Raw genomic sequence first — 121,810 nt, 5'->3', positions numbered from 1 at the left:
AGTTTAAAATAGTTTATTATGTTTCTTCTCACTTTGTAACTGAAAACTAGGAGTTTTACATGTCTAAGACATTTTAAAAACCACAGGCAATCCGTAACAAAATTGAGAATAGAGGTTGTAACTCACTGAGACATTGGTGTCACAGCCTCTATATTGCTGAATTTGGTGACATGAGCACTTTTTTTCCCCACCAGGAGTCCAGGAAGATAGTAATGGGGATTTAGAGCTGCTTTTAACATTTTAAAAAGATGAATCAAATCATAGTTTCCTAAGGTTGCACCAACTAGTTAAGTACCAATTTCTTTGCTTTTATTGGAATATATCAACAGTGTGGTTGTCACACTGGTAATTCACCATAAGACCCCCAGAAAAGGACGGTTTCATTCATCTTTCACATACGTGTCTGGCACATGGAGTGAAGTAAACAGTTATTTAGTGGGGTGACTACGTGTCAGCAGAAGCTCTCATTGGCTGCCGATGACATCATAGAGAATTCTGGGATTTATTACACAAACCAGATGGTTACCGGGGTGTTATGACATGTTAGAGTTTTAACAACACAAATTTTATCAATCTAACACATAATTATCATCCATAAGTAGAGAATGACTGTTAAATTTTATGTGCAATAATAGCAGTGAATAGGCTAAAATGTCTGTTTATTACTCACACACTTGATTGTTGGTGACTAACATTTTTTTTTTTGCTTATTAGCATCAGAACCATGACACTGATATATGCAGCTTTTAGATTAGACTTTTTTTTTTTTTAAGAGATGGGGTCTCGTTATGTTGCCCAGGCTGGAGTGCAGTGGCTATTCACAGTTGTGATCATAGCTCACTGCAGCCTCGAATCCCTGGGCTTAAGCAGTCCTCCTACCTCAACCTCCTGAGTAGCTGGGACTACAGGCACATGCCACCACACTGTCTTTATATGCTAAACTTTTGATAATTACTTTTATTTGATAAACAGATGGCTTGATTTTGCAAGAGAAAAAAGATATACACAATTGAAACAAATGTCCCAATATAAGCATTTTGGCCAGATGAACTTGTTCAAAGAAGTACAATCCACTGGGAAAGAGAATAAAAGGAATTTCCACCAAGGATGAAAGAGGGGTCTTTGGTAGCGAAAAGTGGTAAAAAGCCTGGGGGTAGGAGAAAAAAAATACGGATGTATAGTATACCACTGCCTTCTACGCAGACCTCTCCCTCCGCCCCCACACATCCTGTCTTTCTAGCCTAACTGCAAACTTAAATCCAGCTTCACCCAGGTTCTCAGCAACTCAGGCGCAAGTAATAAAGAGAAACCTTGTTTCCTGTGGCCATTACTGAAGGCTGAGGGGCCCTTAGAGTCAGAAAAAGGTAATAGGCTATTGGCAAGGCAGGATTCCAGCACTCCTGGGTGCCCTCACCAAATACCTTCACAATTCCTTTCTTAACCACTTAATATACTTTGCATTTTTTCCTTTCAATCTCTAAATACTGAAATAGTGAGCTTTAACTTCCAAACCAGTAGGTAGAATAAACTTGAGTTTGGGGGAAAGGAGTTTGCGTTGAGAATAGGACGTGGGTTTATTTTCTTCTTTCTATTTGTCTATGTTTTTCAACATTTTCAAATACCAAAATATGTAGGTATTGCTTTTGTGATCAGAGAGCACAACAAGAAAACTTATTTTAAAAATAATAGAGACCAGGCACAGTAGAAAAATAATAGAGACCGGGCACAGTAGCTCACGCCTGTAATCCTAGCACTCTGGGAGGCCGAGGCGCGTGGATCGTTTGAGCTCAGGAGTTCAAGACCAGCCTGAGCAAGAGCGAGACTCCCGTCTCTACTAAAAATAGAAAGAAATTAGCTGGACAACTAAAAATATATATGTAAAAAATTAGCCAGGCCTGGTGGTGCATGTCTGTAGTCCCAGCTACTTACTTAGGAGGCTGAGGCAGGAGGATCGCTTGAGCCCAGGAGTTTGAGGTTGCTGTGAGCGAGCCTGACGCCACGGCACTCTAGCCTGGGCAACAGAGTGAGACTCTGTCTCAAAAAAAAAAAAAAAAAGGAAAGAAAGAAAAAAGATAATAGAATATAGGAGGGAGAGATAATCGAACATCTTCACAGCAGGTGGGAACAGTTGAAATCCAAGTGCTGGAGGACACGATTGTCATAACCGCTAAGAGTGATGATACAAGATCCAGTGTGATTTACAAAGTGCTTTTCCGTGTTTTCCAGTGTACACCAATAGTTATGAGAGGCGAGTTCCTGCCCACAGCCTGATAGCAGCCTCTGTAACCTGGCTTCCTGGAAATAGAAGAGATGCGAGGAAATCAGGGAATATGCATCTCCCCCACGTGTTCATTCAGTTATTCAGCAAATATTGAACATCTCTTCTACTCCAGATGAGGACTAGGTACCTTGAATAGAATTGACAATAGGGCAGACCTGGTCTCTGTTCTCTGGAAGCTTAGCTGCTAGTTGAGGCATAGGAGGAAAAGAAACAGATAAAATAATTGAAACATTTAGTACACGCTATGAGGGGATCAATTTCCGCCATCCCAAGACCACCAGGAACACACCTGCAGTTGAGTAAGTTGGTTTATGGCTCACTGCATCGAGAACACACACCATGTGGAATTGTGGGGTCTCAATAAGAGGGTGTTAGAAGACTCTGGATGGAGGAAGCTGGTTGTGTGACTTGGGAAAGGGCCTGAAGCTATTGGGGTTCGCCCTGCATTGAATGCAGCTGGAAAGTGGAGGTAGTTCTGCGACTGGACAAAGCAGCAGCCGTCACTGGGCAAGGGAGGGGAAAAGCATGGTATTTTGTGGGTCATACAGTGGCCTTGTTTTGTCTGTGCTTAAACTAAAACTATGAAGTGGCCTTTCTTTGTCTTATTTTGTCATGACCTTAGAATAACCTTTTCGGAGTTTGCTATTCCGTGAGATTGTTTCTGTCTAAGAGCAGAACAACAGGACCTGGGTGTAAATGCCAGGCCAGCTCCTGAATGCCAGGGGCTCCTCTTCTTTCTTTTCTTTCTCAGGGAAGACAAAAGAGGGACCGTGATGGCAAATGACAATCTGTATTCATAGGGGGTGTTCAGGGATTACTATTACCTTTCCCAGAATTTTATCCTCAGGAATCCATAGAAGGGTCTCTAAAAAGACATACTAGTCAGTGATGCAATTGGGTATCTTGTCATTCCCTGTAGCAAAAGGTGTGTGTGTGTGTGTGTGTGTGTGTATTTGCGTGGAGGGGTATGGATCAGATGATTTGAAAGTCCTTTCCTTGCAGCCAGCCCGTGATATTCCCTTTTGTACCCTGACAACACGTGCAAGTTTAGTGACCGAGCATTTGCCCTGTGTAACTGATCAATAATCAATTTTGAAGATCATCTATTTATAGCTAACAGTGACCCAGGCCTCAGATGCTCCAAATAAACAGAGGCAAATGCCAGTCGTGCGAGTAGAGATGATGACTGCTATGATATTGGCAGCAGCTGAAATAATGGTTTTGAAAACAGTAAAAAAACATAATGAAATATTTTCAGTTTTATTTTTTCAGTCCCCGCACCCTACCTGAATTCACTTCTCCTGGCTTTCTATTTTTATTAGAAACTCTATATTAGGAAGATGTTTGTGCGCTGTGGATGCTGTCTTGAATGCCATGGCAACCACTTGCTCTTAGTCTAGCATCTGATGTCTAGATTATGCATTTAGAAAATTTTAAAACGATACTTGAAAATGATGGGTATATTTCCGTAAAAACGTGAGACATGGAATTCTTGCTCAGAGAGCCACAAAGAGAAGGGCAGGAGATCAGGAACTGATTGTGCTTATGAAGAAAAGCTTAGTTTCCTCCACCAGCAATGGAAGGGTTACGAGCATCCTCCTGTAGGCAGGTACACATCTAATGCCACCACACAGGTATAGAGTCAAATGGAAAAACAACTGGCCTGAGAGTCAGGAAGCCCTGCCCTGGTCTCTTAGCTCTGCTACTAAGCATGAGACCAAGAGCTGGTATGACTGAGTTTCCCTATCTGAACAATCAAGAAGTTGGTCTAGAGATCACTAAGGTCTATGCAGCTTTATGCTTCTGTGATTGGGTGTTTCACTTCTCGAGTCCCTGAGAGCTTTTCCCTTGTTTTTCTTATAGTAAACAGATATAGCAGCGTGGTTAAGAGTTCAAGCTTGGAATTATGAATATAACCAACCTGAGTTCAAACCTGGCCTCTTCCCATTTACTTGCTGTGTGTCCTTGGGAAAGCTCTTTCTTCATGAAATGGTTCTTAGAATAGTAACCACCTCACAGGGTTGCTGGGAGGGTTGACATGGGTTTAATATTAGTATCTACCTCTTACGTTATGTGGATTATATGAGATGATCCACGTAAAACTTGTTTAGTACTGTGCTTGGCCCATCAAAAGCTATTAACAAACATCAACAAATATCAACAATCTTAATGAGTATTTTTCTCTTTTGAGTGCCTTTAATGCAACACACAGCTAGCCAGCCTTATAGAATTCAGAACAAACAAATAAATTCTTTAAAGTCAGGAAATTTTGAGACACAGAGAATTTGCAAAATCGTGGTGCATATGCACATTTCTTGAATAATCTGGACACAATTAAACATCTGTTCTGTGGGGCAACTGGTTCATGCCACTAACCCTCACCACTGGGACTATACAGGCCTGGATCCCAGGTTAAGATTGGTTTCTGCATAACCATCTAAAAAATCACTGTAAGTGACTGTGGCCCAGGTCTAAGCCTTTGGAGTTAATTTGCCTAGGGTCAGTGAAGGTTTACCTGCCTGGATCTCCAGCTTTTCACTGTATAGCTTAATCTTATTTTAATTTCTCTGAAAGTAGTGTTTTCTTAGTATTGCTTTTTGGCCCTAAGTTATTTACACACATAGATGGAGTCATATTTGCATGTTTTGGCCTCAGTTGTATACTGCCTGTTGATAGGTTATAATAGCACTATATATTAAACCCATAGGAACATCATGATTATTTCTGATCCTTCCAAGTTTAGTTTAAGATGACAATTTTAAAATGTATTGTGGTCAGCCATGGCAGGCTCACACCTGTAATCCTGTGACTCGGGAAGTTGAGGTGGGAGGATCACTCGAGGCCAGGAGTTTGAGAGTAACCTGGGCAACATAATGAGACCCCATCTCTAAAAAAATAATAAAAATTAGTTGGGTGTGGTAGTGTGCACCTGTAGTCCTACCTACTTAGGAGGCCGAGGCTGAGGCAGGATAATTCCTTGAGCCCAGAAGTTCGAGGTTGCAGTGAGCTATGATCGCACCACTGCACTCCAGAACGAGACCCCATCTCTAAACATTTTTTTTTAAATGTGCTGTGAACATATTTATCCAGCCACAAAATGACAACCATTAAAAATTCAAACATTATAAGCTAGGTGCAGTCACGAATGCCTGTAGTCCCAGCTACCCAGGAGGCTGAGGCAGGAGGATCACTTGAGCCCTGGAATTTGAGGCTGCAGTGAGCTATGATCGTGCCTGCGAACAGACACTGCACTTTAGCCTGGGCAACGTAGCAAAACATCATCTCTAAAAAAAAAAAAAATAAATTCAAATACAATAGAAATAAGTATCCCAAGTGACAGTCCTTTGTAACCCCATTTAGAGATGACATACCTGTCAATGTAGTATACAGTCCTCTAAATTTGTTTTGTCCATACTAACTTAATTAGGACAAAAAGACTAGGTGGCTTTAAAAACTCAGAGGCTTATTGTTCTCTCATGAAAAATGCTAAGGTGAGAAAAGTTTACATACTGTATGATTCTAACTACCTGACATTCTATACAAGGCAAAAAAAGATCAATGATCGCAGGGGTTTGGGGGGAGGGAGGATCAATAGGTGGAGCACAGAGGATTTTTAAGACAATGAAAATATTCTGTGTGTTCTTTTTTTTTCAATTTTTGTAGAGACAGGGTCATGCTATGTTGCCCAGTCTGGTCTCAAACTCCTGATCTCACGTGATCCTCCCTGCTTGGTCTCCCAAAGTGTTGGGATCACCATCGTGAGCCACCACACTCAGCCAATTCTGTATGATGTTCTAATGATGGATACATGTCATTATACATTTGCCAAAACCCACAGAATGTACAACACAGTGAACCCTAATGTAAACTTCGGGCTTTATTTAATAATAATGTATCAATATTGCCCCATAATTATAACAAATGTGCCACACTAATGGAAGATATTAATGATAAATGAAACTGGGAAGGGAGTTAGGGGTCTATGGGAACTCTCGTCCTTTCTTTCAACATTTCTGTAAACCTAAAGCTACTCAACAAAATAAAGTTTTGTTTTTTTTAAAAAAACAATGCTAAGATGAGAGGTCTAGGCTGTGAGGAAAATTCTGCTCCATACAGTCATTCAAGGACTCAGGTTCCTTCCAAGTCATTGTTCTCCCATCCCTAGGGTGCTGCCATTGTCTGCGTGGTTATAGACGGGTCACCATCAAGGCCAGGTTCCAGCTGGTGGAAGGAGGAAGAGAAAGTGGAGGAGGTATGCCCGCTGTTCGTGGACCTGGAGTAACATACCACTCTAAGCAACATTCTAAGAACTTAGTCTGCCTGTTGATCAGATGAGGTACATAAGAAAAAAACAACAACAACAAAAAAAAAAGAACTTAGTCACTTGACCACACCTAACTGCAAGGAAGGCTGGGAAATGTCTACACAGACACTCAGGCAAAAGGTAAGAATAGATTATGGGGACTAGTCAGCCACACACATACACACACTCTCAATGTTTTCTTATATATAACTGCATTATAATGATTTTCATTTACAAAAATAGGATAATGCCATACCACATAGTTTTGCAACATTTTTTCAAATTTGCAATTTACCTTGGACTTACTTGCATGCCATATGATTACCTAATTCTTTTTTTCCCCATTCTCATTGCTTCTGTTCAATGATTACCTAATTCTTTATGACAACTATATATGATTCTATTTGCAGATTTTCCAGAATGTACTAACCTTTCCCAGATCATGAACTCTGTGTTGTTTCAGACTTTCCTCTATTTCCTATCTCCAGACTGGCCCCGGTCCTTTAATTGCTTGTTCTCAGAGTGGCCTGTGCTTCTTCATTGAAATGAAATAATAAGCTGAATAATTTGTCATTGGTGTCTTTTGTAGTTTTAAATTAAATGTGTAATAAAGTCATAAACTGTGTGATTTGCCATTTGATATCTATGTGTCCTGCTGGCGTATAGACTTTGTAACAGAGCCCTCCAGAGCTGGGACCGCAGCTGTCTTGTTCTCTAATATATTACCCGGAACCCAGCCCTGCACCTACCGCATAGCAGGTATTTAATAAATATCAGTTGAATGTTGAGTATATGAATAAGTAAATATCAAAAAACTATAGACTTCTCAGCGTATTTCCAGGATAACTCTGAAAGCACAGTTACTTGATCAAATTCATGGACATTTTGTATTTTTATAGATATTGCCAAAGAGTTTATACCAGTTTGTACTCCAACTTTCCCAAAAATGTGTGGAAATTCACAACAAAATGCATGTGCCTGAAGAGAAGATTATTTTACTTTTTTTTTTTTTTTGAGACAGAGTCTCGCTCTGTTGCCCTGGCTAGAGTGCCGTGGCGTCAGCCTAGCTCACAGCAACCTCAAACTCCTGGGCTCAAGCGATCTTACTGCCTCAGCCTCCCGAGTAGTTGGGACTACAGTCATGCGCCACCATGCCTGGCTCATTTTTTCTATATATGTTTTTAGTTGTCCAGATAATTTCTTTCTATTTTTTAGTAGAGACAGGGTCTTGCTCTTGCTCAGGCTGGTCTCGAACTCTTGACCTTGAGTGATCCTTCTGCCTCGGCCTCCCAGAGTGGTAGGATTACAGGCGTGAGCCACCACGCCCAGCTGAGAAGATTATTTTAAAGCTCGATTTATTACATCTCTATAATTGTGAGGAGATGAGAACTGTTATTTTTGTTTTTTGGAGAAAAGCTGGAAAAGGTAAAATAGCCCATGGCCCCGTTAAGTGAGAGATTTAGGTCTACTGGACTTGACGTTGTAAAATTTTCAAAAATTACTTGATCTTTTATATAGCTCAAATATGTATTGTCATGTGCATATGGTATACTATTGCAATTGCTCATTTTTTCCCCTAAAATACCCAGATTAAATAGTGTTTAAAACTGTGGACGTTTAATGCAATACAGAAAAGGGGCACATATTGTGAGTCTTGGACCCAGTGACTTTTCAAAAACTGAACATACTTACCTAACCAGCACCTAGATCAAGAAACTGAACATTATCAGCCCCCAAAAGCCCATTGAGTAAGTTTTCATCTATTCAGATATTTGTCTCAATTATGTCAGCAAATTGATCACATGCATAGCAGTAATGATAGCATTCTACACTTTATATGAGTATATTTAAACCACTCTTGTATAGATATTCATTCGGAAGTTTTCCTCTGGAATTCCTGTCGTCATTATACTGTGTGTTTTAAAGACAGGTCAGCGTAGATAAATAGAAGCTCTCTCACATCACACATGGCTAAAATTAAAATCACAGATCACCCTGCACATTCTTAGAGGTTTCCAGGTAGCGCCGAAAGCCAACCCTGCCAGTCATGGACGCAGCTGAGGACTGTGTGTGACAGGCGGTGGTGACCAGGCTGATTCAGGCGCACGGACTATTATTAGAGCAAGCAAGAGCTACTTGCGTAAACAGGCTATTAGATAATCCCCTTGGAAGAGGGAGAAGAAAAGGAAAAGCGGATCTGAGTCGCTGGCACTTGCCCTCTCCAAACTGTACTGGTCACAATCCAAGTGTCGCGTCAGCCCACGGTCATGTACTCACGCCAGGGCCGCTCTGGGTCTTGGACTCCACGTGGCAGCTGCCTGGGCCGTCAAGCTCCGTAGGGCTGTGTGTCTACCAGGGGACTCAATTCACCCCTCTTCATAAAGTGCTCCACCAGGAAGAAAGCCAGTGATGTGGCACTGCCAAGGAAAGTTCCAGAGACTTCAGTGACCACATACACCTCTTTTCCTCAGACCTTTTGTCACATTTTTACTTTGACCTGAAATGTGATTGTTGTCTTATTAGGCTTTTAAAAAATGCCAGAGAGGACACAGTGGTTTCATGATTTTGTTCGGGTGACAATTGCACCTTACATCTGCAGGCCCAAGCCCACCCGAGTTTATGCTAATGAGGTGACTTGGGGTGGGGTCCCTGGACCGCTTCAGTCACTAGAAAGACAGAGCGATTAGAGGATTAGAGGGTCAGAACTTTCAGCCCCACCCACCAACCTTCAGTGGAGACTAAACTGTATAAAAACTCTTGGAGAGGCCGGGCGTGGTGGCTCACGCCTGTAATCCTAGCACTCTGGGAGGCCGAGGCGGGAGGATCGCTTGAGGTCAGGAGTTCGAGACCAGCCTGAGCAAGAGCGAGACCCTGTCTCTACTAAAAATAGAAAGAAATTATCTGGACAACTAAAAATATATATAGAAAAAATTAGCCGGGCATGGTGGTGCATGTCTGTAGTCCCAGCTACTTGGGAGGCTGAGGCAGGAGGATCGCTTGAGCCCAGGAGTTTGAGGTTGCTGTGAGCTAGGCTGACACCACAGCACTCACTCTAGCCCGGGCAACAGAGCGAGACTCTGTCTCAAAAAAAAAAAAAACTCTTGGAGAATGAGCCGTAGAAGCTGTCAGGCTGCTGAACACAGGGAGGTGTCTGGAGGGTGGGCGTCCAGACAGGGCATGGAAGCTCTGCGCTCCCCGACTCCCGAATACCTCCTCTCCCTGCCCTTCTCTTCATCGGGCTATTCAGCTGTATCTTTTGCAGTGTCTGTCATAATAAACTAAAAAACGTAAGTTCGTGTTTCCCTGAGTTCTGTGAGCCATCCTTGCAAATTAATAGAACCTAAGTGGTAGTTGCAGGAACCCCCAGTGTGTAGTCAGAAGCAGTGGTGGCCCAGACTAGAGATTGTCATCTGAAATGTGGAGCAGTCTTGTGGGGCTGAGCCTTCAACCTGCAGGATCTGACACCATCTCCAGGTAGACAGTCTCAGAATTCAATTGAACTACAGGACACCCAGGTTGGTGTTTGCTGGAAAATGGCTTGGTGTACAGGGAAAAAACCACACACACCTGGTCACAGAAGTGCTCTGTGCAAGTGTGCAAATAGAAGGGAAAAAAGTTTGTTTTTCCCTTAATACAAATGAAAAACATTTTTAAAAAGTGATAGTCCTGCACTCACTCTAGCCTGGACAACAAAGCAAGACTCTGGCTCCAAAAAAAAAAAAGTGATAGTCCTATGGGTACCAAATAATTACAAATTTGACTTTCATTTGGCAGACTTCATCAACATCCAAAATCTCAGTAAATTAGAGAAATTGTTTAAGTAGAATGAAGTTCAATAAAGCTTGAAACAGAACACTTAAAGAAGAGAACTTGCTGGGTGACAAACGTTTTTGCACATTTTTCTTATTTTATCCCTAGAATGGTGCAATGATTTAGTTACTGTTATTACTGCCATTTTATATTATAATTAAGGACACTGACTGCCTCTCAGTGACCCACTGGTGCGGGATTGAGGGAGAAATGGTACGTTCTTCAACCTGACTACATATTCTTCCAGCTCAGTTATTCTATGATCTTTGGCCCCAAACATGAATGATAATGTGAAAATACGAAGACAAAAGTTGTAGATTTACAAGCCAGTTTCGTGGAAGTACCTGCTACGTACCGGGCACGGTGCCAAGTGTGCCTCATGCGTGTTCTCATTTAATCCTGTAACAGCCAGTGCCCAGGTGAGGCTTAGAGAGGGTGAGAAGCTTGCCCAAGATCAAGCAGGTGAGAGGTGTGGAGGTGGGGCTTAGACTCACCCGTGCTGCTTGGCAGAAGGGATTTTTTTTTTTTATGCAGATGAAGTACATCAGAAAACTAACTCTCTAGTCTTCATGCCTTTGTTTTAGGTATAATGTTTAGGAATCTTGGAGGCACACGGTTCTCCTCGGTCAAGGGCAGGGCTGCCTCTGTTACTTGTGGGCCCAGGTCATGAGTAGAGGTGGAAGCTCACATACCATATGACTACATGTGTAACCATAAAGCAAGCTAACACATAGATTGTGTTCGATCTTTCTGCCTAAAGGAACATACCTTTGTGATGATCTGGAAGGCTGGGTTTCGATTTCTAATCCTCTGACTCCTTGGCATTACGGGCCAGAGGGCGACCGCACAGGGCCCGCACTTGCCCTGCTCTTCCCGGGCAGCGAAGGGTCTTGTGCTTCCAGTGCATGGGACCTCTGTGCTGTGTGTCACCCGCGGGGGCCCTGGGGGCCTACCTGGGGACACCAGCTGCTCTTGCGAAGAGGGACCTGCAGAAGCAGCTGGAGCAAGCCCTGTAAAGCAACCTGAGGCCCTTTGGGCAGGGAAGTGGGGGTCCTGGTATTTTGGAGTGTGAACTACATGGGGTGCTGGGTAAAGCATGTCCTCTGGGCTCGTCCCCCCACCCAGAGGCAACAGCTGGAGCAGGGCAAGAGCAAGGCCCATCTGGGCAGCGCCTTCAGGCAGGAAGAACTGCTTATGGCCCCACAGCCAGACTCCAAGAAGCATCCTTCAATCAGCCAACATTGCTTTGGAAAATGATTCCAGTCTTTTTACCTTGCCTAGGTTCTAAAACAGTAAAAGTTACACAGCACTTAAATCCCAGCAATAATTCTTCAATCCGCTTTTCTCTTCGCAGTTCTGTACCACCTCGCTGGCTCCAAAGAACCACCAACCGCACACACCCCTAAGAGAGAAAGACAATCTCTCCCGGCCAAACCAGCTCCATTCTTCTGGGATCCCTTCCTCCTTCTTTTTTTTTTTTTTTTCTCACTTCCCTTTTTTTCCTCCCAGCTTTTTATTATGTAAACTCAGTTAACTTTCCTTAAGAAAAATTCTCTCCTCCTCTTCCGCCCAGGTTCCACTCATTCTTAGCTTTTGCATCACAGATGTTTTTAACCAAGAAAGAGAGAAGCAGGTGGGGAGGAGGTATTAAGACGTGAGTGGGCAGAGAAGATTTCCTGGGCTAGGGGTTGGGTGGGGTAGACGGTTGATATGGAAAGAAAAACTAGCTTCCTTGGTGGGAACCTCAAAAGAAATGTGAAAATGAGCGTCAGGTGGCCTGGAAATAAATTGAATACATTTTGTCTTTTGTTTGAGGAATGTGTACACTGAAAAATCTGATTCATAAAGTTAAAATTCAGGGAAATCATTTTAAATATATATATAATGACTTTCAGGAAATGTCTTTTTTTACTGCTCAATTTAATTCCTTGCCCACTGTGTGTTTTTGTATCTTTGTTTTTGTTTTAAAGTAACAACAATAAAAATAGAGAGAGAGAGAGAGAGAGACAGGTTCTTGCTCTGTTGCCTGGGCTGGAGTGCAGTGGTGCAAACATAGCTCACTGCAGCCTCAAGCTCCTGGCTTCAAGCGATCCTCCCTCCTTGCCCTCCCAAAGTACTAGGATTCCAAGTGTGAGCCACCATGCCTGGCCAAGAATCATTTTTAAAAGCCAGATGTACCCCTAACACTTCAGGATGCACAGTTTGAACAACCCAATGTACACCTTACTAGCTATACAACATTGAGGAGAGAGTATTAACAGAAACTTCATCTCATTGAGTTCAAATGAGTTAGCAATGATGGTTTTTCCTTTGAATCTTGAATCTAAATGTAAAAATAACTGCCAGATTGAGTGCACTGGTACTTAGCTTATATGAATGTCAACATTTTTAATAAAAAATTTTGGCCGGGTGCGGTGGCTCACGCCTGTAATCCTAGCACTCTGGGAGGCCGAGGCGGAAGGATCGCTCGAGGTCAGGAGTTCGAGACCAGCCTGAGCAAGATCGAGACCCTGTCTCTACCAAAAAATAGAACAAAATTAACCGGATGACTAAAAATATATAGAAAAATTAGCTGCTCATGTGATGGATGCCTGTCGTCCCAGCTACTTGGGAGGCTGAGGCAGGAGGATCGCTTGAGCCCAGGAGTTTCAGGTTGCTGTGAGCTAGGCTGACGCCACAGCACTCTAGCCCGGGCAACAGAGCAAGACTGTCTCCAAAAAAAATAATAAAATAAAATAAAAAATATCATTTTCTTAAGGAATATGCTTTCAAAGTTTGATGCATTCATATGTGAGCTTACACCCTTAATGAATTATATTTTTCTTTCTAGGAAACAACTCTCAAATTTCATTTTGAATGATATTGAGAAAATAAGAATTGATCAACAGGAGTATGCTTTATAGATAAAATTTTAAGCATGTATGAATTCATAAAATAAGGTATACCTGTCTCTTTTTTTTTAGGCAAGTCAAATTTAGCAGTGGGGCATTGTATACCAACTTTAGTGACACTAATGTTAATAAGTTCTTATAATCTACTACTATTGGACCAGCCTGTCTTTTTTTTAAAGTTTTAACTTTTTTTCTTTTAAAGTTTTTAATCTGTGTTTTGAGGGAAAAAAATGCATGTACCTGTTGCAGGTTTCTCAGGAAGCATTGCTGGAAAGGCGACACCTGGCTTCTCTAAAATGAAGCCAAAGGCAACATTTTTCAACAACTTTAAGTACTTGACTGCAGTACTTGACACGGTTGCTGTTGTGGGTTGCTGTTGTGGGTTGTTTGGTTAATTCTAGAGTAAGCAGTAATGTAGATTTGCATCAGCTATTTTGGGCCTGTAATTTTGCAATAACTAGACTTTCAGATGTAAATGCATGTGGTTCAAATATGAATCATCCTTCCACTTCTTTCTCAAATCTGTTTCTGCAGTTTTGAGTCACTTTTCCACTAAAAGTGGCACTCAGTGGGGAGGTGGGCTTTGAGCCGTTTTGTCCTACTAAAGTGCACCGTGGTCTAACGTGTTTGAAAACATGACCGTATATACTATTCAAGACTCGGACTCATATACTCCTCACGCTCGTCATTGTTTGGAAAATCTGACAATTTTTCAAGGTTATCAACCAAGTGTAGGCCACAGAATGTAAGAACTGTACAATATTGTGCCCTAAATTTGGTACTAATCATACCCTTTCCAATACTATATTTAATTCTGGGCTTTGCATCTAAAAGAAGATGGAAAACTTGGAGAGAGTTTAAGGAGAAGCCATGAAAATGGTTAAAGGTTTGGGAAACCGGATCGATGTGTTTGGCTTAAAGAGGCTTTGCTTATTCTGCAGTGGCCCAGAGCTTGAGCCCAAGCTTAAAGAAAGCTTTCAACTACTGTCTTTCTACCAGGTAGAAACAGTTTAAGTTAAATATTAAATATCCTGACAATGGAATCATTTACCCAAAAGAACACAGAAAAGCCCTGTGCAGAGGACCATTAGAAATAGGGTAGATTTTTGGACAAGTGGCAGTGACAAAAAAAAAAGAAAGAAAGAAAGAAAAAGAAATAGGGTAGACTTTCAATTCGTAGGCAGGAGAGAGCTTTGGCCTGTCTGATGCCAGATAGAATATAGTCAATGTCCTCTTGAAATTTCTTTCAGTCTCATGATCCTAGAATCATTTCTGTTCATATAAGTGAGTGGCTACTGTTATGCTACAAATGCTGAGATCTCAACCTCAAAGTGGTGCTTAAGATCTCATCAAACTCTGATGATATTGATCAGTCATAAACCTTGTGACAATCCAGTTAGCTTGACTGGAGAATGATAACCAGGATATTGATGAACAGTCTAGTTCTACTTCTACTGATGTTTAAGCCAATTCATTAATTACTAGAAAATATCATCTCCCCAATTGCAGCTTGGCTTCATTGATAACTCTATAAAATTTTGGGAAAATCATAGGGACTTATCATATAGGTTTCATTGTTGCTGCAATCTGAATGTTTGTGTTCCCAAGATTTACATGTTGAAATCTTGTCCCCCTGGGTGATGGCACTGGGGAGGTGAGGCCCCTGCAAGGTGACTATGGGATCAGTGCCTGTGGTACATAACATGAAATGTATTTGGCCTTTGTCCCCAGTTTCTGTCCGGGAGCTCCTAAAACCCTAAGAATTTCCTGGATAATCAGAGAACTTATTATTTATAATGAACCCCTTCGACAGCACCTGAGTTTATGCTAATGAGATGACGTGGGGTGGGACCCCTGGATAGCCTCAGGGTGGGCAGCTCTCCAGAAAGACCAAGCGGTTAGAGGATCAGAGGGTGGGAACTTTCAGCCCCACCCCCCAGTCTCCGGAGCAGGCATGAGGGTGGGGCTGCTGGAGATTAAACTGTGCAAAGTCTTGAACAAGGATATGCGTGAACACAGGGAGGGGCTGGGAGGGCGGTGTGCCCAGAGAGGGGTGGCAGCTCTGCACCCTTCCCGCATACCTTGCCCTCTGCATCTCTTCCCCTGGCCATTCATCTATATCTTTGAAACATCCTTTATAATAAGCTGGTAAACATGAACAAAATGTTTTCCTGGGTTCTATGAGCCACTCTGGCAAAGTAACCAAAGCCAAGGAGACAGTCCTGGGAATCTCCAATTTATAGCTTGTCGACTAGAAGTCCCGAAGGCCCCAACTTGTGATCACCATCTGACATGGGGTCAGAGCCCTTAACTTGCAGGATCTGGCTCTATCTCCAGGTAGATAGTGTCACAATGAATTGAATTAGAGGACACCCAGTTGGTGTCCCCTGGAGAATTGTTTGGTGTGTGAGGAAAAACCCCACACCCATCTGGTCACAGAAATTTGTATTGAGCATGAGACCAGAGAGAAAGAGTTTTTTCCTTTACAGTGGCTTATAAAATATTTTGAAAAAGCTCCCTTGTTCCCTTCACCTGTGAGGACACTGGAACCAACAAGTTGCCCCTCACTAGACACTGAATCTGCTGGTGCCTTGATCCTGAACATCTCACCCCTGTGAGAAAGAAATTTCTGTTGTTCATAAGCCACCCAGTTAATGGTATTTTGCTATGGCAGCCCAAATAAACTAAAACAACTATGAAGACTAATAATAACTTGAAAACACCTGTATGGCAATTTAATAACTAAGAAAAATTGCTTGAGATCAGAATGTCATAAACTGTTAATAACATGCTCCTTTATCTATAAGAGCACTTTCTTTGATATTTCTTTTGACTGTGTGTGCTCTAAATGACTGTGTAGACTCACCACAGTACAGATGATAAGCTGTGTAAACATGCCCCCAGGTGATCCTGTGTGAGCAAGAGTGAGGAACTATGGGTACTAAACCATTTACTTGATATTGGGAAGGTCTAAAATAAAAGTCTGCAAGACACATCCCCTGTCCTCAAAAACACAAAATATACCAAAAAAAAAAAATGTGGTATTTGCTAGTAGGACCATACCATTTATTATACAGAATAGTTTTTTAAAACCAAACTTTCTATACACTAGAATTTTGGGAAACACCATAATATCAAGCAAAGAAAATTCAAGATTTCATTTTAAATATTGCTTTGACAGTAATATAAATATATTTGCCAAACTTGGTTAACCTAATCCTAATAATGAAGTAGAGAATTCCAGAATGTGGGACTTTGTTCCAAACTCTTGGGGAAAAAGTCATTATTATAGAAATATTCTTTAAGGCAGAAAAATTATTATAAATTAAGAACTTAAGAGAAATAATCACATGTAATGTACAAATCTTGATTGGAACCCAGATTTGGAAAAACAAACTATAGCTATGAGACATTTTTTGGAATAATTGAGGAAATTTAAATATAGATTGTATATTAGGTGATGTACAATTTTCTTAAGTGTAATAATCATATTGAAATTGGTTATATAAAATATATTGGTATTCTTAGGCAATTCTCTCTCCTCCTCTTTCTCTGTGTGTGTGTGTATATGTATCAGTGGCTGTTGAAACTGGGCGTGGTGGTGCACACCTGTAGTCCCAGCTACTTGGGAGGCTGAGGCAGGAGGACTTCTTGAGGCCAGGAGTTTGAGGCTATAGGTTGTACCTGTGGATAACCATTGCATTCTAGCCTGTGCAACATAGCAATACCCCATCTCTTAAAAAAAAATTACTAAAAAAAAAGCTATCTGAATTCTTTCTTTACAGACAATTGAATCAACAAAACAAGAAATATGAATGTGTATATAGACAGATTGATCAATAGATGAAACAAATGTGACAAATTATCAAAAAGCAGTAAATTTAGGTAAAGAATATGTGTTCATTATGATGTTATTTCAACTTTCCTATAGTTTTTAAAATTTTTAAAATAAAAGCTGAGGAATAGAGGATGAAATGGCTTCAAGTCCATGCTAGTAAACAGATTCCAATAAATAATTAGGAATCCAAGTAAAAGGAATAAACAGAAAAACAGAAAAGAAAAGAATCCATAGTATTTAACAAGACAAGTTAATTTTTTATAGTTTTCATATAGCCTCCTTTATTCTCAATGTAATAATTATCATTCTAGAAGTATTCACTTTAAATACAAAAGTTTGTACCTATTAAGTACAAAGAAATAGGTAACATAGAAATTAAAGTGGGCCAGGCGCAGTGGGTCACACCTGTAATCTCAGCACTTTGGGAGTCCGAGGCAGGAGAATCCCTTGAGGCCAGGAGTTCCAGACCAGCCTGAGCAATATACTAAGACCCTGTCTCTACAAAAAATAAAAAAATTAACCAGGTATGGTAGTGTGTGCCTGTAATCCTAGTTACTCAGGAGGCTGAGGCAGGAGGGTCACCTGTGCCCAGGAGTTTGAAGATGCAGTGAGCTATGATCGCACCGCTGCACTCCAGTCTGGGTGACAGAGTGAGACCCTGTCTCAAAAAAAAAAAAAAAAAAAAGTATAATGTATAGCCATTGTGTCATGATTCACAATTCTGTTTAACTCTGAGTTTTCAGAAATCCCATCTGTGTTTGCCTGTATGACCATATCTAATAGTGAAAAGTGAATAAAAGTTAGGCAGATAATATAAAAATGCTTTGGGTTCGTTCCCACTCTTTAAGGTGTCAGACCATAGACCACAGGTTATAATTTTCATAATAACTTTGATAGTGCATAAAGTTTATCTAAGCAGATTGCCCATTGCATTGATCCCATTAATACAAATGGTCACAATTTAAAAATATTTTTAGTGTTCTCATTTTATCAAGTGTAAGTAATTGATGAAACTACAAAGATTCAATTCTAGTTTGCCAGCATTAGACTTTTTATTGGTCAATAACAGCCCTTCCCATGTTCTTTTGTGATTTGCCAGATTGGTTGTAACTTGCATATTTTATATTGAGATTAGAGAATCCTTCTGGAATGCTACAAACTTGTTTTGCTTTGCTGATTAAATTCTTTGTTGCATGTTTTGCAAAAAAAGAATCCAGCTGGATCACAAAGAGCTACACCCAGTGATGTTTCAGAAGCACAAGTTGGACAGAGCGTTTTGTTTCTGCCCAGGAAGGGCCTGAGTCACCAGATGACTTGCTGGGTCTTGAGAGCCTGCTTGAGCAGAACAGGCTTGGGTTGTCAGAGCAACCATTTGTGGCATGTTAATTTCAAATAAAGTTGCATACATATTTTATGGATTTTTTTCCTTGTAATTTTCCTATTACAAGGTTTCTTTCAGAAACATTTATACATTTATTATTGAAACAATATTTAAATTCTTTTGCTTTGTCCTATAGGGATTGAACAATTTGGGAGAGTTGAGACAGTTACAATATCTCAGGGAGCACGCAGTGCAGTCTTGGAGTAAGAGGCAAAGCATCGTACAGTGGCATGGAAGCGTCAAGCTCTGTTTTATGGAGGGCAAGTTTCAAAGTTTCTCTGAATAATCAACAAAAAGATTCCTAATAATTATGATGTGGTTTCTTTGAGGGGTCAAAGCAAGAAGCCTCGTGCCATGGATACATTTGTAGCTAATTATTTGTTACATAATAGGGTATAGATCAGATTGGGGTATACGTTTTGCACAGAAATGTATTCAGAAAGGTTACACTTGTGCGTGTAGTTCTTGTGCTTTGGTGCCCCATATTGTTGAAAAGTTGCAGGGAATAGGCTCATTAACTGAACGTCACTTTTCTCTATGGGTCATTTGACTATAGTAGATTAAGCAAACAACAAACATATTTTCCCAAATGGAAGTTTCACTCCCCTTGTCTCTACTCGTGTGGTTCTTTGCCCTCTGCCATGATGGCACCGTCTGGATTTTATTGGCACCGTCTGGATTTTATTGTAAGTGGTACATGTGTCAGTCTCCCCCTCAGGATCATACATTCATTGAAATCAGAGAAAATGTTTATTCAATAGTGTCTACATTAGAGGCTCTCATAGGCTACCTTGTACAGTCCCTGACTTAATGATGGTTTGACTTAACGATTTTTGAGTTTACAATGGTGCAAAAGTGATAGGTATTCAGTAGAAATAGTGCTTCGATGACCCCTATAACCATTCTGTTTTTCACTTTCTGTACAGTATCCAAGAAATGACATGAGATATTCACACTTTATTATAAGACGGGCTTTGTGTTAGATGATTTTGCCCAACTGTAGGCTAATGTAAGTGTTCTGAGCATGTTTAAGGTAGGCGAGGCCAAACTATGATGTTTGGTAGTTGGGTGTATTAAATATATTTTGACTTACAATCTTTTCAATTTACTTGGTTTTTTTTGTTTTTTGTTTTTTGTTTTTTTGTTTTTTTTTTTTTTTTGAGACAGTCTTGTTCTGTCGCTCAGGCTAGAGTGCTGTGGCATCAGCCTAGCTCACAGCAACCTCAAATTCCTGGGCTCAAGAGATCCTCCTGCCTCAGCCTCCCAGGTAGCTGGGACTACAGGCATGAGCCACTGCACCCGGCCTTTTGATGTACATCTTTCCAGTCTTTTTTCTTTCCTATGCACACATATATTCTTTCCCTTCTTCCAAATCTGGGATTAAATATACATACTGTGTTGTAGCCTCATTTAGTTTAACTATATGGTATAAACTTTTATACATTGTTACAAAATCATTTTACTGCCTGCATATTATGTCATGGCATAGATGTATAATAATTTACTAAAGAAATTCAATTTTGAAAACATTTGGGTTTCCAGTTTTTCAATGTTGTAAACAATGCTGATATCAACATTCAATGTGGTGTGTATTTCTATAAAATATATTTTTCATATATATTTATGTTTCCATGATAATGTTTAATCCTTCTCTTAGGTTATACTTGATAGTTCAAAATTTATCAATTTATACACTTAGGTTATATTATTTTTCTCTAATTGCATTATTTGACATTTGCTCTTAATAAGTGTCACTTTTCTGCCCACAAATATGTCTTTGAAATTTGTTCCCTGTGTTGATTTGTTAATTCTTTACATAGTGAGCTTTCTTATCCACAGACTTCAGAGCTCATGGTATACTTGCTCTTCCAAATCAATAACACCATGAAAGTTTTTTAGCTCAAAAATTGAAACCGTAGATTATTTTCTATGGCCTCCCTGTAAATGCTTTCCAAACCAAACTGTTCTGCGGTGAAATCCTACAACAATAAGGCATTGTTGAGCTGCCTGGATCTTTGTAGATCTTATCAACATCTTCTTACCAGAGGCCCCAGGGATTCAAACGATAGATAAATTATCTCTACTCTTTGTCCACACTTATTTACCAACTCAAAGAACTGTTTGAAATTAGTAAAACCTGATTTCCCCTTTATCTTCCCTTCTAGAAACAAATGTCCCTTGCCCCTTTGAGAAATTGGAGAACTTCATCTCCAGGATGTGACTCTGTGTGTGTGTGGAAGGGGTGTTTGTAGCGGCGGTGGTGTGTGTAGTGTGTGTATGCATGTTCACGTAACAAGTTGGATAAAGCATTGGTATTTCTTAAATAATTGGAAATGCCTATTTTATGTCATGAGCTTGTCATATGAGCTGGCCCCAGACTAAAAGGTCAAGTACATAAGTTCCTCTTCAGTTTTTCTACTTCTGGGAACCCTAGGCCAGTCCTGTCCCTGGAGTCTGAGAGGAGCTGCTAAAACAGACTCCCACAAAGCTGTGAGTGATTCCATATGCTCCCCGGGAGGGGTTTGCATTAAAGAGGATGTCTCAGAAGGCAGGACTTCCTTCATACAAACAATGAATTGTTGATACTGGGAAGTTTGACCACCAGCCAGAATAGGAGATATTTACAAGTTTCCCATCAGTCATTTATTCAACAAGCATGTATTGATTTCCCTGCATCAGCTGGACACTGTAGTAGCTGTTGGCCATACCTAGAAGCCCTTGCTCTCAACAAGCTTGTGATTTAGCAACAGAAAGATAAATAATTATAATACATTATAACAGAATAAGAGCAGGTGTAGAGATATGCTCAAGAGATGTTCGGAGAAGAGGCGTGTGAAAATATAAATTGTGATTGGCCACAATCTTCAACACTGCTTCCTCTTTGTGTAACAGTCATAAGGTAAAAGGGTTGACCCCAGCTCTGGGGGTGGGCCCTGAGGAAGCTAAGTCACTATGGGACCTCTAACCCTGACTCCCTGGACATAGGACATCACCAAGGCCACTGCTTTTGTTTCTGTGATTGACAGGTAAGGAGAGATTTTTGTGAGAACTGGGAAAGATATGTTCGAGATCCTTTTTTTTAAATTGAAATACAATTCACTCACCATAATATTCACCCTTATAAAGTGTACAATTTAGTGGTTTTAGTACAGTTCACAAAGTTGTGTAATTATTACCACTGTCTAATTCTAGAACATTTTTACCACTCCAAAAAGAAACCTCATACATTTTGTTTTTCATTGATCAGTTGAAGGCTATCTGGGTTGTTCTCACCTTTTGGCTATTATGAATAATGATGTCATAAACATTTGTGTACCTTGTGTACAAGTTTCTGTGGGGACATATGTTTTCAATTCTCTTGGATTGACACCTAGAAGTAAAGTTGCTGGGTCCTACAGTAAATCTGTATTTAACTCTTTGAGGAGCTGCCAGACTGGTTCCTAAAGGAACTATACCATTTTACATTCCCACCAGCAATACACAAGGGTTCTAGTTTCTCCACATCTTCACCAATACTTATTATTGCTCGTCTTTTTGAGCATAGCCATTCTAGTATGTGTGAAGCGGTATCTCATTATGGTTTTAATTTGCATTTCTCTAATAACTAATGATGCTGATCATCTCTTTATGTGCTTATTGGCCATTTGTGTATCTTCTTTGGAGAAGTGTCAATTCAAGTCCTGTTTTATTACTTTTAAATTGGGCTATTTGTCTTTTAATTGCTGAGTTCCAAGTGTTCTTTATATATTCTGGATACCAGACTTTGATTGGATATATAGTCCGCAGATGTATTCCCGCATTCTTTGAGTTGTCTGTTGATGCTCTTGTTCGGCATCAGAGCACAGTACCCCAAAGTAGGGTGCTTTGGCATGCTAAGGACTTTGAACTGAAGGAGATCAGGAGACCTTGACTCAGAAGCAAGGTGTCTCTGACCTTCTCCCATCCTCTGTTCTCCACCCCTTTCTCTCCCAAAGTGGGTCATAGAAAGTAGAGTTCCTCTCCCCAGCGTAAGCCATAAAACCTAGGAAGGTCACTCACTGACTTCCTCCCTCCCCACCCCAAGATCCTCATGCAACAGATGTCCTGCCCCAGAGCAGGGGAGGAATGTCTTACACAGACACAGAAAGGAATCTGAACAAAGAGGCCTTGCTGAGTTCCCCATCACTACCAGTTTATTACCATTAGATCATACCCTTTTTGTCCAAACATGTTTCTCCACAACTATCCACTTCTTTCATCAGATGTAGCACAAAAATACACATCCTTCCTGGGTCTTTGGGTCATCATTTCTGAAGGCTCCCATGTCACATAAAACTTCATTAAATGAATTTGTTACGCTTGCTCTCTTTAACCTGTCTTTTGTTATGGGACTGTCAGCCATGACCCCTGTGATGAGTGAGGAAAGGTATGATTTTTCCCTTACACTCTTTTGAGAGAACTTTCGGGTGTGATCCCCTCTCTCTCACTCTCGACATCTATGGGACTGCTCCAGGCTTAAGAATGAGCCAAGAAATTGCAGAAATGTGGAGTTAGAGACACTGGATTGAGCCAATCCTTGGAAGAACTTTTTATCTTATCTCTGGACTCCCAGGTTCATGAGCCAACACATTTATGTATTGTTTAATTGTCATGTTCAGTTACAGGCATGGAATCCAGCCTGAGGAAGAGGAAGTCTCAGTTCTTTCCATCTCCTCAAACCAAACCACAGAGTTCAAGAATTAACCTTCGACAGTAACAACAGCAACATCTTGGACTTTATCCAAGCATTAACATAGTTGAGTAATCTCACCTCAAAGACACAGAAACCAAGAGATGAAGATGACCTCTCAGTAGTGGTTTTATAGAACCTACTGGTGCATTGCTAATTAAATGTTTGTTTAATAAACCTTAATCTCTGCCTCCTTTTTTTCCTGAGATATCATCTATAATTTAATGGTTTTGGGGCAGCTCAACAAGGGAAGGACTGTGTAGAAAATCTACCTCCCCAGGCAGAAAATCATTCTGATCAAATGGGTCCTAGCAAATCTCTACTTCCTCTCCTTTGACACAAAGGAAACATTCAGCTGTTTTGTTTTCAAAAACCTCAAGGTATATCAGTTAACCAGCTGTCCTCAATGTGGCTTTGCTGGTTTGTGGACAGTTACTGAATGAATGAATTATAAAAGGAAAAAAGAAAGAATGAAAGAGAAAGCAAACAAAAAAGGTGAGGCGTGGACAGAAGTGATTATAGTAAAGAGATCCAAAGCATTTGTGGGTGAATTTCATTTTTATTTAGCAACTCTAGTGATAGTAGTGGCCACTCAACACCTACTTGATTTTTTTTTTCTTTAAAGAGAACTCCTTTGCGTTAGGAATCAAAACACCTAATGGTTCTCACCAAAACTTTGTACTGTGGATCTCTCTCTGCCCATTTTCTCACAAAGATTTAGTAACAAGGGTTAGGTGTTATGTTCCCAAGACTCTCTTCTTAGACGACATTGAGCCAGATGGTCTAAGGCTTCTCCCACCACCTGGGCACAGGAAAACCCAAGGGAAATGCACGAATTCTTCAGGCAAAGTGCTGCTCAGTTGGTCTGACCCAGATGCTAAGAACAGCACATTGGCCTTGCAAAGTCGCTGGTAACAAGCACAGGGGCTGATCTGGGGACTGCACAGAAGCTTATATTTGGTTTTGGGGGAGCTTGTTTTGTATTTTCTCTGGTTATGGCCACTATCCACCATTGCACTGAGTAACGCTACATCTTGGAGAGGGCAGGAGCTGGCTCAGGACCACGTAACAGGGCCACCCCAGAAACCCAGCCAAAGGCAGAGCCGGGGACAGACAGGGCAGCAGCATGCGGCAGGACAGCTGCTTCAGGGCCAACTCGCCTCAATGCCCTGATGTTAGAGGAACCATCACCGTGTTGTGTAGAATGACTTCCTGGATACCCGGCTGCCTTCCTCTAGCCCCGGGCTTGCAAAGGGCTTTAGTAAATGCTTGCGATTGCATTTTATCTGCTCATATCCTTTTAATTGAATCATTAAGAAATTAGAAAACAGTTCTCAAGTCATCTGTCCATTCCCTATTGCCTCTCCTGGTTTGCTCTTCCTCATTGCATTTACCACCACCTGACATGTTATACATGTTATATATTCACTTCTTTATCTCATGTGTGGCACATGCATGTGCACACATGCACACACACACACAAATAAATACTGTAAGAGTGAAGGCAATTGTTTTATCTGTATTTTATTCCAAATGCCTAGAAAAGGGCCTTGCAAATAAATAGTAGGTGGACAACAAGGTTTTTATTCAATTACTAACTCAATGGATCTGCATTTCTAATCCCTAATTCATCTATTTAAAAAAGCATGCATACAGATTAAGAGCATGAGTTCTGGGCACAGACTGACTAACTCCCAGTTCTTCCACTTACAGGCTGTGTGACCCTGGGCAATCACAAAACCTCTCTGTGCCTTGGTTTTCTTGTGAGTGTAACAGGAATCATAATGACAGATCACGTAGGTTGTTATGAATATTTAATGTGATGTTATACCTACAGCACTGAGAATAATGTGAACGTACATAGCACATAAGCACAGTGCCTATAAAATCTCATGTGCTCAATAAATGCTAACAGTCATTACCTATCCATTCAACAAATACTTATTGAATGTTTGCTATGAGCCAGGCGCTGTGCTAGATGCTGGGAATACAAGGTGAACAAAACCAAAAGGGGACCTTACCCCTATCAGGTTTATAATACTGTGGGAGAGAAATTTATCAATACAAGTGTTAAGTACTGAATTGTGTCCCCCTAAATTCATTTGTTGAAGTCCCAACCCTCGATGTGGCTGTATTTGGAAATAGGTCCTTTATGGAGGTAATTAAGGTTAAGTAGTGTCATAAGGGTGGGGTCCTAAACTGATAGGGCTGGTGCTCTTATAAGAAGAGGAAGAGACACCAGAGAGTGATCTCTCTCTCTCTCTCTCTCTCTTTCACACCCCCCCCCCAAAGGTCATGTGAGGACACATCAAAAAGGTGTCATCAGCAAGCCAGAAAGAGACTCCTCACCAGATATCAACCCTGTTAGCACCTTGATCTTGAACTTTTAGCTTCCAGAACTGTGAAAAAATAAATTTCTGTTGTTGTTTAAGCCACCCAGCCTGTGGCATTTTTTAATGGCAGCCCAAAGAGACTCATATACACGAATGAATGTAGAATTAAAACTGCCTTAACTGTTAAGAAGAGGAGATTGGACAACAGTGTCTTTGTAGGGGGCATTTGATCCGACCAGAGAAGGGAGCGAAAGATTTCTGGGAGAAGTTAACGAGGCATATGGGGTGGGGAGAAGGCAGGGTGGTGAGCAGTCCCGGACAGGGGCAACAGCTTGTGCAAAGGCCCTGTGGTGAGAGGGAGCACAGCTAATCGGAGAAAGTAGAAGGTGGTTGCAGTGGGGCGCTGAGAGTGAAGGACACGATGATGCAGGTAAGGCTGGGGAAGAAGGGAGGTAGAGGTCTGACTGACATCCCATGGCCAGGTAGACCATGGGAAGGATTTTCACCAGGAACTTGGGAGACTGTGACCACCAGATTAGAGACGGATCAGACTTAGGTTGCTGCTGAAGTGCTTTGGGGCACTTAGGACTCAGGTTAGAAGAGACAGAGAGATGGGGACAGCTTCAGAGCGTACTTAAGAGGCAAAAACGAGAGGACTTAGTAATGGTTTAGAAATGGCAGGCGGTGGAGAGACAGGGTCAGGATGACCTGCAGGTGTCTAAGCGTGTAGCTGGAAGGATACGGAACCATTCGTGCTATGAGAAGCCTGGGAGAGGACCAGATTTCAAAGAGACAATCATGAACTCACACATGCTCAGCCTGTTGTGCTCTTGAGTCATTTCAACAGTTATTTAAACAGAGACGTTGGGGGCGGACCTATCTACAAGTCTAGACTCAGAAAGAGGCCTGAGTCATGTGTCATCACGCTGACAAGGAGGGAGAGGTGATCCCAGGCGGCTCTTCTCACACTTTGAGTTTCAGGATCCTTTTACACTCTTGAAAAACTATTGAGGGCCCCACAGGGCTTCTGTGTATGTGGATTATATCTGTCCATATTTACTGTGTTAGAAATTTACAAGGAAAAAAAATTAAAAATATTTACTAATTTATAGTAAATCCATTACATCTTAACAAAATAGCATATTTTAACGAAAAATAGTTTCCCAAACAAAAAACATTTTGTGAGAAGGATAGCATCGTTTTACATTGTTGCAAATTGATTTTGTATCTGGCTTAATGGAAGCGGGTTGGGCTCCTACATGCACTTCTGCACTCGGTGTGTTGGGATCTGTCGCCCCGGTTGAACTTTATGAAGACGATCTGGCCTCATGCAGATGTGGAGTTAGAAAAGGGAGGAGATTGTGGTCCCCTGGGTGAGGTCTTGAGGACTCCCAGGGTCCTTAGACCGCAATGTGAGAACTGCTAATCTAGAGAGATGTTACAGCGGATGACAAGAAGAGGACATCGGCCAAGCCTTAAGGAGCAGCCACATTTATTGGTCAGGACAAGTCAGAGAAGAGCAGTCGGAGAGCAGGAAGAAACCCAGGCACAGCTGCGACCTGGGCAGGCAGCCAAGGCAGGGCTGGGCTTCCAGAAGAAGAGTGTGGGCAAAAGTGCTTCTAAAAAAACTCAAGATAAGAAATTAAAAAAAAAAAAAAAAAAGCTGTTGGCTCAGTTTTTTTTTTTTTTTTTTTTTTTACATGGGAAATATCTGAGCATGCTTAAAGGGAAGGAGAGAGCTGAGAAGGAGACATTGGGGTACAGATAAAAGTGGGTGTGTCCTTCCATTCATTCTCCCCCTTTTCTATAGTATCAGGACCTTGATTTTTAACTAGGCACCTAGTCAACCAGAATAAACAACTACATTCAGCCCCTTGTAGGCAGGAGTGGCCATAAGACTAAGTTCTGCTAATGAAGTCGAAGTAGGTGCAATTTGTAGCAGCTTCTGAGAGTTCCCTGAAGGACAGCTACTCTGTCTCTTTGCCACTTTTTCATCTCTTTCTCCCTCCTGCTGGCTGTAATGCAGACATGATGGCTGGAGCCAGAGCAACCACTTAAGCAATGAGGTGACCACACAACCCAGGGAAGTGGCAAGAAAAAAGGAACCCAGCTTTTGAGGTCTTGGTGGAGCAGAGCCACCCACCAGCCTCGGATTGACAACTTCTACAGAAAAGAGAAATAAATCTCTATCCTGGTTAGACCAGGATTATTTTGGGTGTCTATTATTCACAGCCACACTGAATTCTAACACCTACAGTGAGCCGGAGGTTTTAGTGGTGGGGAGTTGAAGGGGTTTTTCTCTGATGGCTTCATTTTCTTTGGGAAGTAAGATGTAAGATCGAAGGATGGGAGGGAAAGATGGGGGAAGGAGGTCAGAGGGGTTCGTAGAGAGAAGAGGATTTGAAATAGCTAAAAGAGGATTTGAGAGTGAGTGAGACAGTAAATTGGGGTAGTCTTAAAGGCCTGTGCTGGGCATTCTTTAACCTCCAAAGTCTCCACCCTGGGCTGGCTCCAAGAGTTGATTTTTATGCACTACCTGAACAAGCCTTCCTTCCCCTCTGGCTCTGTTGGGATTTGGGTTTGGTCAACTGGAGGTCCCTGCAGGAGAGTGGGGGTACAGAGCGACAGGTTGTGATAGTTGTTTCGCATTTGTCAGTTGCTACATTTCTCTACTGAAGACCACAGTCCCAGCTACGTCCTGTGACTTCCCCTGGCTGTGCCAAGAAGCCCAGATGTGAACAGAGAATACATGTTAGAGTGCAGCCAACTACATATGCCATGATGAGAGTCACCTGAGCTACCAAATTGGCAGCGAGCATTGAAAGGGTGACCCAGGGGATGGAAGCTGGCCATGGAGGAAGTGAAGAAAGGATGTGGCAGAGGGCCTGGGAGACAGCAGGGCAGTCGCCTTCCTGGAGGCTGTGACAGATCCAAAGGCAGGGGTCACGGGTGGGTAGGAGGAGACTAACTGTAAGCTAGAGGTCAAGAGCGTGTGGTCAGAGGGCTACTTGAATTAGTGACCTTGGAACTGAGCCCATTTAAGGCCTTTTTATGTCCCCAGGGCACTTCCTATGAATAGGGGACTCTGCACAGGGAAATCAAAGAGAAAAATATTGTTCTTCTCTCTGGGAGACTTAAGAGTTGAACTAGGAAGGCAGATAAGAAGTATGCAAACTTAAATAATCATCAAGAGTGCATGTAAAATGCCAGATGAATGGGACAGACTATAAAAAAATGTTTGGAGGTGGACGTGTCACCAAAGTCTGGCACATTCTGGACTTGGTGGATGTCTTGGTCCATTTTCTGTTGCTTATAACAGAGTATCTCAAACTGGGTAATTTATAAAGACAAGGAATTTATTTCTCACAGTTACGGAGGTTGAGAAGTCCAAGGTCGAGGGGCCACATATGGTGATGGTATTCCTGCTGGCGGGGACTCTCTGAAGAGTCCCAAGGGAGTGCAGGGTGTCACATGGCAAAAGGGCTGAATGTGCTAGCTCAGGTCTTCTTCCTCTTCTTCTAAAGACACCAGTTCCACTCCCATGACAACCCATTAATCCACTAATCCGTGAATGAATTAATGCATTCATGAGGGCAGAACCTTCACGACCCAATTACCTCTTAAAGGCCCCACCTCTCAATACAGCCACACTGGGGATTAAGTTGCAACATGAGTTTTGGAGGAAGCAAACATGCAAACCAGGGCAGTGGGGAAGGCAGGACTTGACACAGGCTTTGAAAGAAGGGAGACTTTAAGCACAGGAGCTGGGTGCGTTAGGCCGGAGGTCGCGTGGGGACACAGGGCAAGGCGTGCACAGGGAGTGTATGGAATGAGCAGGTTAATAAGGGGGCAGAGTCCGGAGAGAGGAATACAAGAATTGAAAATGGAGTGGTGTGTCAGGGTCCCCCAGGCCATCCCCAGGACTGATGATTTGCTAAAAGGACTCAAGACTCAGGCAAGAGTCACACTTGCAGCTGTGATTGGTTACAGCAAAGTCATGGGGAACAGTCAGCAAAGGGAAAAGATTCACGAGGTGAAAACTGCAGGAAACGAGGCACAAGCTTCCAAGCGTCCTCTTGGAAGTCTCCAGGATGTGCTTAATTCCCCCAGCAGCAAATTAGGCCAACGCAGGTGGAATGTTGTCTGCCAGTACCAGCGTCTCATTAGCACCTCGGTACCCAAGGCTTCTGTTGTGGGCTTGTCCCATCGGCGCCCTCTTCCCAGCAGCACAGAGATTCCAGAGCCCAGGAGGGAAAGCAGGTGTCGGCATGAGCCACGCTGTTTGCACAGTGTAAGCACATGGAGCAACTCTTATTAGTTAGCCAGTGGCAGGAACCCTCCCCAAATCCACGTTTCCTGAAGCCGGCCAAGGGCCAACCTTGCAAGCAGCCCTTTCTAAGGACGCTAGTCTCGGAGCAGCTGTGTTAAACTCTTTTCTGTACAAGGAGTTAGTAGTGGGCTGTGCTGGGAGGACTTTAGACACCAGCCCAAGGGGACTGGGCTTCACCCTGTGTATGGGATGAAAGACTATGCATAGCAAGAGTCACAAAGGAGGGCAGGTCAGTCTGGAAGTGACGTGTAGGATGCAGACATAAGAATTACTGGAAGGAAGAAGAGTCCAGAGAGAAGAGTAGATGGCTGAGCCTGAAGGGTGGTGGGGACAGTTATTCGTGCTTAGCGGGTCCCTGGTACTGGGGGGCTCACAGAAGTGCCCTGCCCTACAGGAGAGGTAGGGCAGAGAGAGAAGCTTAGACTGAACTCGAATTTTCCCAGGGGCTCCAAGTACAAGATCCACCACAGAAGCCTGTCTCCTCTCACCCCCGCTGAGCACAGGTGGACAGCCCGGGGACCCCAGGCCAGCGCGTTTGCACTGATGATGACCGCAATTCAGACTTGCATAATAGCACTGTGGAGTTTACGTAGCGTCGATTGCATGTACTGCGTTCTAAGTGCGGTTAGGCGACTTGTCCAGCTCACAAAGCTTAGAAGTGACAGGGCCAGAAGCTCTGGGTTGTGGCGGGAATGAAAGGGGCTTTCAAAGGGACTTGTTTCCAAAGAAGGTTCTTACTTGGTAGCAGCGATTCTGGCATTTTCGTGCAAGGCTCTCCCTTGTTGGCGGGTGCCGAGGGCCCACCCCTCACACCAGCTAAGCCTCTGCCCTGCTTTGGGGCATTTCATCTGCTCTCCCTTGCAGCTCTCTCACTTCAGCTGCCTCGAGGTCTCCTCTGACATCCAGTCCCCGGATCTGCACAGTATGGTGGTCACAGCTGAGTCACAGGGACACTCCTGATGGGCACAACCCTGGCAGAAGGAGCTGGGACATAACCCTTTATGCCTCTCTCCTGTGCTGTCACCGTCAGCCACCCCAACTTCTTTTCCCACTAGCCTGGTGCTTCCCAAACTGAGTTCCAAGCATGTCAATCGTCTTCCTGTGGGGGGAAAGAGTTCTATGCTTTGAAACAGGAAGCACTGGGGATTATATATACTTAAAATTTTTCAAAAACTGAAACATGTTTTGCAACATGATATGAATCTTTAAGAGGGAGACCAGAGCCCGTGGCGTTCCTATGCAGAATGCTGTGCGCTGTGGGAAGACAGAGAGTGATTGTTAACCTAGACGATGAGCTTCCTGCCTGCCTTGTCACTACAGGGTCCCTTGTGTGCAGCATGGGGACAGGCCTGAAGTAGCTCTTGATAAATACTGGTTAGATCAGTGAATGTAATGATCTCTCCCTATACCCTGTGCCACTTCTGGGTTGGTGGGACTAAGGCCATCGGGGCTAAATATTAACTCCAGTTCCCAAAGCACAGGCCAATGATGTGTCTTCTCTTAGTGCTCTGAGAGTATTAATGATGATTAATGATGGATTTGCTCAAGTTTTCATTGTATACATAGGCCCTGTTTCTTCCAAGGTTTTTTCCCCCTTTTTCCCCTTTATTCTGGATTGTTTCTCTTTCTTTTATGTCTTAGGCTTTCCTCAAATACTTGATGGTTCTTGGCAGTCTGTTTATATTTAAGAATCAGAAACTGATTCTGATTCTTAAATATAAGAATTTATATTTAAGAATATAAATATATTGTGTGCTCTGCTCTGTGCTGGAGGCGGGAGAGTCCCCTGGGATCCTTGCTGTGTGGTGGCCTGGAGGGGCCATTTCATTGGAAAACCTCTAGGGTCGGTGTCTTTGGGTCTTTTCTCTGGGTTGTTTCAACCTTCCCCAAGAGGAGACCTGCTCTCCTGCCTGCGCGTGGCAGGACCCTGGCTGGCGGCGTCCTCAGAGCCCAGCTGGTGGCTGGACTGGAGGTCCCAACATTCAGGGTGGAGACGTTCACTCCATCGCCCTGTCTCCAATACAGGCGCCACCCACAGGCACCTGGGGTCCCCTGGTCCAGACACGGTCTGGTATCTTTTACCCTCAGTAAGAATCAATCTGACAAAGTACAGAGGTGCCAACTTCCCATCTGTGTGGACCCAGGGAGAGGGTTTGTGGTCTAACTGCTTCTGAAAATAGCTTTCGATAGTGTCCTATTGTCCAACCCTCCTCACTCCCACCCCCAGAGGTCCCTTGTTTTGCCAGTCCCTGGGCTTTGTGAGGCTCTGCGGTGCACACGTGTCACTTCTGGGGTTTTTGCCACGACTGCTGTGGGATTGAGCTTTCTCGTGCCTACTAAGGCAGTTACTTCTCATCCTTCTGCTTCCCGGTTTCCAATATTTGATCGATGCAGAGTCTTTCTCATTTTCTCAGTCCTCGCGTGCTTGCATCTTTTTCAAATAAGTCCTCCCCTGTGCTTCAGTGGCGACGCACGATGGAGCAGGTGTAACTGCATGTGTTTGCACGGCTGCCTTTAACTAGAGTCCTTGTCCTCTCGTGGCCATCCCTGCTGCCTCTAACCTAGACCCAGACGGTTGTCACAGCATTCCCAGCCACCCTGTCTCCGAGCTTGCACGCTCAGCTGCATTCTCTAAACTGCAGTTAGATCACCCTAAAATCGACATGATCCCAGGAAAACTCAGGCCCTTTCTCCTCGCCTTCTCTCCACTGCTCTCGACACCCGCTGGCCACAGAGAACTCGTGATTCCCAGACCATACAATGCTGTTCCTTTCTGCAGGGACTCGCTTGTCCTCCTCCCTCTGCCTTGGGGGGTTTTTCTATGATTTTCCACCTGGCTAACTCTTACTGAACTTTGAAACTTAGCTCCAGCGCCATGTCCTCTAGGAGAAGCAAGTCCGAAGGCCCAGACTAGGCAAAGGCTTGGGTGGGGGCAGCCCTGGAGGGTGGGAAGAAACCGACAAGGTAGAATCAAAACAGGAAAAAGAGAAAAACATTCTGCAAGAAGAGAGAAAAGGACTTCTGGGGAATAAACCACCCACGAGAAATTCCCTGGAGTAGCCATGACCGTGAGCTAAAAGAACAAAGATGTCCAAGTCAATTTCAAGTTCTTTTGCTTTATAGGCTGTTTGTTTTTCCTTGAAGAGTCAGAGAGGTAAGAGTGAGCTAGTGGCCTTGAGTTCATGGTGATTCTGCCTTGAAGGAGAAGAGGCTGGTTTGTGATTAGGGACAAGGTGTGCTGAGACAGGACCCCAGAGAAGTGGGCAAATGGACAAGGGACAGGAGAAAGAAGTGTCCTCTCCCTGCATCCATGCTGAGAAGTTTTATGAAAATATTGGGGTAGGTAATTAAGCCATTGCATTTGGAGATAAAGGGAGAGGCGGAACCAGAAGTCTAGAGGATTTTTGAACGTCTATTGATAACAACATTAAGGGAAAATTTAGAGGAAAGAATAAGTTCATTCATAATTCCAGCTCCCTAAAATCATTTTTTGTTTGTTTGTTTTTATGTTCTGTTTTCTCTTTCATTCTTCGGCTATTATAAATAACTGCAGGCATTTTTATTAATACATGGTTTGACTCACAGGGCGCGAGTCATTTTGTGTCTTGCTTTTTATGAGGTGGTACAGAGTCTTTGTAATTATTCATACTAATCATCATCTTTTTATAAAGGGGAGAGATTTAGCCTCAGAACCTTGCTAATTGTGCTTATAACAAAGGCTAATGGCTCTTTGTCAGAAAGGCAAGTCCTTGAGTATAGTATTTAGTAGCTGCTCTCGATCCCCCCAAATAACCCAGCATTTCAGCTGCACGATTACATAATTGCATTTTATTAACAGAGATGGGAGTTGAGGGGTGAGAGGAGCATTCTGTGGCCAAGGAAAAGAGAAGGCATCACTGGCCAAGCCCATGACCTTGGACACATTCCTCTCATTAGTTTATTTAATTATTTGTTTATTTATTTTCTTAGAGACAGGGTCTCACTCTGTCACCCAGGCTGGAGTGCAGTGACACGACCATAGCTCACTGCAGCCTCGAACTCCTGGGCTCAGGTGATCACCCTGCCTCAGTCTCCTGAGTAGCTGGGGCTATAGGAGTGCACCACCGTGCCCAGCTAATTTTTAAAAATTTTTTAGAGATGGGGTCTTGCTGTGTTGCCCAGGCTGGTCTCTAACTCCTAGGCTTAAGTGATTCTCCCACCTCAGCCTCCCAAAGTGCTGGGATTATAGGCGTGAGCCACCACACCCGGCTCAGTAGCTTATTAACTGAGCTAAGCAAGCAGTCTGAGAAAATAATGAAAACAAAACCAAAGAAACAAAACTACAAACCATCAGACTTTGGAGACTGAAGAATCATTAAAAGAGATCAGAATATAGTAGTAAATGAGACAGTTGCGTCAAGATAGGGAGGGGTACAATTAAGATTCATTAAGACACAAGAAACTCTAGTCTAGGCTTGGTGCAGGCGAAAGGGACTTTGCCAATGAATTATTCAAGGAGAAATGAGCTGAATGAGGGAAGCCTCTCTTTGCTTGGCAATAGTTCAGACTTAGTTCAAACTTTCTCCTCAGGTAACAGTATAATACAAAGTAACAAAGAAGCATGTTCGATTGTTACCCAAGTATTTTGCATGTGGTACAAAACTGCTTGACCTGAGTCCTCTTACTATAGTCTGAATCTTTAACAGTAACTTAGGAAAAAGAATATTAGGAATGTAATCTTCCATCTAAAAATTAATTAATAAACAAGTTCAAGAAAAGTTGTGGAATCCATGTAAATTCCTCTTTCTGCTTACTATTGTAAGCACAATTTTAAAACCAGATTAATTAAACAAACAGTTTGAGTACCTTGTATGGGCCACATGCAATGCCTGTTCCACTCATACAATGATAACTAAGGCCCTTTCCTCAAAATAATCATAATCTAATGGTTTAATTATCCACACTAGTATTTCCCTGCGATTACAGGGGGAGGAGACTTTATCCTCCTGTCCCTTGTCCATTTGCCCACTTTTTTTTTGAGACAGATTCTTGCTCTGTTGCCCTGGGTAGTGTGCAGTGGTGTCATCATAGCTCACAGCAACCTCAAACTCCTTAGCTCAAGTGATCCTCCTGCCTTAGCCTCCTGAGTAGCTGGGACTACAGGTGTGCACCACCATTCCTGGCTAATTTTTTTATTTTCAGCAGAAATGGGGTCTCACTCTTGTTCAGGCTGGTCTCGAACTCCTGAGCTCAAGCGATCCTCCTGCCTTGGCCTCCCAGAGTGCTAGGATTGCAGGCTGAGCCACCGCACCCAGCCCATTTGCCCGCTTGCTTGCGAGTCAAGTCCATTCTCAGTACTGCTTAAATCAACATGTGTACACAATTTAGGGGAATGCAGCCTGGCACGCTGCAACAGGGGTGGAGAAATTTCCTAAACACACAACACACTGCTAGCCTTTGTTCATGTGCTGTGGCCCCTTTCCCCCCCCATGTATCCATAAAATATTCATTGAAATATTCCTCCTTTAGGGGTCTCCTCTTTTCTTACTTGGAATTTAATTTCTCCACATTCCCTACATCATTTGGAATTTTCATGACACAAATCAGCACTTTAGTATAGATTGTTTTATATGAGCCTGTGTCATTTTATTTGCATTTGTTTTGTCTTCTCAAGCAATTTGTCAGAAAGCAAAACCTTACCCCTGTATTCTATCCTGTGCCATATATTTATATACAGTTTTGTTCTTTTCAGATGAGGTCTCACTCTGTCACCTAGGCTAGAGTGCAGTGGAGTCATCATAGCTCATAGCAACCTCAAACTCCTGGGCTCAAATAATCCTCCTGCCTCAGTCTCCTGAGGAATAGTCCTCCACGGAATTTAATGCTAAATTCTTACCATGTGATTGGGTCTGCCATTCTGATTTGGCTACCTTTGTTTCTAAAATTCTAATTGGTAAGTTATCCCATAGATGTCTGATGGTCAATTTATTTCATAATTTTTAATTATTTTGTCATATTTAGATCCATGATTTCTTAATTAAATTTAAATGAGCCTTGCATTTCTAGCCCAGATGTAATACTTCAAATCTAATAGTGTTATTATATAATAATTAATACATTCTATTAGGAACATATGGTTTTTGTATAATTTTTGCATTAACATAAGAAATATTTAAGTGTCTATACTATGTTTCCAGGCATATTTGGTTGTGAAATAAAAGGATGCATTTGTTTATAAGGAAGGAAGTCACAATTATTAATAGAAACTAGTTCTGCTATTTTCTTTCCTTTCATTAATGCTTGTGTTTTAAAAGCACTTGCTGATAAATTCTTATCATCTACCTTATTTCACTGATTCTGAGATTCACAATTTTTCACATTTATAACATCTTTGAAATTGTGGTATATCATACAACCACAGATGTGACAAGGTGTAATTGTAGTTGGCAGTATATTTTTCCTTTCTTAGTAGCGCATAAAATAAAGACACATCTTACAAAGGATAAAATCTTAGATGGCACGAAATATAGTAATTGCCTGTGTGTTACTCTTCATTCAGACTTTGGCTTGCCCTGAACCACCTCACTTTATATTCCAATATGTGGGTTACAGTTTTCCCAGGTTACAGTCTGGGCACTTGAACGAACCTTGACATTGCCTAAATTCCCCTCTGTGGAAAGTTTACAAATTCTCTTTCAGGTGGGCTCACTTCTGCACATAGCTAAGCCCTACCATTTTCTTCATACGTTTACAACTCTCTCTTTTAAACAGTGATGATCTAAACTTAGCTCCAAACAGAGGAAAGCTTGTACTCCACTGCTCAAGGACATTTGGCAGGAAGGATCCAAATTCTACAGTCACGTTGCACCGACCCAAAGTCCCCATCGTGCTTGTCACCTTGGTTTTCAGCTCTAGCTAGGGATCACACTTACGGACGCAGTTTCACAGAGAGGGTATGTTGCCTCACTGCAATAAAATTTAAGACATGAAAATGATCTAGTCTCAGGAGTTTTTCCATAAAGGGTTTAGTAGCATAATATTGTCCTGGCTGCTTCCCTTCCCAACCCTTTATTTAAGAACTTTGGTTATGGATGAGGCATGACATAAAACAAGTTTACATAACAGAGCCCTGTACCACATAATCACACATTACAGCTGGTGATAAAAGAAAAATAAGCACTTCACGTATGATGACTCTCTAGAAAGAATTTAAATTATAAACCTAAACCGAAACCTCTTGGTTCTTATTAAACTACAGAACTGATCATATCCAACTGGAATATATAAATTACTATGTTTAGAGGGAGCATTTGACTCCTAATCAAATCCTCATGCTACTTAATCTGAGATGTTATCATTTTTAATAATTGGTAGGTGATATTTCTATGTAAATATACTTTATATGTATATATAAATAGTATACATGTGTGTTTCAGAGAAATATTTTAAATTATAAAATTGTGCCCTAAGTCCTAGTGACTGAACAAGTAAAAATCATTTTAGCTTATGAAATGTTCAACTTTTAAAAAATTGAAAACTTTAAGCAATGTTTTCCTGGGTAGTGGTTTAGAAAGAAAGAACACACTTCTTGGAAGCCTGGTTTGTGTTTGTCTTGCAGTGCGCTCCCTGTGCTATGTGTTTTTTTCTGCTTAATAGATAACTCCTAGCTGCTCTTTGAGAAAAGTTCATTATCCAGTTTTTATTTGTGAGAAAGCAGAGGCTCAGAAATGCTAAGTAACTTGCTGAATATCCTAAATTGAATAAGTTTCAGAGTCTATGTATATATACACATATGATATATATTTAATGCTTACTGCAGAGCTCATGAGCTTTCCATTAAAAACCATCAATGAATTCAACATGTGATAAAAGAGGCCTGGATTTAATATGACAAATGCTGTGACACAGCCAACTCCAGTTTTATAGGTGAGAGTATGATTTGAAATGGACAATCTCATAAGCAAGGACACCTGAGAGATAAACTATAGGTAACTGACAAGAAGTGTTATGTAGTTAATAGTTTCACAAACAATCGTCATCATAGCTTGGTCTCTTAGCCACTGAAATCTGAAACTCCTTGATATGCTATAGCAAGGTTTCAAACAAAGATGTTTTGTTCAGTGCATGTTTTTGTGGGATGGTGTAACTATGCAGACTGTATCAGTCAACAAACACTGTTTTGAGCTGACCAGTGACTCATGAAATCTACTGTGAGATCTCTCTCCTTAGTTTCAAAATATTCATTTATGATTGCACTATCAAAATAGCCAATGGCTTGTCACGTTCTTTTCACTGTCTTGGCCCAGCTCTAAGTGGATCAGGTTTTTTATTTTAATCTTTATCTTAAAACATGTATATGCATTGTGGTAAAATATCATTTAAGAAAAAGACAACTTATTGTAGATATAGAAATTTCCTTCTTTTAAAACAGCAGTCCCTAACCTTTTTGGCACCAAGGGACCATTTTCATGGAAGACAATTTTTCCATGGACTGGGGAGAGAGGGATGGTTTGGGGATGATTCAAGTGTATCACATTTATTGTGCACTTTATTTCTGTTATTATTACATTGTAATATATAATGAAATAGTTATACAACTCAGCATAGGTTGGGGACCCCTATTTTGATTAAACACATTTTGATGACATAATAGAAGTTTCCTAAATAAAGTTTTAAGTTAGATTTCAAAAATAAAAACCTCCATAGAGTAAAAGTAATCCTTTTTCTCCTCTCTTCACCTGCCGCCCAAAAAACAAACCTTCACAGAAGATTATTTTGGCATTGGTCATGGTTTTTTATTGACATTTGAGGCTTTTCATCTTTGTCTTTAAAAATAACCATGATAAAGCTGCAGTGATTTTCTATTTTGAGCTTCTAATATCAAACTAACCTTGTTTTCATGTATTATTATAATGCAGAGAAGAAAAAATTTATTTTTCTGTAGACAGTATATTGAAATGGAGATGTAGTGTAGTTAGTTCTAAAACCAGGCAATGCATTTACATTAAAATAGGTGTCTTTGGCCGGGTGTGGTGGCTCATACCTGTAATCCTAGCACTCTGGGAGGTCCAGGCAGGAGGATCTCTGGAGATCAGGAGTTCGAGACCAGCCTCAGCAAGAGCGAGACCCCGTTCTACTAAAAAAAAAGAAAGAAATTAGCTGGACAACTAAAAATAGAAAAAATTAGCCAGGCATGGTGGCGCATGCCTGTAGTCCCAGCTATTCAGGAGGCTGAGGCAGGAGGATTGCTTGAGCCCAGGAGCTTGAGGTTGCTGTGAGCTAGGCTGATGCCACAGCACTCTAGCCCGGGCCACAGAGCAAGACTCTGTCTCAAAAATAAATAAATAAAAATAGGTGTCTCATATCAGTTACCAACGAATGATACATAATTTTTTTTAAAAAAGATGAGTAATATTTCACTATTCAGAAGAAATTTCTTATTATTGTAGAAACTTGGTAAAATTGAATTCTACACTCTATGGTATAGTTTAAAGCTTGACGCCCTGCAGTCTGATCTTCTTATTAAATGGGTATGCAGGCCTACTTAATCTCCGCAAAGAAATGTTTTGTCCAGGAACGCCTACGGTTGTGGTCAAGTGACAGGTGTAGGCAATTTATCAGGCTGCCTGCTGTCCTCTCATTATGGCATTGCTCGGGCAGCTCGGGGTTCACTATGTCACCAGCATCGTTATTAGACGTGCTCACGGTGACCTCTGGCACAAGGTGGGCCGCCAAGAAAACGAGGGTCGCCGAGCTGCCTGCGGGTCCAGCACGTGTGGGAAGAGAGAAGCAGGGGGATCTGAGCCCCCCAAGTGCACGGGCCCACGAGGTGGGCTGAACTCAGGGCCTGGGGACACGAGGAAGCCGGGAGGGCCCGGGGACGTGGCCCCGGAACCCGCCGCACCGTCCCCCTGCCAGCCCGCCCCGCCCCCACCCTGCCCCGGATTCCCGCGCTTGGCGGTTCCCCCGGAGTCGCCATGGCAACGGACGCCGGGCTCCGGACTCGGTCTCCGCAGCCGGCAGCGCCGCGGGAGCGCGCGTCCAGGGCTCGGATGGCTAGCTGGGACGACGCACCCGAGACCGAGGAGTGCCGGAAGATCCTCGCGAGCCTCGAGGCCTCTATTGAGCAGTTCCAGGTCAACCGCAGGTGACCCGCGGGGCCCTAGCGCCCCGGCCCGCGCTCCACGCCTTCCCGCGCCCCCCCCGGCTCCGGCCGCAGGTCTGCAGCTGTGGCTGCTTTAATGTGTTGCTGCTGGACACTAAGAGCAGGGACTCTTCTGGAGCCACACCGCCCGGGTTCCAGAGTCCCGGCGACCCTCTTAAAGAGTTAGGCGAGCTATTTAACTTCTCTGGGCCTCGGTGACCTCAGAGGGAAACAACCACGACGGTGCAGCGTGGTGCAGATCACAGTGAATGTTGAATGAGTTCATCTCGGTGACGTTTAGAAGGGTGGCACGCACGCAGGGTACACGGGACCTGCGTTAGTCCCTTCTGGCTGCTGTAACAAAATGCCACAGACGGGGTGGCTTATCAACAAGCGGATAGAAAGTTCTTTCTCACCGTTCTGGAGGCTGGGAAATCCAAGATCAAGGCACTGACAATGTGGGCGTCTGGTGAGGGCCCCAGGAGACAGTGCCCCCTGGCTGTGCCCCCCACATGGTGCAAGGGAGCTTCCCCCAACTTCCCCAATTTCTGCATCCCAGACCCCCTATCCTGCTAGTGTAAGGGCACAGTCCCATTCCTGAGGGCTCCACCCTCCTGACCTAATCACCTCTAAAGGCCCCACTTGCTAATATACCATCACATTGGGGATTAGGGTTTCAATGTGAATTTTCCAGGGACACAAGTGCTCAGACCATAACAGTAGCATGTAAGTGTTTGCCAATATAATTATTTGTTATTCCCCGATCCTTGTTTATAGTTCCTCCCCTTCATAATCCTTCTTTGCCCCCTGTGCTCTAGTTTTGTTGTTTGTTTGGATAATGTAGAGCTGATGTTTCTGGGAAAATGTATTTGTCTTTCTATAAACTATTTCAAATCAGTAAGTGGCCAGCACTAGCTTAGCTGCTATGGGAGCACTCACACTTCCATAAAGCAGCCCTCATGCGGCCAGGTGGGCTGGCTTAGGGGCAAGTCACCTCCAGGGTGAGAAGAAAGGACCACAGCTGTGCTAGCCCAGCGGTGGGACAGTGTTGCCATGCTTGGCTTCCCCAGCTTAAGTGCATTCAATGGGTACATTTGTTAAAATGGGTCAAGTGGCCAGGCATGGTGGCTCACGCCTGTAATCCCAGCACTTTGGGAAGCTGAGGTGGGAGGATTGCTTGAGCCCAGGAATTCGAGATCAGCCTGAGCAACATGGCGAGACCCTATCTCTACAAAAATATAAAATAAAATGGGTCAGTGTACACACAGGATCTGAAAAGCACATGTCAGAGGCAGTGCATGGCAGACGCCAGAGGTGCACTGTGTCGATGCTGTTCCAGGGTTTACAGACAGGAATGGCTTCCTGCCCTGGATTCTTTGGCATGCCAGCGGGGGGGTAGCTCCCAATGAAACAAACCATCCAGCCTCATAGGGCAGACTGATGGTACCAGGTGCTCAGTTAATGCACGTTGCCTGAACAAAGGACCACTGATACCCATGTTAATTCCTCTTCATCCAAAGCATTAGGGGGGCTGGGCTGGTGGTGTGTGAATGGGAGAGGCTCAAGTACTAACCAAAATCCTGGGATTAAGGCCTGAGCACGGCAGAGTGAGGCACTGGGGAGGCAGCAGTCTACAGACTAAAGCCCAGCCTTTGTGAAGTTTACATTCTAATCAGGAATCGATGATCAACTGGCTAAATAGACTATATAATAAGTCAGATAGTGGTTAAGTGCTAAGGAAGAAATCTAAAGGAGGGAGGGGGCAGAGGGGAGTGTGTGTTGGATGGGGGAAGTGAGGAGAGTGGTTGTGATTTCAGATATGGTGACCCGGGAAGGCTTTGCTGAGAAAATGACACTGGGGTGAAGACCTGCAGGCTTGGGGGGGAGCCACATGGTCATATCAAGGGACCGATGTTCCAGGCAGAGAGAACAGGAAGTGGAAAGGAGGGAGCCTGGATGTGCCAGGAGCGTCAAGGTGCCTAGTGTGGCTGGAGCAGAGAGAGTAGAGGGGAGCAGACGTGGGGACAGAGGGAAGGGGATTGGCACCCGATGGCTTGGGACCTTAGGTCTTTGACTTTGAGATGGGAAGCCGTGAGGGGATTGGGAAAGACCAGTGACAGGATCTGATCAACAGGATTACTCTAACAGCTGTTTTGATCATAGACTATTATGAGGACAAGGGCAGAAACAAGGAAACCAGATAGGAGACTAGTACAATATTCCTCGTGAAAGATGATCCTGGGGGTAGCTTTGGTCAGGGATGCTGAGAGATGTCACATTCTACATGTGCCAGAGACAGGGCTGATTGGATTTACTGCAGACCTGGCATGAAGTAGGAAAGATACCAAGGTTTTTTTGACCTGATTAACTGGTAGAATGGAGTTGCCATTAACTGGGATGGGGAAGTTAACAAGACGAGCTCACTGTCGGACACAATACGTCAGCAGTGACTATTAGACATCCATTTAGGCTGGTAAGTAGGTAGTTGGTTATATGAGTCTGAAGTTCACAAGAGAGGTCCAGTTTGGCTATATCCGTCTGGGAGGAACTGGCACAAAGATGGTGTCTTAAGGTGTGAGACTTGGTGAGACCTTCCAGAAGTGAGTGTACGTACAGGAGAGCTCTGTGAGCCATGAGGCACGTCCAAGTTGGGTGTTCTTTGAAGAGGAAAAATATGAAACAACATTTTTCCTATTTAACACTGAGCAATACCTCACAGTGAAAGTTTAGCATGCCTAATGCCATCTTCACTGACAAATTTATTAATGAGCATTTGTTAGGATGGACTATTCTAGGACCCAGTGAGAAATGTCATTCCATTCCATTCATAAATATTTATGGGTTTGTTTCCTATAATAAATGAACGTGTTAATTTTGTATCTAATTTATTAAAAAACATAATTGCTATCTTCCCAAGACTGTTTTATGCATCACAACCGACCTATTATTCAGAGAGAGAATTGCTGAGATTATAAATAAGGACTGTGTAGGAACCACTTAGCTAATTTGTTGGGATGTGGGTTTCCATTCTAGGCAGCTGGGTGGTTATCTAAAATTAGAGACATTTGGAATTCAAAGGGAAGCTCAAGAATGAATCTTCACATTTCACTTAGGTTCTGAATGAGCCAGATCTTTCTGAATCAGTCACACAAAAAGTTAAGACTAGAAGGACCTCAGGGCCTTGGGCTGTCCTCGCTAGGGATCCAGAGGAGGAACCTGCCACTTTAGGCTTACGATTTTAGATGAATTATTTACTCTCTTTGAACCTCAGTTTCTACATCTTCAAAACGAAAAAGTATCTCTCTTATAAGATTGATGGAAGGATTACTGGAGGGGAGAATGTATGTGTTAATGTACATATCTTAAAGCATGAGGGACAAATTAAACACTCACTAAATAGGCACTAATATTATTTTTAGACATCCTGGAGGAGGTTTCTATAAAATTATTGGACCTGATTTTAAAATCTCATATTGTATTATTATCACATTATGGCACCAGGAGGAATAACTGGAAACATGATTTCAAGTTTCTAAATCATATCCGGAAAATATATATGGTGATAATAAAAACTATCCACACTCCATAAACCTACCACCCACAATAGGTCTTTTGCTTAAAATGAGAAGGAATGAAAGAACATACAGGCCGGGCGCGGTGGCTCACGCCTGTAATCCTAGCTCTGGGAGGCCGAGGCGGGTGGATCGCTCGAGGTCAGGAGTTCGAGACCAGCCTGAGCAAGAATGAGACCCCGTCTCTACTAAAAATAGAAAGAAATTATCTGGCCAACTAAAAATATATATACAAAAAAATTAGCCGGGCATGGTGGCTCATGCCTGTAGTCCCAGCTACTCGGGAGGCTGAGGCAGTAGGATCGCTTAAGCCCAGGAGTCTGAGGTTGCTGTGAGCTAGGCTGATGCCACGGCACTCACTCTAGCCCGGGCAACAAAGTGAGACTCTGTCTCAAAAAAAAAAAAAAAAAAAGAAAGAACATACATGTTTGAGCTTCATGAAAAATGTGGTTGAATAGTAAAAAGGCTGGTCTCTGCATGGCTCCAAGCCTTCCTCATCACCCCACCTCATTGACCACCATGTCAATGCCTCCAATCTGAGAAGGGAAGGAAAAGGAAGACAGAAGAGAAAGTGATTCCATATGACTTTGATAGGTAGAATTATGGGGAGACTTAATCCTAGGCTGAGAGTACAGTTGAGGTGCAGGTGTATTTTGGGAATGTTTAACTGGCAGACACATGCCAGATGAACATGGTACTTGCGGTACATGTAATGAGAGATAAAGCTTACCACTGCCTCAGAATATATAACATGTTTTTGTTTACTTGTTACTGTGATGAGTGTGTGGAAGGTTAGTTGCAAATTCAGTGGTATTAATTGAAAATCATTATTTTGAATATTAATGTTTTTAAATTAAACTTAGCCTTTCTTAGTTGCCATTGCTATGCTTTAGTCATTTTCTCCAAACATGAAAAAATTTATGATATTTCAAAACATAGTAGTGATAGCAGTAAGAACCACTGCCACAGCACCAATAACGGATAACATTGCTTGAGGGCCTACTGTGTATTGAGTACCATTCAAAGTACATCTAAGTCTTAACACACTTAATCCTTATAATAACCCTATGAAGTAGGCACTATTACTTTCCATAAGAGGAAACTAAGGCACAGAAAGGTTAATTTGTCTAATGTCACATAGTAGAGTGTCAGTTAGCATGCTTTCAGCTATAGTAGACAGAAACTGCCAACACTGGGTGCATTTATTATCCAACATCCCAGGAAGACCCAAGGAATGACAGGTTTCAGAGCTAATTAAGTCAACAGCGGAACAAAGTCATCCGTCAAATTTATTTCCATCTTTTCTGAAAGTTCATCATCTATGTACTGGCTTTGCCCTCTGGCTGGCCCTCCTGTGGTCCCTGATGACTAGCACAGTTCTTGGCATTACATGCATACCTGGCAATGTCCAGGGTCATAGAAGAGACCTCTCCTCTGGTGCCCCCCATGTAGGAGTGTGAACAACTTTCCCACAACCCCACGCCGGGCCTTTCCTAATGTCTCCATCACCAGAACCATGTTCTACGCCCACCCCTGGACAGCTACTGCCAAAAGAATGAGATCACTGTGATGGGCTAACCCAGATAGGTGTTGCCCTTGGCAGTGGGTATAAGGTCAACCTCCCCTGAGTTCTGCAGGGAGCAAATCTGAGGCTCTGCTACCAAGCAAGAAGGCGGAGAGTTGTCCACATCAGGGTCTTCTCCAGCTGGTCAGCAGAGGGGGCAGGATGGAAGCTCCAACACTCTGCCTTTATAGTCTGTGCTGGGAAGTCTGACAATTCTACTTGGGCTTTCCTGGCTCTCTGTTTTTAGCTGACATTTTAGAAACAGGCAGTTGCAGTAGGTTTGCTCAAAGTGGCAGAGAGAGTGCATCCAGAAATTAGCCTTCTTATTATTGTTTGGGATGCCAGTCCTTAGAGGTCTGTAGAAGGAATTTGCAAATACTGCCCTATTCAGATTTTTCAGAAATAGAGTTTGAAAATCAAATACAGGAGGGTGGTGTGATTATCTTAAAGAAGCAGTTCTCAAACTTTTTGGTTTCAAGACTTCTGTATGTTCTTAAAAATTACTGGGGCCTTCAAAGAGCTTGAGTTTATGTTGATCATATCTATTGATAGTTGCCATATTAGAAAGTTAAAAGGAGAAATTAAAAATATATTTATATTAATCCATTTGAAATTATGATAAATCAATTGTGTGTTAGTACAAATAGCATATTTTAAAGAAAAACTAATGGTAATTTTCAAAACAAAGACTTTAATGAGAAGGGTGTCATTGTGTTACATTTTTGCAAATCTTTAATGCCTGGCTTAACGGAAGACAGCTGAGTTCTCACAGCTGCTTCTGCATTTAATCTGTCAGGCAGTCATGTAAGCTATAGCCTCTGGAAAATACCACTGAACATTCAGGAGAGAAGGATAGTGGAAAAGACAAATAGAATCTTAATATTAATGTAAAATAATTTTGATCTCATGGATTCCCTCAAAGAGTGTCCCGGAACCCCAGGGGTCCCAAGACCATACTTTGAGAACCACTGTCTTAAAGAATTTCTGCTAACTGGGCCCATGCATAATTTATAATTGTTTCCAGCAATAGCACAGGTGATAAAATATTAAAAGGAAGCACTTGGCCAGGCGCAGTGGCTCACACCCGTAATCCCAGCACTCTGGGAGATTGAGGCGGGAGGATGGCTTGAGGTCAGCAGTTCAAGACCAGCCTGAGCAAGAGTGAGACCCTGTCTCTACCAAAAACTGAAAAAATTAGCCTGGTATGGTGGCATGCACCTGTAGTCCCAGCTACTCAGGAGGCTGGGACGGGAGGATCACTTGAGCCCAGGAGTTTGAGGCTGCTGTGAGCTATGATGATGCCACTGCACTCTAGCTGGAGCAACAGAAAGCGACTCTGTCTCCAAAAAAAAAAAAAAAAAAATTAAATAAAAATTTAAAACATTAAAAAAAAAAAAGAAGGCACTTACACTGATCATATCTCAGAAAAGTGGAAATAAGATGAGGATCAATACAGCAACATCCCCCCGTCCTGCTGAAAACTCCAAATCGGGAAAGTTAATGCAGAGGTTTCCTCATCTCACCAATCCCTTAGAAATATTGAAAATGTAATATGAGTTACACAAAAAATATACACACTAACATGTATTTCTAAGGAAATATTTATCACATAAAACGTAGTTAATCTCCTTTTTTTCCAGACTTAACATTTCAGATGAGTTAAAGGTTGGCTTTTTCAACACAGACCACGCGACTCAAACAGATTCCAGTGAAATTTTGGCAGTAAAAGAGTTGAGTTCAACGACACAAAATTTAGTGCAGGTAAATCTGGATTTATCCTGAAACTTCTTGAGATAATATTAAGGCGTTATTTGCCTTCATATCATTTTCAATGGCAGAATTGAAATGATTAAAGTTTTAAAAATATTAGCACCTTTGACAAACTGAGCTAAAAGACAGTTGTGTTTTTAAAAAATTATTAACATAAGCTGCTACTTGTATTTATGTCTTATTTATGTCATGCTTACATATGCTAACTTGTTTAGTGATGTGTTTTGTTACTCTCTTTGGACTTATTTTGACATCTGTGAACATTTTCTATTTGTGATACTTTAAAAAAATTATCTGATATTGTTACGTATAGATAAATGTAGATAATAATATTAATATAATGAATAACTGTGTTACTCAGCATACGGCTGTGTCAAATTTTGACATTCTGTCATATTTCCTCTGGATCTTTTTGCTTGTAAAGGAATAGGGCATTTCCTATACATCAGATATCAAGAGTTACCATTAAAAACCCTAATCCATAAAACTGTCACCTGAGATAGCATATACAAATACTTTTGTGTATCTTGTTTTTGTTTTTTCACTTAATATAACTTAGAAATCATTCTGTATTGGTACATGAAGAGTTTCCCCATTTATTTCACAAGTATATTGTGTCACAAAAGATATGTTATATATTTAGCTGTCTCCCTATTGATGGACATTTTTGTTGTTTCTAATCTTTTACTGTGATGAATAATCCTGCACCTACTTGTGTGACAGTAATTCTGTGGTGTAAATTTTTAAAAGTGGGATTTCTGAGTCAGAGGATGTATGCGTTAGTCATTTGGAACGATATTGCCAAATTGCTCTCCATAGAAATGGGACCAATTTATACTCCCACTAGAAACTTTTGAAGATGTCTCTTTCCTACATATTTGCCAATTTGTTGTCTTCTTTTATGCTCTCAGAGACATCTTAGAATAATTTTATTCCCTTGTAACTAGATGTGTCCAAATGACTACGTTCTGGTCAGTAAGATTTAGATGGAAATGGTATGTGGTAGCTTTTGGGAACCTTCTTTGAGACACAATTTATAAGCATTCTCTGTTACTCCCTTCCTTCCTTCCTTATTTCCTTCCTTCCTTCTTTCTGTTCTTCCCTCCTTCCCACCTTCCCTCCTCCTTTCCTTTGGCTAGAACATGAATACCCCATTTGGACCAAGACAGGATACAGCAGACTAATAAGACAGAAAAATCTTAGATTATTTTCCTGACTGATTGCCCAAGTAGATTTCCAGTGAAAAGAGAACAAACTTATTTCTCATTTACGCTTCTGTTCTTTGGATTTTTTGATATAGTTGAATCAAAATCTGAGACAATATGCTTAAATCAGATTAAGAATGTTTTCTTCTGTTTCTAATTAACTTGAAATTAATTAGGTAGATTTCTAGAATGCATTTTCAAAAAACATCATGAATGTCTAGATTTGAATGCTTTTTATGGATCCATTGAGATGATCATGTGGTCATATAGCTTTTCTCCTTTATCTGATCATGTGGTGAAATTTGGTTTTTGAATAGAAACCATCCTTGATTTCTATTCTGAATAAACTCAACTGGATCATAATATTTCTTTTTGTATTTCTGCATTATTTGCTATTATATTTTATTGAGGATTGTTTTACATCTGTTTGTAAGATTACCATATAATTTTCTTTTCTTATACTATTATTGTTCAATCTTGATACCAAGGTCACAGTATCTTCATAAAATGAGTTGAGAAGTGTTTCCTAATCTATTCTCTGGAATAGTTGGCATGAGATTGGGATTGTCTATTTCTTCAATATTTGTTAGAACTTGGGCATAAAACTATGCTTATTTTTATTGCTGTCATTATTTTGCTATGGTTATATTCTAGTTTTCTTAAATCTTCTTGGGTCAGTTTTGATGTTATGTTTTTCTACAAAAATATTTACTTTTACTCTTCATTCAAATTATTGGTATAATGTTAATTAGTATCTTATTACTTTAAAATCTTTATTGTGTCTGTAGTTACATTTCTTTTTTATTTTTAATATTGTTTACATATCTCCTTTTTTTCTTGGATGACTCTTAGTAGAGTTACCTATTTCATTAGGATTGTCAAAGACCCAACTTTTGGATTTATTAATCCTGTCTATCATATCTTTAGTTTCTAGTTCCTAAATTTCTTTTTCTTTCCTTTTTTTTTTTAAGAGACAGGGTCTTGCTCTGTCACCCAGGCTGGTGTACAATGACATCATTATAGCTCAGTGCAGCCTCAAACTCCTGGGCTCAAGTGATCCTCCTGCCTCAGCCTCCCAAGCAGCTGGAACTACAGGCGTGCACCACCACGCCCAGCTAATTTTTCTATTTTTAGTAGAGATGAGGTCATGCTGTTGCTCAGGCTGGTCTTGAACTCTTACCTCAAGTGATCCTCCTCCCTCAGCCACCCAGAGTGCTAGGATTACAGGTGTGAGCCACCACACCCAGCCTATCTCATTTTTTTCTATACTTCATTTCTTCACTCTTCCTACTTTCCATTGAATTGATAAATTTTCTCTAGTTTCTATTCTCTCCTCTGCTAGTAATTAATCATTTTATCTTTTCTTTTCTCCTTTTTTTTCTTTTGTTCAAGCAACAACCCATTCCAAATGAAAATCTTTATTCTTTTAATGGTTATCCTCAAATTTGGACATTCATACCTGGTTCACAGTATCAACCATTTACTAGAATTTCTAATTTCTGTCAAACAATACAAGAAACGTAGAACTCTCATCTCTAATCATCCCCTTCTGTATTACATATTATTATTATAAAGTATTTCAGTTGTTTTTCCCTAACACTTTTGCAGCTAACCATTCATATTACTATTTTATGCATCTAATGTTTGTTTGGATTTGCTCACACTCATCAATTTCTTTGCCCACCATTCCTTCCTGTATCTTAGCACCTCTTTCTGAGTTTAATTTTCATTCTTCCTCAAGATCCTTTGATCCTTCTTTCTGCAAGGATCATACTGCACTTAGCATTAACATTATACAACTTCAGTCAAAATGTAATAACCTTGTAGCTACAGAGGTCCATTTGCCACCTGTGCCCTGTCCTGTATGCTATGGTTATATGTGTTACATCCACATACTTTATATATAAACTCAAATTATAATGTTTGCTGAAACAGTCCTCTATATTTTAAGCTAATAAGAGAAAAAACTGGTCTTTGATGTTTACCTGGATATTTTCTATACCCAGTGTTCTTCATTCTTTCCCGAAGATCTAAGTTTCCAACCTGTATAATTTCTCTTTAGCCTGAAGAACTTTGTTTAGCAATTCTTGTGCTGTAGGTATTTTGGCAATAAATTCTGTTTTCTTTAAGATGTTTTTACATTGAATATAGAATTCTGGGTTGACAAGTTTTTTGTTTTGTTTTGTTTCTCGCTTCAAAATTGCACTGCTGGCTTTCATAGTTTCTGATGAGAAAACAGCTATCATTAGTCATTCTAAATGTTATTCCCCTGTATGTAGTTGTTTCTCTTCTGTCTGCTTTCAATATTTTTTTAATCTTTGCTTTTCAACGGTTTGATTATTATGTACCTAGGTGTGGTTTCTGTGCCTTTATCGTGCTTGGATTTGCACAGCGTCTAGAATCTGCATGTCTCTTGCCTAATTTGGGAGATTTGGGGCCATTATACCTTCAGATACTTTTTCTACCTCACTCTTTCTATCCTCTCCTTCTGCAACTCCAATTACTTATATGTTAGAACTCTAATTATGGACTCACAGGTCCCTGAGGTTTGTTCATTTTGTAAAATTTTAAAACTATTTTTTCTCTCTACTCTTTCATTGATCCATCTTCAAATTCACCTTTTTTTTCCTCTGTCATCTTTATTCTTCTATTAAATACTTCCAGTGAAGTTTTAATTTCAGATATTATATATATATATATTTTTGTTTGTTTGTTTGTTTTGAGACAGAGTCTTGCTCTGTTGCCCAGGCTAGAGTGCTGTGGTGTCAGCCTAGCTCACAGCAACCTCAAACTCCTGGGCTCAAGAAATCCTCCTGCCTCAGCCTCCTGAATAGCTGGGACTATAGGCACCTGCCACCAAGCCCTACTAATTTTTTTCTATTTTTAGTAGAGACAGGGTCTCTCTCTTTCTCAGGCTTGTCTGGAACTCCTGACCTCAAGCAATCCTCCCACCTCGGCCTCCCAGAGTGCTAGGATTACAGGTGTGAGCCACTGCACCTGGCCTCAGAGATTATATTTTTAAACTCTAGAATTTGTTTGTTTTCTTTATCATAGTTTCTATTTCTCTGTTGATGTTTCCCATTTTTCTCATTTATTAGAAGCATGTTTTTCTTTGCTTCATCATGCATAGTTATAATAATTGTTTTAAAATCTTTACCTGGGAATTCTAACATTTTGGTAACATTGGGGTTGTTTTCAGTCATCATTTTTCTTGAAAATTAATCACATTTTCTTTGTGTGTATGTGTATCAATTAATTTGGATTATATTGTAGACATTATGAATGTTATATTCTGGATTCTGATATATTCTCCTGAAGACTCTTGATGTTTTTGTTTTGGCACACAGTTAACTTGTTTGCATTCAAACCATAAGCTAGGTCTCTTGGTTGGCAGCCCAAATCTTGGCTTAGTTCTTTTCTCTCTAGCTGGGCTATTTGCAGTCTGTCCTATGTCTGTGTGTTTCAGGGATGAGCCTGAAATTTGTTCAGAGTTTTCAATTAGCAATAATCGCACCTTGGATAAGCCTCATTGGCTATGATACTGCCACTGCGCAAAGCTAGTTTGTTCAGAGTTTTTACATCAATTTTAGAGTCCTCCATATTTTATTCTTTTCATTCTGGGACCCCCACACGAGCACTGTCACTTAACCTCTCTAAGTCTTGATATCCTCACCTGCAAAATAAAACCTTCCATATAGTATACAAACCCCGAAATGCAATTCTTCCCAGGATGCCGGTACCCCAGGTATCAAATTCCTAAATTGACCGTGAGTTAGATTCCATTTGCAGATTTTGCAATGGGAATGTTACACATTAGATGAATGCCTCTCAGTTTTTAATCAGATCAAGGATAATAAAAAAAGGAGGTCAAGGGGTGAAGAGGAAAAATTGCTGAAGCAATTTCTTTAGAAAGAATGATCGCCACAGTCCTTATGGGGGCAGGGTCAGCAGAAGCACTCTCCTTCAACTCAGAGCTAGCAAGGAGGGCTTCTGTGGCGCTTGGGTATGTTTGCTGCTATTGGAAGACACAAAGGACTGTTGCTGGATTCATGCTTAAGGAACCTAAAATGGGCTCTCAAGAAGACAAGAAGATAGAATGGATAGGTTGAGATCAGTCTGCACTTCCAGAATTGTTGGGGTAAGGGATGTGTGATTGTCTTTCATAAACCACATGTCACCTGAGTGAGAGAGAGAGAAGGAGAGAGAGAACCAATGTGGGGTCATTCTGGGTTCTGTTCAGTAGAGTGATCTGGGGTGACAGAGGACCACTACAGCAGGGAGAGAAAGGAGGTGAACTCCAGATTCTCAGGGGCTGAGAAAGGAGTAGCAAGCAACCACCCAGAGTAGAGAAGCATTTTCTTGGATCAAGATGTATGCACAGGAGAGAGGGTCCCAGAAATCAGAATCTCTAGAAAAGCAACTTCAGTGCCCAAGGGAAGAAGAGTTGGTTCTTCTGCTTGGGCTTCACCTGGGCAGAAGGCCAAGGTGAAGCCACCCCGCCAGGTAAGAGCAGGCATGCCCCTTTCTCCTTTTGCCTCGTCTCTGATGGAGATACAGCCGCTCGGGTGTTGGTCAGGAGGTGAGAGAGAAAAAAGAGCTTGAGGGTGAATCCTGTTCTTTAAACACAGGCAGCTGCCAACTGCTGCCCTCATCTTGGAGCACAGGGAGAAATCTTACCTTTGAATGAAGCTGGAAGCATTTTAACTCATAGTAGTCACATTCTAAATGCTACTTTGAGGCTGTGTTTGGAGCGATGGTAGGACTCTCTGTTCCTGGGAATGAACAGAAAAGTCATGAGATTTTCTAAAGATTCCATTTTGAGCAGGAGAAGATTAGCTAGTGAATATATTTTAAATCCATGGTAAAATACGTTATGTTTTGATTATTACAAATGGTTCTTAGTCAACACCTGGTTATATATTTAAATGTTTGGGCTAGTAGAGTCTAAACAAATGCTGTTTCTTGCTTATCTTTTCTGATCTGAAATCCACTTCTTGAAAACTATACATGTTGGGCTATGACAAAATATCTGTTAGCACAGATATTAATATTTTATTCCGTATGGGAAGAAACTACTAGGAACGTCCTCTCCCTTAATCCATTACCTTAGTTTGGAAAATGAACGGTCATTTTGAAAGCCTGGCCAACTAGGATGCAGCTGCTGGAATTTCCCAGTGTGTACAATGTCTGAGAGGTCATCTTAAAGGACGGGACAGTCTCCTGGCCAGGACTCACGTTACATGCCCATCTCCAGAAAAGGTGCTGAAATCTTTACACAGAAGGCCTTTACTCTATACAGTAATGTATGTTTTTCAATTTTTAGATTGTTAAATCCCTCCAGGTGGAGTTTGGGTTCCTCAAACAATTGCTTCAGTTGAAGTTTGAGGACAGGCTTAAAGAGGAGTCTTTCAAGCTCTGCAATGTTCTACATGACAGGATCGTAGAGCTCGAAAAATGCCGTCAACAGGTAGATGTTCTCTCATTTTCTTTGTTTTATGTGTGGATTGATCTTTTGCTTTGATGTGTATGTACTGCAGTTTTGAATTTAGAACTTATGAGGGCCATTTAGTTTACATAGGTTATGTCTCATGTAGTAGTTAATAAATACATCGAGTTTTACTATGTGTCAAAAACTTTTATAAGTACTTGGCTTATGAACTCATATAATTCTTATACTGACCTTATGAAGTAGGTAAAATTCTTTCCCCTCCTTTTACAGATGAGAAAACTGGGGCACAGAAAGGTTCATGAACTTGCTCAAGGTCAGCAGTTAAAAAACAGCAGAGCTTAGGTTCCAGGCCAGACAGCTTGATGCTTGTGTTCCTGCTCTTAACCGCAGTTTCATATGATCTATTTGTTCTTTAACGGCTCTGTGGGAGCCAGAGACGTGAAAACTGCTGCTTTAAGGAATTTCCTAAAATCTTTGGTCAGGGTAGCATACTTATCTGTTATTAGCAAGCATCACTATTATTTCTGTGCTATAAAACAAACAAACAAGAAAACCTCCAGTTTTAAGGTTTTTTTTTTTTTTTAAGTTTTGGAGAAGTGCCATTTTATTGAAAATATCTGCTGCTCACATTTCATATCATCTGAATTGAGAAAAACATTTATAGCCAAGAAAGGAGGAGAGGAAGAGTGGGAGTTAGAGCATTAGTGGTGAAAATGCCATCTTTTGCTAACCACACCATACGAAGTCCTGTGCTAAGCCTTTTAAATATATTTACTCTGTAAGTCCCTTAGAATCCTAAAATGGAAATTCTGTTATCCCTGATCTACAGATAAACTGAGCTTGTCCAGGTTAAGTAACTTGCTGAAGGTCAGACAGTAAGGGGCACAATGATATTTCAATTCAACCCTATCTGACTCTAAAGCCTGTTTGTTGTTCACACTCCATGCTGGAATCAGAATTGATATCAGAATCAAAGACATTTTTTCAACGTGTACTATTTTTCATTATTATCCTAAACAGATATAATCAAATTATTTGATTAGTCAGAAAATAATTCTAGTATATAAATAAGCCACTCTAGACTTCTTTTCGTGGACATATCCCCATTCAAAAAAGCACAAGGATCAGAAGAAGATATGAACCCCAAATGGATTTTGCTACTCTTAAAAGCAGTTCTAAGAAGGCACTAAAAGACTTTACTTGCTATGTAAGATGAAATGAAGTGTTCAAATTGTATGTATTTTATCTATATGATGTCCCTACTGCTTTCGGTTAAGTATAAGTAAAAATTGAATGTGTTGTAATAGCTGTAGTGAGGAAGAAATTATTATAAATTGAAGTTTTCAACAGATTGTGATGATTTGGATGATTTTTTTTTTTAGCATGAGTCCCTCCCTAGTAGGTATGAGTCATATTTGGAAATACATTGTGGTGCTTATTGTATTTATTTTTGGTTTGCAGAATGAGGATAAAATAAGAAAGTGCTTCTATCAGCAGTTAGCTGACGCCATAGCTGTTGTCAAAGGAATGTACAAGGTGGGTTTTTGGTGGCGTCGTGGGCGAGGCTGGCTTCCGTTCCTGTGGGTGCATGCAGTGGCGCTCACTTTGGGTTCCCAGTCTATCTTTTTAGCTTTGAAGGTCTGTTTCCTCAATTTTCAGGTCATCTCAGAGGGATCAGGCCTAAGACTATTCATGCTCACGTTAAATTTACCAAAATAGTACCTTTATGAAGGTACTATTCTATTCTGGTATCCACGCACCTGGGCCGTCATCCGAAGTTTGCAGTTGGGTGGAAGAAAGTCAGATAATCCTAAGGAAGAGTTCATGGGGTCTGTGGTTAATCCCAGGGAGCAGCCCCTGACCCCCGATGGAGGAACTTTCTAATGATGGGGACACTTCTATCGGCCAGACGTGGGGCTTCACTCCTCTTCACAATGGGAAAATTCGTATTTTCAATTAATTTTTTTTTAGACTTAGGAAGGACCTTGTGCTGCTTTTAGTATTTATAACTATGATCTTGCCTTTTATTTCAATATACTTCCATAAGGAAATATTTTATACTTACAACGAATTGCACACTGACTGCATATGTCCTTCCATTAGCACTTAACACATTTGTGGTTAATAATGTAATTGCTTAAATGTCCCTGTTCCGTGCCGGGCTGTACACCTTGTGAGGGAAGGGATGTCGTCTGCCTTCCTGCTGTGGCACTGCCCCTTTGCACCGTGCCTGGTGCATAATTAATAACCAGCTATGAATCACTAAATGCATGAACGGTTACCTATACCTGTGGCAGACAGCGGTGCTGCTTGCTCAACTGTCATTCTCCCCACTCCTTTTTCTTACTGATGAGGCTTTTCCTACTACAGAAGCCAAAATGCTAGATTCTTCCTCTCCCAGGTTCCTTCTCAGCGATGACACAGGCATGGGCAAAGTCAGGTCCCTGATCAATGGACCTGAGGGTGAGCTGGCTGTGACGTTTACAGGGAAGGTTACTCTTTCTAATTAAAAGGGACTCATGGGTGGAAACATCTTTCTTTTTCTTTGCTTGACATTGTTACATCTCCTTCTGAGTCTTGGAATCAGTGTAGCTCACTGGAACCAAGGACTGAGATGCTCTGGATGTGCTGAGATGGCAAAGTGGAAAGATATAGACCAGGAGGATCCCTGGTGACATCATGAGCAATGAAAGTAACCCTGGACTCGCCCTACCTCTTGCCCATTTATTCATGAGATAACAACCCCTCAGTGTTCAAGCCACTGTCAGTTGGCTGTTAGTTACTCGCAGGTAAAAACATCCCAGGGTGGATTGCTCTATCAGCAGTCCTTGTGCCAAATCGTGCTTCCAAAGTTGGCCTTGACACCATCTCCCACCCACCTGCTCTTCTGCAACATTGCCTTGCTTCTCTCTGGTCAGAGGTGGAGTCTAATTCCCCTCCCTTGACTCAAGGCTGGCCTTAGTGACTTGCTCATAAGCACAGAATGCGGAGGAAGGGAAGCCGCACAACTTCCAAGTCTGGGTCAAAAGAAACCTTGAAGCTTCATCCTCACACTCTCGGAATGTTTGCTCTTTGGAGCCAATTCCAGGAGAGGGGGTGGGAGTGGGTACAGGGTTCCAGGTGGTTACTTCTAGTTCATTCTTACACTGGAAGGCTGGCCCTCTGGTGTCCCAGCTTTAATGGGTGGTCTCCCAGTATGTAGAATCTCCGCTCTGAGGGGGACCTAGGCATGGTCTCTTCTTCCCTCTGCCCTGTACAGAGTTGCAAGCCACAGCTCAATTTACCTGGCTTAGCAATGCCCTGAAAAGGAGGCCAGCTCAGTGCTGTGCATACTTCCCTGGGCTTCTGCATTTGCTTAATCTTGGTCTAAGTATTCCTGACTTTCTTATCAGCTCATAGATGCATTTAGTCTGTCTTATCCAGAATTCTTTTTGTTTACGGTGGGAGAGTAAGTCAGAATTCTCTGATTTTTAAAAAACTTACTTTTCTTTTTTTTTTCTTGAGATGGAGTCTCACTCTGTTGCCCACTCCATTGCCCGGGCTAGAGTGCCGTGGCGTCAGCCTAGCTCACAGCAACCTCAAACTCCTGGGCTCAAGCGATCCTACTGCCTCAGTCTCCTGAGTAGCTGGGACTACAGGCATGCGCCACCATGCCCTGCTAATTTTTTCTATATATATTTTTAGCTGTCCATATAATTTCTTTCTATTTTTAGTAGAGACGGGGTCTTGCTCTTGCTCAGGCTGGTCTCGAACTCCTGACCTCTAGCGATCCTCCCACCTCGGCCTCCCAGAGTGCTAGGAATACAGGCGTGAGCCACCACGCCCAGCCTAAAAAACATACTTTTATAGTCCTTTGTGTCTTCAGCAGTTTCTGGGACACTAATGTATTTCTAATGTGTATCAAATATGCAAAAAATATGGCTGAATAATGAATATCACTCTTTGTATATACTTTTTATACTTCTAGGGGCAGAGAAAGTCATGAAAGGATTAAATTCTTCATATTTATCAGTTTTTCATAAACATGTGCTGGCTAGATCCGCTTAACCAACGGTGTGTTCATTGTGGTTAGTTGCCTTATCTAAGGAAAAAATTGTTTATATTAAATTAAATTAAAGTCATTATATGAATCTTTCCTTTGGCTTGTTGGCATCGCTTTGACCCATGACCTCAGACAGGCTTTTTAATCCTGGCCACCCAGTTTGTCAAGGCTTAGTCATAAGAAAGGACAGAAGAGACTTGAAGATACAACCGGAGTCCTGTATGTACTATTGGTAGGGAGGACAACGTAAATGACTCTTTGCTGCCCTCTGGAGACCAGTTAAGGACACAAGTACCTGCACATTTTTTTTTTTTCAGCTAGGGAGCAAGTTTCTAAATCTATTTAATTCTTGCTTCTAATCAAGAGAATACAGCAAAGGTGGAGGGCTCTATGTAATTTATGTTCCATAAGAGTGTAGCAGCTTTCTTGCTAGAGTCTCTCTCTCTCCTCTGTTGGCTTGGAGGAAGCAAGAGGCCATGTTGGAAGACTCCAGGTGGCAAAGAGCGGGGGGGGCAGCCTCTGGCTCAGCAAGAAACTGGAGCCCTGAGTGCTGTAGTTGCAAGAAAGTGAACTCTTGCAACAGCCTGAGTGAGCTCGGAAGCAGATCCTTTCCCAACTGAGCCTCAGATGAGACCACAGCCCTGAACAACACCTTAATTACAGCCTTGTGGGACCCTGAGTAGAAGACCCACCTAAGCTGCACATGAATTCCTGACCCACAGAAACTGTAAGATAATAAACGTGTGTGTTTTAAGCCACTGCCTGTGTGGTAGAACTGCTACTCAGCAATAAATAACAAATTCGCCCTGCATATTCAGTGAGCCATGAAATCCTGCCTGTTTTTACCTCCTAAATCCATCTCTCGTTTTCTTGCCTCTGAACTAGTTCAGGCCGCCAGCATCGCTTGCCTGGCTCATGGCTGTTGCCTTCTCATCCCTTCTGGACTTTATTAAGACCATCGTCTGCCCAGCTACCTGAGCTGTCTTTTGAAACACAAGTCCTATCACATCCTGCCCGTTTATATCCTTTAGTGTTTCCTTCATACCTGTAGGATAAAGTTCAAGCCCCTTAAGAAGGTACAGAAGGCCCTTACACTTTTATCTCTTTCCATTTCTTGGCTAAAAATTTTACTGTCAAGCACACTAAGTAGTCACCTGCCTCCCTCTGCACACCTTAAGTTATTAGTTGCCTCCCTGGAATTTTCACATGATTTTCCTCCTTGCTCTTCCTCTCTGAATGATAGTCATGCTGAACGGTATCACATTTATTCATTATGTGTTGATCTTTCCCCTAGACTGTCCCTGTGGGGCAGGGACTGAGTCTTATTCCTCTCTGCACTCTTCTCCTAGCAGAGAGCCTGGCACATAGAAGAACTCGACTGTTGATTCATTTATCCATCATCTGATTTTGTAGCAGAGACACAAGCAGTCCTTGCACTCGTGTTGTTCATAATCTGATGGTCAAGACAGATAAGAAACTCACAATTACAGTTCACATCAGAGGATTGCACTTGAGGGATACCTAACTCTTCCTGACAGTTTGGCAGAATAGTTAAGGAAGACTCTTGAGAGAAGGTGATTCCCGTGCTGAGCCTTGGAGGATGATTAATGTTTGGGGAAGAAAGCAGGAAGACAGAGAGAGTGGCCTATTTGATAGCAAGGAGGCATTAAGATGCATGGCACAGTCAGAGAACTGACAATGGTTTGATACAGCTGGAAGACAAAAGATCTGCAGAAAGTGGCGAGAGGTGAAACAGGAAACTTAAGCTAAGGCATTTTTATATTTTATCTCAAAGACATCAAAGAATCGTTATAGAATTCTAAGCAGTTTTAAAATTTTTTTGGAGAGATGGGGTCTCACTGATGATGCCCAGGCTGGTCTTGAACTCCTGAACTCAAGTGATCCTCCCGCCTCAGCCTCCCAAAGTGCTGGGATTACAGGCGTGAGCCACCATGCCTGGCCCCAAGCAGTTTTAATGACATGCTTAGATTTGCAACTTTGAAAGATAGAAATTATTGGGGCATTTATGAGACTCAATAAATAATACCCTGCTTCACCACAAAAGTTCTAGACAGGTTGAAAATGAAGTTGAGAAGATGTAAGATGGAGGTCACGTGTTTGCTTGATAAAGGAGGTGCTGGAGAAGGTGGCAGGTACCTGACGTTAAACACCAGAACTGGGCAGCGGTGAGCACAGGCCGTCTCCTCCTGCCAGGGCAGAGCGTGTGCTCCTGCAGCACTTGCCCCAGAGGAAAAGGGGGACAGGAAGGGCTTGGCCAATATATGACCAAAGGTCTTCTTTCAAGGTGAATAATTCCAAGGTGAATAATTGCATGGAGAGAAGGCAAGAATGTTACATTAAAGGATGTCACTCACATGGAAGGAAGCAATACTCAATGGATTTTCATCTTCTCTTAACACAGTGAACTAAACCATTTAGCCTGTGATTAACCAGGGGTGTGTCTGTGCCCTGGTGCAGAGGAGATCGTCCATCTGTCAGGAAAGCCCTGCTACCACCTTCGTGATGCAGCCCCCAAGACCAACCACTGATTGTCCGGGGGTCCTGAGTCCAGTGGTGCCCCAGAAGACTCTGCTTTGGGTTAGAAGGGTGCATTATTTTATTTACATTTAGCTCCAAGGCCACTGTGATAGTTAATTTTCAGGGTCAACTTGACTGGATTAATGGATACCCAGATAGTTAGTAAAGCATCACAATTGAGCCTTGAACAACATGGGTTGAACTGTGTGGGTCCACTTATATGTGGATTTTCTTCTGCCTCTGCCACTCCTGAGACTGCAAGACCAACCCCTCCTCTTCCTCCTCCTCCTCCTCCTCCTCCTCAGCCTGCTCAACATGAAGATGACAACAGTAAAGACCTTTGTGATGATCCACTTCCACTTAATGAATAGTTAATATATTTCCCTTTCTTATGATTTTCTCAACAACATTTTCTTCTCTGGCTTACTTTATTGTAAGAATACAGTATATAATACATGGAATGTACAAAATATGAGTTAATTGACTCTTTATGTTATCAGTAAGGCTTCTGGCCAACAGTAGGCTATTAGTAGTTAGGTTTTGGGGGAGGCAAGAGTTATATGTGGATTTTTGACTGTGCAGGGCTTTGGCACCCCTAACCCCCACCCAAGGGTCAACTGTATCTCTGGGTATGTCTGTGAGAGTGTTTCTGGAAGAGATTGACATTATAATCAGGGGACTGAGTAAGAAAGTTCCACCCTCACCCAGTGAAGGCAGACACTGTGCAATCAGCTGAGGGTTTGGATAGAACAAAACAGCAAAAGAAAAGCAAATTTGCTGTCTCTCTCTGTCTACTGGGGCTGGTACATCCATCTTCTCCTACGCCTGGACGTTAGGACTCCAGGTTCTGCAGCCTTTGGACTCTGAGACTTGCATCAATGGCTCTCCTGGTTCTCAGGCCTTCAGACTTGGACCAAGCCATGCCACTGGCTCTTCTGGGTCTCTGCCTTGCAGATGGCACCTCATGGGACTTCTCAGCCTCCATGATCATGTGAGCCAATTCCCCTAATAAGCCACCTCATATCTCTCTATCTACATCTATATTTATATCTATATCCTACCGGTTCTGTTTCTCTGGAGAACCCTGATAACAGCCACTTTGTACCCAAAGCTGAGACTTGATTTTGTAGTCTATTCTCACCCAGGTCATGTCCAGTGGTGCCGTCCAATATCTTCTATCAAGAGGTTTTGCACATGAGGTCAAATGACATTATAAAATTACTCTAATAATAAAAAGCTAATGGCACAGTTATGCTCCCTTTTCTACTTTCAAATGCCAAAAAGGAAATGAAGGTGCAGATATTAATTTTTCTTGCAAGACCAAAGGAAAGTCCCAAATAACATTCTCTTGTCTTTGTGAATTAAGAGATCAAAGACATGTTCCTACCTCCTTTCCCTTCCCATTCCCCTGCGTCGCAGCCAAGTGCTGGGTGGTGCAGTGTGGTTGGGAGGGCGGCTGCAGAGAGGCGGGATGAGCACATGTGCAGTGCGCTGAGCATGATGGGAGCGTTTTCTTACTGCCACGACAAGGCTTATATCATGGAAAGGAGACAGGCCACGATAAGCACTGGTGTTAGGTTGGAGTTGGAGGTACTGATATGGCCTTATCATCTTTAGATACAGATATTGTATTAATCAGTGTTCTCCAGAGAAACAGAGCCAATAGGGAGAGAGAGAGATAGAACAGGGGAGGGGAGGGGAGAAATTTTAAGGAATTGGCTCACACAATTGTAGGTGACGGCAAGTCCAAAATTTGCAATGCAGGCCAGCAGCTGGGACCCAGGAAAGAGTTAATCTTATAGCCCGAGTGTGAAGGCCGTCTGCTGGCAGAATTTCTTCTTCTCTGGGGGTTCTCAGTCTTTTTCTCTGAAGGCCTTCAACTGATGGGGTGAGACCCATCCACGCAGTGGAGGTACGAAGGGTGATCTGCTTTACTCAAAGTCTACAATTTAAATGTTAATCTCATCTGAAAAATACCAGCAGCATCTAGACTGATATTCAACCAAATATCTGGGCGCCATGCCTAGCTAAGCTGACATAGAAAATTAATCATCACGGATATAGATAGAGATATGTGAATATATAGGTGTATGTATATGTGTGTGTCTGTATGTGTCTACATACATGTGTATATTTTCTAATTCTGTCTATGGAGAGGGCACAGAGGCAATGACCCCCTATGGCGATGAGCACACCTAGCATTCAGCTCTTAGTTTTTATTATTTTTTTTTTTTTTATTTTTTTTGAAACAGAGTCTCGCTTTGTCGCTTGGGCTAGAGTGAGTGCTGTGGCATCAGCCTAGCTCACAGCAACCTCAAACTCCTGGGCTTAAGCGATCCTACTGCCTCAGCCTCCCGAGTAGCTGGGACTACAGGCATGCGCCACCATGCCCGGCTAATTTTTTCTATATAGATTTTTAGCTGTCCAAATCATTTCTTTCTATTTTTAGTAGAGACAGGGTCTCACTCTTGCTCAGGCTGGTCTCGAACTCCTGACCTAGAGCAATCCACCCGCCTCGGCCTCCCAGAGTGCTAGGATTACAGGCATGAGCCACCGTGCCCGGCCTAGCTCTTAGTTTTTAAATGCCAACTACACTCAGAGAAACCAGGGCTCTTTTGGAGAAAGGGATGACAGCTCCAGGGCTGTGGCAGGGACAATGGAAGAAGAACCTGTAACATTCTGTTGTAACAGAAGCAAGGAAATGCTCAGAAAATGATGAGGACGTGTCAGAAGGACACACGAGTAAGCTTATAGGGGAGTCCTTCCCTGGGCAATTTGGAAAAATTCATGCATCAAAATAAATAACGATAATTATGAGTTGTAATGATTTTAGTAAAATAGGAATCCCTGAGGTCGATGGGCCTGCCTCTGAGGGCATGGACTGGCATACCTTTGGGCAGGCCCCTGAGTGGGCAGAACTGCACTCAGACCACGGTTGAGAGGGCCTGCGGCCAAGTGACACAGCCATTGCAAGATCTGCTGTGGAACTCAGGTCACCAAGCCTTTCTCCAAGGGCATGGATGGGCATGACTCCCGGTGGATCCCTGAGCAGGCAGGACTCTCTCAAACTGCAGCTGAGTGGGCCCCAGCTGAGTTATGGGGCCAATTCAGGGTCCACAGCTGTCACCAGAGACACAGGTGAATGTGACTCCTCCTGGGTTTCTTGGTGGATTGTTCTGGTGATAGGATCAAGGCCAGACAGGGTTGTAGCCAAGTTCACAGAAGAATGAGGCCATTTCTGGGTCTGTAAGTGGGACCACAGTCAGTGAGCCTGCCCTTCCAAACTGTCTTGGGCTCCACCAAGCTTTTGCAATGTACTGCCTGGGTCCCAAAGCTCCCACAGAGGCACTTTTGTTCGTAGATAGCTGCGAAATTCTTGTTGCTGTGGAGAAATATACATGGGGGGCCCTCTTCCGCCATCTTGCTCTCTACTATTATTATTTGGGTGCCTGATACAATTAGAGTAATCTAATATGCTATGTGTTTTATAGCATGATATTGTGCTAGTTCACATGATACTTTAGCATATATTTCAGTATAAAGCTGTTTGCTAAAGTTGTGTTCAAGCTACAAAAATAACCCACTTCATAAAGCAATAGCTTAAAGAAAACACAAAATGGTTTGTGGTGGTGCTAGCTTAGTGTCTAATTTTTAACGCTGCTTCCCCTCCCCACCCTCAGCAATTCTTTGAGGTAGAAGAAGAGGTGGTTGCTTTGCAAGATGCAAATACTGTCAAAATGAATATTTTGTCAAGAAAACTGAGAGAAAAAGAAGACATTATTAAGGAGTTAGAAGAAGAACTAGACCAATATGAAGAATATGGATTTCTAAGACGTGTGAGTTTTTTATTATTTCAGAATATTACGGGGGTACAAACGTTTTGGTTACATGAATTACTTTTGAACAGTTTGAGTCAAAGTTGTGTGTCCATCACCCAGATAGTGTGCATTGTACCCGTTAGGTGTGAACTTACCCATCCTTTCCTCCCTCATCCAAAATTTGTAAGGCTTAAGGCAAAGAATAATTAATTTTAATATGTGTAAATAGAGTCATAAATTGCTCAAAGCTTGGATTAAGAATAAATGAAACCCAAATGATTTATCCTGGGTATCTCTCTGTAATATAAGCCAGTCCAACACTTTTCTGCTCAGTGGCCTTTTCTAGAAAACCTATAATAATAGAATAGGAGTGATGTGACTGTTCTCAACTTTTATTTATAATGGAAATAAAATAACCAGCCTCCCACTGCAAAAAATTTCCTACTCTAGAAGAGTTCGTAAGTGGGTTTTTGTGATTCTGAAAACTCCCACGCTCATGTTTCTAAGTCGTAGCTTTCAGGAAGCCAACTTGGAACAGAATGACCTTCGAATAGAAATCTCAAGAAGGCAAATATCACGGGTTTTTACTCCTTAGTTCTCCCAGTTGCAATGGGAGCCGGGAGCTGCTCTACTGCTCTACTGAGAAAAAGCACCGACAGGAGCAAGAAAGCAGAGAGGAGAGCCCAAGCTCCTGCCAAGGAGGAGAATGTTAAGGGCTCTGGAAAGTGTGGATCCCGAGAGTGAATTTATTTCCATCTCATGGCAGCTCTGAGCCACCAGCTGTCTCAGGGCCAATCGCAGTCCAGAGCTAGAGAGGGTTTCATTATTAGGTTCTAAGAACAAGATGCTGATCATTTGATTAGGAAAGGCCAACAGAGATGCCAGAACCCAGAAGGAATGCAAATCTATTGAATACCAACTAACAGCTACCAGGTGCTTCATCAGTGGTATCTCTTCTCATTCTCACAGCTCGGTTTACAGGTGAGGAAACAGAAACAGGGTGGTTAAGTAACTTCCCCACAGACACACAGCTAGTAAATGGGAAAGAAGGCATGTGACCCGAGGTCCACCTGAATCCAAAGCCCACATATGGAATGGGGCTTTTTGCTCTATAATGAGAATTAAAGATTGTAATGAATCTATATATATGAATATATAAAATGTATAGATTATATTATAGTGTACAGATTATGTTATTATATTTTGTTATAATGTATTGATATTTAAAAACATATGAATATACACACATAGAAATACTGACATATGCAGACATAGGCACAGGAGAATCTGGGAATTTATACGTGAAAATGTCAACACTCGGAAGAAACACTTGTGGGTTGCTGGTCCCTTTAAGTACAATCTATGGTTTGTCTAAGTCCCACACTAGTATTCTTATTTAAAACTTCAGGGTTATGAGAGATAACGAATTCAACACAAACCATTCTAAAGCACCTTGTTTACTAACTACTGAAGGAGGGTTTACTTTGTTAATCTATTAGAATTCTTTATGTTCTAGAAAAAAACTGAGCACCTTCTAAGCAATATGGTGTAGTGTCTTTAGCATAGATCTAATAAATTTTTTGCATTTACTCTTTTAAAACTTTCTACACTTAACTTTCATTTTTTGGAGAAAATAATTTAATAGAAAAGATTAAAAACTATAATAGTTGGCCTTTAATCCTGCCTTGGGCAAAAGATATCCAGTGTAGATGTAGCAAGACATTTTTGATTGTTTCCCATTTGTGAATTGCAGAGTGATTACATGCCTAGCTAAGGTAGAGTTATGGTAAGGATACTTGCTGTATGGAATGTGAATTGCTCTGAGTTCTTAGCAGAAAGATTAGTGTATATATTCTAGTTATTATGAAGCAATGCACAAGTCCTTATAACCGTCTGGTTTATGTTCCATGAAATCTACCATACAGACATCTGGACTGTTGAGAATACCCCAATTTGGTAAGAGAACTCCTTTCCACTCTGAAATGTTTACACCTCTAAGTGTTTTTCTCAACTGGTAACTGGTCTGTCTGGATGTTCTGGGCAAGGAATGAGGAGGGGCAGTGTCTTTGGGAGGAGGCCAGCAAGGGGAGCCTGTTCTCTGGCTCGCGATGGCATCCATGATACCCTAGTTATTCCACTATAATTTACCCCCAAGGAGACCACATTAGGATTTCTGTAAGCACACCATGATTTGAGGAAGGAGAGGTCATTCTGATAAACAGGGGTTAAGGTTCCTCCCAGGGACCCCAACAAAACATGTGGCTCTGCCCTTCACCCCCCCCACCCCCCGTTGAAGGTGACAAAAAGCACACTAGGGTATATTTCAAGAACACAGACATGCATGCCACAGAGCAGATCATGTGTTCTATCAAATAAACTTATAGAAAATACTTTTTTGGTCTTTTTTATTGCTTTTCATTATTATGGGTATGTAAGAGTTATATATCTTTACTCCTTGCCGCTTAAATTCTAGATGCTCTTTTTAATTTGAAATTTCATCTTATACAACTGCCCCCTCTAGTGGTATAAAACCCCCCTTGAGATGCCAAGTATTGGGAATGAGTTTTGAAAGAATTTGGAGAAACAATTAAAAATGTCAAAGTAGCAATGGAAATAACTTGAAGACACCTGAAATAGACAAGCTTTATTTAGTTTATCTGAAGTTATCTAGTTCATTCTCACTGGTAATCGAATTACATAAATAGCTTTATAGTTAATAAACAGTCATAGTATCTCTCCTGCTCTGTTTCTGAGAGAAACATGCTAAGAATGTAATAGCAAAAGAAAAGTTTGAGAAACAGTTTAAATTATATTTATGACAAAATGGAAGCCAGAAAAGGAGGCTCTTTGATCTACAGAAGCATCATGCAAAGGCCAGAAGATGCTCCATGTTGACTTTTCCCAAGAGCAACTAACTTCACTCCAGGGATAAGATTTTCAGGTTTTATTCTGTGGGAAACCACTGTGACTCAGCTGCATACCATTGTAGTTACAGCTCTCCCGGCTGTCCGTTGACTAATCCCCTTGAGAATTTATAAATGAGGTTAGCCCGTCAGAGTGTGCGTTTGTGTGTGTGTGTGTGTGCGTGTGCGCATGTGTTTTAATTTCAATTGCAATTGGCATTTTTGAATAGACTTTTCATTTTTCTTTCTTACCCCAACACGAATGCACCACGCAGCCATCACCCATCCACCCTCCTCCACTGGTGCATGAATCTGCTTGTTGCCGGCAGCTCTGAAACAGAGCTGTCATTCAAGAGTGGCAGCTCTGCAGGGCTGCGCTGCCCCGGTGTGCCACTTTCCTGGTTGTCACTCATTGGGAAAGCACCTGCTCTTCTCTGCGGCTGTCGCGAGTCGTGGGCATGCGTCAGAACCCCACCCCTCCCCCAGCACCACATTGAGATGTCCAAGTGCCGTGCATGCAGCCTGCGGAATGAAACACCAGTATTGCAGAAGTGAAATGGCTGAGAAAGCACATAAACTGCTCTGAACCAGGACCTCTCAGACTTTACCGCTTGTACGAATCACCTGCAGATCTTGTTAGATGCAGATTCTGACATAGTAAGTCTGGGCTGGGGCCTGAGAAGTCTACGTTTCCAATGAGTTCCCAGGTGCTACCGAGACTCCTGGTCCACAGACCACACTATGGGTCTTGGTAACACCTGTTTTCAGACCTGATTCTTTCAAGATTCAATTTGGGATTCTGAAACCTGGGAACAGTAATTTTTGCATGTCTTATGAGTATGCACAAGAGAAATAGCACCTAGGCCACCACTTGAAGTCCTAGTTTTCCTAATATGATAGGAAAACTTGAGATTGGCAAGTTCCTTTATAAATTTAAAGTTCCGCAATGATCATGGATCACACACGATCTCTCCTAGAGCATAATGTGGCTTTAAATAGCTACACCCAGTTAACCACCTTTCAATGATCTCCATCCTTCTTAACCTCATTTTATTAATGCAGTTTATTTTAGGGAAGTCTTGCGGTTTAAGCAAGCCAAAACTAGCAGTGTGGGCAGATGGCAGAAGGAACACCACCACAAAACCTGCCACTCAGAGTGTAACAGAGGACCATAGCAGCCCAGAACTACCCCTTTGTTCATTTTGCTAATGAGTGTCCTCGTTGCTGTGGCGTCTGAATAGTTAATTACTTGCAGTTCCCACAGCTGACAGATGGTGGGGACAGAGCTAAAGGTTAACCTCACGAGAACAGGGGCCGAGGATTGCTACTTGTAGCAAAAACCTCAAATTCAATGTGTTTTCGTTGCGTTCTGCTTTCATACAAAGAGATTCTTGGAAAACGTATTTAGGTATTAGCTGCTACCACTTGTAAATTTTACACTTCATCTGATTAATTCCAATAGTTCTTCTTTAGTTTACGATAATAGGGGCTTATGTAATCCTCTGTGGATGTTCATATTCTGCCACTGTTAAGAGAAACGTGTGCTTAAGCCTATTAAGGCCAGTATTGTTTGCTTGTTCGTTTGTTTTTAAAAAATCCTTTTAGTCTATTAATGCATTCTGTGATCGCCTCAAATTGAACAATGTGGGACAAGAAATTAATGACTGGGATTCTTCCTTTATTAAGGAAACTGTTGTTTATTAACTACTTACTAGACTTGTTAGTTCTCATTAGTGAAGAATGAATTGGGCTCAAATGATTTAAATGAAATGCTGAATCAAAATCATGATTTGTAATTGAGCTTAGTGCAAAGTTTAACAACGTATTTTAAATACTATTAACTCTGATATATATAAATATCCCATATATAATTTTATTCACTTATTTCTTAAGTTTATTAACATACTACAAAACATTCTGACCACTTATTTTTCTTTCAAAACATTACGATCATGGGGAAAACATTTTAATAATCTACTTGCACATCTCCCTAAAGTTAAATAAAAGTATGGTTCCAAAAGGAAAACACTATACTGAGAGAAATGATTTTGGTTTTGAGGGTAGATTTTATTCTTATTTACTTGCAATCATGGAATTACTGCAAAAAGAATAAGTTATAGTTCACCTGAAGGTTACTTTAAAGTTCAAAAGCATTTTTAGTGTCTATAGTAATTTTGAAGCAAGGCATATAGAATCTTCTATGTTTGGCATAATAATATAATGACTCTTTAATGTGTTAAGACTGAATAATCAGCTTAATATTTTACCACAATGATGTCTAAACTTCTGCACCAGCTTCCTCAACTTATTACATCTTAATTTTTTTACAAAAAAAAAAATCCGTGCCAGTAAAATCTAGACAACCATAAGGGAGTATATTCAGATGTTTTCAATAGCTTTGAAACAGACAAGAAGAAGAAGAAAAAAAGAGTAGCTGTCCCAATAAGCTTCTATTGCGTAAGAAAAAGCCTCTCCCATAATGGACATGGCAAGATTTAAACAAAAGACGCACATAATAAAAATGTAAATGAGTTTGCTTTCCTAAAACTATAACTTTAAAGTCTTTTGTTGTAAGTTATCCTGAAACCTTCTTACAAGGTAATCACTGTTTGCATAGAGATTTAAACCGAGGTCTTCAATAGCATTAAACGCCTGCACAGTCCCCGGGTGACAGGCATGCAAAGCCATGTTAATGTTCAGAATATGAATTGCCTCTGGGTGGCTCCTCCGCCAAGCAGAAAACCAACTGTGGGGATATCCGTGTGCCTGATGGGCTCCATGCGGCTCCCAGCCTGAAAACGTCACCACTTTGACATGTGATGTGCTCCTCCTGACACTGGCAGAGCTGACACTGGGAAATGCCACAAAGGCAACAAGGCCCCCTCCTTAGCCATGCACTTCGCCACCCCCTGGCGCTGCCCATCCTGAGCTCCCCAGCCTGCCTAGTTACAGGCGGACGGCACTTCAGACACACACAGAGGGACGTGTGGGTGGAGGGGCCCCAGCTGCCTCCCCAGACACAGCCTCCATAATGAATTGACCTGAATGATGAGGGCACACAAACAATATGATATGCATTATTCCTGTCAATAAAGTGTCCCCATGTGTTGGGGTCTTTGTGCAGAATGTACTGTAGCCTTTCTTCCAGTAAGCTCTATGTCGTCTCCTTCCTTTTTCCTATTCATATTATAAGTGTGTAATAGAATTCAGAAAATTATATGATAGCTCTTCTGTATCCGCATTGTCCTGGCGTTGCATATTTAAATGCCTGGCTCCCTGCTTAGGAATATGCAATTCCCCATCTTTCAGGGCTCTTTGGCCAGAGATACCAGCTCCACAAAGTCAACCCTTGAAAAGGAAAATTTGGAGTGCAGAGCGGAAAATGAGAGACTGCTTCAAATCATTTCAGAGCTTGAGGAGGAAGTCCGACTCAACATAAAAGAAAATTCAGAATTAGGTAACATTTTGGAATCTCTTGGGAGAAAAATATATACATTGGGCACTTCGTAAAATTCATAACTATGTTTGGCTTTGCCAAGCGTACATTTGTTTGGTTGTCTACATTTAAAAATATCAATTTGGTAGCCATTTTTGCTTTTCATTGAACATAGCATTCCTTGCTTAGGACAGAGGATTTAGTTATATACAGTTGTACTCCTAAGCCAGGTCATGCTAACTCAGGGTGTTTTTTTCAAGCCACACATTGCCCTTTGCAAAAATGTGCTAATCGGTGCTCAACTTCACTTAGAAATATAAACAGATACAAACTTTTACTGATTTGTTTTATATGCTTAACTGATCATCTGAACTTTGGTAACATTTAATTACTTAAGAATATATATTGGAATATGCTTTGTGGGGAACCAACCAGAGTTAGCCCTGCAGAAAAATATGCTACCACGTACTAATTATCTTCAATTTTTGATATGAAATTTAAATACAAAATTCCATTTGTATACTTTATACCTCTCTTCTTTCATGCCATAAACATTGGTGAAAATTGCATTTACGTCACTCAAGTTAGAGTCCTTTAAAGTATTATTTCACTTAACTGTTATCTTTGTATTTATGTTAATTATGTAATGTTGTCCTTAATCTACAGTATAAAAAGCCATGAGCAGGCAATAAAAAATGTATAGTAAAACATCCCTAAAGTGAGATATATTATAGTATCCCTTGAATATAAAATTATACCATGCCAGTATGGTTCCATTCTCCTTTGATGTGGTCTGGGAAGGCTTTTTCAGGTTTTGGTTGTTCTTATTGAGTCATAAAATGCCACCTGCTAAAGCACTTTGTATTGGCTGTGACTAACAGCAAAATGTCCCTTGCTAGTATTGATGAAAAGCTTTTAGCCCTCAGCCACACTTGGATCTTGAACTTACTTCTTAATCCCTATCTGACCAGCCGTCTGAACAGCAGGAAGAAGGCTGTGAATGTCAAGGGCAGTTGTGAAGGTCACAGTCCTGCTAGGACTTGCGTCCACCATGCCTGCCAGTGGCTCGAGGTCTGCCCTGAAGCAGGCCGTCTGAATACAGGGGCCATAAGCTTGTAATTTCATGGTTGGCCTCTCTTTCCTTTTGTTTACAGAAGATGAAGTTATAACTCTGAAAGAGAAGGCAGATACGGATCATAGAACTATTCAAAAGGTACTGTAACATTTTTACATTGATAAATGACTCTTTTCAATTGAACTATCAGCATAATTGGCCAAATAACACTGTGTCCAGAATGCCTTATGACGCAGAGGAAAGTTGATTTATATATTTAATCTCTGTCCACTATTTGGGTAGAGTGACTACTAATGAACAGGGAATTGGTCTTGAAAACTCATTGATGTATAGATACTTATTTTATTCAGGACAACAGAGCATCTACTTGTTGACTGTACGGAACCAAAAAAGTTACACGATGACACTGGGAAGTCCAAAGATGTGCTTGCTATTGTAGAAAAAAATTATATGATGAAGAATGAGCAGTCTCATGTTCAGATCAGATGTTGGTTGATGTTCATTTTTCTATGCATGAATGAGCTGGGTTTGTGTTATCTGGTCAATCTTAATTTAGAGTAGGGAATTCTTTTGGTATCATGAAAGTCAAGATTTCCTAATGCACCTAAGGCAGCAGGATCATAGCAGTTCTTGCCTCCCGTGCAGGGGCGGCACCTCTGTTTCATTCTTGCTGAGCTCTGTGCTTCCCTGCTGTAGCCGCCAAATGCCTTGCTGCTGTGGTCGGTCTTCCCTGCCCTACGGTAAGCTCCACGAGGGCAGAGCCTGCACAATCTCGGTTCCTGGTGTATTCCTGGGCCTGAGCACCGTGCTGGACACACTGAAATAGGCTCTTTGCATGATGAATAGAATGAGAATGTATTTAGAGCTCATAAAATTGACAGATGAAAAAGCAGATTCACATTCCCCAAAGTATTCCTAATAAACCTAAATGTTTCCCAGCAACTGAACTGAGTATGCATTTTTAAGTCAAAATTGATTAAAATGAGACAAAATGAAAAATTCTGTTCCTCAGCCCCGCTGGGCACATTTCAAGAGTTCAGTCGCCACACGTGTCCAAGTTCAGTTTTAAGATTTCAGCCAGGTCCGATTTTGCAGTTCAGGATATTCTTAGGTTTCAGATAAAATTACTTCCAAGAAGTATTTTTTGAAAGAAATGGTTACCCTGATGGGTCAGAGTTGGGAGATACTTTCTTTGGTAACTGAATCCCTCAAAGGTTTTCACAAGGAGGTTTCATTTTCTCAATGCTGCACGTTATTTGCAATGTGACAATGTCAATCCCATTTAATCTTCTTGGCATCAACTTCTAAGGTTAAGAAGGAAATCTCAGCTTTCTAGTTTCACGTAATAACCATTACCAGTTCATTTACTTGCAGTGTTTCTCAAGCTCTTCACTCTCTACTACTCTTGGTAGAAATGAATTGCATAAGCTTTCTACTCTCTAGGAAGAGCACAATAAGGAATTAATGCAAAAGAAAAAAAAATCTCACTGCTAAACCCCCAGTTGGAAAGAAACATGCCCCCTGAGTGGCTGGTTATGCCCTGTGTGAGTTTAAATATGTCAATGAAGTGCTGCCTGAACTTTCTAGATCTGCACTGACCGGAGGTAGCCACTGGCCACATGTGGCTATTAGACACTTGAAATTTGGCCACTGCAACCGAGGAGCTGCATTTTTAACTGCTTAATTTTTAATTATTTTACATCTAAATTTAAAAGCTGATGCTTGTTTCAGCTATTGGAAAAACATTATGTATATCTTCAATAACTTAAATCTACTCTTTCCTCTGTACATTTTATGAAATCTAAATATAGATAAGGTATTTCCAGCCAGGCATGGTGGCATGTGCCTGTAATGCCAGCTACTCAGGCTGAGGTTGGAGGATTGCTTGAGCCCAGGGATTCAAATCTAGCCTGGGCAGCAGCATAGAGTACCTAGTCTCTAAAAATATATATATATTTTTTGTTTTGTTTTTTTTGATGAAGGGTCTTGCTCTGTCCACTCGGGCTAGAGTGCAGTGGTGTCATCATAGCTCACAGCAACCTCAAACTCCGGGGCTCAAGCGATCCTGCTGTCTCAACCTCCCGAGTTGCTGGGACTGCAGGCACACACCACCATACCTGGCTAACTTTTGCTATCTTTTATAGAGACGGGAGTCTCGCTCTTGCTCAGGCTGGTCTCGAACTCCTGGCCTCAGCCTCCCAGAGTGCTAGGATTACAGGTGTGAGCCACCACAACCAGCCTTAAAAAAATTTTTTTTAAAAAGTATCTCCAATGAAACCTTAGCTCCCAAACTGAGATGTGCTGTAAGTGAAAAATACACCCTGGATGTTGAAGACTTACTTGGCATAAAAAATGTGAACTGTCTCACTATTAATTTTTCATATGGATTACCCATTGAAATGATAATATTTTGGATATATATTGGGATAAGTAAAATATATTATTAAAATTACTTTCACTTGTTGCTTTTACTTTTTTAACAAGGCTGCTATAAATTCAAAATTACATATATATGGCTCACATTATATTTCTGTTGGACAGCTCTGTTGCAGACAAATATAACAGACCCCTAATTTGCTTGATCATTTTTTTAAAATCCTGTCTCTTGTCTTTTCTTTTCTCTCTATATGCACTGGAGCTCCAGCTCCACACAGACATTGAATATACAGGCACGTGTTGTATTGGGCAGAAAGAATCTAGAACCCTGGGCTCCTGTTCCATTGCTGCCATTAGGTCCCTGGGAGCCAGTCCCTATCTTCCTCCCTCCCATTTCTCCCAAGCCTACTGGGAGATAGAGTGACATGATGTGTGTCAAAGTGCTTTGTCAATTGGGAAGAAGTTCACATGTCATTGAACAAAATCAGAGCTGATATTTGCCAGTTTCTTTCATAGCTTTCACTAAATCAATGAGTTCATTGATGTTTATTAGGTGCCTTTCAGTGGCAGGCCCTGCACTACTGCTGTAAGAATAAAATGTGTACACACACACACACACACACACACACACACACACACACACAGCCCCTGCTGTCTAGAGGGGTAGAAAAAACCACAGGGCAGTGTGATTGGGACTATAATAGGAGCGTGTACACAGACAGGAGATACCTGGCTTTACCTGGAAGATTCTAGAAAGGCTTCACAAACAGCTCTGAAACCTCATTCTCTCCTCTTGGGGAGGTGGGCAGGAGGGCGGAAGAGCTGGGTACGGTGTGGGAATGCATGAGGTGTGAGACGGGTTTGTGGAACCACATGTGACTCAGTGTGGCTCAAGAATGAGAGTGGGAGTCTGATAAGCCTAGGCGGTGGGAGTTTGGAGAGAGTCTGCAGGGGGCCGGAAGCAGGGCGGGGGACTGGCTGTGAGGAGAGGAGTGAGCAGGAAACGGAAGAAGGGGATGAGGCAACTTGGAAGCCTTCAGGGAGGCCACGTGTCCTTTTTTTTTTAGCTTTGAGTGCAAGTCAAAATAAGTTGGAAACGAGCCTGAATCCGGGCAGGCTGACGTCCTGCCATGTGTCTGGGCTAAGCACTCTCAGTCAAGGAATTCAGTGGCGCTTGGGTTTTAATTCCAGTCATGGAATAACAGCTGTATCAGTGCCCATCTTCCAGCGGCTGCCACGATGCAATCCATTCACGTGACTTTCATTCTGGTGGGGACACAGGTCGGGACTCAGAGATGGCAGTCGCAGAGGTGACAGGAGCAGGACGCAGGGAAGCAGTTTGCTACGGGGGCACACAGAGGTTGCCCGGCCTGGATTGTTCGGGATCAGGGAAGGCTGGAGGAAGGACACTGTGCTGACACCCAGAGGAGGGCTTAGAGTTGGCCAGGAAAGGGTATCCCAAGAACCATTTGAAAGGGGTGGCGAGGAGCAGGGCACAGTGGCAGAGAATAATTATTCATGCAAAAAGCTTTGAATTATCTTCTGAGTGCATTGAGGAGCCTTGAACATTGTGGTAGGATCAGATCTGTGTTTCAAAAAGAAAATGAATGAGAGGGAGGAAAATCCGAAGCAAGAGAGGCCAGTGGAGAGATTACTTAGATCAACCAGGGAAACTATAAAGTCCTGAGACAAGGACGGTGACACTGGGGGTGTTTATTGAATGAATAAACACATGAGTTAATTGAATCACATGGATGTCCAAACCAAGGGTTGAATTTTACCAGCCTATATAACACTTGCAAATAGCAAACAATCATTTAAAATACTGAGGCCAGTTGCATGGGTACGACGGCCCTGCAGTGTACGCTTTTAATGGCTGTTTTCAATTGGTATGAATATGGTTCGATATGCACATAAATATGGCACAAAACCCCTAAAATATGATAAATAGGTCATATAAAGAGTAAAACAAAAATTGTTCTTTTTGATAGATGAGGATTTGTTCTATTGTGTATTAATGTCACATTTTGGGGGGTTGGGGTGAGGAAAGTTGTAAGTAAATTGGCATTTTTTGTGTATATTTTGTTTCCTTATATAATAATTCTACAGTAATATAATAGTCCACTGAAATTTTATTTGTCCTTTGATCATATTGAGATCCATTTTCGCATATCAAAATGTTTCACTAAATGCTATTGAGAAGGGATTTCAGGTGTTCTCATCTTTAAGCACATTGTAATTTCTTCTCTATTTCAGTTACTGGATGGTAGAGAGAGATTAAGAAATGAGCTTGAACATGAACAATTACTCGTCCAAGATATGGTAAGATCATTTCCATTATTTCCTAATGAATTTGAATTTAGGAATTTAATTTAATCATGAAAGTTTTACAGACTTTATTTGTAACTTGTTCCTGTGAACTATTCCTTTCACCGTTATCAAAAAATCCAAGTGCATGTATAATTATAAACATTTTTAAGTGATCATTTTAAAGAAAGCAGTTTAAGTAGTTCCGTGATAAATATACGTACTATGTAGCAGAGTCTTACATAAGAAATAGTATTACCATTTAAAACAGTGTTTAAAATTTTTGCATTTTATTATAGAGATTAAAAAAAAACAAATACAGGAGCCCAATATTTTGAAGGATTTGCTATTTTTAGTTACAAATTGCCATAAGTGACAACAAAAAAAGAGCCCAGCTAGATATTTTGGCATTCTGTGTTAGTCTCATAAGAAAACACTGCCTTTTTATGTTCTTTTAAGAGAACTTTCCAGACGGCTGGTCTTTTATCAGTTGACTACCCACCCCCAGGCTCTCCCCCCACCCCCTGCCCAGCTTATGGGGGTGTATGTTGGCTTTCAACTGATCACCACTAGTATGTCTTTGTTACAGTAAACTGACTGTGTTTATTATAATAAAAAATAAAACACAGCTTGACTTGCGTTCTAAATGTGCTTGAAAAGAATATGATACTGTTTAGAAGAGAAAAGGTTGTTCATAGGAAATCAACACCACTCCAGATATTGAAACCTTCGCTTTTCTACAGCTTGTCACATTTTGTGCCAAGTCATGACTGTTTCCCTAACTCTGTTTTGTTACTCTCAGCACCCTGTGTTTTGGGTTCCTTGTCATAGAAATTAATGCAAAACAATGCTCTGAGATTACAATAAAGCCTTCTATGAAACCAACTGGGGAATGCAGGCAACGAAAAAAAAATTAGGGTCGGTTATTCACAAAAACCATGTGTTAGCAAATACGTTGCTTTGAACTCTCTACTTTTAAATACCTGGTGTATGAAAATAGTTTCCATTTTTAGATTTGAGTCTACTTGGTGGATTTCCTCTACCCCCACCCCCCATCCTCTTCTGTCATTCCTCCAAAGTCTGGGCTTTGCTTCTGAAAACAAACAACTAAATGTGCATATTGTCATTAAAATCGAAAGTGTTTTTAGAGAGTGGGAAGCCGATGTTATATTGTTAGTTTTTTAGCAGCAATAGAAAAGAAATTAAAACTACTCAATCAGTGAATTTGTGCTCATACTTGGAGCAGATTCCTCACTCTTTCAATTACTTTGCCTATTTATTTTAACTGTAAGCCTTGAACGGGTGCTATTGTATTCCCCACGGGGGAACCAATCACGTTTTATTTTGTGGTTTAGAGGTTTGTTGAGCCACAAACCTGTTGCCAAGCAGCAAGAGTCTGCACCACAAACCTCATGACAGCGCAAGAGCCTTCAGGACGCTCAGAACTAGTTTGGGGGTTCTTGTTTTCAGGAGAGGGAGTGGAGTTGAGGTTCTTGTGACCGAAGTTTCCATCACATACCTGCTTGGGGCCCAACAGAGGTCACTATTTTGAACCTGCCCTCTCCTCTCACTCCCCACAAGCCATTCTGTTATTCCCTGGGAGGGAGGCTGGCTTGTTGCTATTTGGGCTTCCTTTATTTCTTGCTAGACTGCTTTTTTTCCAGGACTTGTGATTGCCCAGACAAGGGAGAGGGGGAGAAAGTGGAGTTGACCCCAGTCATTGTGTAAAAATGAAATTATATGGACAGCTAAAAATATATATAGAAAAAATTAGCTGGGCATGGTGGCACATGCCTATAGTCCCAGCTCCTCGGGAGGCTGAGGCAGGATGATTGCTTGAGCCCAGGAGTTTGAGGTTGCTGTGAGCTAGGCTGATGCCACGGCACTCACTCTAGCCCGGGCAACAGAGTGAGACTCTGTCTCAAAAAAAAAAAAGCTTTCCCACTGAAAGGTTTTGGTTTTATGATAATCTATTACTGTTTCTTAATACAATTTGTTTTCTGGCTTATTAAGAGCATAACGTAAAAAGTCAAGGAGCTGGTAGTAAAGATGCATGATCAGTATAGACAGATAAGCAATGAAACATGGAGTGATTGAACCCTGAGATGGGCTTTTGGGGAAGCATATGAAATAATTTCCTATCTTTCTGTAGTTCCTGGACTGAGTGGCTTTCATTTATCTTGAAGCTAACAAAAGAAAGAGAGAGAGAGTGTGTGTCCTCATCAGAAAAGTACTATGATTGAACTCTTTCTCTTACCTATTAAATAATTTCCATCTGCTTCCTCCCAGTGCACCTGGTTTCTCAGAACGATCCAGACTTGAGGCAGGAAGGAGGTATATAGGTTGCTCTAGCACCATTATGGGGACACAGCCCTAAGTCACCACTGCAGCCTGCCTTGCTGCCGTAACCGGGTTCCCCATGCCTGAGTTCCCCCTGAGATAGGCTTCAAGTGTGCCCAGCCCTGTGGCATGTAACGTGGCCGTGTGTGGCCACCCAGCTAGGGAACTGATGCTTTTGGTGTATTTATAGAGAAGCTCTGGGAATAGGGGCTCTTCCTCAAGACAAAGTGACACAAGTATGGCCCGGTGTGGCTGCACCCCTGCATGCCGTGGCATGCAGGGGAGCAGGTGCTGCTGCCCACGTGGTGCCCGTTTGGCCATCAGTGAGGTCCTGCCCACTGCTCAGTAAAACGTGCTCCACAAAGGACATCTAGCAGTCCTGCTCAGCCCCCACCATCTCCTCATGGAGTCAGAGAGGCGGAGAGAAAACCTTGTGAAAGAAGACGTCCCTTGAGGGTGTTGTTCAAAATTCCTCAGGATGAAGCCCCCAAACCCTGGCCACGATTCACCCCACCTGAAATCAGCAGACAGATTTATCCTCCTAGAATCAGGACGTTTGTCCCAAGATCCCTGAGAGTACTATCTCTTCTTTGCTGTCCCCTCTTCCTGAAGTGCCCTCTCTCGGTCAGCCCCTGGTCCGCTCCTATGCATCCTTCGGCTCAGAGGTCAGACACTACCTACCTCCTCTGGGAAACCTCCTCCCACCCCCACCCCAACATCCTGGCCTGGAGGGGGAGCCCCCCGCTCCCTTCCACACGGCGCCCAGTTCTCCTCTCAGAGCTCTCATCACGTTCTATGGAGATGGTGCTAACTTTGCTGCTGCTTCCATTCTGTGAGCTGCTTGAAAGCAGGAACAGTGTCTCGTTCACGGGGTACCCCCCCAAACCTAACGTGGTGGCCACCATGGAGTAGATGCACAGTAAATATTTGTTACAAGTAAATGAAGGAATGAATAACAAAAATCATTGGTTGAAAGTGGCTTAACCCACACTCTGGCATGAACGACATACAGTTTAATAAGCTCATAATACTGTTAATATGCACATGTGACACAGCTACACAATATACAGAATAACTAGAATGTGGTTTCCAGGATCAATTTCTATGTCCCACTCTGGTGGTTCTCAAACTTTCTGATCTCAGGATCCCTTTACATTCTTAAGAATTATTGAAGGTGGCTCATGCCGGTAATCCTAACACTCTGGGAGGTGGAGGCGGGAGGATCGCTTGAGGTCAGGAGTTCGAGACCAGCCTGACCAAGAGCGAGACCCCCGTCTCTACTAAGAATAGAAAGAAATGATCTGGACAGCTAAAAATATACAGAAAAAATTAGCTGGGCATGGTGGCACATGCCTGTAGTCCCAGCTACTCGGGAGGCTGAGACAGGAGGATCACTTGACCCAGGAGTTTGAGGTTGCTGTGAGCTACGCTGACGCCATGGCACTCACTCTAGCCCGGGAAACAGAGCGAGACTCTGTCTCAAAAAATAAATGAATAAATAAATAAAACATGCATTGAAACTTCCTCTTAACCCTTGAGTTGTTTGGAGGTGTGTTGTTGAATTTCCAAGTGTTTGGAGATTTCCCACTTGTCTTTCAGTTATGGATTTTATTTGATTCCATTATGATTAGAAAACATTATGTAAAATATTAATTTTTAATATACTCAGGTTTAATGTATGATTCAGGATGTGGTTTATAGTTGTGAATGTTGAAAAAAATGTATTCTGCTACTGTCATATGGAGTGTCCCCTATATGTCCATTAAATTCTATTGATTGATTGATCACAGTCTACTGGTATCCAGTGAAGTGTAGAAATACTACATCCAGTTAGGGCCCTTTACTCTCCCATTTTTTAAATATAATTATCTTAAGCATTTCCTCTACATACATTGAAGTCCACATTAGATGGTGTTAAAATTTTTGCATTAACCATGAAATTCAATTCAAGAAACTCATAAGAAGTTAGTATATTATACTAATATTTACCCTGATTTTCATTCGTTTATTTGCTCTTTCCTTTCTAAAGTTCCAAGCCTTCTAATATCATTTCCTTTTTGTGCAAAGACTGCCTTTAGCATTCTATGAGGGCAGCTTTACTGGCAACAAATTCTCTTAGTTTTACTCCAGCAGAGAATATCTTTATTTTGCTTTCATTCTTGAAGAATAGTTATGCCTGATGTAAAATTCACAGTAGAAAGTTCTTCTCATTGTATTTATATTGAAAGTGCTTCTCTTATAGACAGTAAATAGTTGGATCTTGGATTTTTTTTCCCCCATAGATCCTGGCCATTTCTGCATTTTAACTAGATTGTTTAGTCCACCAACATTCAATGTTATTATTGATAGGACTGAATTTAAGACTACCATTTCATTATTTGTTTTCTGTATGTTTTCTCTGGGTTTTTTTTTTTGTCATTGTTCCTCTGTTTCTTCTTTTTTGCCTACCTTATAATATTTTAGAATTCCATTTTAATATCTATTATCATTTGGCTACACATGTTAGTGGTTGCTGTAGTGATTATAATTTACAATCTTAACTTATGACCATCCACTTAGAGTTAGTGTTGGGCAATTTCATGTAAAATATAGAACCTTTGCAAATATATGTTTATTTATATTGGTTAATTTTCTCTCCATTCTTCACGTTAGAGTTGTCATGTATTTTATGTTTATACCAGTGTTATAATTCTTGCTTCAAACAGTCTTATGTGTTTGAAAGAAAGTAAGACAAAACAGTCATATATTTACTGAGATATTTACCATTTCTGAGCTTCCTTTAGCTTTTCTTATAGGCAAAGTAGTATGGAGAAAATTATTTTTAAACCATTATAATGGAACTTAACTATAATACAGTCATGTGCTGCATAATGACGTTTTGGTCAACAATGAACTGCATATACAATGTTGGTCCAATGAGATTATAATACCATATTTTTACTGTACGTTTTCTACGTTTAGATATGTTTAAAGACACAAATACTTCCCATTGTGTTACAGTTCTTCTGCAGTATTCATTACAGTAACATGTGGTACAGGTTTGTAGCCTGGGAGCAAGAGGCTATACCATATAGCCTAGGTATGTAGTAGACTACACCATCTAGGTTTGCATAACTGCACTCTATGCTGTTCACACAACGATGAAATCACCCAATGTGCACACCTCAGAACACATCCCCGTCGTTAAACCATGCGTGACAATATGAGGCTGAGTTTAAATACACCGAGACCATCTAAATAGTCTTTCATGGGCATCAGTAACTAACTGTCCTCCCCGACTTCAAGGTATCCCAAGACAGATCTGCTCTCTGTTGAGTTCTGCTCCATTAGTAGGTGGGAGAGAGTTTTGAAAATCCATTGTAGTTGTTGTTCAGATGCCAATGAGATTAATGGTTAGATATATTTTTCATCATTGCTTAATTTCAAATAAGATTAGTCATAATTAGAATCACTGGCATTTGCTCATAAATTTATTTTATGAAAAAAATCTTAATATTATGGAAGCATGCATTAATAATACATCTTCTGATATCATGACTTTTATGCCTAGAAATTAAAATCGATTTTTAAAGCAAAATTTCATTTGTGTTGTTGAAGTTCGACTAATAAATTATCTTAAATTTCTCAAAAAAATCTTGTAACACCTAGAATTTATAGCTATAATAATGTATCAAACAAATTATCAACTCATAAGCAAACAATGCATGTTTTTCCATAATCTCTGATACTTAAAGCAATAAATAAATGCTAATTACTGTAAATATTTGCAATTTTATATCTTTCTGTTCACTTTTCTTTAATGTTCTTTTTCAGGATACAAGCTTGTTTTCTCTTAATTCCCCTTCAATATTATAACTTATATTCCTGTAATAGTTTTGGAAGTCAAATGGTTTTAAATGCTACTTTTTCATTTTTTATAGAAGTTTTATAGAAAATTCTCTTCTTTAATCTTTGCAAACAATAACCCAGTGATGTGAACCTTCCCTTTTAGATTAATAGACAGAAAGAGGACATGGAATCAAGAAGGTTTGGCAGCCTGAGCATCAGGGTTGGTATTTAAATTGTCTCTCTTTTTTTTTTTAATTCTGTATTTCTCTTATTTTGACCTCTGGATTGAAGAATCTCTAGGTACCATACTGAGGCTTTTCACTTTCCAACTTCTGAGTTTGAAAGAGAAAATTCTTGAAAGTGAGTGTGAGCAGGAAGTGTGAATGGGAGATCAGGCAATGATTGTTGAGAGCAAGGTGCAGGCCATTAGGGGCTTCAAAGTGCGGAAGTGTGTCCCTGTGTACCCATCCTGGGGCCCCAGGCCCTGCCTTCAGATTCCTGCACTTCCCTTCCTACCTTCTGCTTCCCTACCTTCTTCCTGCCTTAATACGGAACTCAGGCTACCACCTGACCCCCTCCACAAAGACCCTCCCTTTCCCAGTGCTTCCCCAAAACGTCGATCTGTTGTTCTGTTTCTCTTAGGCTGCTAGGATGAGTGCGGGGAGTGGAGAAATGAGCCTCACCTGCAAATCAAGTCCAGCTAGGGAGGACCGGGGGTCCCAGAGCAAGAACAGATCCATGCCCTCTGGGACTGGAAGTGTCAACTCTGCCATTCCAGCTCTGAGGAGGGGAAGGGAGGAAAAGAAAGGGACACAAATCTGAGAAACAAAATGAGAATAACAAAATTGGTTCTTTTTGGTGTGCCAGCACTTGCGATCAGCCAGGTGGAAAGAGACCTCCTCGTCCCCGTGTCCCCCACAGTCCAAGCCCCAGTCCAAGCCCGAAGCAGCTTCAAGGCCACATTCTGCGTCTACCAGTGCATCGTCTGCTGGGTCCAAAAAATCTAAGACTTCAAAGAAGAAAGCTTTAAAGCAAAAGCGGCCTGGGGTAAGAACTGCTCCCACCACAACACACACTAGGGCACTCTCATCTGCAGAGGGACTCCTGTACCTTTAGCACTCTCAGGAAGGCTGACGGCCTGAGCACATCTGAACAGGGCCCTGGTGGCTCCTCTTTAAGCCAACTCCTCCTTGTTAGGCCCCTTAACTTTCCCAAGATGAAGCCAACATTATCCCCAAGCTTGATGGTTTATTTAGCTTCATTACTAAGCCTTGGTGAATCTCTACTTAATTAGCAAAATAGAGAAGCCACTTCTTAGGCACTTTCTAAGGTGTATAATGTCTAACTCATTCCTGCCCAACATCTATCAGAAGCTTCCTGAAGATTCCCTGAAAGACACATAGGTATCTAGTCCATTCGCTCATGTAGGATTGCACAATCGACAACTGGATTAAATCCCACTATCAGAGACACGAAGGCATGAATTAAATGCTCTTGGTTCTCCTTTACCCATCTGCCCCCGCAAAGAGTCAGAACTGTTCTTACTGGACCTACGGTGGTACCACCAGCCGACATAAAAAGATGTGTTAAGAAGTAGCTCTGGGATGCTCAGGCCACCGTTGGCTGGTCGTGTGGGGGTTGCTGAGGCACTGCTCGCTACATTACACAATTCCTCCCTTCATGATGATATGTTGGAGAATATTCTTCAGCCCTTAGCTCTGGGAATAATTATATTCCCAGAGCAGTTGATCTGTGGCACTGCAGATTGGGTAACTAGCCAAGGCTCCCTTTCAGCACTATGAGCAAGTAAGTGTTGACTTGTAGAAAGCTCAGAACCCAATCGGTGACACATATGGCCAATGTCTAGTGCTTCACACAAACTCTCGTGTCCTGTTTCTGCGTGTTCCCATGGTCTTCCTTCTTCCCCTACAGGGGCAGAATCTGCCTCTCTCCCAGCACATGGAGGCGGAGAGCAGAATCGTGCACCCTGTGTGCATCCTTGCTCCAAAAAGGGGGAAGGAGAGGAGCAGGCTTCTCATGCCACCCTGTAGGCGAATCCCTCCCCATTCCAGCAGAGCAGTTTGGGAGCAGGTAGGAGGAGGCTTTGTACTAGCGGAAGTCACTCCGCTCAGAAGGAGACTTCAGAAGATGAGAGAAAGCTTTCTCTTCTAAGAGCACTTTCACTTTGCAGAAAGTTAGGAAATATGGACAACTGGAAATCAGTGTCATTTCCCAAGGAAGGGAATAACACTGGGGGAGGGGAATTTTGCACAGGACTGACCAGTGAGTGACTGGGTCCTAGAAGTAGGATGGTTTTATAATCCATGTTTGGGGAGGTTTTTTTTGGACCACAAAAAGTAAAATGTAAACAAAAACCAAAAAACCTGGCCTGAGTGTGCAACGCCACCTGCTGACCTGGTCAGGAAGACCAGCCGTGCTGGGTGAGGGCGCCATGCCACGCCTTGAACTTAGTGAGCCTGCTCCGGAAGGCTGAGTCAGCTGCCATGAAACTGGTCATGTGTCAGGGGTCTGGGATCGGAGGCTCTGAGATGATGGCTGGGAGGACTGCAGAGCAGGGTCAGGGATGGGACAGGGCAGCTGAGCGTCCAGTCCTGAGGTCACAGCAGCAGGGGGCGGCTGCAGCAGAAGGTGCCGCAGTCCCCTTAGCAACCCATGGCTGGAACTAAATCCTAGAATTCCAGCTCAGAAACTCCAGTGTCCTCAATTTACAGACAGAAGCTTCCAAAGTCACGGCCACGAGGGGCAATGACATCTTCTGTTCTCTCCCACTGACAATGCACAAGAAAGGAAAGACAAAGGCCGGCTTGGGATCTCTGGGAAGGTGTCACTTCAGTAGGCTTTTCTCTTAGTAGTGTCACCGTCTTTCCATCTGACTGTAATAATTGTGGCCTGGATGCTTCCAAACCTTAACATTTTGTCATGTGGGGGAGAGTCTGAAGTTAATGTGTAACAGTAAGTAAAAATTGGAGCAGAGGAAGGGAGAGATGATGGATGTATGCTAGATCATTGTTTTTTATTAATATTCAAGAATCATTAGGTAAAACATCTTTGCAATAGTTTTGCAATTATGGCCATAGTCACCCCTGCAAGCTTGCTGATGTTCACATCTTTATAGTAATTGACTCAATTGTAAAGTGAAATATATTTTTCTAGATCACCATTATTAGCATCATGTGCACTTTTGTTGTTAATAATAATCCGGTTATTATAAACACTCCTTTCTCTCACTTTCCCATGTGCTTTATTCTTCACTGTATATTAATTCACACACACACTAGTTATAATTTTTCCTGCTTCTCTCTTTTAAGTATTTAAGTCTATTGTGGTAGCTGGATCTCTTAAAATTATCTTTAAAAGGTGACCACGTGTCCATGACCAAATGGAGAGCTTGCTACAGGAATTTTTTACATCAGTCATTTCACTTATCCAATTAATCATACTTATTTTTTGAAATCTGTGTCAGGCGGTGGGAACAGAACACATGCTCCCCACGGCGGAGCACACAGTGATAAACAGAGTGTTTAGCCAGTCTGAAAAATACGATACGAACACTGCCGTCTGATTACTATTTATGAAAGATTTCACAACATCAAATTTGTATTTGTGTAATCCTTTCAGGTAAAGTTTATTTTTTGATAGCTGTAAAACATATCAAATACTAAGGCTTCACATATCAAGGTTAAATTGGATTCCCAGATTTTCCAAGCCCTGACTCCACAGTAATTAGTTCATTAAGGCTGCACCCAGTAAATCCTTCCCTGGAAGCCTTGTGAGCTTCCATGGGGTCCCCTGGTCTGTGCCGACGGAACATATGGCGTGTGCTTGGATCTGGAGAAAGCATCAGGGCCCTTCTGCGTGGGAAACGGGACATGGGACAAAGTCGTTTCTGTTCCCATTCTTAGAGTTCTCCCAATACGGAGCAATTCGTGCAGATAAAAAGACTTTAATGAAAACTCTACAGCGCTGGGTTTTTTTAAACATTCAAGAATTGTTAGGTAAGACAGTTTCACAATAGTTTTGTAATTATGACCATCGTCACCCTGCAAGCTTGTACATTTTTAAAAATTATTATTGTAGGATATAGGATTATTATTATAGGCATATAGGATTATAGGCTAGATAGATGAAAAAGAGGTCTTTCCTTCTGAAATTTACTATTTCTCTTACATGACCCTTTTGTTTGATTAAATTGCATATGAAGTTTGAAATAAACTCTATTAGAGAAAAAATAATATAATCTGTTGTTTCAGTATTCCATTCGTTTTTCCCTTGGCTTGGCTTGATAGAGCAGGCAGTTAGTTAATAGCTGTGCAGAGCAATGTGGAGAAGCCAGCGCTTCTCTCATTGCGTAGCTGGTAGCACTGGGCAATGGAGTAATACAGCGACAAGGCAATTGTGGGCACGTGCGTGATCTTTGCAGGTTGTCAAAGGATATTTACCATATTTTGATAGATTATGCATGCCAACACAAAAGAATTTTCCTTATCCTACTGGATCTTTGTTTCATATTTTGAATACCTTTAAAAATGTAGAGATAACTGAAATTAGACACTACAATTATTCACTTTATTTTTTAAATCAAATGTTTTCCTTTATTGCTAAAACGAATTCATCTTGGGATTCTGCTCTAACAGACCAAATTTGAAAATCTGAGTAACATCGTGTTTAAAATTCAACTGAAAAGGTAGCTTTTATCTTATAGGCTATTTTATTCCGGGTAGTTTGATGACAAATAAATGCTTTTAGTACATTTAGAAGTGAAAATATGCTAGGGAAAATAATATTCCATATTTGTTGCACACATGAAAAATGTTATTTGTTCAAAACCTCTTGAGGGATTTTATATTTTCTCTTCTTGTTTATATTGTTGGGAAACGGTTATAACATTTTATTTGTGGAGTTTGCCATACTTTGGTGTGATTTAAATTAAGAGTGGAAGATTTTGCTGTGGAAATCGGGAATAGATAAATTGAAGGTTTGTATTATGCCCTGTTCTTCCCCAGGCACTCTCAGCCATGGGGACAGATGTTAGGTCCTGACCACATGTGATATTGACTTGGTGGTCAGGGAAGTGTCATCTGGACATTCAGGGATCCACAGAGCAGCCTTCTTACTCTTCACTGCATGGTGTTGCTTAATTCTGTTTGCCTGGGTTCAGCTATGGGCTTCTCCACAGTTCCCACTGGGAGCTGAGGCCAGTCCTGAACACCAGGTCATTTGTCCAGAGTCCTGACACTGTCCAGATGTGGGTCTTTCCCCCAGAAGCCTGAACATCTAACATGCTGCCACTCATCCTGTCACCATTGTGTCTGCCAATGCTGCTGTCTGCAGCTATGTGTTCTCATGGAACTGCTTCAGTATCAATGCACAAAGGTGGTTACACCCCTCTGGACACTGGCAGTGGACTGTTGGCCACCCTCTTTGGATCCAACTTTGCCAACTTGTCAGTTTCTCCAAACCCGTTCTCTCTAGCCCTAATCTCTCCGAGTCCCAGCTTTCTCTTCAAACTCTGGGAATAAGTTTATATGAGTTATAACTCATTAATTTTGTTTGCTTTAGGAATTTGTTTTCAGGGAGGTGGTTCTTAAACTTTGGTTCATTTAATATCCCCTTTGTTTTCTTTTTCTCCATGTAATATCTGCTTGTTCATCAAGAAAATGAAAGTTACTAAAGAAGAGGTATGTGTTTATTTATTCATCTCTTACATATTTCTTCCAATTTGCATATCTGGACAAGTTTAGATAACCAGTAATACTTCCATGAATTGATTTAATGCTAGCTAAATTTAAAGAGTTCTTAAGTTTTGTTAGCCTATGCCCCTTAATTAGTGAATAAGGGTACTCTTTTACTTTAGGCTTTTAAATATAGCTTGAGGGTCTCCTTCACCAGTCTCAGTGTGGGAATCACTTCTCTGTTCAATATATAATTCAGCTCTTGAAATATACATGTTTCAGCTCTCGTGTTAACTGAACTCCATAACTTTTCATGGTATTGGTAGATAATTCCTTTTTCTATTCCAGGTCTGTAACACCTTTTCCTTTTTGTTTTTGTTCTTGTTGTTTTGAGATCTTGTCTCATTATATTGCCCAGTCTGGTCTCAAACTCCTGGGCTCAAGCAGTTCTCTCTCATCTCAGCCTCTCAAGTAGCTAGGATTACAGGCGTGTAGCACTGTGTGTGGCTGTGATAACTCCTTTTTCTATTTCAGATGTAGAATATAAAAACGAGTTCTCTACAACCAGTGCTATGAAGTGTTAGGGAGTCCAGTTAATCCAATGGCTGAAAGCACACAGTGAACATTTATTTGGATTGGGGCTACCAGAATTGATGGACAGGTCCCAGCTCTGTCTTCAAACTCTGGGAATAAGTCTATATGAGTTATAACATGTCAATTTTGTTTGCTTTAGGAATTTAATTTCATGGAGGTGGTTCTTAAATTTTTCTTCATTTAATATCCCCTTCATTTTCTTTTTCTCAATGTAACATCTGCTTGTTCATCAAGAAACCAGAACCCGTTAAAGAAAAGGTATGTAACAACCTAGAGTGGGATTCTGATGGTCTGTCTCCCTTGTTGAGAATCTGCAAGTGGGTTCCAATGAAAATATATATAACAATTTCTATCTGGTTTACATTAAATGAAGCATTAGCATGTTTTAAAGGTAATTTTTGTATTGAAATTAGTAAGATTATAATATGAAGTTAGGTTTTTTCTTCTTTTGTTTTTTATTTTAATAGATTTAGGGGGTATAAGTTGAATTCCATTACATGTATATACTACATAGTGGTGGGATTCTTATACAACCACTGGAAAAGCTAAGAGAGCAAAAAATTAAGAAAGCAACAACAACCATAAAAGATTTCAGATTTCAGCCTGAAGCATCCAAGCAGCTGATTGAAAAGAAGTCAATGAGAAGCCACTGCAATTTGCGGGAACCTCTAGGAATCTCCCACGAAATAGCTTAGTCTTCAGCAGTAAAAGAGTGTTATGAGTTCTCCAGAAAGCCACTATAAAACTCATAGCTGTCCATGCATCCTGCTCCAAATGCCTTTGAGATAATCTTTTCCAATGTTTCCATCAAAGGTACAGTTCTTTGGAGTTCCTAACATGTTATATCCTTCAAAAAATTAAAGTTTAACATAGATATTTTCATGGAACAAAAATTGATATAATGTGTCACAGCAAGATTTGCATTTGACACCTTCATTGATACCATTTCTGGAGCTTTCATTTCTTTGTGTACATCAAGTTTCTGTCTGTTATCATATTGCCTCTTCCTTTTGGTTTGCTGGCAATGGATCCTCTTAGTTTTTGTGTGTGCCTGAAAAAAAATCTCTATATCTCTATTTTGCTTTCATTTTTGATAGATATTTTTCTGAGTCTGGGTTGATAGTTTTATTTTCTTTAAACGCCTTGAAGGTGTGACTCCACTGTCTTTTGGATTACATAGTTTCTGACAAAACATCTGCTGTAATTTTTAATGCTGATTCTCTGTAACGTGTCTTTTATTTTGGAATGACTTCAAGAGTTTCTCTTCATCTTTATTTTTCAACAGTTAGATTATAGCATGTCTTTGGCTGTTTGCTGTCTTCTCCTCCTTCATCTCTTTATTTCTATTTATCCTGATTTAGCTTCATGAATTAGTAGTTTGATATTTTTCTTTAACTTCTGACCATGTTCTTCAATTATGTCTTTGCCTTTGAATATATGTGTTAGACTGTTTGATATTGTCCTACAACTCTTCTATGCCCTGCTATTAATTTTGAATGACTTTTTTTCTCTTTGTTTCAGTTTGGGGAATTTCTTTTGACCCATCTTGAAATTCACTAATTGTTTTCCTCAGCTGTATTGAGTCTGCTGATGAGACCATCAAAGAAATTCTTCATCTCTATGGCTGTCTTGTTTGTTTCCAGTATTTTCACTTGACTCTTTTTCACATTTTACACCTCTCTGCTGAAATTCCCTATCTATTGTTGATCATGAATGTTGTTCACCTCTTTCTCCTAGGTTCTTTAACATTTTGATTATAGTTATTGCAAAGCCCCCATCTGATGGTTTCAACATCTGGGTCATGGGTCATCTCTGAGTCTGGTTCTGTTGATCATTTTGTCTCCTAATAATAGGTTCTTTTTTTTTTTCCCTTGCCTCTTTGTCTGAGGTCCAAGACAATTCCTCTTCCCCTCCCCCTGGGAGGAGCATGTTTCTTTAATTTTTCCCATTGACATAATAAATCTCCATCTATTAATACATCCTGTGAGCAGAGGCTTTGATGCCCTCCCCAGCAGTTGAAAGCTTCCCCTTCCTAGGAAGGAATGGCCTGGGAGAAACAGGTGGGGTTTGGTACTAACACTTCTTCACAACATCAACCACTGACCACCTTTGTTGAGACTGGTCGGCCAGAGAGTTTTGTTCCTCTCTCCCAGGAGGTTAACACTTTTGCTTCCTAAGATAGAAGGACCCATAAAAGGTGCTCTTCCCTTAGTAGCAGCTGATTCTGACCTCAAGTCTGCACCCCCAAAAATGATTTTCTTCAAAATTGCTCTGCCCTGAATTTATCTGATCAGCACCTGCTAGAGGAAAAAAGGGGGAAAACCTTGTGAGTGAATGTGAACTGTGAACTCCCCTTTTAACTTGTGCCCCCAGCTACTTCAGACTGCTCTGCTAACCCACACTTGACCTTCAGAAGTCTTTACACTTCAGCTTATTCTTCTAACCTGCTTGTGTTGAAAGTGCTGTGTGATTGCATGCAGCCTCGTATCCTATTCTCAATGTTCCTAATTCTCAGTCTCTTCTCTCCAAATTGTAAGTGCACAAGGTTGGTTCTCCCTTTTTCATGTGCTTCTATCACCCCCTCCTTTTCCTGACCAACCACCGCCCATTGGCACACTACTAAAACACTAATATAAAGTCAAATGATTGAGGTTTTGGGGGAAAAGTCATCTTTCCTCATGATGAGCTAGAAAGACTGCTTTGTTGGTACTATATTCAACATTGAAATGGAGAAGAGGAAAGGAGGAAAGACACCTTTCATCACTCCCAGAGAGAATGGGCAAAATTTCATAAGAGGGATGTTTGCAGAAATTAGGAAAAATAGAAGAACATAATAACTCTTGACAAGAAAAAAGAGAACAGGGGTGTGAGGATATGATAAAAGGTATAGCTAATCTTACGGCAGTTGATAAACATTTTTGTGTTTCTGTTTGTAAAACCAGAGTTTTTACAAAGCTCAGTTGTTGATTCCTAATATAGAAGATTATATTGATGGCATTTTAGAAGATATGTCTTAAGTGCTTAAAAAATAAGAAACACATTTAAGAATCATAACTTCTGTTATAAATGAGCCTTATGTCTTAACCTTATGAAATTTTAGTTATAAATATATGTACAAATTCAAAAGAAAATGAGAAATATTTATAATAAATTATTAATGGTAATTATCTTTACAATTATTTGATTTCCGTTTTCCTACTTAGGAAGTTAATTACTTTTATATTCGTGTTACCATTCATTTTCACCTCTATGTATTGTTCAGCAGCCCAGTGTTTGCACCTGTCAACAAAATGACCACATAAAGACCAGCATGTGTATTCCAGAGAAAGTGGAATGTCAGCAGCTGGCAAAACAAAATGACAGTTTAATGTGGACAGAGCCTGAACGCAATATAGCATGCTGTCGCAGAGTTGAAAGTTCAATTCCAGCTGGAGAGCAAACACTCTAGTCTACATGTGCTCTTTCTTTTTTTAATGAAAAGAGACGCTATCTTTATCATTGTAATAGTATTGTCTTTTGGAGAGGTTGAATAATTATTTGCTTTATAGAAGATATGCTTTAGCACAGACTTATCTCTAGTTATTACATACTTGATCATTATATGAGAATCAGGAAAAGGGAGCCTTAAAAATTGAAACTGATTTTTACTGTCTGTGAATTTAAACACAGAATTTCCTTTATAAACTTTCAGTCACTCACATGACTTTGGGTATAGTGAAATATTAATGTCTTTCTACATGGAAACTTATTTTGTTCTACTGATTGGTTTTTTCTTTAATTTTCTGTGCATTAATTTTTTTAATTCATGTTAATTTTTTCCCTTTAGTATACTGGCAAATGCCCAAGGCCTGGGACTCATACCCTGGTGACTTCCTTGGCCTACTATTACCAAAGGGCAATGAATTCTGAACCCCTTGCATCCTGGGCAGAGAGGCAATTCAAGTGGATTGTGCTCCTTGAGAACAAACAGGTGGAAGGATTCCCAAAAGTGCCTGCCTCATGTCACTTTGGTGATCCCCACTTTTTTTTTTAATTATAGAGGTGGGGTCTCGCTCTTGCTCAGGCTGGTCTCAGGCTGGTCTTGAACTCCTGACCCTCAAGTGATCCTCCCACCTTGGCCTCCCAGAGTGCTAGGATTACATACAGGCGTGAGCCACTGCACCCAGCCGACATCCACTTTTTTGAGGCCAAGGAAGGCTAACAATAACAAAGACTTTTTGTTGCTTTTGTTAAATTGGTGGTGTTGTGCCTTGGCCTTTCTTTTTTGGCTACTTTCCTGTCACATGGGCCTTGAGAAGAGTGAGTCACTGTGCTTGTGGAGATAGTTTCTCCTAAGAAGTTCGAGGTACTGTGTAGACAACTAAGGGAACAGTTATTTGGGTAGTTCTAAGACCACCAAAAGGCTTTCCAGGATTGTGGGCCCTGATGGAGGAGGAGTTAGGGTTTGGAGACCTCAGGTAAAAGCAGTGGGTTAGGGTGCAGGTTCGGGATTAAGTCAATCCTGAGGATTCTCCCAGCCAGGGACAAGCGACAACTGCGAGTCAGCCATGCCTGCACCATGGGCGTCCATCCTGACCTTCTGTCTTCTCAGTCTAGGGATGTCATGAACAGCCTTATCCAAGTCTTTAGCTTCACCTGATATACTGATGACTCTCAAATTATACCTGTAGGATTGACCCTTCTTCCAAATTCCAGGCCTTGTCCCAGTTGCCCACTGTATGTCTTCATTTGAACAACCCGTAGGTACCTCAAACTCCAAGTGTGTGAATCTGAATTTGCCAAATTCTTTCTCATTAAAGAAAAAGCTAGTGTTAAAAAAAAAAAAAAACATTTTTATTCCTATTGTTTTTTCTTGTCTTAGTGAATGGTTTTATTCTCCGATTAGTTGCCCAAATGAGAAATTCCAGGCAGCTCTGTTCTCACTCAAAAAGCCCCCTAAATTTGACCTTTTTCATAATTTCTCTCAAATCTGTCTTCTCTACTTCAGCCCTGTTCTCTTTTCTGTTGTGTTTCCAGGACTTAGAACAATTCCTGGCACACAGTAGGCGTTCGATAAATAGTGAATGAAAGGAGAAACCAAGAGAACAAAGAAAGCACTTGGTCCTGCAGGAAAAAGTTAATTCAGGGAACAGACAAGAGCTTGAAAGACTTTTTTTCAATAAAAATATTTTGGGAGACATTGAAGAGAAACCTGTTTTCTATTAAGCAAGGACAGGCAGCTATGAAAAAGGAACAGTCCGAGTAAAAGAACAATTTCATGGAAATAATAAATAAAATTGCCCCCAAAAAAGGCACTAGGCAGGCTGAATGATAAAAGTGACACAGCTTAAGACCTAATGAATAATCTGGAAGATAACTGAAGGAAATCTCCTAGAACATAATGTGAAATGGCAGGGAAAAATTATGAAAAAAATTAAAATGTGGAGGCTAGATCCAAGAGGTCTAATGTCTTTCAGTAGGATTTTTAAAAGCAAAATAGATATAATGGAAGTCAGACCATAATAAAGAAATAAAAGAAAATTTCCATAAATGAAGGAGGAAAACTCCAAATATTCAGATTGAAAAGGCCCACCAAGTGCTAAGCAGGATTTAAAAAGGAAAAGCAGAATATCTCCCATGTTTTATCAAATCTCAGATGCCACTCATTATAAGATGCACCATTATTTTAGCACTAGCAGGGAAAAACTACTGTCAATTAAATTGTGATATCCACACCAATTGTAAGAACATCTCAGCTTCAAAGATGTTAAAATGCTGACTGGGACAGGGAATGTGTGTCTTAGAACTCATGAAACCGTAGGTACATGCTGGTCAAATTTTAGATCTCCAGAAACTAAAAAGAGGGGGAAAAAAACAGTTTAACTACAATGGAACCAAAAAAAAAAAAAAAAGGAGATTTACTTTAATTTTCTCATTAGCAACTGGTTGCTGCAAGAAAATAAAACAAAGTTTTCAAAAGGGAAAAAAATAGTTTGGTCCCTAAGTCTTATACCTGATTGAGTATATAAGCAAAATTAAGATATTTTTGAATATGTAAAAACTCAAAAAGTTTACCATTCATGAAAAATCGAGAAATACTCTAAGCAAACATGACAGGAACTAAACGTGTAGGATGATACGGACACAAGAAAGAGGAAGCTAAGAATGGCTCAGAAGGGAAGGAAACTAGAAAAAGTTAAAAATTGACATTTTTTAAATTTTTTTTGCTGGTTTTAGCAGCTAAGTTTCAGTAACAGGCTTACATTTCTTTCCCTGTGGATCCAGTGATGCTACTTAGTTGTATGGTAATGTGAACATATTGTAAATGCTAATTTTCAGATTTTATATTTTATAATCAGTGTGGAGATTGATTAATAAATAAAGCATGGAGGACTTAATTATAATTAGAGAACAATGCTATATACATTGACAATGTAAATGAATCACAGTCTTTCTAACAATTGAGCAGTCGAAGGAGTGAAGAATGTTGGAAAAAAAGTAAATAAATTTCCCAGCATGAGTTAATATATCAGAATATAGAAGTTTGCATATATTAGAGTCATAATAAAGGCAACCACGATAAGAGCTAAACATGCAAATAAAAAATTAGGATATGCAGGAGAGAGGCACTAAAAGGTAAATATGAATGCTCTAAATTCCTAATCTTTATTGTGAGGGAGCCCCAGTGGATAAAGGCTATTGTTTATTTATAGTAATAACCACAAGAAAAACTAGGGGAGAAAAAAGAACAAAACTTTGAGCTTCTGGGAAGTGAGAGTCTTAAGTTCATGTATACTTGTATATATTTGAAGTTTAGGCCAGGCGCGGTGGCTCACGCCTGTAATCCTAGCACTCTGGAAGGCCGAAGCGGGTGGATCGCTCGAGGTCAGGAGTTCGAGACCAGCCTGAGCAAGAGCGAGACCCCCGTCTCTACTAAAAACAGAAAGAAATTATCTGGCCAACTGAAAATATATAGAAAAAATTAGCCAGGCACGGTGGCACATGCCTGTAGTCCCAGCTACTCGGGAGGCTGAGGCAGGAGGATTGCTTGAGCCCAGGAGTTTGAGGTTGCTGTGAGCTAGGCTGACGCCACTGCACTCTAGTCTGGGCAACAGAGTGAGACTCTGTCTCAAAAACAAAACAAAACAAAACAAAAACTGAAGTTTAATTTTTACATATGTGCGTGCATTTTCAATCATTAAAAGTCATATGAATGAAGAAGTGAATAGGTAGATATATAGAGACAAATGATAATATATGTGACGTGCCTGGCTTGTAATAAGTTGTCATAAATTTTAGCTATTATGACTGTTATTACACATTTTGTTATTTTCGTGTGTGGCAGCTGGTGGCAGCTGCATTCTCCCTGCCCCTTCAGATACAAGGAAAGTTGGCTTAGGACCACATTCTTGCTCTGTGGTGGCCCAAAGCACACCCCGTGTTCGCACGCGTGCCCACTGGCGGTCACCCTGCTGGCGATTGTTGCTGGATCCGGGCTCCTTCATGCACTGAATTAAGTCAGTTTCCGAGTCTCCTTGGACCCCACGTGCCACACCAGTTCACATTTGGTTTAATCAGACACTGAATTCAATGTGATTCTGCAATTTCTATTCAAACCTCCCACCCAGATTTTGCATGTGTAAGTTGGAGGAGGCTGAAGAAGGTAAGTGATGGGGAGAATTCACATCACCAAGATGCCATTTCAAATCGACTATGGGACATCACTCCTGGGTGTGGGGCTCCTGCAGCCTCACCACACACTAGTACCTCCAGCCTTGTGGTTTTTTCCCCCTGGAGATTCTCTGTTGTCACCCCAGCCCTCACGTCTGCTTGCCTGGGGGAGTCCTAGGTTCCTTTTACTTTATTCCATAGACTTACTCGGCTGTCTCAAACCCTGGCTTCAGACCCTCCTGGGTGAAGCCAACTCCACCAATATGGCAACAGATCAAAGGTCCTTTAGGGTCCTTTGACCCACTCAGAAAACATAGTGCTGTAATAACTAGCAACTTCTTCTGTCTGTTGTACAGAAATGTAGGGATTGCTAACCAGGGAGATTGTTATATCCAATATATTTTCTCACTGCTAAATAATCTGCTCTCCCCTGCATCAGAGAGGTATGGTAGTGAAAATTCATCACAATTATCATTTACAATAAAGTTTTTTAAAGCTTGTGGCTACATTGGATGATAACTGTCCGCTTCATTTAGAAAAATGTAATGGTAAAATTTGACCAATAACTACAGGGTCATGCATTTTTGGAAACAGTTGTAGGAAAATTATTTTTAATGAGCTATCATTGTCCGATTGCAAATGCTATGTATAAGCACTGAGTTTTCTAAATTATATAAGGCTGTGAAGAACTTCCAGGACCTATAGCTGGCATATTGTAAGTCTCAGTTGCCTTTTTTCTAAGCTGCAGAAAAGCTAAATCTTTATGCATTAATTTGAAATGTTATATTTAAAATATCTGGCATATTTTCTTGTCAGGTAAGACGTTTAACAACTGTTTCGCCACATGAAGGAAGGAAGGTGAAACTCTTAGTGAATGAGGTATAATAATGACTAATATGACCATTATTATTAACCTAGTTATTGTTTATATTGATGCTGGCTATTCTTAGAAAGTAGCAATGACTTTGGACCTACACTTAAAATCAGTCTTGTGAAGAGACAGAGGACCTGATGGCCTCTTTAATATGATTCTGTGGCACATCGCTGCCACACCCAAAGAAATCTCTCTCATTCATGACATGTCTACAAATCCACTATTAGAGGTTCATTCCTTTTGCTGAAACTTTGTCCTCGCAAAATATAAACAATCCTGAAAAATGACATAAAGCTCTGCTGGGTTTGAGTTGGTCAGGTCCTTGCCTGAGAACTGTTTAGACAGAAAGAAGAACTAGAGTAACTGGGGGCAGCTGCTGCCTATGATGACAAGATGGAGAAGCCACAGGAAGGGAGGGAAAATAAGAGTTAGAAAAAGGGATAGCTGGTGGGGGGAGGGGTGATGAGGATAAATTGCAGTTGCTTCCCAATATGGCCTAGAGCTGGCTGCCCCCAAATTAATCATTTATAGGAAATGGAGGCAGAGGATCTTAAACTCTTCCTATTTATGGAAATTCACAAGTACATGTACCTCATCGTTCTCTCAAATTATTTTTGGTAGTAGTTAGAGTGTGCATACTACTTAATCGAAATAGCCTTTTCAGATTTATGGAGAAACAGGGTATTTGTTCATGTAATTAACTTTGTCATATATTTTCTGTTGAAAGCTTGAAGAAAAAAGTTCTTCGACAGTGCAAATAGAAGCACTACGGGCCACTATTGAGATTGAGAGGAGGAAGCTAGAAAGGTAGAGTTAACACGGAGTCCCAGCTGTTCATCTGTGGCTAACACAGTGTTTAACCATCTGTAAATTTCTTACAGGTTTAGGAAGGAAGCAGAACGGATCAACAGAAACTGGGAGAAAAGATTCCTTATTCTCAGGAACAGGTATAGTATGGTGATGTATACAAATTCTATTTATAAAAATGTGAGTAATCATCCTTTAAGGAAGTGAGGAGCCTTGGATTTTTACATATTAATGTTAAATGCCCTCATATACTCTTAAAAAGAAAAGTAAAATAATTGGCCTCAAATAGAAGAATCATCAAAGTCTCTGAAAAGAAAAATCATTTAAGACTGTTTCATTCCCTGTCTGTGTTTTGGCTTCAAAAGAGCAACAGGACAGACTCTCATTTATTTATTTATTTATTTAGAGACAGAGTCTCGCTCTGTTGCCCAGGCTAGAGTGCCGTGGCATCAGCCTAGCTCACAGCAACCTCAAACTCCTGGGCTCAAGCGATCCTCCTGCCTCAGCCTCCCGAGTAGCTGGGACTACAGGCATGTGCCACCGTGCCCGGCTAATTTTTTCTATATATATTTTTAGCTGTCCATATAATTTCTTTCTATTTTTACTAGAGATGGGGTCTCGCTCTTGCTCAGGCTGGTCTCGAACTCCTGAGCTCAAACGATCCTCCCGCCTCGGCCTCCCAGAGTGCTAGGATTACAGGCATGAGCCATCACGCCCGGCCAGGACAGACTCTCTTGATACCTGGTTTAATTAGACCTAACTAGTCATCTTCCTCCATTGGGCTGTTGAAATCTTTTCTCGTTCATTTGAGCATGATGATACGTAACTGGTTTGTACTGACTTCTTAAAATTGCTGTAGATACTAGAGCCCCTACCCTACCGTTTTCTTTTCCAGACAAAACAGCACCCACCAGCTCTGTGATCACTTAGATCTATTTTTCACTCCCATAATTATTTAGTTTCCCTTTCCTGTGTCATCTTTGCCTTTGTTTTAAAATGGAGAAAGTGAAACTGTATGATTCTGAAAAGGCTAAAAGCAATGTCAAGTAGAGAAAATGCCTATTTTTTTCCCTTGCCCTATCCTCTTCTTTTCTGGGATTCTAATTATATGTACACTTTTCTGTCTAACTATGGCCACATGTCTCTTATGTTGTTGTCTGGTTTTTTCCCTTCCTTTATTCCCTCTGTGCTTAACAATGTATATTTTTTATTGAGATTAATAATCCTGTGTTCTGCTGTATCTATTCTGCTATATAGACTATCCCTATTGAGTTCTTATACCGTATATGGTGTTTTTAGGTCTAAAGTTATATTTTTCTATGAAATTGGTCAACTCATGTAATTTTTCAAAATTCTTGTCATAAATTTGCTCTTAAATCTGTGTACTAGTTTCCTATTACTACTGTAACAAATTACCACAAATTTAGAGGTTTAAAACAGCACAAATTTATTATCATGCACTCTTACAGGGTTAAATTCAAGGTGTTGGTAGGGCTGGTTTCTTCTGGAGGTTCCAGGGGAAAATGTTTTTTGCCCCTTGAAATTTCTAGAGGCTGCTGGTATCACTCCAACCTCTGCTTCTCTCATCACACTGCTTTCTCCTTTATCTACTCTGATCCTCCCACTTCCTCTTCAGAAGGACCCTTGTGATTACATTGGGCCCACTAGATAATCCAGAATAATTACTCCATCTCAAGATCCTTAAACTTAACACATCTTCAAAGTTTCTTTTACTCTAATATGTTAGGTAGCATATTCCCAAGTTCCAGGGACTGGGAAGTGGATTTCTTGGTGGGAGGCAATATTTAATCTACCAGAGTCTACCCTCTGACCTGAAAAGATTAATGTCTATACCACAAGCAAAATGCATTCATCACCTATCAACATTCCTCAAAGTCTCAACCAATTACAGCATCAAATTCAAAATCTTATGTAAGTATCGTCAGCTCAAAAGTCCTAGTTCTCATCATCTAAATTAGGCATGGGTGAGGCTTTGGTTATAATTCATCCTGGGGCAAAATTTCTCTCCATATTTGGACTTGTGAAACTATAAAACAGATTATTTGCTCCCAAATACAATGGTGGGACAGGCATTGCATTGACGTAAATGTTGATGACAGTTATAGACATTCTTGTTCAAAAGGAGAGAAAATGAGAAGGAAAAATTAAGTCACTAATCCAAACAGTTTTGAAATTCAGCATAACCCCATTAGATTTCAAGACATGGAGATAATTCTCTGTGACTCCAGGCTCCATCCTCTGGGCCCAAAACACTGCTACTGAATTATACTCCCTTTTTCAGGAAAGTTAGCACATGTTTGCAACTAAGTAGTTTTAGCAGCTTATTTATTGCCTGTAGAATTTTAGTAGTCCAATAGCCTTCTTTTGTCTTTTTCAGTTCAAACTGGCAGTGTTGCTGCTGATATGACATTCTTAAAAACCTTGTGGGTCTCCCGTGTTTGTCATGGAAAGGTACTGCATTAGACAGGAGGCTCCTTCCCAGGTCTTTCCTAGGTAATTCCATCTCTACTGTGGACTCCTACTGAGATGCCTGAGAGTATCCCTGAGCCACACATCTAATCTCTTCAAAGACCCTTTTGTATGACTGAATGCTGTGATTTTTTTGTTGTTGTTGTTGTTCCTTCCTAGGCAGTAGCAAAAGGTCATCCAGCCATATTCTTGGCTTTCTCTCCAGAATATGCTTTCCTGACAGCAAATCTCCTAATTTTAGCATCATTTGCAATCTGGATAGGCTGAGAATTGCCCAAGTAGTTAATATATGTGTGATGCTTCAATACATTGTATTTTTATTATTTTTGAGGCTTAATTTCTCCAATCTTAAGTCAATAGGAGCCCTTACAAGTTGCCTACTATGTTCTTTTGTCATAATCTTTGATGACTTCCTTGATTTCTAGTAGAATAAAATGTCCCAGGCTCATCTTGTATATTTATTGTCAAGAAACGGCCATTTCTGAAAGATGCCCTGGCTTATTTTAGTAAGAAATGCTTTTTAAGACCACAGTGTGGGCACGAGGTGGGATCATTGCTATTATTTCTGTGCCTTTTCAGAGCTGGAAAATACGCAGTTTTTTAGATGAAAGAATAAGTTCATAGTAGTACTTTAAATTTTTTACTTGGTAATATTTTAAAATTTAATGTGGTTTCTAACCACATTAATGTAATACTTACTGCTTTATCCTGTGATTTATATACATTTAAATTTTCCCATTTCTTTGTTTTCAGCTTTCATGCCCTCAAGGATGAGATGTTTACTAGGCACACACTGTATCGTCAGTTTGCAATGCTTGCTAATACATCCTTCAATTATGTTGTAAGTGTTTATAATGTTTGGATGTTATTTGTCTCTTAGAATCTATCTTTTGTCTTTCTGTTCTCATTTAACATTTATTGAGCTTGTGTCAATACAGGCTCTGAAGATAGTACATGACAGTCACTCTGCTAAATGCTAAAGTTATAAGACAAGGTTCCTGAACCCAAAGCGCTCAGTCCGGTGTGAGATATATACATGTAAACAAATTATTACAATCCCATATGGCTGAGTTATGGTAGAGGCAAGGACAAATTTCAGAGGCAGGGTGACCCATTCTGGCTAGAGAATATCTGTCAGTCTGCCCATTTGTGGTCATGGATGGAATGCTGGGAAATATCAAAGTTCAAAGTCTAAGTATCCAGTCACTGCCAAAGGAAAAAAGGAGATAAGAGAATCTACTCATAGTACTAAGCCATTCATTTTCATGTTAAAGGTCACCAATAGATAAGACTCAATTGTATAGTAGCCTATTATTTATTTGACTTATTGTTTTCCTTTGGGATTTCTAACCATTAAGCTAAATGATGCCCATCGTAGAAATATATCCAGCAAATTTCAACTCAGTCTTAGAGCTGAGTGTTCTTGCTTTGTTTCATCAGCTTGTGGCTACCTTGAAGAAGATAAGAAATGGAAATCTTACTTGGATTTAAATCCTACTCCTGCATTTTATTCACTATATTCATTCCATGCAACCTCCATAATTCCCTTGCATTTCATCTCAGCCTATTCATCTCCAGAATCTTCTGCCTACCTTTCCGAGAGGCCGTATATTCTTGTACTCTACTGTCCTGGCCAAAAAGCTTAATGAGGTTTCCATCCAGATCTCATAACATATCATTTTTAGAAGTATGTGCTTCCTCTGATTTCAAGATACTGTTATCTTTAAACGCATTCTGTAGTTTTTTCCCAACCCCTGTTTTACTTTACCCTTTTCTCATCCTTGACAGGGTGAGATATATTGAAATCCAGTGCTATCAGCTGTGTTCTCTCGTGTGTTGCTCAAATCTCCCTTTCACATTTACAACTGGGAGACAGGTTGACGTGCACAGCACCAATTCCTGACCCCAGTTTTAGCAGCATTTTACTTTTTTCAGTGCTGTCATAAGAGGTTGCATCTTCTTTTACACCTACTGCTCGAAGGTATGGAGCAATGGAATACATTAGAACTTAAATTCCCAACAATCATACATTGAACACTGCTTTCTTTCACCACTGTCATAAAATGCATGCGGGGTAGTGAGGGAAGGAGCCATGTGGATATCTAGGAGAAGAATTCTAGGCAGAGAAAAGACCACTGGAAGCCTGTGAGGTGGAGGTGCACCCAGCATGTTTGAGAAACGAGACGTTCAGTGTGGCTGGAGCACTGTAAGGAGAGAAAATAGTAGTAAATGTGGTCAGAAAGATTATAGGACTTGGATTTTTTTTCTCTGAGTCAAATTGGGAGCCTTTCAGAGTTTGTGAGCAGAGGAGGAACACAATCTCACTTAACATTTTAAAGGAACAACATTGGCATCTATGGTGGGGGTGAAGAAACAGGTTAGGAAGCTATTGAAGTGATGCAGGTGAGAGACGATGGTGGTTTGGACCACCCTGGGAGAATAGGTGGGCAAAATGGGGCAGACACCTGTCAGGCTGCTATGCAGTACTCAGCTGCAGTGGCTTTTAGGTACATAGCAAGATGAATGAATCTGAAAAACTTAGCACTTAGTGAAAGACATAGGGGACACACAAGATACTTTGCTTTTTACTTTGAATCTAAGATGTGCTCAACACTGGCTCAAGATTTCATAAGTCACTAAAAGAGAAAAAGTGCTGCCAATTATATTGGACACAACATCTGTTGTATGATGTGTCCCAATTTTAGACACATTAGAGTATCAGAAGGCTGGGTCTTAGAATCAACTGGGCAGGACATTACATACTACCATTAGCATACATTAAAATACATGCACAAAATTTCACATTTTTGCAAGACCATATTCAAACAAAAGTTACATACAAAATATTTAAATAGTTTCTTTGGGGAGGAACAAAAAGGAAGTGGAGCAGGTGGAGGTCAAAAAGTACATGCAAACACACGTATGTGCATGCATGCATATACAGTATACATACAGACAGACCAACAAGAGAGAAGCCCCCTGAATTGGGAAAAATTCACATAAATCCCAAAGTATAACCATAGCCCTCAGACCTCTTTTTGACGAGCATGCTTAGTGGACTTTTGTTCCCTTTCACCTGCATAGTATTTTTTTTTTTTTTTTTTGAGACAGTGTCTGGCTCTGTTGCCTGGGCTAGAGTGGGTGCCGTGGCATCAGCCTAGCTCACAGTAACCTCAAACTCCTGGGCTTAAGCAATCCTTCTACTTCAGCCTCCTGAGTAGCTGGGACTACAGGCATGCGCCACCAAGCCCGGCTAATTTTTCTATATATATTTTTAGTTGGCCAGCTAATTTCTTTCTATTTTTAGTAGAGACGGGGTCTAACTCTTGCTCAGGCTGGTCTCGAACTCCTGACCTCGAGCGATCCTCCCGCCTCGGCCTCCCAGAGTGCTAGGATTACAGGCGTGAGCCACTGCGCCCGGCCACCTGCATAGTTTTAATGTCACAATTTACTTTGCAATATATGATGTTGGTGACAATTCTGTCTGCATGCTGCTGCTTCTAAACTCCTAGAAGAGATGCTTTTGTTTTTTCACCATTCTTGGGGATCAGGACACCACTGCTGTAGCTTCTGGTAGCTGGGAGGTGCTGACAAGGACCTTGTGGTTCCTGGCCAGTTACGAGTATTAAATCTCAAATTATCAGGACGATCAAAAGGAAGTACAGTCAGAGCAGACACTAAGGAAAACATTTTTCTTGAATTTTCTCTTAAAGTGGCCTGAATGAGGAAGGGACCCTATCCCATTGCCGCAAAGGGAAGGGTTTCCCCAGCCACATGTGAGTAAGTACGTTCTGAGCCCAGTTTTCATATCTTGGTTAACTGAGGGTGGAAGAACATTTACATCCATTTGATGTGACAGTTATTTCCCGTTGATAACGCAGTACCTACCTTTTGTGTCTTTCAGAAAATAAAACCCTTAATCGTGCAGTCTAAAGTGAACTTGACCGGTACTACATCTTCAAGTGATTACCATGTATCTTTGGTAGGCAGCTGATTTTTTTCTCTATTAAACATTTTGTCAGTTGATATTATTCAGCGTCAGTAATGAAACTTTTTGGTTCACCTACAGATAGACCCCAGGTACCTAGACGTGGGCAGTGACCAGGTATCCTTTCAAATTGCAGCAAGAGGTAAGAGTCTTCATTGTTGGAAAAGAGGTTCACACACAGACTGGGTACTGAAGTCTAGATTAACTCTGCTTTTCTCTTTTACCTTGAGGTGATTCGGTATTCTGGCTGAATGTTTGACTTTTTTTCAGCCAATTTATAAAACTAATGCACAGATAAGCTGAAGAAAAAGAATTCTAAGGTGTGTTTCTGAATACCAGTGCTACTAATTGAAAATCAATTTAGTCATATTAATACTTCAAAACCAGAAACTATCTCAGTTGGAATCCCATTTGTTTTTTATTAAACTAGCAACAAACCCGAAGCTCCTGTTAAATTTCTTTCCCCTCCCAATTTAATAATTAAAAGTACAACTATTTCTAACAAACTTTATCTCCCATAGTCCTTAAAGGGCTTCAGATTTGTCTCTTTTGAAACTGGAAGTGCCCTTTGTTCATAAGTTTTCTTAAGTCTTTAGAGAACAACCATTCTTCCTTTTCTCTAAACTTGGAGGCCAAAATAGGAAACCTACTTATTGCTTCTTTCCTTATTTGTCTATATTGCCAGCAGTCCAGCTGAAGGTCTTCAGGGGCAGGGGGATTAGGTGAAATTAAAGAAATTCATCATCTAAAGCTTATTAGTAGGCAGTAATAAATAAGTTAGAGTAACAAAATTTGACATTATTAGTTTGAATTATAATTGTTGATAACCAAAGGTATCAGTAATTTCTGTTTTTGTTTTTTTTTTCATGTCTGGGAATGTTGAAAAGAAGACTTTTATAATGAATCTTTATGCAAGGGAAAAGGGTGTGATATGAGTTTAAATCCTGGGCTCCTAATTGTAAAATCCTCTACTTTCTAAAAACTTCAACAAGGAGGAATCTCTCTTCTCCTGGGCCTCTATGCAATGGAAAAGCTTTTTCCATAGTGCTTATATGTATGGGTAGTATCTGTTTGACAGGTGCCTGCCCTGGGTACAGAGGATTCTTTCAGCAATCACAGTGCTTGGCTGCCTCCCCAGGCTGGACTCTGTAGCCGGCATCTGTTAGCTTAGGAAGCAGCAACCTTTAAAGGTATTTTATATAATTAATTAGATCTGTTGAGTCGTTGGAAGTTCAAACTCATACAGTAAGTTATTTCTAAAATGTCTTAATGTACTCATGATTTATGGTAAATATGTAGATTGATGAATTTGGAATTTGTGGTTGGCCTGAAATTTTAATTAGGAAGTTGAATTAACCATAGAATTCCATTCCCCAGAAATTTCAGTTGAGGATTTTGCATTGAAAATTGACTTTCCCTGGCCAAGCAAACTGCTTTTCAAAGGATCATTTGAAGGAACACAAGTTAACTTTGATGGCCATTTGGCAGACCCTGCTGAAACAAACACTGTCACTCCCTTTCCTCAGCCCTGAAAATGCAAAATGTAGAGTTATTTCCACCCTTTCTACTGAAAATCCCCCTAGAATTCATTAGCTCACTTTTTTGTCATACTAATACAATTGAATATAAATGCTTTTTTATGTACCATAATTTTGCATTGTGCCCTAAAGCTCATCATTCTGAATATTAATCTGCCCTTGAGAGGTCGCCTAGGTGAAAATGTTCACACCAAATGCCTCCGGGCATAACCCTGGAGTTTCTTCCTATTAAATCTCTGATACAACTTTGACATATCCCGGTCTTCTCTCCAAGTGTTGGGAAATAATCCAGTTAACAAAATGTTCTGGTTAAATGGTTCCAGTGAATCCAAAATTTACTAGAAGTAAATTTTTATTGAATAAAAATGAGTAAATGAATGTCAGGAGGAAAGTGGAATTACTTCTTTACTAATTTGGGAAGTCAATAAATCTTCTCGTTAGAAAGCACAGTCTTTAGTGGAAATGCCTCGTGAATGGCATTCACACTAGATGTTCAAAGGACCAAATTGTCTTCACCAAACAAGTCACTCCAAGCTCCCTGCTTCAGGACCCTAGACAATAGTTTAATACAGTATTAGTGCTTTCAAGCACTAAGTCACAAATACCTATTACAGAGGTGTTAGCTACATATAAAATGGGGAGGGTTACTGTTACCTATCTGGTGACAGACCCTAAGCTGAACTCTTTTAAAGTCACTATTGTATGCATTCCATTTTAAAATATGTAAATAGAATATTAATATTTTAATATCCTATTGAATATTAATATTATCCTTGTTACAGCATCCTCAGTGTTGCATCAAAGATCAAATTTCTTAGGTTGTACTTTGACACCACAGAATACTTTATAAAATTATGTATAGCTAACATTTAGTGGATATAGGCAATATTCTAAATGCCTTCTAGTTTTAACTTGAATCCTCACTAAAATCCTAGGAGGTGGGCACTCTTGCTTTCCCCCATGTTATAGCTGGGGACAATTGAGAGAGAGTTTTAGGAAACTGCCAGGTTTGCACTGCAGATAAGTGGAAGAGCTGGATTGAAACCCAGACGGTATGGCCTGAGGACCAGTGCCGGTCCCCATTCGCTTGTATCAAATCAGCTCGCCCCAAGACTCATGCATGGCAGCATGGGAAATGTCCCATTTTCAACCACATGCAATGGGAAAATCCATGGTGTAACAGAGAGAGCAAGGACTATGGAGGCTGATGGACTGGTTCCGGTCTCAGTTCTCTACTCACTCACTGGGTGACTTCATCCCAGCTCCCCCTGCTGTGTAAAGTGGAGATGGAAACCTCACCTGGTAGGTTTGTTATGGAGATTAAATGAGATAATATATGTGATGTGCCTAGCTAATACCTCTCTCTACTTGTCCTCCTGAGCTGTTCATAATAAAATCCCAAACTAAAGTCTAGCAAAACTACATTTTAAGCCACCACAAAAAGGCAATGATGCCCTAAGCAGTAGGCTAGTGAATTAAAAGAGCTCACCTCTCCTTTGCTTCTTGAATAACTAATTTTCTACCAGCCATAAATAAAAATAAAATCCAGCATTAGTATCAAAACATATAGTACCTATTTTGAAAAGAGTGAAATAAAATATAAAATAGAATTTATCGAAGAATGTTATATCAGGTGATATGCCCTTCCTAAGCAGGTCAGAAATGATTTTTTTTCAATGTTGCAAGTTCTAAAAATTCTAAACAGAACAACAGAGAGTCATTCATGCAATAGAGGAAGTTTAAGAGATGAATAAATCTTTGTTAATTTAAGGGACTAAAAAATGAGGTACAACACTATCTACAAAATTTCAAAGTAGTTTTTTACGCAGTAGTAATTATCCCAAGAGAGTACAGGTAACATTATTAATTTGTTTGCTATTTACCTCTGATAAAATTTAGGATCTGAGCCCCCCATTGTGTGCTGTGCACGGCCACAGATTTTATGTACTCAAGGGGACCTTTCTCACAGTCCAGTAATTAGGTGCTATTGACATTGTAATCTTTGGAAATGTTCTTAATGAGCCCAAAAGACACGAATTTCATAGATAAAACCTCAAAGTAACAGTGACTCTTTAAGTAGCTTGTCAGGAAGAGAAAGCTCAAACATCAGTATCTGAAACACAAGAGAAACCCAAATTTAAACCTAGATTACATTGTGTTGTTAATTCTCTGAGACATCTAGGGAAGAAACCTCCAAGAGGTGGTTTGAAAGGCTTTCAAAAAATAGTAGAACAATTGCAATATATTTGATATGATTTAAGAACCTTTCTTTTCACCCTTTGAAACTTTGGACCTGAAAAGTATTTTTTTAAGAAGAATATTTTCCACCAATTTATAAAAATAAATATTAATTGAAAGTGGAGTTCAGTTACCTCTGCTGTTTTAAATACAAAAATAATTTTTGAAAGCACACAAGGAATTGTAACTTGGATAGGAGATAAAAAGAAATTTTAGGCATAAGTGTTAGTCTAGAAATAATATATAAAACAATGCTATCAACTGTAATTAATATAATTTGGTAAAGTTTTCAAATTCATATTCAGATGCATATTTTATAATATTACTACATGTAAAAACAGTATGTAACATCATTTAGCATGTAATCGATGTCTATAAAATGTTAAAAGGAATTATCAATGAATTACAAGTACCAGGACTAATCTGATTTACTAAATATAATGTATTAAGGGGTCTGTAAATCTTAATGATGTCACTACCTTTTTAATGTTTTCTACTACTTCCCTTATTGTCACAAATTACCTGTTATTCAAATGTTACATTTCTAGGTTATGTATGTCATCCTTGTCCTTGAGATTTGAGCTGATTTTCAACTACCTTTCCTTAGGAATTTTCTTTGCTTTTTATGCATTTATTCTAGAGATACTTTCTACTTGAGGCATAGAATTTAGGATACTAGATGATGAATTAAAGCCTGAAAGATCAGCAGCCTGTCTCTTAATTTATCCTTCCAAATACAGTGAATTCTCAACAGCCTAGAAAAGGATCAGGATGACCAACCGTATTAGTGAAGTAATGACAAAAATAAGAGGTTCTCTATCTAACTGAAGTGATGCCCACAGGTCAGATAGGGGAGTGAAAAATGTGAAAAATGAAAAGGAAAGGTAATTCAATTCATGGTTTGAAAATACAGTGTTAATCTTTGAAACAGATAGGCAGGTAATTACTTTGAATTTGCAAGCTCATAAAAATTTAGTAGAAAAAGGTCAGGATTAATACATCTTAAAAAGTGCTTTATTAATTTGATGGACTATGTTCTATTATTAATTCAGTCTAGTGATGTTTTAAATATATACAGTGTTTTATTTAATAAATAAGCACATTCCTTGTCACGTCCATACTCGGTGCTCAGAGCTCTCCAAAGCATGAGGTACGGGACAAGAATGCTTTCTGGCATGCGCTGTTAGTTCAGCTCTTGGGCCATGAGTTGAATTCCAGAAATTTGATCCCAAACCTCAGCTGCCTGGTTGCAGACTGCTACTGTGGTTACTTAAGAGGCATTATATAATAATAAGTCTTTATGGTAGTAATCAATATTGAGAAAGGGTTTCATTAGTGCAGAGACAAGTGGGTATTAATTTTTTAACTTAAGAATGGTTCTGTTATAGAGATGGCAGAATGTTACAGGGTATTGTATATGGATTCATCCACATCTGTGGACTTATCAAGTATACCCTTAACTGGATTATACATTGATTTAGAACTTCTTGTACATTTTTACATAATGTTTTATAATATCTTCATAAAGGTTTTGCACATCTTTTAGTAGATTTATTCCTAAATAACTTGTATAAATATAAGTAACATATTTTTGGTTGCTATTAAGAAAGGAATCTTTTTTTCTGTGACAGTCTACATGTCTATTACTGTTGACTGTTTTTGTGCTTTGATCTTGTGTCCAAACTTGTTGAACTCTATTCGTTCAATAGCTTTGTTCAAAAAGTCTCAATTTTATTTAGACAATCACATCATCTGTAAAAAGACTTGTCTCTTCTATATACTTGTTTTTTCCTTCTTTATTGCATTGGCTAGGATTTCCAGCACTGTAATAAAGTAGTCAATGGCACCCTTGTCTTGTTTCTCTAACAGGATAGATTCTAATGTGTCACCGTCAAGTATGATGGTGATTGGAGGTTTGTCATAGCTACTGTTTCTCAAGTCAATAAAGTTATCTTCTGTGTGCAGTGCTAAGCGTTCTTATAACAAATTGAGGGCTAATTTTTATCTGTTTTTTTCCCCTTTTACCTATTGAGCTGAAAATTGTCATTTTTCTCCTTTAATTCATTAATTTTGAAATATATTAGTACATTTTCTCATGTTGAATTATACTTATATGTCCTAATTTTTTGCGTACATGGATAATTTTAATTTTCCAGTCAATTTAGGATTTTTCTTCTGAGTTTGGTCTCTAATTTTTTCCCCTAAACTACCTTAACTATACCCTAAAGGTATAACCTTTATACCTGAACTAGATTAGCTTAGAAAGAATTTGATTCTTCTACCTCTTCTTTTAGACTGTTAAAGTTGGTATAAAATAGGTATTATCTGTTCTCTGATGGTGTGAAAAATTTGTCTGTCAAACTGGGCCTAGTGTCCTTTGTGAAGATGGGAGAGATTTTTGAATACCAGTTTAATTTCCTTAATAGCTGTTAGTTTTCTATTTTTTATTGAGTCAATTGCAATATTTTTTCCGTATAATTAATCCATTTTATCTAGGTTTTCAAATACATTGAAATAAACGTTCTTTGTTTTTTTCTATGAATCTTACCATCTCTGTAAGTAATTATGTCCCTTTTTCTGTCCCTAATGTTTTTTTGTTTTGCTTTGCTTTTCTGGTGTTTCGTTTTGTTTGAGACAGTGTCTCTCCCTCTGTCAGCTGGGCTAGAGAACAGTGGCTGTCATCATAGTTTACTGCAGCCTCAAACTCCTGGGCTAAAGTGATCCTCCCACCTCAGCCTCCCTATTAGCTGGGACTACAAGTGTGCGCCACCACACCAGGATAATTTTTTCTATTTTTTGTAGAGACGGGGTTGGTGGGGGCATCTCACTTTTGATCAGGCTGGTCTTGAACTCCTGGCCTCAGGCAATCCTTGGGCCACAGCCTCCCAAAGTGCTGGGATTACAGGCGTGGCGTGGGCCAATGCACCTGGCCAACTTGTTTTCTATATTGACCATGTGTTACTTTGTTCTTAATCCTGCTAAAGTGTTGTATTAATTTTAGTCTTTTCTGGTTTATTTATTCTGGTTCATTTTTAATTTATTCACTCTAATATTTGGTTATCTTATTTATGTGTTTTCTCTTATTTTTCTTTTTTTTCTCTAGCTTACTCATTTCTTTTCAGTTTTACTGCATTTTTAATAACTGCATTTATGACTGAAGAATGTTTTAGTTGTGTCTCATAAGATTTTTAGACATGCTTTGTTGAGATTGCTTTACCTTTAATTAATGACTTTGAATTTCATTATATTTAAGTCAGAAATGTGGTCTGTAACACACTGATCCTTGGAAATTTGTACAGACTTCATGTGTGAAGTGTTTTTTAAGTATCTACATGAACTTGAAAATAATTTACATTTTCTATTTTTCAAATGCAGAATTCCACACCTTTCTATTAGGTCATCTTGTTAATTTGGTAGTTCAAACATTCTCTATTCTTCTAATTTATTTTATGCTGAATCTCTTATTTTTCTGAAAGAGAAATATAAATATCTCACTATGACTGAAGATTTATTAGTAATTTTGTCAATTTTTGTATTATCTACTTTAAGTTTATATTAAATGCATCCTAATTTATTATATTTTTCTTGGATTGTTGCATGCAGTAATTAACCCTAGTAATTCTTTGATGTCTTCAATTTTTGTGTCTGATGTAAATAACATGTAGCTTTCTATATTAGTGTTTGCATTGTATTTCTTTTTCCATCCTTTTTTTCAATATTTTTATGATTCTTTACATTAGATTTTCCTCTTTTAAGCAACTTAAAATTGGATCTTTTTCTTTCTCATTCCTTTTGATAATCTGCTTTTAAACAGATGAATTTATTCCGCTTATAAGAATGGTGATTAATAATACATTGGGGACTTATTTCTATTATCTTTCCTTTGGATTTTCTGATATTTTGCTTCACTGCCTATTCTTTGGACTGATAACATTTCCTGTATTCCTTCGTTTCCCCCTCTGCTGGTTTGAAAGCTACAAGCTGCATTTCTTTTCTTTTAGTGTACATGTTTATATATGTGTATGTTTTAGTATATGTGTATGTTAAAAAGTATCATGTTCTACCAATAAGAATCAAATGTGGTAAGGCTTGTGTATACCTGTGCCTGCCACTCTCCTGGCAGTTAGTAAGTGATCAATAAACACTTGCTAAACCTGAATCTGAAGTTCACTCCATTCGGATGCATGACTTTGTGAACTCAGGTTACTATCTCACAATACCCCTGCCTGTCCCCGTGTCCCCGTGCTCGCTCCCTATAAACATGCTCATGTTTATAACATGTCCTTGTCTCACTCTCTCCTTCCCTTCCCCTTTGAGAAATCTGACCCTGCTTTCTCCCCTTCTCTACCTCCCCTTTCCTTCACTTCTCGCTAGCACTGCTACCCCATGGGGCCTCCAGAATCCATCAATTTCTAGTCCTCATCTCACTTGACCTCACCCCAGGATTCTGTTACTATTGAGCACCCCTTAATTCTTCTAAGACAGCTTTATTGAGGTATAATTGGCAAATAAAAATTGAATATATTTAAGTGAAATGATCACTACCATCAAGCTAATTGATATATCCATCACCTCACCGTCCTCCTCCTCCTCCTCCTCCTCCCCCCCCCCCCCGCCCCTTTTATGGTGAGAACACTGAAGAGCTACCTACCCTCTTAGCAAATTTCAGGTATACAATACGGTATTGTTGACTATAGTTACTCTGCTGTGCCCTAGATCTCCAGAACTTACTCATCTCCAATAACTGCCGGTGCCAACCTATGTGCCCTGTAACTTTGTCTGCTTTGCCTCAATTCTCGAAATCCTCTCCTCTTGCCTCCCAAGACACCCACCTGTCCTGCTTCTCCTCCCACGTCTCAGAGCGTCCTTGTCACAGTCTCTCCTGGTTGCTCAGTTCTGCCCTGCTCTGAGCCTTAGATGTTGGGGTCACTAAGGATTTCATTCTTTGGTCCCCTTTTTCATACTTTTTTGTTTTCCTCTGTTGAATCCTTCAGTAGATCTCTAAGGCTTTCAGGATAAAATCGGGTTCTTCAGTTTAGCATAGAAGACCAATCAGAAGCCCTGCCACCTGTCCCCTCCAAGAGCTCTCTAACCCACTCACGTCAAATGGCTGGTGGTTCCCTGTGGTTCCCTGCTTCTGTGCCTTTATACATGCCTTCTCCTGGGGATGGGTCTTCTGCCTGGTCTTGCTGGGCTTATTCATATTTTGTGGTCAGCTGACCATTGATGGCCTTATGCTGGATGCCTGCGGGGGTGACAGGAGTAACCAGATGTCATGTCCCTCATAGTCAAGTAGGCCAACCCAGGCTTGCTTTCATGGTGGTCTCAGGGTTCTCAAGAGCAGCAAGAGAGCGAGCTCCAACGCACAAGGTTCAAGTCGCTTCTGGTGTCACGTTTGTTCTTGTGCCATTAGCCAAAGCAAGTCACAGTGTCCAAGACCAGAGTCAATGTGGGAGGGTACTGCAAAGGCTGTGGATACTAAGGGGGCCACACTACTTAACCTTCTAGATTTCACCGTCTCCTTGTTCATTCATTCATTTCACGGAGTTTATGAATAACTACTATAAGCAAAGCCATAGGCCAGGCACTAAGGACACAGAGATTTTTCTCAGTGCTTGGAATTTGTCTTCTAAGACAGTCAGTCAAAGACTAGCACATGCAATAAAAGTCAGACCAGGATTGCAGAGGTCCCATGGTGTAGAGTGGGCCTCAGAAGGATTCTCTGCAATCTTCACTGTTGCTGCAGAAATTGCTACCTAGTTAGTCAGGATTATCTATCTATTGATAGCCTCTTCCCCCATAAGAATAATCAAAAACCAACATATAGAAACAAAATTTTAAATATTTTCAGTGTGTATATTTTAAAAATTATAACTGAAATATCACTATGTTTCCTTGGTATCCTATAAATTTAAGCATGAAATTGCATGATAACTGTATTTGCAACTAAATACCTAAACGTCGAAGGTGAGTTACAGGAGCAGTTAACATTCTAATTCTCAGGCCCCAAATTGTTCACTTGTTCATAGGAGTACATAACTGCTTGTACCTTCAAATTCATTCCTGCAAAAATTGCACAGACCAAAAGTTCAAATGAAAATCCCTTTAGAAATAACTATCTAAAGCTTCCATATTAAGAGTATTTATTTTTCTCTAGGATCAGAACAGATTGCATTGGGAGTCCAGTCTTTCATAAAGAGAGGGGGTGGGGAATTGAGTTGGGCCTTCATTTTCTCACAAAAGGCACAATGTGAAGCGCATCTGTGAACATTGCATAATTTGTTATGTTCTACAAAGAGGTGGGTTTTTGTTGTACACATACCAAAGCTGTTTGGTACTGTTTCACCAATGATCTCTATTCAGGTCCAGAAAAGAAATTGGCCTCAGAGGAGTGAAAAGAGAGTAAATTTTTCTTTAAAAATTAGATACAGATTATCGCTTCAAAATGCAGGAGGGAATTTTACAAGTGATGGTGTACTGATTAGCTTTCCAATGGACATCCAGTCCTTTATAATACACATGCTAGCTGTGGTCAACTGTGACCAATGTGGTTTATTACTCTCCAGAACAGTTGAACTGAGATTACCCATCTAATTTAATTGAGAAATGTTGGGTGAACTTGAACTGTTTCATGGACATGAATGACCAGAGAATTTATTTGATGAGACATTAAAGGCTGAATATGGTAACTATCTCTTTGATGGTTTGGTACAGTCAATTCTTTAGTTCATTAGCATGTCTTTTCGTATTTTTTTGTTATTACTGTTTTTTCCTGGCGATTATACCAGCCACCTAAATGAAAAAGGCAAAGAGTTTGTGCAGCATCATTACAAAAGTTAGCAACCTTACCTTTATTGGTAAACATTTGTGAGAGTTTTCATGCAGTTAACTCTTTAAAAAGTGACATCAGCTTTCACGTAAAGGAAGTTAACAGTAATCAAATTGTGAACAAAATTTAATAGATCCACTATGTTTTCATATGATAGTTCCCAAATTATCTTTAAAATGTTGTCTTCTGATTTCATTAAAGAAGAAAAAAAAAGGCCTCAGGAAGTTGACATGTTATATACGAATCTCCTTTGCATCTCCTTATAAACTGAGCTGTGTGAGCTACCACTGGTGGCATCTCTACGAAACATTTACAGTAACTTTATCAATTGTAAGGCACACAAGATGGCATCAGATGACAGTGCTGTCTCTTCATATGTGTCTGCTAACATTTAAGATAAATTCTGCTTTATTCCAAACTACTATTATTAAGGCATAATTTAGATATAAACATCTTTTTTTACTGTATTTAAATATTGTATCTTTTAAAGTACTCATAGAAACTGACTTTCTAGAGGCAGAAACTCTTAAGAATAAATTATAAAATCACACTTCATGTTCCTACTGATTCTTTAAATGGAATTTTTCATTGCAACTTTGTCATTAAACTAGAAAGGCCTTTTCGTTGTGCCCATACAAGCATAATAAATTGTGTATGTTTGTGATACTGAATGACTCTTACCCATATGCTGCACGGCAAAGCTACATGAATGAGGCATTTACCAAATCAGGCCCACCACATTAAACAGAAAAACAATCTTTATTCATGGTAACTTATCAGTTTCAATTAATCAACCTTAACAATGGAAATTCTGATGTGTTCAAGCAACTTGAAAGCAATAGGTCATCTCCAGGGCAGCCATGTTGTGTCTTTGTGCCTAAGGTTTCAAACAAAGGCACATCTCCAATAAATATACATACACATACATACATACATGTGCATATATATACATACAAATGGACAACTACAGCTTGGTCAGGTGGTGCCAACAAAAATGCATGTTTCTTGTTTATGATTTTTATCAGAGCAGATGCAATTGTTTTCCTTCGAGTATTACTTTTTGAGCTCTGCAAGTTTAAACAAAAGGAAAGAAATTTCCATTGGGATGACCATCCTTTCAGATTCTGTGCTGCTATGTGAATAGCATTGTGCAAACCATTCCATTGGTTTTGAAAAGGGGTAACCATTGGTTTGATTTGGTTACACGGTTTAGCAAAGAGCTCCCTCCCACTGCCTTAGGGTCTGTGAAAGGTCTGTGACCTGTTTAGAACTGCCAAGTGAAATGTCATGTCGCCCCTCCCAAATGGGAGTATCTGCATTCATTTGATCAGTATAAAAAATGATTGGGGATGGCGAGATCAGTGCTTTTGAATTGCAATTTATAGCAGTTTACAAAAATGCACATTGTTGGAAAAGAAAACATGGAAGTGTTTCTTTCTAAATTGCATTACCTGTGAAATGTCATTAGTCTTTTAAGGATATTTACATCCTTTTTTATTATTTAGGAGACTTATTTCAGCTAAAGAAAATCAGAATTTTATTACATTATGATTTTTTTAACTTCTATTTTGGTTGTAGAATTTTAGAAAAACAATGTATCCGAGTTCTTAGAATAAACATAATTTATCATGCCCATTTATTCATTTTCTAAGATAAATCTTTGTTAATGAGTTGCAATAATAAGATTCCCAATTATCTTTCTTAGATTATAGGAGAGATTCATCATCTGCCTGCCTCGTCTACTGATTTCTATTAATAATAGTGAGGCTGGAATCTCAAACATACTTAATTCTACCAGGTTTTTACTATTCCTTCAACATCTTACTACCGAAACGTCTTTGTATGACGTGGACTTTCTAAACTATGGCACCCATAGATCCATCTATATATATGCATGGTTTCATAAAAGGAAATATCATTTCTTTTTATTGATGTGCAAAAGAATACATGAACTTTATCTGAAAAGTTTAGGTAGGTTGTTCAAGTTCACAAATGCTGAACGCAGCCACCTGGAGTCTTTATACTTCATACTTTATACTATTTCCAGGAGCCTGGAAAGCTCTATCTCCTCACCTTAGGCAGGAGGTAGATTGGACATTACTTTGAAGAAATTCTTGAGTGAGAAAAGTTACCTTGGGAAAAGGCCCTTGGGGCGTCCCTGGGTGATACTTGACTAGAAAGAGAAAGGCCCTTCTGCAGAAAAGACTTGACCCAGATAGACTCCAGGCACTCCACTTTGAACCTCCCAACCATTGAAAGCTGAAGTTGTCACGTTTTTATCTTTGTTCATGTTAAGCCTTGGAATGACAGCCTGGCTCTGTGTTCCCCTCTTCCACTGCCCCGGCTGTAAGTGTCCACATTGACACCTACCGGTGACCGCAGGCTGCAATTCTTTGTCGCCTTCTCCACGCTCCTGTCTTTCACTGAGATTAGCTCAGGGCCTTTGTTCGCCTTCAAAGCTGGAACATCACGTCTCATGTTGTGGCTTTCCTGTCTCAGACCCCCAACGCTCTCCTCACAATTTACACACCAGGTAAATGTCCCTCCCTACAGGGCACAGAGCCCAGCCTGGGGGAGGAGGGGGGACAATAGTTCCCCAATATCAGACCGCAGTGCCAATTTTTCTTTCCTTCCCATTCATAATTTTCTATTTCATAGGGACAGAATACTGAAATGCAGATGGAAATTTAAATCTTAGGAAATTTTCGGTTAAATCCCTGGACTCAAACATACGACAACTCTCCCCACTTTTTTATCCTCTTAACATTGGCTCTCAGAGTGTCACTGACTGGCCTTGGTCACGAGCACCACAGACCATTTCCAGGCTGGGGCTGCTAGAGAACTGTCTCAGAGGGAACTTGGCTGCCACACGCTGTCTTGAAGGCCAAGGAGGATCTGGCCGCCTGAGAGACCTCCCCACCACCTCTCTTCCCGGTCACCGAAGAGGCCCCCAGCCGGGGCCAGGCCTGGGAGGACCCACGAAGAAATGGTGCAAAGCGCTAAGAGGGAAGAGCGGGTGGTGTTTTACGCGTGGTCAGTAAAAACAAAGTTCACGTCTGTTTATCTTTCCTCGTGTTTAGGGAAGTTTTCGGAAACCCTGGAAGACCCTTACGAGAAGCCATCGATGCCCCAGAACAGCCCCGCGGACACTCCTGACTAGCCCGGCAGAAAGCTGGGCCGCGCGGAGCGGGGGCACGGAGAGAGGGCCCTCACCCTCCCGGCGCAAGGCCTGCCTCCCTGGCAAGGGGTGCCATCTCCAAGGGGTTTCTAAACTAACTGTTCAGTCCCTCCGGATTGTGTACATTAACGCGAGCACCGAGTTTGAACGGAGCTCTGCGTGCACCTCCTGTGCGCACCTTCCTGGGCCTTTAAGGAAAGCGCTGGCTGGCGCGGGGCGCACAGACCCCGGGGCGGCCACAGCCATTGGGGCGCCCAGGCGCCTTAGGATGGGAAGGGCTGGGTATCAATTAAAAAGTTTAAGGCACTCAACTTTCTCCTTCAACCAGTCTGTCTATAACAAAGTCAAACCGATTTGCTGCCTCCTCGCCCAATCACTTGATCCCTGTTAAGGTGAACCCTGAAGACTCGAGGGATTTTACATTTCCTCTAGGGAGGTCCACTCGCCTTAGCGCGGCGCAGGGCGCCCAGCCGTAACTTAAAGGCTGTAAACAGTTCGTTAGTAAGTGGGGACACTTTGGTGATTTGCTTCCAGGTAAGTATGAAGAGCAAGATTCAGGTGTAAGTGTTTTGCGGGAATGAATACCAGGTGCCATTCACGGAAAGGCAGGTGTGCGTTTCTCCCGTGCGTAATGTTCACTTAGTCATTTCTGTTCCCCTAGCTACACGTTAGGCCCTGTCATAATCTGTATCTGAACCGTAGGCGCTGGATTGCAAATTTCTAAAGCTATTTACTAAGTTTTAAGGAAGACATTGGTGGTAGCTGTCACATAAAGCTGATATACTCTAGTCCAAAAGAAAGCTAAAGAGGCGATTTGTGCGTAAAAGGAACAAGATTTAATTGGAAAGAGACGTGTTATTTTCAACGCAAGTACATGGGGTGGCATAGCGCCGTGGAGCATTATTCGAGCTTCATCTACTATGCACTATATGCCACCGTCTCCAAAGGAGTGTTGCCCTAGAAACTTGTTTTAAATCTGCTGCTATATATCAACACCTTGTTTTAGCAGTCCTTGGCTGAATTACAGTTACACAGTTTGGCGCTTCTTTCAAATTTCCTGCCATCACTTTGGCTAAAGAAAGGAATTTTTCTCCTTTAGAAATGAATTGGCTTAATTAGTAAGTAGATTAATGGCAATTGCTGGTGAGTTGGTTTCCAGCAGAGTTTCACCAGAGAGGGTTAATCGGAGTCAGGTCTGGAATCTTTCCCAGAACTGGCTGCCAGCCATTTCCACCAACCAATCAACCCTACAAGAACCGGAGGAAATGAAATAAAATTTATATGCTCTGTGCCATTATCCTGGATGGAAATTCCCTGGAAGCAGCCTCCTGCTTCAGTGCAGTACATACTGTTTCATTTTAGAACTGTAAACAGAAATTTTAACCTTCCACATTTATCTGGGTACCAAACCAGAAGTTCAAATGGCACAATAAGGTGTCTCCACAGAACCCTGGATGCATTGGAAATTTCTGAGGTTTTCAGTCAATTTCAGGTTTAGAGAAGTTGCAAAGCACCCCTCAAGTCCCGCCCTAAATTTGTTATCCACCAGAAGTCCTTCAGAAGTTTTGCTGTACGTTTTGTAGTCTTTTCACTGATTTTTTTCTTCCATAGTGATAAAAATGCATTCATAGTTTAACTTGCAGCTGCATTAGTCTTGCAAAAAAAAAAAAAAAAATCCCTGCTGAGAAATGCATATAATAGGAAAAACAGATCGGCTGGACAGCAGTGTAATTAATGCCAGAAAGGGCTGAGGCCGGTTTCATAGTTTGTCTTTTGAGGATATCAAGACGAGACCTGGTGAAAAATGACGCATGCTTTAGCATTTCAGAAAGCTGGCAACTGGCAGCGCTTTTCCTTTTTTCTTTGACTTTCTGCCGCGGAACAAAGAGGTCGGCAGAACTAGCTAGGTTGTAATGAGTTCTATGTCCCTAGCACATTAAGTGCATCATGGAAACATATTGTATCGAAATAGTTTGGAGGAGAATACCAGGGATGAAAGAGAATGGGTGCTTTGATCAGCTCCCTGGGGTCCTGAGCGCGCACAGACTGACTTGCAAGGAGTTATTCAGCTCCAGCTAGACACACTTACAACACCATTCAAAGAAATTTGCATATCTGTAATTTATCACATTGGTCCAGAACATTATTGCAAGGTAAATAAAAGTTAGTTGAATTAAAAAAAATCAATCATCGCAGATATAGAGGAAACTGTGAAGTCAGTCTTTCCTTTAAAAACAGAAATAAATATGTCCATAAAACAAGACAACGTAGAAGCTAACTTTAAAGTGTCCTTAGGGTAGCAACAGGTTATGCATTGGCAAAAACAAGAGCGGCCACAATTTCTTTGCCCCTGCTTTAGGGGAGTGTATTGGCGGCTTCCCACTGGAATAAAGTCAGAAAGCTGAATGAGATGCATGTGGCTATAACCAGCCTGCGACATGCAGAGAAGAATTAGTACAGACTTTGAGGAGATAGAAAGATGGCTTAATCTCCCTGGCATTTTCAAATGCTAAGCTTAAATCTCATTTCTTCTCCTGTTCATTTCATTGCCAAGCCCTGTTTTTGCTGAATTTAGCTCAAGAGGATGAAATGTCCGGAGACCCGGTCAATAGGAAAACTTGCTTTCGAATGCCCCATGAGAACAAGTGAAAATTTAACAGGCAGGCATTGTTCTGAGTTTTTAAACAACCCAGTTAAACAGCAAACAAGAATCTTCAACTTGACCTTGGAAAAGGCTGTGTGCCTGCGGATAATCTATCAAACAACTCTGGATGACAATGACATATTTCAAAGTATTGTCAGATGAAAAGATTGATAAATTTGCTGCTGCAAAGAGAGAACTTTGGAAACCGGCAACAGGCAATTTAGCTCACGGACTCCGCCGCCTCCTTCTCTGTCCTCACAGCCCCTTCCCCACCCCGCCACCCCCGCCGGCCTTGGGGCCAGCTCAGTAGAAGAGGGCCAGTAAATCAGCACTGTAATATTTCTTAAGGGGCACGGAAAAGCTGTGAACAGTACTTCTCATATTAAACGCAATATTTCTTTGCTTTCGTGGGGAACAAAAGTCATAGCAAGACGTCTTTATGGCTAATTCAGTCAAAGGCACATCTCTGGTTCCCCCCGAAGAAAGGTCAGTGTCGTTGTGTTTGGTCCACCGAGGGGGTGTTTTCACACTGAAAACTGAGCCAGCTGTCCCTGTCATACCCTCGCCATTGGAGAGCGCGCACTAGCCATGGTTATTAGGCACATTCTACACCTGCAAAATATACCGATTTCCAAGACTTTTCAAGACACCCTCCCGTTCTCATGCCCCCCTCCTCTTTCGTCTACTAAACTTTGACAACACAATTCAAGTCCTGGATGAAAGCGCTGCACGCAAGAGGAACTGTGGGGAGGGGGTGGCTCGGCAACCAGAGTGGTGTCTATTGAGTAGCAAAGAAATGAGGCGTCAAGGATGTTTTCAAAAGTCTGGAAAAACTTCCCAATAATTGCTTTGAGGTGTCACACGTTTGCTATTGCCACAGATGGTAATTGTTGAACCTTAACATCTAATTATATGCATCGGTGTTAGGTGCAGGGTTGCAGCCAGGCGTCTTTCACGTAGTGGCTCGTTTTTTAAAATTTTATTTGTTATTTAACATATCACTGACCAACGCCAAGAGATGAATTGCTTCTGAGTCGCCCCGATGCGAGTCTAGGTCTATTTTTTA

The 121,810-nt window shown here is 40.8% G+C and overlaps 1 protein-coding gene and 1 pseudogene across 1 annotated transcript; one reads left to right on the top strand and one right to left on the bottom strand.

The window, feature by feature from the left end:
- Nucleotides 1-39,831: 39,831 nt before the first annotated feature.
- C1H10orf67 (chromosome 1 C10orf67 homolog) lies at nt 39,832-118,399 on the top strand. Its single transcript, XM_045556868.1, has 19 exons — nt 39,832-40,001; nt 46,775-46,895; nt 53,433-53,576; nt 55,020-55,094; nt 63,819-63,974; nt 70,169-70,316; nt 71,450-71,508; nt 76,003-76,068; nt 82,385-82,441; nt 83,089-83,268; nt 87,897-87,920; nt 88,743-88,766; nt 96,975-97,037; nt 97,760-97,839; nt 97,914-97,979; nt 101,083-101,170; nt 104,234-104,311; nt 104,399-104,459; nt 118,003-118,399. Exons 1-19 carry the CDS (start codon nt 39,832-39,834, stop codon nt 118,080-118,082), a joined length of 1,740 nt encoding a protein of 579 aa, XP_045412824.1. The 3' UTR covers nt 118,083-118,399.
- LOC123631048 lies at nt 51,476-51,668 on the bottom strand (annotated as a pseudogene).
- Nucleotides 118,400-121,810: the final 3,411 nt, after the last annotated feature.

The sequence above is a fragment of the Lemur catta genome, chromosome 1 (assembly GCF_020740605.2).
Source record: "Lemur catta isolate mLemCat1 chromosome 1, mLemCat1.pri, whole genome shotgun sequence".
NCBI lineage: Eukaryota > Metazoa > Chordata > Mammalia > Primates > Lemuridae > Lemur > Lemur catta.
Note: the sequence above shows the minus strand (reverse complement) of the source record. Positions and strands in the feature narration are given on the sequence as shown.

Bases quoted from the DNA above. Each gene is read 5' to 3' on its own strand.
- C1H10orf67 (XM_045556868.1), top strand. From the start codon at position 39,832: ATGGCAACGGACGCCGGGCTCCGGACTCGGTCTCCGCAGCCGGCAGCG. The intron at 40,002-46,774 runs GTGACCCGCGGG...CTTTTTTTCCAG, and splicing joins CAGTTCCAGGTCAACCGCAG to ACTTAACATTTCAGATGAGT. The intron at 104,312-104,398 runs GTAGGCAGCTGA...GTTCACCTACAG, and splicing joins GTGATTACCATGTATCTTTG to ATAGACCCCAGGTACCTAGA.